Source organism: Bidens hawaiensis, unplaced genomic scaffold (genome assembly GCF_021521415.1).
Source record: "Bidens hawaiensis isolate Kalapana, Puna unplaced genomic scaffold, B.hawaiensis_p1.1 tig00035151_1, whole genome shotgun sequence".
Taxonomy (NCBI): Eukaryota; Viridiplantae; Streptophyta; class Magnoliopsida; order Asterales; family Asteraceae; genus Bidens; species Bidens hawaiensis.
Window position 1 is genome coordinate 24448 of NW_027496128.1, and position 144179 is coordinate 168626.

General features: G+C 36.0%; 4 protein-coding genes, 4 long non-coding RNA genes and 4 pseudogenes across 12 annotated transcripts; 8 read left to right on the forward strand and 4 right to left on the reverse strand.

Moving 5' to 3' along the window:
• Window positions 1-1833: 1833 nt before the first annotated feature.
• Window positions 1834-22189, reverse strand: LOC143587122 (short-chain dehydrogenase/reductase 1-like; annotated as a pseudogene). The gene is made up of 4 exons (XR_013144822.1): window positions 21900-22189; window positions 20808-21066; window positions 20521-20715; window positions 1834-2275 (listed from the first exon to the last, which is right to left on the reverse strand). The product of XR_013144822.1 is annotated as a short-chain dehydrogenase/reductase 1-like (transcript).
• Window positions 22190-23639: 1450 nt separating this feature from the next.
• Window positions 23640-31275, reverse strand: LOC143587123 (sucrose nonfermenting 4-like protein; annotated as a pseudogene). Its single transcript, XR_013144823.1, has 13 exons — window positions 31132-31275; window positions 30955-31042; window positions 30323-30511; window positions 30099-30239; window positions 29920-29979; window positions 29626-29717; window positions 29447-29551; window positions 27437-27578; window positions 27176-27343; window positions 26296-26359; window positions 26131-26200; window positions 24964-25057; window positions 23640-24304 (listed from the first exon to the last, which is right to left on the reverse strand). The product of XR_013144823.1 is annotated as a sucrose nonfermenting 4-like protein (transcript).
• A 19552-nt stretch (window positions 31276-50827) lies between these two features.
• On the forward strand, window positions 50828-54617 carry LOC143587116 (calnexin homolog; annotated as a pseudogene). Its single transcript, XR_013144817.1, has 6 exons — window positions 50828-50947; window positions 51013-51085; window positions 51894-53009; window positions 53418-53489; window positions 53582-53695; window positions 54213-54617. The product of XR_013144817.1 is annotated as a calnexin homolog (transcript).
• A 2511-nt stretch (window positions 54618-57128) lies between these two features.
• LOC143587117 (uncharacterized) lies at window positions 57129-58132 on the forward strand. Its single transcript, XR_013144818.1, has 3 exons — window positions 57129-57191; window positions 57278-57388; window positions 58040-58132. It is a non-coding gene; the product is annotated as an uncharacterized LOC143587117 (long non-coding RNA).
• A 900-nt stretch (window positions 58133-59032) lies between these two features.
• On the reverse strand, window positions 59033-63421 carry LOC143587121 (respiratory burst oxidase homolog protein C-like; annotated as a pseudogene). Its single transcript, XR_013144821.1, has 13 exons — window positions 62772-63421; window positions 62466-62628; window positions 62338-62386; window positions 62091-62204; window positions 61530-61952; window positions 61066-61449; window positions 60883-60978; window positions 60652-60767; window positions 60463-60565; window positions 60203-60270; window positions 59593-60107; window positions 59209-59369; window positions 59033-59043 (listed from the first exon to the last, which is right to left on the reverse strand). The product of XR_013144821.1 is annotated as a respiratory burst oxidase homolog protein C-like (transcript).
• Window positions 63422-71523: 8102 nt separating this feature from the next.
• LOC143587127 (uncharacterized) lies at window positions 71524-74148 on the reverse strand. Its single transcript, XM_077068505.1, has 4 exons — window positions 74145-74148; window positions 73985-74043; window positions 72332-72436; window positions 71524-71732 (listed from the first exon to the last, which is right to left on the reverse strand). The coding sequence occupies exons 1-4, from the start codon at window positions 74146-74148 to the stop codon at window positions 71691-71693; spliced, it is 210 nt and encodes a 69-aa protein (XP_076924620.1). The 3' UTR covers window positions 71524-71690.
• Window positions 74149-78512: 4364 nt separating this feature from the next.
• LOC143587124 (4-coumarate--CoA ligase 2-like) lies at window positions 78513-81392 on the forward strand. Its single transcript, XM_077068503.1, has 6 exons — window positions 78513-78974; window positions 79188-79769; window positions 79905-80103; window positions 80187-80397; window positions 80462-80564; window positions 81273-81392. The coding sequence occupies exons 1-6, from the start codon at window positions 78588-78590 to the stop codon at window positions 81390-81392; spliced, it is 1602 nt and encodes a 533-aa protein (XP_076924618.1). The 5' UTR covers window positions 78513-78587.
• A 1517-nt stretch (window positions 81393-82909) lies between these two features.
• On the forward strand, window positions 82910-86126 carry LOC143587128 (ribulose bisphosphate carboxylase/oxygenase activase, chloroplastic-like). Its single transcript, XM_077068506.1, has 8 exons — window positions 82910-83267; window positions 84102-84187; window positions 84264-84273; window positions 84484-84546; window positions 84793-84906; window positions 85276-85337; window positions 85578-85632; window positions 85864-86126. The coding sequence occupies exons 1-8, from the start codon at window positions 82925-82927 to the stop codon at window positions 86124-86126; spliced, it is 996 nt and encodes a 331-aa protein (XP_076924621.1). The 5' UTR covers window positions 82910-82924.
• A 392-nt stretch (window positions 86127-86518) lies between these two features.
• Window positions 86519-87816, forward strand: LOC143587125 (uncharacterized). The gene is made up of 3 exons (XR_013144824.1): window positions 86519-86588; window positions 87266-87321; window positions 87600-87816. It is a non-coding gene; the product is annotated as an uncharacterized LOC143587125 (long non-coding RNA).
• A 2582-nt stretch (window positions 87817-90398) lies between these two features.
• On the forward strand, window positions 90399-95691 carry LOC143587126 (serine/threonine-protein kinase ppk11-like). The gene is made up of 12 exons (XM_077068504.1): window positions 90399-90590; window positions 91226-91480; window positions 92051-92175; window positions 92251-92295; window positions 92422-92503; window positions 92593-92661; window positions 92740-92910; window positions 93012-93077; window positions 93853-93921; window positions 93995-94114; window positions 94193-94236; window positions 94794-95691. The coding sequence occupies exons 1-12, from the start codon at window positions 90405-90407 to the stop codon at window positions 95041-95043; spliced, it is 1482 nt and encodes a 493-aa protein (XP_076924619.1). The 5' UTR covers window positions 90399-90404; the 3' UTR covers window positions 95044-95691.
• Window positions 95692-95950: 259 nt separating this feature from the next.
• LOC143587120 (uncharacterized) lies at window positions 95951-96614 on the forward strand. Its single transcript, XR_013144820.1, has 3 exons — window positions 95951-96001; window positions 96067-96108; window positions 96343-96614. It is a non-coding gene; the product is annotated as an uncharacterized LOC143587120 (long non-coding RNA).
• Window positions 96615-96685: 71 nt separating this feature from the next.
• On the forward strand, window positions 96686-98079 carry LOC143587119 (uncharacterized). The gene is made up of 4 exons (XR_013144819.1): window positions 96686-96728; window positions 96823-96887; window positions 96965-97016; window positions 97711-98079. It is a non-coding gene; the product is annotated as an uncharacterized LOC143587119 (long non-coding RNA).
• Window positions 98080-144179: the final 46100 nt, after the last annotated feature.

Below are 144179 nucleotides of genomic sequence, written 5' to 3' on the forward strand. Positions count from 1 at the left end.
TTTACCCAGATAGCAGGTTTTGTAGGCTTTTTATTTTTAAATAGTTTAACGTTGCAAAATATTTTTTTTAAGGTGACAAAACTAGTAAAAATTGAGAAAAAAAAAGTTAATTGTGAAAAAATGCAAAAAAAAAGTTTTTTTTTTAATTTGACTTTTTTTTTGCAATTTTCCAGATTATTATTTTTTTGCAATTTTTCGAAAAAACTTGAAAATTGAAAAAAAAAACTTAATTTTCTAGTTTTTTTTTTTTTTGCAATTTTTCAGTTTTTTTTTTGCGATTTTTCATATTATTATTATTTTTTGCAATTTTTAAAAAATGTTTTGCAATGTTATTTAAAAATAAAAAAAACATTCATAACCTGCTATCTAGGTAAAATATCTAGGATTAGAACAAAAAGAAAACTTTAGTGACCTGATTTGAACAAAATATTTTATGAGGGACCTGATTATAACAATTTTACAAACTTGGTTATTATTCTATAGAGTTGCCCCTTTTTTTATATACACTGTGAAAGTTTTATTGATTTTGTATTTAATTGGTCGTATCTAATTTTGTTTATGCATTGTTTGATGTAAACATGTTATGTTATTGATTATTATGTTCTGTTATTGATTATTTAATACTAGTTTTTATGCCCCGTATTACGGGGGTTGTTTATATTGTTTGTTCTAATATTTATTTATCTTTTGAATTTATATTTTTTTATTGTAAATTCGGATTGATTGCGAGGTAGAAGAAGCAGAGTGAAATATTATGTTTTCACTTTTCAGACGCCACACCTCTTCTTCTTCTTCTTATTCTTCTTAATAATATACTTATAGTTTGATGATAAATTATTTCACAAATAAATGAAATATTATAACCCGGTTTAAAAGCTATATGGTTTTGATGAGACCAAACACCCATTTATTTTTTTACTATAAAATTTGTTTTTTTAATTATGAATAATATTTATGAAAGTTAATAATATACTTATGGTTTGATGAGACCCAAGACCCGTTTATTTTTTTTACTATAAAATTGGTTTTTTATTTTAAATAATATATATATATATATATATATATATATATTAAAATAAATAAGATATTAATTTTTAGTATATCTTATTTTATAGGATTTTTACATCAATAATTTGGTAAGAATAATTTTTTATTTAATGAGATGTTATAACCCGTTTAAGGAATATCTGGGTTTGGTAAGACCCATACCTATGAATTCGGGTCAAATACATGAGAAACCTCCATTTAAAAATCAAGCAAATCTGATGACTTCAATAAAAGGGGGAGCGACCACATCGCGACACGTAAGATTTTTATGTTTTCGTTTATATATTATAGATTGTATATTTGTTATACAGAAGATTTCCGGTAGTGAATAACTTGAAGCCAATTTCCCAGTCGATACCTCGAGGCTGAGTAGTCATCATGCAAACCTAAAAGGTTAACAAATCGAATAAGTTTGCTTAATGCCCCAATACATCAAGACTTGCCCATTTTCTAGTAGACTCGCAATTTGTTTAAGCGCCCCGAGTTGAACACAAATTCTCAGCCACTCTTTTTCTTTTGTTTTTCGTTTATTTCAGTTGTAACATATATTGCAATTTATTTTCTAATTCTTTTTGTTTAATATGAACAATATTCTGCACAAGGTCCTGTTTTTCCTTTCCATACATGATAACCCTTTAAATAACCTATCAAAATCATTTGAGAAATAAAATGAAACCCTTCAAATATATCAAATTTACAAACAGGCATCTAAATGTATATAAACAAGAAAAAAAAAAGATTACTCTTCTATGACAGACAGTTAAAAACTTTAAACATATAAATAAAAAATGCATCTGTAATATGTTTTTGTAACAGTAGCAGATACTCTGATTCAAAAATGTATCTCGCGCCTTTCGGCAAAGAACTTGCCACTGATGGCCTCGTCCGGGAGCAACGAGAGCCAGATTGCTGTATCGGCTCCTTCCTCGGGTGTAACCTGACCGGCCCACCCGGTCATGGCAGTCTTGACCATACCCGGGCAGTAACAGTTAATAAATATCTTTTCCCCTTCAGGTCGGGTCGAGAATTTCTTAGCCATGACCCGAGTGAAAGCATTGACCGCGAGTTTTGATACTGCATAATCTGTATTGGTTTGAGACCATCCTCCAGTTGACCATGTCCCGTCTCTGACTTGCTCTAAGAATTTGGTCATTGTCGAGTCGATTAGTTCTTCCGAGAGGTTATCTATGTCTTCCAGTTTTTGCCTTAAATCGTCATTGGAAATCCGCTGATATGAAACAATACTAGTTTGTAATGATGATATAGTACACATGTTGGGTTTTAACAGTGGTTCGAAACAAAAACGGATAAACTATTTGACCCGTTTTAACAATAATTTCGTTTCGATAATTATTAATCCATATTAATAATCAAACTCGTAAACGAACAACAAAACGCAGCGGATATAAGACAAAATAAAACGAACCATAAACCGAAACCCAAACCCGGATCCGATTACAACAATACGAGTACGAATTAAAACAAGTAAATAAACAACCATAGGAAAAGGTATTCGATATACCTCGGTATGAAACCGGGACGACACCGAGGAATAACGAGAGTGCTAGACAGGACACAATCAAATAACCCACAAAACTCCGGCGGCGGCGGCTGAAGGCGGCGGCGGCGGAGTTCCGGCAGACGGTGTAACGGCAGCAGAAAGTGAAACAACTCTGTTCCGGTGGCTTTCAGGGCTGGCGGAAATGACTGGACTAACGACAGCAGCTTACAACAAGTTATTTGTCACCGGAAAGGTTCGCCGGAAAATCGGTCTTCACCGGAAAACAACCAGAACGCCGGAAATGAAGCTGTGACAGCACGGGAGGCTAGTACAGGGCGGCGGAGGGTGCTTCGGTGACCAATATACGGTAGATGGTGAGTGATGACTGGAATCGGTTTCCCGGTGGCCGGAAAACGGCGCCGGAAAAACGATGGAGGCTAGGGTTTACTTGTTTTTTTAAAAATTGATCTTCATAAATAGATAAATATGATGTATTTATAGGTAATTATCTTAGGGTTTAAAAATTAACCATCTTGGTCTTGAGCCCAATCAAACAAGTCCAGTCCATATGATTATTTTTATGTGTCGGGCCTAATTAACCTTTAAGTAGGCTTTTATCTCGTTACCCCCGGTGTAACTCTATCCGGGTCACGTTCGGGTCGGTCACGTTGACTTGACCCGAAACGTCCATTAAATCTAACAGTCTCCCACTTGGACGTATTTGGGTCAAGTATCACAACGACGACAGCCAGAGGCGTTCTAGCTACACATAGCTGTCCCCAACCGAATATGACAATTTTAAATCCATAACCAAAGTATCTTGGAATACCTTATTGCAAGATAATGAATTTATAGTAATCGTTGTCATCTATCCTTTCTGTATAAGACATTAAATGAACTATGAGACATGGATCATATCATTCTCATATGGCGTTCAATTATTGTAATTCTTGATATAGAGTCAAAGTGGTCCAATCAAACACACAGTTAGTTTGGGTGAGGCCTCACACTTTACCAGTTTGAATCAACGAGGGCGCCAATATGTCTAACTGTTACATTAAAATGTAAGAGTACAGAATCCCTTCTTGACTACATACAACTCCCACTGAACTCCAGAACATTCGCAATCAATGCCTTTATGGCTGGCAGTTACGCAACAGCGGTTGACATGATCAAAGAATATTCCTCGGTAAACGAAAGTTCTAATATGTATCTCAGGTCTAAGGATACTAAATGAGCACACTATTATCAAAACATCTTATGATTAAGATCCATGAAGATGATTTGATGCGAGTTACATCCAACGTCATTCATAATGAGGTCTATGAGTTTGGAAGTCAACTACTTGAGTCCAAAGTCAGAATAGTCTTAATTCAGAATCGCTCCCACGAGTATGATCGACTACGGATAATTTAGAATACAATATTCATGGATTAAACGTATTAAAATGAACACAGTTGTATCATTCAACGTTTGCATTTAACCATTAAATTAAAAGTGAACAGAAAAGTACAACTGATAAAATGTTCATACATCCAAATACTAAATCAAAATAAATCACTAGCAAGTCTAAGCCCGATAGCATCTCTATGCAGATCATGCTTGTCCTGAGTCATTGGCTTAGTGAACGGGTCAGCTAGATTTTGATCTGTGTCTACTTTGCTTATCACGATGTCACCTCGTTCCAATATTTCCCGAATAAGATGGAACTTTCTTAAAATGTGCTTGGTTATGTGATGAGACCTTGGCTCTTTGGCTTGAGCAATAGCACCTGTGTTATCACAGAATATCTCGATTGGTTTGTGAATACTCGGAACCACATCGAGATCGGTGATGAACTTCTTCACCCAAGCAGCCTCTTTAGCAGCATCCGATGCAGCTATATATTCAGATTCGGTGGTAGAATCCGCTACTACACTCTGCTTGGAGCTCTTCCAATAAATAGCTCCTCCATTGAGAGTGAAAATGAAACCTGACTGTGAGCGAGAATCATCTCTGTCAGTCTGGAAGCTAGCATCAGTGTAACACTTTACAGTGAATTCCTCTTCCACTCCCCCAAACACCAAGAATATGTCTTTGGTCCTATTCAAGTACCTTAGAATGTTCTTCACAGCAGTCCAATGGGCAATGCCAGGACTCTGTTGAAAACGACTGGTCATGCTCAATGCATACGAGACGTCAGGTCTAGTACATAACATAGCATACATGATAGAGCCAACCGCTGAAGCATATGGAATTGCTTGCATACGTTTAGATTCAATGTCCGTTGCCGGAGATTGCGATTTGCTCAACACGGTTCCCTTAGTCATTGGAACAGCTCCTTTCTTGGAGTTTTCCATTGAGAAGCGTGCCATTACTTTGTCTATGTAAGTACTTTGACTAAGCCCTAGAATCCGCTTAGATCTATCTCTATAGATCTTTATTCCCATAATATAAGCGGCTTCTCCAAGATCTTTCATTGCAAAACAAGATTCCAACCATTTCTTAACTTGTTTAAGCATAGGAATGTCGTTTCCAATGATTAGTATATCGTCCACATACAAGATGAGAAATGATATAGTGCTCCCACTAGCCTTTCTGTAAACACAAGGTTCATCTTCGTTTTTGACAAAACCAAACTCTTTGATTTTCTCGTCAAAGTGAAGATTCCAGCTTCGAGATGCCTGCTTAAGCCCATAAATGGACTTGTTCAATTTGCAAACCGTATTAGGATATTTTGGATCGACAAAACCTTCAGGCTGAACCATATAGACATCTTCAGAAAGATGTCCATTAAGGAAAGCGGTTTTGACATCCATTTGCCATATCTCATAATCATAGTATGTAGCAATGGCAAGCAATATCCTAATTTACTTAGTCATAGCAACGGGTTAAAAAGTTTCATCATAATCAACACCTTGAGTTTGAGTGAAACCTTTTGCGACTAGCCGTGCTTTGTAGGTTTGCACATTTCCATGCATGTCGGTTTTCTTCTTGAAAATCCATTTGCTCCCTACTGCCCGACAATCGAGGGGTAGCTCAACCAAGTTCCAAACTTGGTTATCATGCATGGACTGCATCTCAGCATTCATGGCATCTTGCCATTTCTTGGATTCCGGATCCAAGATAGCAGACTTGTAGTTAGTAGGCTCGTCCCCAGACTCGGCTACTAATAAGACTTCGGCACCATCTAGATGACATAAGTATCTAGAATTTGGTACGGGAGTCCTACTACTTCTACGAACGCTTGTGTTCACGTCTGATGTATCAGCAACAGCAACCTATTGATCAGACTCTCCAACTACCTCAGCGGTTGATTGTGGTTCCTGAATTTCTTCAAGATCGACAATGTTACTTCTAGTTTCTTTACTAAGAAATTCTTCTTCAAGAAAGTAGCCTTTCCTCCTGACAGAAATCGTATTTGTATCAGGATGAAAGAAGTAATAACCGCTCTTGTAGTAGTATCCGACGAAAATAACTTTTTCGCCGCGGGGATCCAGTTTGTCATCAGACTCACTTGTGATATAAGCATCACATCCCCATACTCTAAGATAAGACAACTTGGGTTTCTTTCCCTTATGCCATATCTCATATGGAGTCTTGTCTATCTTCTTAGTTGGAGCTAGATTGACAATGCGAGCGGCGGTCATAAGGGCGTAACCCCAAAAGGAGTGAGGCAAGTTGGTTCTACACATCATCGATCGAACCATGTTTAGCAAGGTTCGGTTTCTCCTCTCGCTCACGCCATTAAGTTGGGGTGTGCCAGGTGGAGTGAGCTGTGAAACAATTCCATGCTCTTTTAGATGAGTGATGAACTCTGTGCTGAGATACTCTCCACCTCGATCTGATCGAAGTATCTTAATGGTTTTGTCAAGTTGGTTTTCCACTTCGCTTTGAAACTCTTTGAACTTTTCAAAAGTTTCGTGCTTGTGTTTCATAAGATACACATAAGCGTATCGACTATAATCGTCGATAAAAGAAACGAAGTATCTTTCATGGTTTCTAGTCATGGTTCTAAAAGGTCCACATACATCAGTATGTATGAGTCCTAATAGATCACTTGTTCGTTCACTTTTATTAGTGAAGGAGTCTTTGGCGAGTTTGCCAGTTAAGCAAGATTCACAAGTGTTAAAAGAGTCCGGTCCTGAGTATTCAAGAATACCTTCGGATTGGAGTCTTTTAACTCTTGCCTTGCTTATGTGGCCAAGTCGGCAATGCCATAGAAAAGTATCGTTGACACTAGTCTTGATACGTTTTGAAAGATGATATACGTTATTGTCAGGTTGAACATCAATCTCATAAATACCATTTCGAGGTTTAGCCTCAAAATAAAAGATATCATTTAAGTAAGCAGAAATAGCCATGCCATTAAGAACATACTTAAATCCTTGTTCAAATAACAACGAAACTGAAATGATGTTTCTGGTCAAGCTAGGAGCATACAAACAATTATTTAAAGGAAAAACTAGGCCAGATGGACAAGTAAAATGAAATACTCTAGTTGCCATAACAGGTACTCTCTTCCCATCTCCAACGATGAGTTCCATGCTGCCTTTATTCAGTTTCCTCCACTTCTCAGGCTCCTGCAAGACATTAACGATGTGGTAACCACATCCAGTATCAAATACCCATGTGTTGCTAGAGACAGTGAAAAGTTCAATAACGTATATGGAAATACCTCCAGAAGAGCCTTCACCATTGGCTCTCTTCTTTCTGATCTCAGCAAGGTGCTCGGGGCAGTTTCTCATCCAGTGCCCCATTTGGTTGCATTTGAAGCACTTGCGCTCCTCAAAGGGCGGCGGCTTTTTCTTTGCAACCACTTTGTTAGTGTTGGTGGCAACATGGGCAGCAACAGTAACTTTCTTCTTGCTTTTTCACACCCCGATTCTTTGGTTTTGGCTTCTTGACACCAGCAGATCGAATCATCAGAACTTGATTGGTCCTAGAAGGAATGTTCATCACAGCCGTCTTGAGCATGTTATGAAGCTCCGGCACTGTCTTCACCCAACCATTCATGTTGAAATTCATTACGAACTGGTCGTATGAGTTGGGGAGAGAGTTGAGAATGAGATCCGATGCCATCTCATCGGGCATGGGATAATCAAGTTTCTTGAGCTGATCGATGTGCCCCTTCATCTTTAGAACATGAGCACTGACGGGAAACCCCTCTGCCATCTTGCAACTGATGAGTTGTTTCATGGTGTCGAAACGTTCTTGACGGGCTTGTTTCTGGAACATGCCCTTGAGTTGCTCAAGCATCTCATAGGCACCAAAGTCTTCCAAGCCTTTAGCAAGCTCAGAAGTCATGGTGGCTAGCATAATACAGGAGACCTCAGCCGAGTCATCCTTATGCTTGTCAAGAACCTTTCGTGCAGCGGCTGTATGTTTTCAGGCTCGGTTGGAACAGGTCCATCGAGAACATACAGGCGCTTTGCCATGGTTAGAACAAGTCTTAAGTTGCGGTGCCATTCGATGAAGTTGGTACCATTCAGTTTATCCTTCTCAAGGATAGTCTTAAGGGCGTATGGTGAAATTTCGTTTGACGACATCTGATTAATTTAGCAAAAGTAAATTTTATTAGTATTTTCGATGTTGTAGTCCTATTATTAATGACCCAATAACATTAATTAATTAGGAGTATGAGAATCTGGCTTCCAGTTATTAAAGGCAGCTGTAGCACACAACATTAATAAGTGGTTAGGCAGACTGACAACCATTGCCAATTGTGAATAGAGCACAACTCTCGGTTGTGAGGCCTATACAGACAGCGATTGTCTGTATAGATACGTTTAGCCTCATCTTTGCCCATTTTAAGTCTCCAGACAGCTTTAGCACGTAACAGGAGAGTAAAATAATAGTTGTCCTAGTACCGTGACGTGTGAAAGTGTCGGATGTGTCAACGAAGCACTTTCACCTTGATGGGATAGGCTAGAAAACAATTACGGTGCTGTAGCTCCATGTGACACCCGGCAAATTCCCAATCCCTTAAACTAAGTAATCAACCTAATAATTAGGTGATTGTAAATATTATGCGCGCCATGTTAGTCAGCGCGTGCATTTGTTATGTGCGCCCTGCGCGAGCGCGCCATGTTAGTCAGCGCGTGCATTTGTTATGTGCGCCCTGCGCGAGCGCGCCATGTTAGTCAGCGCGTGCATTTGTTATGTGCAACCTGCGCGAGCGCACCATGTTAAGAACCAGCGTGAGCATATGTTATATGCGCCATGCGTGAATGTTTTGGCTTTATGTTTTCATGTAACTTAAACGTTATGTTGTCTATGGGTTGACCATCCCGCATGATGCTAAGGCGGGTGCATCCTAAATCGTTTATGCGCGTGCGGAAGGGAACTAACCTCCCCGCATGGCGGGAACATTGAGAGCTAGTTTGTCTGAAGCTCCAAGATGGAATTGACTTCAACATGACTGATCACTATGTTGAAATACCAAGACCACCTGGAGAATCTACAAATGAAACTCAATATCCCCAACTGCGAGAAGGTTACGCACCTACCCGCAGCAAAGAAATGTCCTTCACGCAGAAAGCTATGCGCACAAAGCGATGCGCACAGAACACTTAGTCTATTCTCCAGACATAAGGAGATTACTCCCGCCCAAAAGGAAACAGTAGCGTGTTTCAGAGATTTTCCACTTTTTACTGTACACTGATAAAAGTACCTGAAAAAGCACACTGTAACATGAAAAGTCAACTGTCAGCCACCCTATTCTCACCAACCCCAGACCTGCATGTCCTGTCCAAATCAAATCAAGATCTTTTGTCCACTCCTCCACTTTTAAGTAAACAATAAACAATAATAATTTCCATACTTTATCATCATTACCCCTAGATATGAAAAGATTTCAATCCCCTAAAGCAAGGGATTGTGTTCCCTTGAGTTTGCCTATAAATATGTAACCTAAATTATCACTCAAAACACACTCCAAAGAACTGCAAACTTGCACTAATCATCTCCCGAGCATCCGTTATTTTCGATTCCGTTCCAGTTACTAGGTAAGCCGAGGTTATAACCTTGAGATCTACTTTCCAACCCTTATATTCTCCTATTTCTTGATCTTAATATATATACTTCTTGTTATTTAATCGTATTCTAGACCTTCAATTCCGAGGCCAACACCAAGAAAACCCGAATCTCGATTAATCCCTTAACAAGAACCACAGGTGAGTCTCACAGCCCCTATTTTCACTGTTTTCACTATTTTTAAACTGTTTTCGGGGCGAGGGACACGTACTTAAATAATGTTTATCATGGTATACTTACAAGCTATGCAAGCGATTATGAGTTTAAGTTATGTTTCATGATGAGTAATGCAAACGGTTATCTAAGGTTTTCGATGTATGTGCGCTAGAACTCGAGTAAGGGACTGCTGGTTTGATCCACCCACTCGTAGGGGTCGCACCTCTTTGCATGGACGAGTGCCTAGTATGGTCATGGGGCAGTACTATGGGTTTGAACCCGCTCGTAGGGGTCGCGCCTCTTTGCATGGACGAGCGCCTTGTTTTCCGGCACAACGTCCGCGCGTAACCCGCGGGACGGAATTATTATTTTAGCTCGTAGTGGCAGCGCCACTTTGCATGGACGAGCACATGTTCCTGAAACGTTCGCGCGTAACCCGCGGGACGGTATTACTTATTTTAGCTCGTAGTGGCAGCGCCACTTTGCATAGACGAGCACAGTTCCCAGAAATGTTCGCGCGTAACCCGCGGAACGATTTTATCAGAATATGTTGATATAACTGTTTTACCAAGCATGTGTTTTAATGATGCTATCAGAATTATGTTTCAGAATGATTTGTATCAAGATTATGATGCAATACGATTTATCAAGTTACTAAGACTTGTGAACTCACTCAGTTTATACTGATTCAAATGTTTTTACGTGTCTTTCAGGAGATAACTAGGTAGCGCATGGAGTCACACTTAGAGCACCTCACGCTGAACATCTAAACTAGCTTTTTGGAAGATTTTAGTTCTATCCCTTCGATGCGCGTGGTTGTTCCCGCCGCGCATGGGGATATGGCGTGGAAATCTTCAATAATTTTTATACTTGGATGTTTTTATAATTTTTAAACAATGTAATGTATTTGTATTAAACTTTTCATGCGCAATGAAAATCTTTGAATGTTTGCAATGGCCCGTGCTTAAGTATCAATTCCCACTCGCGCGCGCCCGGCTGTTTCCGCCGCTCAGGGCCGGGTGTGACAGATTGGTATCAGAGCACTGGTTATAGCGAATTAGGAAAAGAAGTTTTAACCTAGACTATAACCGTTGGGGAATCGCATGAAATATTTTTCAAAGAATATTTTCAAAAGAAACTATACACACACTTAGGAACACGGGTCACACTGTCTAGTAAATAATGATAACATTATGTGCTCAGAGTACATGCGCTGAGTCTGATATTTTCACTCTTTTAAAGCAAGAATGCCTCCAACTAAAGCCAAAGGAATTACCATGACACCCGAGGAACTCGCGGAAATAATCGCGCAGGCGATTGCGACACATGAGGCCAGCAAGGCCGAATCAAGTCAGGGTCGTCAGAATGAGACCCCAGAACCCGAATCAGGAGCCTTGGACAAAGGATGCTCCTATAAGACATTCATGGCCTGTAAGCCTTGGCCATTCAAGGGAACCGAAGGGGCCATTGGGCTCTACAACTGGATTGACAAGATGGAGACAGTCCTCTCCATTAGCGGATGTAGTGAGAACCAGAAGGTCCTTTACGCGACCTGCATGTTCCAAGAGGCAGCTTCGTCTTGGTGGAAGCTTCAAACGAAAACATTGGGGCGAGAAGTTGCTCTCCACAAGACCTGGGAGGAACTGAAGGAGATGATGATGAGAAAGTTCTGCTCTCGCGCAGAAATCCAGAGTCTACAACAGGAATTCTGGAACCACACCATGGTAGGAACGGATATCGACGCCTACAACAACCGGTTCAACGAACTTTGCCAGTTGGTGCCAGACATGGCAAACACGGAGGAAAAGAAGATCGAGAGGTATATTTTTGGGTTACCTCCTGTTGTTAGGGTTCCGCTCAACGCCGCAGCGCCTCCAACCTTTGATGAGGCGGTAGCGCGGGCCATTACCCTTACAAGGGATACGATCCGTGCGGGTATGTTGACTACGCGCGGAATCGAGCAGCGAACCTCTGATCCCAAGAGGAAATGGAACTCTCACCACCGAGGGTCCGACTCCAAGCAGCCACCGTTCAAGAAGCAGGAAAGCGCAAGGGTTTACGCGATTCAGGCCGCGGAGCCACCACGAAAAGGATACAGCGGGCCTCGCCCATGGTGCAACAAATGCAAGTATCACCACGAGGGTGAATGCGCAAGAATCGAATGTGCCAAATGTGGCAGACCAGGGCACAAGACGATGAATTGCCGTATCAGAGAAGCTGGAGCAAGCGACAACTGCTACGCATGCGGGAAGCCAGGGCATTTTAGTCGGGATTGCCCGCAAAAGGGGAACCAAGCTCGCGGGAGAGCTTTTGTGATCGGCGCAGGCGAAGCTAAAGAAGAGCCGAATGTGGTAACCGGTACGTTTTTGCATAACGGACATTTTGCATCTGTCTTATTTGATACTGGCGCTGACCTAAGTTTTATATCCGCTGAGTTTAAAGACTCCCTAGGCCTAGCAACCAGTAGACTAGACACGCCTTATACTATAGAACTAGCCAATGGTAGGCAGTTATGCGCGAACGAAAGAACTGAACAATGTGTTATAATCATGGGAGGTCACGGGTTCAATATTAACTTGTTGCCAATAGACTTGGGAAGTTTTGACATTGTGGTAGGTATGGATTGGTTAGTCGAGAACCGCGCGGAAGTTATTTGCCATGAGAAGCAGGTTCGGATCCCACTGTTGAACGGAGAAACCTTGGTAATTCAAGGGGAAAGAAGGGGAGTTGCGACGAAACTGATTTCGTGCCTAAAGGCGCGAAAGTGCCTAAGGAAAGGGTGCTACGCCTTCCTGGCGCATGTCGTAGAAAAGAAAGGAGATGAGCGAAGAATTGAAGACTTACCAGTAGTGCGCGAATTTCCAGAAGTTTTTCCTGAAGATTTGCCCGGATTACCGCCGCCGCGACAAGTCGAGTTTCGTATTGATTTAGTCCCAGGAGCTGCGCCAGTAGCTCGAGCGCCTTATCGATTAGCTCCATCTGAGATGCAAGAGCTATCCAATCAGTTACAGGAACTATTGGATAAGGGTTTCATACGCCCAAGCTTTTCACCTTGGGGAGCTCCAGTACTGTTTGTTAAGAAGAAGGATGGTTCGTTCAGAATGTGTATTGACTACAGGGAGCTGAACAAGCTAACAGTCAAGAATCGGTACCCCTTACCGAGGATTGACGACTTATTTGACCAGTTGCAGGGATCCAGTTATTATTCGAAGATAGATCTACGATCAGGATACCACCAACTTAGGGTCCATGAGGAAGATGTGCCGAAAACAGCCTTCCGAACTAGATACGGCCATTATGAGTTCTTAGTGATGCCTTTCGGGCTAACTAATGCGCCGGCTGTGTTCATGGATCTGATGAACCGCGTGTGCAAACCATACTTGGACAAGTTTGTGATTGTGTTCATAGATGATATTCTGATTTACTCACGGACCAAGGCCGAGCATGAGCAACACCTGAGATTGATTTTGGAATTGTTGAGGAAAGAAAAGTTGTATGCGAAGTTTTCCAAGTGCGAGTTTTGGCTTAGAGAAGTTCACTTTCTCGGTCACGTTGTAAACGAGAAAGGAATTCACGTTGATCCTTCCAAAGTCAAGGCCATCGAAAACTGGGAAGCGCCAAAAACCCCAACTGAGGTGAGGCAATTCCTAGGACTAGCTGGCTACTATCGACGCTTCATTGAGAACTTCTCCAAAATAGCTCTACCTCTGACCGCGCTAACTCAGAAAGACAAGAAGTTTGTTTGGGGCGAAAATCAGGAAACAGCATTTCAAATGTTGAAACAGAAGTTATGTAGTGCGCCAATTTTGTCTTTGCCCGAGGGGATGGATGACATTGTTGTTTACTGCGACGCTTCACATCAGGGACTTGGATGTGTCCTTATGCAACGAGACAAAGTCATAGCGTATGCCTCACGCCAACTCAAGACCAATGAAAAGAACTACACAACGCATGATTTAGAACTTGGAGCGGTTGTCTTCGCGCTAAAGATTTGGCGCCATTACCTCTATGGTACAAAGTGTATAATCTTTACGGATCACAAGAGCCTTCAACATATATTTGATCAAAAGGATTTAAACATGAGGCAACGAAGATGGGTGGAGTTGTTGAACGATTATGATTGTGAAATTAAGTACCACCCTGGAAAGGCGAATGTGGTAGCAGACGCGCTAAGTAGGAAGGAGCGAATAAAAACGCTACGAGTCAAGGCTCTAAGGTTGACCATTCACGCAGATCTCTCTACCCGCATCCGAGACGCTCAGCAAGAAGCTTTGAAACCAGAGTTTGTTAAAAACGAATGCCTTGGGGGTATGGTTAAGAATTTGGAACTTAAAGAGAACGGCAATCTATATTTCGCTAACCGCATATGGGTCCCTCTCAAGGGAGGATTGCGCGAGCAGGTATTGAACGAAGCTCACAAGACGCGGTATTCCGTACATCCTGGCGCAGACAAGATGTACCAAGATGTTAAAACGCTGTATTGGTGGCCCAATCTTAAAGGCGCCATCGCGACGTATGTCAGTAAGTGCCTGACGTGTTCGAAGGTAAAGGCTGAATACCAGAAACCATCAGGGTTGCTTCAACAGCCAGAAATTCCCATGTGGAAGTGGGAACAAATCTCTATGGACTTCATCACCAAACTGCCAAGGACACCTGGGGGTTATGACACAATATGGGTTATTGTGGATCGGCTAACTAAGTCAGCGCACTTCCTGCCTATCAAGGAAACCGATAAGATGGAAAAGTTAGCCCGACTGTATATTCGAGAAGTAGTTTCAAAACATGGAGTCCCAGTGTCCATCATTTCTGATAGAGATAGTCGATTCACATCAAGGTTTTGGAGATCGTTACAAGGGGCTTTAGGTACTCGTCTTGACATGAGTACGGCATATCATCCTCAAACGGATGGGCAAAGCGAGCGAACAATCCAGACATTGGAAGACATGCTACGCGCGTGCGCAATCGATTTCGAAGGTAGCTGGGATACTCATCTCCCATTGGTTGAATTTTCTTACAACAACAGCTATCACACAAGCATTAAGGCTGCGCCGTTCGAAGCTTTGTATGGGCGCAAGTGTAGATCCCCACTGTGCTGGGCTGAAGTAGGTGACAAGCAAATGACTGGTCCAGAGTTGATCCAAGAAACAACAGACAAGATTTTTCAGATAAGGGATCGCCTTAAGACAGCGCGCGACAGACAGAAGAGCTACGCAGATGTGCGAAGGAAACCATTGGAGTTTCAAGTAGGGGATAAAGTACTTTTGAAAGTCTCTCCATGGAAAGGAGTCCCCCGTTTCGGCAAGCGAGGAAAGTTGAATCCGCGCTTCATTGGACCATTCGAGATCCTGGAAAGGATCGGTCCGGTTGCTTATAAACTCCGTTTACCCGCCGAACTCAGTGGAGTTCATGATACGTTTCATGTGTCCAACCTCAAAAAGTGCTTATCTGACGAAACGTTGATTTTGCCGATGGAAGAGATTCACATCGACAAACAGCTGCACTTCATAGAAGAACCTATAGCAGTAACCGATTGGAAAGAACAAAAGTTACGCAGGAGCAAAATCAAGTTAGTAAAGGTTCAATGGAACTCGAGGCGTGGGCCTGAATTCACTTGGGAAAGAGAAGACCAAATACGCAAGAAATACCCACACCTCTTTCAGAGCATGGCTTCTGCCAGCAACGTCTCCTAAATTTCGGGACGAAATTCGTTTAACGAGGGGAGAATGTGACACCCGGTAAATTCCCAATCCCTTAAACTAAGTAATCAACCTAATAATTAGGTGATTGTAAATATTATGCGCGCCATGTTAGTCAGCGCGTGCATTTGTTATGTGCGCCCTGCGCGAGCGCGCCATGTTAGTCAGCGCGTGCATTTGTTATGTGCGCCCTGCGCGAGCGCGCCATGTTAGTCAGCGCGTGCATTTGTTATGTGCAACCTGCGCGAGCGCACCATGTTAAGAACCAGCGTGAGCATATGTTATATGCGCCATGCGTGAATGTTTTGGCTTTATGTTTTCATGTAACTTAAACGTTATGTTGTCTATGGGTTGACCATCCCGCATGATGCTAAGGCGGGTGCATCCTAAATCGTTTATGCGCGTGCGGAAGGGAACTAACCTCCCCGCATGGCGGGAACATTGAGAGCTAGTTTGTCTGAAGCTCCAAGATGGAATTGACTTCAACATGACTGATCACTATGTTGAAATACCAAGACCACCTGGAGAATCTACAAATGAAACTCAATATCCCCAACTGCGAGAAGGTTACGCACCTACCCGCAGCAAAGAAATGTCCTTCACGCAGAAAGCTATGCGCACAAAGCGATGCGCACAGAACACTTAGTCTATTCTCCAGACATAAGGAGATTACTCCCGCCCAAAAGGAAACAGTAGCGTGTTTCAGAGATTTTCCACTTTTTACTGTACACTGATAAAAGTACCTGAAAAAGCACACTGTAACATGAAAAGTCAACTGTCAGCCACCCTATTCTCACCAACCCCAGACCTGCATGTCCTGTCCAAATCAAATCAAGATCTTTTGTCCACTCCTCCACTTTTAAGTAAACAATAAACAATAATAATTTCCATACTTTATCATCATTACCCCTAGATATGAAAAGATTTCAATCCCCTAAAGCAAGGGATTGTGTTCCCTTGAGTTTGCCTATAAATATGTAACCTAAATTATCACTCAAAACACACTCCAAAGAACTGCAAACTTGCACTAATCATCTCCCGAGCATCCGTTATTTTCGATTCCGTTCCAGTTACTAGGTAAGCCGAGGTTATAACCTTGAGATCTACTTTCCAACCCTTATATTCTCCTATTTCTTGATCTTAATATATATACTTCTTGTTATTTAATCGTATTCTAGACCTTCAATTCCGAGGCCAACACCAAGAAAACCCGAATCTCGATTAATCCCTTAACAAGAACCACAGGTGAGTCTCACAGCCCCTATTTTCACTGTTTTCACTATTTTTAAACTGTTTTCGGGGCGAGGGACACGTACTTAAATAATGTTTATCATGGTATACTTACAAGCTATGCAAGCGATTATGAGTTTAAGTTATGTTTCATGATGAGTAATGCAAACGGTTATCTAAGGTTTTCGATGTATGTGCGCTAGAACTCGAGTAAGTGATCACTTTACCATTGGAACTCTAAGGGTAGGGACTGCTGGTTTGATCCACCCACTCGTAGGGGTCGCACCTCTTTGCATGGACGAGTGCCTAGTATGGTCATGGGGCAGTACTATGGGTTTGAACCCGCTCGTAGGGGTCGCGCCTCTTTGCATGGACGAGCGCCTTGTTTTCCGGCACAACGTCCGCGCGTAACCCGCGGGACGGAATTATTATTTTAGCTCGTAGTGGCAGCGCCACTTTGCATGGACGAGCACATGTTCCTGAAACGTTCGCGCGTAACCCGCGGGACGGTATTACTTATTTTAGCTCGTAGTGGCAGCGCCACTTTGCATAGACGAGCACAGTTCCCAGAAATGTTCGCGCGTAACCCGCGGAACGATTTTATCAGAATATGTTGATATAACTGTTTTACCAAGCATGTGTTTTAATGATGCTATCAGAATTATGTTTCAGAATGATTTGTATCAAGATTATGATGCAATACGATTTATCAAGTTACTAAGACTTGTGAACTCACTCAGTTTATACTGATTCAAATGTTTTACGTGTCTTTCAGGAGATAACTAGGTAGCGCATGGAGTCACACTTAGAGCACCTCACGCTGAACATCTAAACTAGCTTTTTGGAAGATTTTAGTTCTATCCCTTCGATGCGCGTGGTTGTTCCCGCCGCGCATGGGGATATGGCGTGGAAATCTTCAATAATTTTTATACTTGGATGTTTTTATAATTTTTAAACAATGTAATGTATTTGTATTAAACTTTTCATGCGCAATGAAAATCTTTGAATGTTTGCAATGGCCCGTGCTTAAGTATCAATTCCCACTCGCGCGCGCCCGGCTGTTTCCGCCGCTCAGGGCCGGGTGTGACACTCCAAATACTCGAAATTTCGCAGTATGCCTCAAGTGTGACTTGTAGTAGGATTGGCATAAACTATTGGTTTTAAATTGGGATAAATTTTTAAAATTACCAAATAGAGTAAAAGTTAAATTTTACTGTATTTATTACCGTGACGCATAGATGAACCCTTTCATCTCTCAGGACACTTAGTTTTAAATAACCTATTAAAACTAAGTTTGTAGCGATACGACTAACCAATTTTAAGTTATAATAACTTATTAGTTTTGGAAATCAAAACGCTTTTAATTTGCAAAACAAAAATCGGTTAATAAAATGTTTATTTTCCAATTTATTTGATATTAGGTTGGTGATATTATAATCCTATTATAAACAATCCAAGCAACCACAAATAGCAAATAACAATAATATGTAAATCCTTATGGCCAAAAGGTGATCGGTCTCGCTAGAGCCAATTAGGGAGACCGATCGGGTCAAGGGGTTCACAACACAAACAATCACAAGGATGGACTTCTCCGTGCATCCCGTCATCTTGTCCGAACTCCCACTAACTCCAAGGTGTCCATGAGCTCGTCCTCGGTTATCTTCGCGTCTTCTTAATTACAAATTTATAAACTAACAATAATATGTCCTATTACAAATTTGAACAATCTTTATGGCCAAAAAGAAAACCGAAAAATAAATAATAACCTTTTTACAACTTTTGAACCAACCGTATGGCCAAAACAAGCTCAAACACCGAACACAACCAATCAATCACATAGGTCGGGGCCGGATTTACATATTCACAATAAACGAATTTCGGGTCGTTTTGACTTGGTCAAATAAAATAAACAAAACTTTGACCAATCCAAAATCACCTGAAAATAATTCTAGATCTATAAACTTTAAACGATTTAAAGTTTAAGATGGAGATCCGGTTTTAAACAAACCGGTATCGACTCGTACGTTGTAACCGCGGCTCTGATACCACTGTTGGGTTTTAACAGTGGTTCGAAACAAAAACGGATAAACTATTTGACCCGTTTTAACAATAATTTCATTTCGATAATTATTAATCCATATTAATAATCAAACTCAAAACGAACAACAAAACGCAGCGGATATAAGACAAAATAAAATGAACCATAAACCGAAACCCAAACCCGGATCCGATTACAACAATACGAGTACGAAGTAAAACAAGTAAATAAACAACCATAGGAAAAGGTATTCGATATACCTCGGTATGAAACCGGGACGACACCGAGGAATAACGAGAGTGCTAGACAGGACACAATCAAATAACCCACAAAACTCCGGCGGCGGCAGCTGAAGGCGGCGGCGGCAGAGTTCCGGCAGACGGTGTAACGGCAGCAGAAAGTGAAACAACTCTGTTCCGGTGGCTTTAAGGGCTGGCGGAAGTGACTGGACCAACGACAGCAGCTTACAACAAGTTATTTGTCACCGGAAAGCTTCGCCGGAAAATCGGTCTTCACCGGAAAACAACCAGAACGCCGGAAATGAAGCTGTGACAGCACGGGAGGCTAGTACAGGGCGGCGGAGGGTGTTTCGGTGACCAATATACGGTAGATGATGAGTGATGACTGGAATCGGTTTTCCGGTGGCCGGAAAACGGCGCCGGAAAAACGATGGAGGCTAGGGTTTACTTGTTTTTTTAAAATTGATCTTCATAAATAGATAAATATGATGTATTTATAGGTAATTATCATAGGGTTTAAAAATTAACCATCTTGGGCTTGAGCCTAATCAAACAAGTCCAGTCCATATGATTATTTTTATGTGTCGAGCCTAATTAACCTTTAAGTAGGCTTTTATCTCGTTACCCCCGGTGTAACTCTATCCAGGTCACGTTCGGGTCGGTCACGTTGACTTGACCCGAAACGTCCATTAAATCCAACAACACATTCATAATCAAAATAACCAACATGGCCGACATAATCAAACGAAATAAACAAACTAGGTGAAACCGACTGTTTGATGTTATGTTTTTTCAAAAACCAAATTTACGGTTCAACTTCAATTTTGCATGTACTGAAAACTGGAAAAAAAATGAACCGACTTTATAACCAAGCCCATCCCAAAACATACAGTTTGGTTTTATGTTTTCTCAGATACTACAGTTTTTCCATGTATGACAAACAGAAAAGGCCAAACCAACTTTTATAACCAAACCAAATCGAACCCGTAAAATCCAAAAGAACTGACTTTTGTTATTGAATTTATGGATTATAGTTTTTATGTTTGGATGCTAAGTAATTTATAAAAAATCAATAAATGGTGTAGCCAAAGTTTTTTAGACCCGAATGCTAATAATCAATTACATTTATTAAAAATGATATGGGCCAAAATTCATTATTTTGAACTAATTTTTCTGGCCCAAAAATTTAAAGACCAGATAGGAAAATCAACCCATTGTGAAAACCAGAAAAACTGAAAACGAATTGTTTTCAAAAACCCGAAAAACCAAATTTTCGATTTTTGGTTCGGTTTGAGCCCAAAACTCACTCAAACCGACCCACGCACACTCTACTCCTATTTGACCCACTAGAAGAATAGCATAACCCATATTGACCAATTTTCCCAAAAACGGGCCGAAATTTGTAGGGTCAGTTTACTACCTCTCTGTATATTTTTTATCATTAAAAACAATTTTATTAAATTTCTTCAACAATTTTGAAAGAAAAATACATCCAAACTAGAAATTATTGTTTCAAAATGGAACTTATGTTAAGTTTTTTCATCAAGAGATTATTATTTCAATAAAAGAGTGAAAAAAAAAACTAATAATTATACTTACATTTCTCTTGCCATTAAGTCTTCCCAACCGTGAGCTTACTGTAACTATCCGTGCACCTTGAGCAGATGGCCTCATTAGTGGTATCGCGGCTTTGATCATCTTTTTAGTGCCATAGTAATTAATATTTATGACTGTTTCAGCAGCCTCAACTGAATTCTCTGACCCAATATTATGACTAACTCCTGCATTATTAATCTGTGCATGTGTGTGCATCAATAACCACTAGTTATGTTATGCACAAGCAAATCAAATATTATTATTATGGTAACATGAAGAAAAGGATTTACCAGAATATCAATACCGCCATATTTTTCTTTCACCCAACTGCAAAACGACTCAATGGATGCATCATCTATAATATCGAGCTGATGAAATCCGACATCTAAGCCGCCTTCTTGCAGAACTTTAGCTGATTCTTCACCAACAGCAACTTCTCTTGAAGTAAGAATGACAGTAATACCTTGTATTGCAAGCTGGTGTGTGATCTCAAATCCAATTCCTCTATTTGCACCAGTCACTACAGCTACAGTTTCTGCAGACCACCATCTACATGATTTCATAATGGAAAATGATATTTAGTAACCAGTCATGAATAATATAATCCAAAATGTTCATAGAAAGGTGCATGAATCATCATGTTCTAAGTAAATATTAGATTTTAGACAGGTCTATACGTAAGGAATCAAGGTATCATGATTCATATATCTTCAAAACAATCTAATTGATCCAGGTTTGTTCTAAACAGCACATAATTTGATGATCTCATGCTAAATTGCTAATCATCTTTCAAATTCAAATCCATCAGAAAATAGCACTGACATTTTTCTATAAATACAATACAGAAATTGACGATTTCAACTGAAATCTTAAATCAAAAGTTACTCCGCTTCATAATCATATGCCCATTAGGCTAACAATTTGTTACACGAACTTGCTAACAAGGCACGGAGTTAAACAAGTTTGTGTTTGGGCTTCATGTCTTAAATAGATCGACAAGTTGGCCTTCAACATCAGTCGATACTCGAAATTGAAAATATGAGTAGAAAGAGCGGTCGAAAATCGGAATTGTTTTCAATGAATGTCATGAATTGATTTTAGATTTTTATGGATTTTTGTTTCGCATATGTTAAAGATTTTAGCAACTTTTGTTTCACTACATATGTGATATGAACAAGTCTTGTAGGTCATGTGTTACTAGTTTCCTGTTCGTGTTTGGAAAAATGACATGATCGTATGGTATTGTGTTTATGTCAATCACAACATAGCATGTAATCGTGTAGTGGCTGGCATGCGCCATTGTTCATTTTCATCGGCATCAAAATTAGGGTTCTCCGTCGAGCATAGGATCAAAATTCAAACACTATACATATAGATTCTACCTTTGGTTGCCGGAATAAGGAATGCTGCGGAGGAGCGAGATCTCTTGACGGCGCGCTCCTTGGCTCTCTCCTTCTTATCCTGTTGTTGTTTCTCGCTTTGATCCATCACAATCTTACACCTAATTATTCAACCAAAACCAGATCACAATTCAATCAATCATCAAATTTTGTTTTGGGGAGAAATTGAAGACTTGTTATTTTGGCGCTACATTTGGGAGGAGATGGATGGAGGGAAACCGTTAACCGTTCTGTTGGAGATTTCTACGCTCATGCACCCACGAGGTCCCTTGACCATGGTCAACGTTTCTTTTCTTATTATTATTATTATTATTATTTCTTTTATCAAATTACAAAACGAAATGATTAAAAATAGATTCAAATATTAACATAAACCAATACAATAAAGTTTCATAAACGAATAAAAGGTATACGAACTAAATATAGGATTTCTATTAGTTTATACAGACAACAACTGTAATTAATTACATAATTATAAGTGTAACAAAAAGATAGAGACATGTCATAGATTTAAAGCTATATGCATGGAGATTGAAAACTACTTAAACTTCATAGGAAATTAATTTTTATGTTTTAGAATCAAGAAATATGCAATAGTAAGTTTTATGTTTAAATAATTTTTAATATGAAAACAGTAAGAATCAAATTGTTGTTATTATTAGTTATGTTTTTATAAGTATTTTCTGTTTGTATTTGTTTATTTCCGATTATAAGACGTTATAAGTATTTGTTGATTTGTATTTTCTTTTGCCATTATAAGTATTTGTTGTTATTTTTGTTATTATTATTAATTTTTTTTTCATTGTTATTCTAAAACATTGCTTATTGGATTTTAGTTGTATTGGCTGGTTTTGATATATCATCATTTGAAAAAAAATGGAAAAAAAAACTTAGATGTTGATTATTAAAACATGGATACTTTTTATGAACAAAAGTCACTTCAGTTCAATTTGTTGTGATTGATTTAGTATTGAGTTTAGATTTTATGAAGAAATCATATCTATTAGCCGATGAGGTCCAGCCCAGCTGGTCGGAGGTGGGGGGATAACTCGCTTGCGAGGGTCCCGCCCGGGTGGTGGCCTAGGTTCGAGTCTCTGCGGAGGCAAAAAAATACCATTTTAGGTTGTAAGGTCCCTCTCTCTAGGAGATTCGAACCCGGGTCCTTTAGGTGTTAGGGGGTTTGCATTGCCAGTAAGCCAAAGTGTTTAAAAAAAATATATATATCTATTAGTTTAAATAAAGAATATAAACCTAAGAAAGAGAAAAGATACTATAAACACATGTAAGTTATGTAATTCGTGAATGGGTGTTGGGTTGGAGAATAACATGAGCATGATGCTTCCTCCACTTCTTCAATGTGTGATTTGTAGATCAAAAGTTTTATGTGTCTAAACAAGCCATGTGTTCCATCTTCATTCTCCATTATGTTTTTTTAACTATGTTTAAATTAAAGTACTCCATCTAAGATAATAAGGAATCGTCATTTAGCTGTCTCGATGAATCCAATTATCTCAATAACTTTTGCCCGTATTTTGATGTGTCCAATTAGCATAAGCGCATAACAAAACAAAAAAAGATCCTTATGAAAAATTGGGGGTTCTCAAAAGTTACACGGAAAAATGAAAAGAATAGTGAAATCTGAATATAATTACGTGTGAAAATAAGAAATTATTATGTTTATGAAGAAAAAAAATACTCAAAATGTTTTATTTTATTTAGGCCTCAAAGAGGTCGGCCTCTTTAGTCTTAAAGAACAAAATAATTTCAGTTTGAACTGAATAGGAATAGGTTTGAATAAAATAAAACTGAAACTCAAATTAACTAGAAAGACGAAGCAAGAGAGAAATTGAACAAACATTTATTTTTTTCGTTATTTATATGTGAAGTTTTTGTGTTGCATTTATATGTTATAACCCTATAAACCAAAATAGGCTTGGATAGACGTTAACCAATCCTTAACCGAACCGTCTCTCCCAATAGTCAAGCCATGCTCACCCCTACAAACCAGCGAATCCATGTTCACCCCTACAAACACCAAACCGTACGTTCGATTTTGGTATATAACTTACAAATGAGCGGTCAAGATTAACTAAATGTTATTTATCTACTTTTCTAGATTGACAATAGAGTACCATTAAATACCATAACCTTTAACATAACTAAATGTAACTAGCAACTACATAGAAACAATTGTGTTATTCATGGTTCTTGAAAGATAACTTACCAATTACCATATAACAACATAACTTTGCTAAAAACTTCACTAAATGATACATAATAGAAAACTTAAGGGAAAGCTCTAAACATGAGAGAAAACACGTCTCTCAATGTGATCAACCCTAATACGCGCTGGGTCGCACCTTCAACCACCACTACACACCGCACCCCTGTTGCAATATTAAAAATATTTAGCAAATACTAGCGGATGGCAATCTTGACCACGGGGGTCAGGTTTTGTTATATCTCTAACGTGTCAAATGCGTAAATAAACAAAACTTAGCAAAAAGGAAACGTGTTTAATGGGTCAATGTGTTGAAAGTTGTCTAGCATGTATTTTTTATGGACAAAATTTAAGCATATATTACTATGTTATAAACTGATTGGATATTTAGGCCAAAATTTAAAAGATAAAAATGAGCAACAAGTGTTATAGTTCAAACATAATTATTTAGTATCCATTTGTATTTTTGGTTGTAAATCTGTAACTTTAGAGCATTAATATGCAAAAAGAAAATTTTCAAGTAAATTAAAATTTCAAGCTGAACGGGTCATGTTCATGCAATCATGCCAACCCACAAAAATTCGTGTCAAATCACGACCCCCTAAACACCCCCTACAGTACACATTTAATCTATCAAAAAACAATTATTTTTTCTCGAAAAAAAATTGAATTGACTCAAATAAAAGAATTAGTGGTCGAGTTTTGACCCAAACCCGTTACCAAACCCACCCATTTTGTCCATTAAAAGAGGCAGAATACAATTAAACGCTTCGGCATGAAAGATACACAAGCTGCAATTGAACTAAATGCTTTGGAAATACATACCTGGATTGGAAAGAAGATTTATGACCTGATATAAAGTATCAGAGCGAGTACATGTCTCAAATCTAGAATGTGTGTTATCGACTAGTTGCAATGCCTGAAGCATGGAAATGTAATCAGTGTTATTAAATATGGAAGAAACTAAAAAAATAATACTAATAATAATATTAGTTAGGTATCAATTTCGATTCATCGATTTGGGTTTTGATCTCCAATAGTTAACAAGGAAACGGGTCGAATGGGTTTAGAGCCACCAAAAGTGTTTCAAATGCATACAAGCTCATAAATCACTTTATTAGTTTAAAAAAGTAAAGATTATTTTGGTAATATATACCTTTTTGAATTATAACTGACACAAACTATTACAAAAGTCAGAATAACAGATAGCAATAGGGCTGTAAACGAGCCGATCCAGCTTGCTTATTTAAATCGATCCAGGTTGGGCTCAGGCTCGGCTTGTTTATCTTAATGAGATGAAATGTTGAACTCGTGCTCGGCTCGTAAAAAGCTCGAGCCAGCTTGTTTATTTTTTCAAAAATAATTTTATACTTTACACATAGTCACACACACACACACACACACACACATATATATATATACTCATCTCGTTTATCTAAACAAGCTGAAATGTTGAGGCGTTGAGCTCGGGCTCGGCTCGTAAAAAACTCAAGCCGGCTCGTTTGTTTTTTGAAAAAAACTAATCTTACATTTTTACACATTTTGACACATATAAAAGAATAATAATCTTTTTAACATACGCATAATGCATAATCAATAAACTACCAAATTTATAATTTATATATATTATAAGCTGGGTTATACTTTGGCTTATAATTCACATATATCAAAAATTGGGCGTTAACTTAAGCGAGCCATCGAACCAGCTAAACGAGTCTAACGAACCAAGCATACCTTTGCTCGGGCTTGGGCCATTTACAAACCAAGCCAGCTCGGCTCGTTTGTAAACGAGCCGGTTTTGAACTAACTCTTTTCGAGCTTTATTTGACCGAGCCACAAGGCGTAACCATTTTGAACAGCCCTATCAGGCAGTCAGACCCAGCCCAGACTATTTTTATCCAAATTAAAAACTATTTGTTTTGACTAGTTACCCGACCCATTTTGCCACCTATAATATTAATTGTCTACAAGAGAAGTGTGCGCAAGGCTTACTTGAGCTATGGTTGCACGATCAAGTTGGATATGCGCATATACATTGCCTTTTGCTAATGAAGTGATGTCACTGTTAACATAGGTTTTAATCAAAATAAAATCCAGTGAATCATCAAAATAAATAAAAAATCATTTGAACAGTCAAAAGACTAAATAACAAATTACCTTCTACAGAAAATGTTAACAAGGGTTCCTTTATTATCAACAATTGGCACCGAGCTTATATGTTCTGCACAAACGGGTTGAACATGTCAAACGGGTCAGATGGTCAGAACATGTCAATTTGGGTTGTCTTTAATCTCAAACGGATCAAATAGGTCAAACGGGCTGAAAGTCGCCCAAAGTCAATTTCTAACATATGTAGCCTCCTAAATCGTTTTACTTCCAAAACAATTAAATTATTATCTTTAAAACAGTTTTTAATAATCAAAATTAACATATTTATTGTTAATAAAATCTTTAAGAAAGGACAAACCAACCCATTTCGACCTGTACAAACAATAACACTTTTTTACCAGTCACCCAGACCTCTAGTGTAATCCAAGGGTGTGCATGAACCGAAATAACTGAACCAAACAAACCAGACCAAACCCAATCCAATACCGTCAGTTTGGTTTTATGTTTTCTCAAAAAAACGAAATTCTGATTCAACTTTAATTTTGCATCTAGTCATCCCCAAAAAAACCGAACCAAACCCACATAAACCGAAAAAACCAAACCGAATCCGAAAAAACCGAACCAAACCCGTAATAAATGGTTTAGCCCAAGAATTTTAGGCCCGAGTGTGTAATAATCAATTAATCATTAGTTAGCAAAAATATTCTAGGCCCAAATTCACTATTATGGCCCAATATTTCGACCCAAATTTGCATAACCGAGAAACCGAAACCAAACCCATTGTGAAAATCGAATAACCGAAAATGACTGGTTTTCAAAATCTGAAAAACCAAATTTTCAGTTTTTGGTTTGGTTTGAATTTTGAACCAAAACCAGCCCAAACAGACAAACACGGACCACCAATATAATCTAAAGAATTTGTACTTACCGTCTAGCAACACACTCAAAGCATCACTTAAAAGTTGATTGGTGAGTAAAGTTAGTAATTTCCGTGAACCACCTATCTCTCCGATCCAACTACCCATCGGTAGAGCGGCAATCGATCGTTGCAAAAGAGGCAAATAACTGATACGGTTGTCAAAATGATTGCTTATATCTATGTTTTCACAACACAGAAAAAGTTAGAACATGTAAAGACAAAAGGCTTCAAACTTTACTTAAAAAAACGATCAGGTAACTCAAACCATACGTTTTAGGAGTCCACTTAAGCATGCCACATGAAGCAATACTGGATGAGTTGAACCCTCTGGCACATATATCACGGGAACCAATGATACGTGATTGTGCAAGATGTTAAATGCAATCGCATTCAGGGTCTCATCGGGATCAACCTATGCTTAAAAATAAAAGGACGGGGACTATAAGTGAATGATAGCATATACAACAATTTTACAATGTGTAAACAATTTGGAGTTTTTTACTAAATAAGTGTAGTTAGAAAACTTATTTACCAATTAGGTGTAGTTTGAAACATATTTACCAAAATGAGTATTTTTATATTTGTCTCTCTCATGTCTCCTAATCTAGTTGGGTAAAACATAATTATTAATCATTATTGTCATTACGTTCTTTTTTTATGTAATGTTTTTATACTGATTATAGTAATTTTTAAAATATAAAATCATTTTATGAATTTTCGAAGGAGCACGATGAGAAATCAATACAATTATGTAGTTTGTAATGTAGCACTGATCGAAGACTTTCAACAATGATATTATAGTTTTAGAAACTAAAGGTAATTATGTTTTTTAAGTCATTATACTTTTTCGTTGTAATATTAATGAATCATAACTTATATCATATAAAAATATGTTGTTAAAGTTATTTTGAATACCAAATAAACTATAACTTATATTTTAATAGTAATTAGTAAATAATTCAGAGTTTGAACAGGTCATGTCTATGGGTGAACTCGAACATAAAAAGAAGCAAATTATGTCCGAAGCATCAACCAGAAACCAACAACTGTATTCGTAGATTGACACGAACAGTTTAATATGAACAAAACACTATATTATTTTTTTGAATAAACCTTAGATAAAAGAGTTTATTAGAAAGCTATAAAGCTGCAAGTAGATTAGTATGTGTTTTCTTACCTTGATAATTTAAGTTGTAATTTTGTGTAACTTGTTATTCTCTGTTGTAATAAATAAAAATAATAAACTGAAATATAGAAGTTAAAAAGGAAGAAAAAAACATAACATAACATTCGTTCAAAAGAAGAAAAAAAGAAAAGAAAAAACAATTAATAAATAACAATATCCATTATCTCCTTATTTAACCGGTTGACATATAATTCCCTAACAACTAAAAAATTAATATTTAATAATCAAAATAATTTTCGCAACATATTTCATAGCATTGTTGTAAATGTTCAACGCTACATCACAAAGTTCATATTAATTTTTTCCTCTAATAACGATATGGATATTGATTATTCTCACTATACTTCAAAAATATTCAAAATAATTAGTAAAATGAAGCATTGCAATAATAAAGAGCTTAAATGACAATATAATGACTAATAATTATGTTTTACCCAATTAGATTAGGAGATACGAGAGAGACAAATAAAAAATTACCTATTTTAGTAAATAAGTTTCAAACTACACCTAATTGGTAAATAAGTTTTTTAACTACACTTATTTAGTAAAAAATTCAAACAATTTATATCATAAAAAACCAGCATACTTTCTCATTTTTTATGAAAAAGTCCCTCAACATAATTTTGGCGTATAAAAGTTTGCACGTCTTGGAAAACATGAAAAAGTCCCCTGAGCCCATTTTGCTTTCTTAAAGTCACTACACTTTTCTAGAATGCGTGTATATGTGAAAAATATTTTAAACAATGACCCGCTACCTTTTAAATTTGTAAAAGTTCTGATAAATTGACATTTTTGCAAAATAAAATCACGAGTTTAAGGAATTAAAAATGCCACTTTATCAAATTGGTATAAAACAACATCAATTTTTTTTACAAATATATAAATTAATGAGTCACTATTTTAAATATCTAGACAAGTAACTGGGACTTTAATAAGGCAAACCTGTGTTCAATGACTTTCGTATATTTCTGACATGTGCGACTTTTAAATGCGAAAATTATGTTGAGGGCCTTTTTCGTAATAAATGAGAAAGTATGTTGGTTTTTTATGATATTTATCACAGAATTTGTTATTTGTGGTGTAAAAGATGTTACTTTGACTAACAGCCTTCTTTGAAGATGAACTTTTCCGTGTTTCCAAGAAGAGATAGACGATAATTTAAGCATGCCATTAGCAGCCACAGCTGGGTTTCTTTGTAACTGCAAAAAGATATGTAAATTATCATTAACCAAATGTCTTCAATACCCTTGGACCCAAATTAATATTATCATACCTCCATTAAAATCAAAATGAAGTCAGATGCGGTTATCATCCCTGAAATCTGGCGAGTGGCATCATCCCAAAGGGGGGCGCAACAGCAAGGCCCTAAAACGAAAAATAATGAGAATTATGAATTTTAATAGCTTTAACTCTTGAACTTTACACATTTATAAGTACATTCAAGTTATAAATAAGTAAATTTTTATTTGGGTCGAAACAGGTCGTGTATCAACAAACAAAATATATTATTCTTATCTAACTTACTAAATAAAATGATCTATGTCAAAAAATATTTTTTTATGGGTACCTCTTCATGCATAATGAGAAAGGCCTCCTCAACACTCAATCTAGCATCCAACGCAAATGCCTAAAAAATATTAAAAAGAAAAAAAGTATCGGAAACAGGATGAACATAACACCAAAGGGCAAAAAAGGTAACTTCAAACACAAACATAATTACATAAGTGAAAGGGAAAGAACTCAAACCTTGCCTGATTCTGGAATCAACTCATAAACCGAGTAAGACGACAGATGTTGAAATAAACGATCGCGGGTCGTTTCTATGTCTTCAACCCTTACTGGCGGGAAAATTTGACGAGGAGCACTAGCATTGCTTGACGATGAAGCCTAAAAAAACAAGCAAACATACAAAATACTGATATAGTTGAAATTAACGAAAGGGTTATCCCAAACAATTGCTAAACACTTACATTATTAGCATGGTTGTGATCATCCATACCGTCAATATCCATGACGGGTTGACCATCATTAACAACAACTGAGGGTAGATCCATAATCTCAGGTTGTTTGACCATGATAACGTTGTTGACTCCAGTCTCATCTTCACTAAACATTTGTTGGTGGTCAATCCTCCACGCTCCGTCAACCAGGAACTTAAACTTCATTCAACATTTAACCACCAAAAAAGTTAGAAAAACTCTAAATTTAGTTATTTACTATTTTATTTTAACTCACTAACCTCTAAATCAACTTAATTTTCTTTTAGTTATAAACTCTTATTTTCTTATAACTTTTTCTTACAAACTCATCCAAATTAATACATATTGTCGATATTCATAATATAACAATTATATAAATGCTCATTAAAAAAACTCTGCTTTTTATACTTTTTAAAACTATAAACTAAACTTATTTGCATAACTGAACAATTTGAGCCGACCCGACACAACCGAAATTAGCTACACCCATTAAAAAGAAACACTAGTTAAGCGCGATAAGCCGATAATGCAATAAACCCATCACTAATTCATCTTATTAACCACAATCCACTACCACAAATACTAAACAATTTTCATCATGAAACTCTGAAATAGAATGATACCTTGTGCAGACCAGGTGGAAGATCACAAATTGTCATAAAAGTCGTTGGCGATCCTTCGACCGGAACCATCTGCTGATACTTGACCCACCTTCACATTATTATTACCAATCAATTAATATACAAATAAACTAATTAAAAAAAACCCAAATGAAATGAAAGTAAGAGCAGCATACATACCCAGTAAAATCACCGCACAAGAAGACGTGATTGCCTCCGTGAGACCAAATAAAGTGCGTATGAACCATCGTGGACCAAAATTCAGGTGCTGCTGCTGCTGGATAATTGATCAAGTGGGTACTGTACAAAACACATGATGATGTCCACTAAAGGGGAAATTGAATAAGGGATACATTACATGCATGTAGATGTAGATGTAGATGTAGATGTAGATGTAGATGTAGATGTGGGAGGATTATTAGTTCAATCAATCAACAACATAATCAATCAATCGCCTAGATTTCTCTATGCCGGAGAAAACGGCTCTACTGTACAACAACCAACACTATTACTTTTATCATTATTCGCGTGTTAATGTTTGTGTATTTGTTTGTTGGATCGTGTAATTGAGAATGAATGGAAATAAATAACATGTTTTTCTTTAATTTAACCAGACCGATCCTGGTTTGGAATCTTTAAAAAGTTGAGTTAATTTATGCAACCCAACCTTAACTCGTACTCGACTTGTTTACAAACCAAATTAATTTCATGTCACAAGTTACTTAAAAGAGTCTTAAATTAGATCCTTTGTAATATTTGTTAATTTATGATGTGAAATATAATTTAACTTTAACTTAACACTCCATTTAAGCTTTTAGTTTAACTATTTTCATATAATAAATTATCTTTTTTGGCAATTTTCGGAGATGCATATATTTAAGTTGGACAATATATTTTTATGCAAACAGTGAGAACTTCTCATCTTACTATAACTACCATGCTATGTAATGTGAACGTACGTCATGACGGATCTGAGAGAAAAGCTGAGGGGTGGTGTTTGATAAAAAAAATTTGTATAGAGGTAGCCGATACATAAAACGAAGAAGAAAAAAATTACACTAAGTACTTCACCAATAAAATTGAGGCCAGCTCTCAAACCATACTAAACGTCTAACCCTGCCCCCCTATGAACATGACAAGTAACATAACTTTTGGTTTATTTATGACATCATTACAAAGTTTATTATTTCTCTTAGCCCGGAAAATTGAGGCTAGCTCTCAACCCATACTAACCCCCCCCCCCCAAATGAACGTGACAAGTAACATAACTTTTGGTTTATTTATGATATCATTACAAAGTTTTTTACTTAAGATTATTTGAAGATCTTTTACATTTCAATTTTTTATTTGATTATCAGATACTATTTTGATAATGCATTTTTTTATAATTATACTTTATGTTTAAAAAAAATAACTTCATTGTATATGAACAATAACAAAATAAGTCATTGCTAAATCAGGTTTTCTTTAACAACGGAAAACTCGTGTATTACTAATTGTACTCATAAATCTACATTGACGTCTATAACGAGATTCAACCTTCAACCATATGGGAAGGGACATCACTTTGTACCAATTGATACTAGTTTAGAAACTATTTGGCTGATGAGTGAAGTGAATTCCATAAATGCTTGATAAATAATATCATAGCATCCACAACAGTATATTTTTTGAGGTTGTTATCTGATAGTTTTCTATGTTATTAGTTTTTGTGTATTGTGGGAGCCGTTTTTAGTGTTTATTTTTTCAAAGATGTTATCGGATAAAACCTAGAAAAAAGGGTGATGCGTGTTTGTGGTGGATGTTTTTAAGACTCATCGCTATGGGGCGGGGTGGGCTGAGGTGGCAAGGGGCGATGGGCGGGGAACACCGCCGTGGGGCGAGGTTGTTCCTTGGGCGCCGTGGATTCCATCGTTCAAACGGCCGGCGCGGTTGAACAATATTGGTGGACCCCCTCCCTTCAAATTAGGTGGAGTCCAACAATACCTTCCCCTCCGACACGTGCGCCACCAATAAACACCGCCGGAGCCACCGTGTCTCCGCCGTCCAGCTGTGATTCCGAGAGTGCACCGATCTCAATCTTCTTTTAACTCAATAACAGTAGGGTGGACACCCTAGAGACGAGAAGTGGTGGTTGGGGTTAGTGAGAGATGAAAGTCGGATTGGAGGTGGGTGCTGTGCATAGTGAGCCAGGTTGAGTTAAGAGTGGTTGAGGTTGGTGTGTGGTTGAGGTTGAGGTTGAGGTGAAGTGATGGGTTGAGTTAAGAGTTTATATAAATTTATAAAAAAAAAAGTTAAAAAAGTTAAGGGGCTTCGAAACCCTCTCACCATAGATGGGCAACTTTGGGGTGGGGCTTAAGGGGCTTCGAAGCCCTCTCACCGTAAAGGGGCAACTTTGGGGTGGAGCTTTGAAGCCCCCAGTGTACATGTGACGCTGAGGTGGCACTGGGAAGGGGCTTCGAAGCCCCTCACCATAGCGAATAGTCTAAAAGAGTGAAGCTTTTATTATTTGGCAACTTACTATGTATGCTTTTTTGGTGTTTTCAGAATTCCTTGTTGTAAATGCCATCATGTTTAGACGGTAAGACAATTTCAAGAATGTCTTTTTTAGAGCATTCATAATGTCACATCATATTCACCAATGTGAGTGTGGTTTTTATAATGTAGACTATAGATTGGTTATTGGTGTTGTAAATTGATGAGAGAGAAAATGTTTGGATTTTTCTATATATTTAAAAAGTTTCTATAGCATCTTATTAAACTTTTTAATATTTTTTAAAGTGATTGTGAGTGGAGAGGAGAGAAATGATAATGATAAGGTATAAAAAAATATTATTTAATGAAAAAAAGAGAAAATGTTTAGTGATTTTTAGTATAATTATAGGTTTGAAGATTAAAGAATGAATGCGAATGCTCTAAGTAATTACTAAATTAAGGGTTTGGATCAAATACAAATGAAATTAACGTGTTAAACGTGAGAATCAAGTACTATAATTATATATACAAGTAAAATAATTATGTAATTACTCTATGATAATTACTCTATGATGTAATCACATAATTATTCTACTTGTATATATAATTACTTTACTTGATTCTCACGTTTAACACGTTAATTTCATTTGTACGTTAATCTCCCCTGCTAGTTAAATTACATATGTTCTTAATGATTAATATAATTAGTAGTTGTAAGAAACTAATTAATGGTTGTAACAAACTAATTAATAGTTGTAACAAACTAACTTAGATTCTATTTTTTTGTATAACGCCGACATTTTTTGTATTTAAACTATCGCACTCCTCAAATTTGGAGAGTTTCGTTGCCCCCATTTTGGTCAAATTATGTTGTCTTATTTGAGCTCACGCTGGGTTTTAGAGATTCTAATTAATAATTTTCATTATTTTTATAATTTTTTTTCTTACCTCATGATATATATATTATGTAAATCAAATACTTGATAATGCAAGATTAACTTCCAGTTTAGTAATAAAAGATTTTACATAATTATCAAAGTGGTTTTAATGATAAATCTAATATAGATTTGTATACGAGATATGGTTATGATTAATTGATGAATATGCATTGTATGTTCTGCCCAAATTTTGCTTAGGGAAATAAATCAAGATAACAAATTTTGAAAAACGAATAGATTATTCAAGTTAGTATAGACAAATGTAAATGCATAATTTAAAGAAATACTCACCTTTATGAATGCGATGAATTCTTTGTAAGTGTGTTAAATTATCTTCAAAACACGCAACAAAAAATTTGATTGTTTAATGATAACTTGGTATCACGATTCCCTGAGGAACAAAGTTAGAACTCTGAATGATGATGATGGTTATTTATAACAGAATGACATGCATAATAGCGTGACTTTGGTGAAACAGTTAAAGCTAATTAATCGATGACATTAAATTAACATCTACCAGAAAGATGCCACGTTTCAAACTTAAAATACGCACCTCTGCCACGTTGATGTCGTATGAGAGAAGTGGAGTGTAATTTAAAAAAAAAACACTAATGTTTTCTACCGGTATACAGTGATGGCAATATGCTCATAAGAGTGTTATTAGAATGATAATGACAACCTATAATAGAAAATCCAATCTATAATGAGATAAATTTATGTGATACCCCATATTTTCATGTTTTGAAAGTTGATTATTTTTCATAAGTTGGTTAATATAATACATTATGTTGGCGTACTGTTTTTATAAAGGAAAATATATAATCGGTGTTATACTATAAATCTATAAGGATGATGGGTGTGACCTCGACAAGGAACAAAAACAATGAACAGGATGGGTGATCTGGAGGTGTTTTGTGGTGTTTGTCAGCATCAACCATTCTTATATATTGTGGGTGTAGTTTTTAGCATGCATTCTTAGCGGAGATTTTTCACAAGAACTATCAAAAACGTTTCTTTTTTGCAGGTGGTGGGGCCAGATTGATGGTGGTGGGGGTTCTTGAATTAAAAAATGTAAGGCTATATGGTATGAATGTCTTTTTGCTTCTCACTTCAAACTGTCACATCAGCACTACATCATACTTCACTTAACTTCACTTCCTTACAAAATATCAAGGAAATGGTTATCAATTCACCAATTTACCTCTTCTTTCTCTTTTTAAATATAATAATAATATTTATATAACTAAAATTAAATTAAAATTTAACATAAATAAACTAATACCACATCAAATATTACTAGTTAATCAAGTAAAAGCATTGATTTACACTAATAAGTATATATGTTAATGTAAAAAAAAATAAAAGAAAATAAACAAACAAATTTCAACACACATTTGTGATTTGACTATTCAGATGGGTCCTCTCTCTAAATTTTAAAAAGGAAAAACAAAATAAAAAAAAATCAACCCATATATCGTCTTCTTCACACCACCATACGCGTTCCTCTATGAAACATGCATGATCCAAAATTCCAAATCTGAAACATCCAAAAAAACTCAAAACATTTAACAAATAACCATCATACTTGTTCATCTTTATATATTTATCTCTCTATCATCTCTCAGATTTGAGCGGCATTTTTGTAGTGGAAAATTTACAGAAGATATTGCCTTTGGGCGACCCTGACATGCCTGGGGCAGTGTTTGCCGCCGGCACCGCCCGCCAGGTCATCATTTCAGCGGCAAATCGTGATCCACACCTGATAGTCTAAAAAGTGGTGATGATGTGACAATATATTTGGGTGTTTTTTGGATTCCTTATTCGGTGGGTTTAGAAAATGTTGTATTTTTTATGATGTGGCAGCTGACTAGGGGTATTTTTTGATGTTTTTCAGAGTCCTTATTTGTGGATGCTTTAAAACGGTAGAGAAAGGTGGTGGTAAATCGGGAGGGTGACGTCAATATGGAAAAGAAGCACAAAACATAAACCAGGTAAAGGGATGACCTGACAGTGTGAGAGTTGGAGCAACATGAACATCGTCTCGCCCTCGGTGCCGTAAAGAGATGGTCATTCCTTAACTTGTTCGTGTTTACTACCCCACCCTAAAGAGATGGTTTGTTTTTTAGTCAAACTTGGTGTGTGATTCAAGATTTACAAATCAAGGTTTTGAATTGAACTTCAAAGTTTAAATCAATGCTTTCATAACCAAACTGATTAGAGGCTGGATTGATCTAACCGCCTTACTTGCTCATAGGTTGGACCGATCTAACCCGTTTTAAAAAATTGTTTGGCGTCATAAAAAAATATTTATATGAAAAGTACATTTATATAACAAATATCCTATAAAATATAACAATACAAATTTTTTTTTGGAACTCCAATATTTTAAAAGTGTGATATTAATTAGAGAAAATGTAGAGTTCAAAATAATAATAATATATCACTAAATGATATTATGGAAGAGAAAAACAATTAAAATCCAATTTCGCATCAATCGTTAGTTGGTTGGGTCAAATAAAAACGATTCGAATGCGCATAATCGAACAATTATGGTTTCTAGTTCAATCAAAGATTTCTTAATGTGTGATTGTAGATCGACAGTTTTATGTGGCTAAAGCAAACAAGCCATATATCCAATCTCCATTCTCCATTATGTGTTTTATTAATCGTGCTAAGTTTAAGATACTATCAAACAATAAAGAACCGTCATGATGAATTCAATCAGGTTTCTTAAATTTTGACACAACAAATGAAATAATAGTGAAATCTAAGTATAATTATGAGTGTAAAAAGTAATAATTTATTATGTTTATGAAGGAAAAAACTCAATGGTTTTATTTGTTTAGGCCCCAAAGAGGTCGGGCTCCCGTCTTAAAGAACAAATATTTCAGTTTGGTCTGATCAGGATCAGGGTTTGAATATAAAACCGAAATACGAATTAACTAAAATGGCGAAGCAAGTGAGAAATCGAACTAAACCACCACTAAAACAAACATTTATTTTTTGGTATTTATATGAAACCTTTTGTTACATTTATAACTCCATTTCTTCCATATAAATTGTTTCTTGTTTTTTGAATTGACCTAAAACTCAACTGGGTTTATAAACCGAAATATGTTTGAACATGCGACGTTAACCAATCCTTAACCAAACCATCTCTCCCAATAGCCAACTCATGCTCAACCCATGTTCACCCCTACAAACCACGACCAAACCGTATGTTCGATCATGGTATGTAACAGATGAGCGGTGATGATTAAACGTTCTCTCACTTTCCAGATTGACAATATAGTACTATTAAATACCATAACCTTTAACATAACTATATCTAGTTGTCCATATTGACAATAGAGTACTATTAAATGCCATAACCTTTAACATAACTAAATGTAACTACATAGAAACAGTTGTATCATTCATGGATCTTGAAACATAACATAACTTACCATGTAACAACATAACTTTGCTAAAACTTAAAACTCCACTTAATGATACATAACAGAAAACTCTCTAAAAATGAGTGAAAACACATCTCCCAATGTGATCAACCCTAATGCGACTAACAACTCTAATCTAGTTGTATAACGGGTAAGCTCATAACTCGATCATGAGGCCGCCTCACGTGGAGAAGGGTTTTTGTGTATTGAGTTTGTTCAAAATCGTAGGTTTTGGTGGGGGTTTTTGGGCGGATCTATATAGAAGGGTGGGGGTGCACGGGACCCCGAGTTTTGAAATTATAGTGTAACTTTCTCTATATATAAAATCTGGAGTGCACCACCTAATCAAACTATATATTAAAGTGGTGATGTGGCTAAGACATTGGTTGTTAATCTTGTTAAAGATAAAGATGATGTTGATTTCTCGTGTTCGAATCTTGGTCCATACCGTTTTTTTTTGTCGTTTTATTTATTGTTTAACATGGTCTATTTAAGAGAACACAATTCCTCTTGATGGTGCATACCGGTTTTTTATTTTTATTTATTTTTTAACATGGTCTATTCAAGAGAACACGATTCCTCTTGAAATATATATTAGCAGATTACAAGACAGTTTCATGTGAAGAAGAAGACGAAAAACACTCTATGTAATTTCAAAGGTGAAGAATCTTGTCTTGTATGTAAATTATAGCACCATTTTTAGTGTTTGTTGTTTTGAAATGGGTTTAATTATATTATTGTTAATTTGTTTTTATTAAAGCATTACAAATTAGAACATTATAGATTAGTAAATTGCATCACTCATATTTGTTATCTACTAATTGAAATTTAGAACATTGTTAACTTGTTTTTCATTAGAACAATTATAATTAGCACATTATATATTAGTTATACTGTCATGATAATTGATATTTGCTACTTGAATTTGATTTATGTTATGTGTTTTTCTTAATTCTTATGACTATGAGTTTTTATATTATTTTATCGTATTTTTATTATGTGATGAACCTTACTTGAATTGAACCATCAAATTAATCCGAACTGTTGAACCGACCTGATTTTTTTTTCTTATATTAGACTCAATGAAATTTGAGAGTCTAAAAATAGCGCGCCCCCTCCCCCCCTAGAAAAAAAATCCTAGATCCAGCATTTTTGTGTATTAAATTTGTTTCAACTCCTCAGAATAAATGAGTTGAGTTGGCTTGTCTCAACTCATTTACAACTCTAACAATCACCATTACCGTTGCATGCATCGACGCCTCAACCATAGTTGAATCTTGAGGCCTTCGTCACCAATCTTGTCACCACTATATGTTCATCTCAGCCATTGTGGCGGCTGCAACCATTGCCACTGGTACTACACACCATAAAAACATTTAGTGAGTGACCTATTTTGATTCCTTTTTTCCAATAGCGACTAATTTAAACATGACTCCATTTTTGGTAGAAACCGAATTGATAATTTATATTTTTGAAAAATTATTCATTTTAACCCTAACTTATTTTTTAAAAAGCCATATTAATCCAAATTCATTTTGACTCATCACACAAACTCGTCCAGTTTACCAGAATTAATAACTAAACTTTATACAACCCGAATTGATAATTTATACTACCTTTTTTCAAACAAGTAGCTTTTACTAAAAGAAAATGGATTCTAGGTGTTTGACAAGTGTTAATGGTATTCATGTGACAATCGTCAATTTCAGGTTAACTCCGTTAACTCAACTCCGTCAATTCAAACTTAAGATCACTAAATCTATAACGCACACTTCATTACATTTAAACTAGGGTTTAAATGACGCTTAACACTTACTACATGTGTAGTTTTTCGGGATTTGCACCGAAACGCAAGCGAGTTGACGCAAACGATTGATAAATAAACGAAAAACGTCAAAACAGTAATTATGTGATAATTATGTGTTAGACTTATGTGTTATGTGATAACATGGTTATAAACGTTAACTCAAGATGAAAACAAGTTAGTTAGGCTAGAAAAGTAATACTTAGAAGTGGAGGGACTTGAGTGTAACTTGTGTGTTTATAAATAGATCCTTAACCTTAACCCTAACTATTATTCTTCTTTCCCACAAAGTTCCGATCGCAAACCCTCCCTACCCTCTCCTTGGCTGCCGTCCACTTTGCACACACACACATCAAGAAATCAAGCTTGTGATTGAAGAACTAGGTGCTAGGAAGGTATAATTGATCATCCTTTACATTCTTGTTGCTTGATTTTGATGTTTAATGGGTTAATTGAAAACCCTAGATGAGCCGATTTCATGTATGTATGAAGTTAACATGAGTGTTGTTGATTGATGATGATTTGATAGCTAGATTGAATCTTGTTGCATGTTGATTGTTGTGTCTTTGATTTGAGTTCAAACACAAACCCTAATCAAGTATGTAATATGTAATTGATGTGCATGGATGGTGTTTATGGAGTCTAGAGGGTCATATGAATGCATGATAGTTCATAGGTTGTTAATATATTGAGTTTGGATGCAAACAGTTTCTGGACAGAATGTGTATATGATGTTTAAGTGACTGTAACGAAGTGTAAACGTGAAAATTGGTTGAGATTATTGGTACTGCAGTAAACTAGGTTGAGTCTAGTTTCTATAAAGTATAAATTTGTAATTTTTGGACAAGTAGAAGTTAACGTTTATGATTTTACAAAAACGTTATGCAAAGCTGAGCTGTTAGACCTGCTGTTAGGTTATGTTGTAAATGTTATATCTCATGAACTACGAGACCAATTGGGTTGGTTCCACTTCTGGAAGTTGACTCATTGAGATAGGAACCAAACCCAAGTGGTCTTGTATTTATTGGATTTTTCGTTTAACGGGAATTGCAAATAACATTCTGTTGTGCATGAATCTGACTGTTATGAGTTTGCTGTAATGATTTGATGATTGTGAGAAAACTATGAGGAATAAAAATGTAATAAAATATGTTCTGGAAACCTAAGACATATGTGCTTCTGTGATGATTTTTGGTAAATTAATTGAGATGCTATGATCGGTGAAATAGTACAATCTTTCTAGTAGGATTTCTGTCTCGGTGAAACTAGCTGCTGAGTTTTGTGAAAATGCATGAAATATGATACTTGCTAATTTATTATCGTGTTATGACCAAATTGCCCTTGAGGGGAATGATTGCAAGATAATTATCGTGTTTTGACTAAAATGCCCTTACGGGGAATAACTGCTAATTGATTGTCATAATTTGACCAAAATGCCCTTATGGGGAATAATGGCTAGTTAATTGTTATTTGTTGACCAAAATGCCCTTACGGGGAAAAATTGCTAGTAATGTACGTTATGAATACATGACACGTATATGATTGCTTACACATGTGATGTGTCACAAAAACACTTGTTAAAGTCACACACAAACGAAACACGAAACATGTTATGTGCATAGGTATTACGTGCCGGGTCTAGAGACTCGATAATATTCCGACACTTAGAAAAATCTCTTTGTTGTCTTAGAACGTTAGAGAGAGTTTTTCGGTGACGCGCATCTTGGTGATTTATTTTGGGAAATTCTTCGCAAACAGTGAGTTTCACTTTCCCCTCTTTAAACTGTTTTCAAACGCTTTTCACTTGGGGGAGATAACATACTCCACAACGCATTTAAGATTTTGTTATAAATTATATATCACTTGTAAAGGCTAAGTGGCAAACGAAATATTTGAAGTCCTACACATCGAACCGGTTAATATTTAGAATAGCGAGTCACTGTTGAGTAGTACTACTGGGTTTGACAAACCCCACCCAACGCTAAACTCGACTGGAGGTCGAGCGGGTGTAATTTTGGCTAACACGTACCATGGTCCGGAGGACCTGGTGACAAGGCACTTACTAAACGAGTCAGCTTCGGTGTCGAACACTTAGTAATACTTGTTGTATAGACTAGCTACCTATCGATATATAATTTGACATAACACTATCTGGTAACGCAAAACGCCGTAACGTGGTTACGCAAAACGCTTAACGCAAAACGCCGTAACGTGGTTACGCAAAACGCTTAACGTAAAACGCTGAACGCAAACGCTACACGATTTATTTTATATAACTTGTGAACTCACCAACCTTGTGTTGACACTTTTAGTATGTTATTCTCAGGTAGCCGAGGCGGGCGCGCGGTTTAGGAACATGCATTGATTGAAAACGCTTTTGTCCTGCAAACTTATTTTTAACGATTATCTTTGGTTTTAAGTCGTCCTGCGTGACGCAACTTTTGATTAAAGGTTTTTACGCTTCCGCATTTAATTACTCGTAAACGTTTTCATGGTTTTGAAACTTTATTTTATGGTTTGATTATAACTGATGATTCCGATCCTGCCAGTTCACACCCTCTGACGGTAAAACTCCGTTAGTGGATTTTGAGGGTGTGACAGATTGGTATCAAAGCCATTGGTTATAGCGAACTAGAAGCTGCATGCATACTAGACTATAACCGCGACGACCCATTAGTTATAATGATACGCACTGCATAGGTTTGTGTAGTCTTGTAATCTTATCTCTTTACCTCTTTCACTCATACGCGCGCGCATACACGGCTTACCTGTAGGAATGTCGACGCCACCCTCATCATCATCCGATTCGATGACGCATGCTCACAGGAAGGAAACGCAGTTACCTACCGCCTCGCCACCCCGAGTAGTCCCGGAACTCGAAGCTCCCGCACCGAAGAGGTACCGCCTATCCGGAGGCATTTACGAAAACGACGTTAGCTGGGATTGGTACTCTAACATGATCAGACGTATGGTCTATCGCGAACAAGTTCCCCCGTTGCCTCACCCGAACCACCCTGCTTATCCCAACACCCTACCACCCATAGCCGAACCTGTAGAGAGAGTTCTCGCAGCTGTTGTTTCATGCTTGGAGCGTGACGTGGGTTACATGCGCTATACAAGAGCCAACGTTTCCGGACTGTTGAAGGACGGAACCGAGACTAAGGAGGAGATTGCCCGCATGGCAGCGGCAATGAAGGAAATGCGAGAGGCTAGTGATCAGCAAATGAAGGTTATGATGAAGATGCAAGCCGAGATGATAGACTTGCAAGAGCAACTCCAAGAAGCAAGGACCCGAACTGAGATAGCTCTAGAGCGTTGCGATGTCTTACGAATGCAACTTGCTCAGAACGCAGCCGAACCTGAGGCAGAGCCTGAGGCCGAACTCGAAGGAGATCCCGAAGAGGAGCCTGAGGAGGATCCCGAGGAGGAACCCGAAGAGGAACCGGAGGAAGGACCGGCTGAGCCAGAGGCACACTCGGACGTGTCCTCAGGCGACGACATTTCGGGATGATAATACCTAGATGGCTGGAAGAAACGCTGGACGTGGACGTGGTAACATCAGCTTGACTGCAGCTGAACTCCAAACTCTACTGAACGACCATGTAGCGGCCGCTTTAGCCCCACACGTTCAGAATCAAGCTGGAGGTCCGAGTAGAACGTGTACCTTCAAGAACTACCTTGACTGCAAGCCCAGTACGTTTAAGGGCACTGAGGGAGCTATAGGCTTCCTGCGTTGGGCTGAGAAGGCCGAGTCGGCATTTGAAATGTGCAATTGTCCCCCTGCCAGTAGGGTCAAATTCGCTGCTGGAACACTTGAGGATTCCGCCCTCACTTGGTGGAATTCGAACGTCCAGATCCTTGGATTGGAACTGGCTAATGCGATGAACTGGGAGGAGTTCAAAAACATGATGCAAGAGGAGTATTGTCCGAGAGAAGAGATTTCAAAATTAGAGTCAGAATTTTGGTCGCTGAAGATGGTGGGTTCGGAAATCGAAGCCTACACTACCCGTTCGCACGAGTTGGCTGTGATGTGTCCGCGGATGGTGGATCCGCCGAGCAAGAGGATAGAAATGTACATTGATGGATTAGCACCGCAGATTCAGGGCATGGTGACGTCTTCCAGACCAGCCACGATCCAACAAGCGATCCGTTTAGCTCACAAACTGACGGATCAGGCTGTGACCCAAGGTGCGTTACCACCTAGGGGTTCGACCGTTAAAGCCCGTGACAACCAGAGTAACGACAATAACAGCAACAGCAACCCGAACAGCGGGAAGAGGAAGTTTGACAACACCAGATCTTCATCCTCGAACCTCCCACCGCAACAACACTACCGTAAGCCCGAATTCACTCGGAGCTTTAACACTCAGAATCATAACAACAACAACAACGGTAGCGGGCAGGTTTCGAGCGGATATGCTGGGAAATATCCAAAGTGCAACAGGTGCAACTATCATCATGTTGGCCAGTGTGACCGTGTCAAGTGTCAGAGATGCGGAAAGATGGGTCACCAAGCGAAAGAATGTAGAAGAGACCTTGCAGCAAAGGGTGCTCCTAAGCCACCTATGACGACGAAGGGATGTTTTGAATGTGGGCAGGAAGGTCATTTCAGAAAAGATTGCCCCAAGCTGAAACAGAATGACAACAATGGGGGTAATGGAAGTGGCAGTAATGGTGGAAGAAATGGCAAGGGAAGAGCGTTTGTAATTGGGTCGGGTCAAGCCCGCAATGATCCGCACGTGGTGACTGGTAAGTTCCTTGTAAACGATTGTTTTGCTTCTGTATTGTTTGACACTGGAGCTGATAGGAGTTTTGTGTCGAAAGCCTTTAGTCAACTCTTAGACGTAACTCCAATTCCGTTAGATGCTAAGTTTCCTGTTGAATTAGCTGACGGTAAGACTATAGTAACGACTCATGTACTTGCGGGATGTAAGTTAAAACTGTCAGGTCATGTCTTTGATATCGACCTTATTCCTTTTACGCTTAGTAGTTTCGATGTCGTTGTCGGCATGGACTGGTTATCCGAGAACCGAGCGGTGATTATATGCCACGATAAGATAGTCCATATTACCACCCCTTCCGGCGAGATCATTTCGGTCCGAGGCGAGAGAAGCGGCATGACCACCAGCGTCATTACCCTTATGAAGGCGCAGAAGTATCTACGAAAGGGTCATCCGGCAATTTTGGCGCAGATTGTTGAGAAAACCGCGGAGGAGAAACGAATTGAAGATATACCTGTTGTGCGAGACTTCCCGGAAGTTTTCCCGGAGGATTTGCCCGGACTCCCTCCTATTCGTCAAGTCGAATTCCAAATCGAGTTGACACCCGGTGCAGCACCCATAGCACGAGCCCCGTATCGGCTTGCACCGGCTGAACTTCAGGAGTTGTCCACTCAGTTGCAAGATTTGTTGGATAAGGGTTTTATCCGACCTAGCTCATCGCCGTGGGGAGCCCCTGTCTTGTTTGTCCGAAAGAAAGACGGGACTTTCCGAATGTGCATCGACTACCGGGAATTGAACAAGGTGACGGTCAAGAACCGTTATCCTTTACCCCGAATTGATGATTTGTTTGACCAGCTTCAAGGATCGAGTTACTACTGATCGATCTGCGATCTGGTTACCACCAGCTGAGAGTGCGCGAGGAAGATATTTCAAAGACGGCTTTCAGAACACGGTATGGTCACTACGAGTTTTCGGTTATGCCTTTTGGCCTAACCAACGCACCAGCCGTATTTATGGATCTCATGAATCGATTATGCAAGGCGTACCTCGACAAGTTTGTGATTGTTTTCATCGATGATATTCTCGTCTACTCCAAGAACGAGACTGACCACGAAGAGCACTTAAGGGTAATTCTGGAACTATTGAAGAAGGAACAACTGTATGCTAAACTCTCGAAATGTGAATTTTGGCTTCGCGAGGTTCACTTTTTAGGACATGTGATCAACGAGAATGGTATCCATGTCGATCCCAGTAAGGTAGAGGCCATCAAAAACTGGGAAGCACCTAAGACTCCGACTGAGGTGCGACAATTCCTAGGACTGGCCGGCTACTACCGGCGTTTCATCGAGGGATTTTCAAAGATTGCTCAACCCCTCACCGCTTTGACTCACAAGGGCACTAAGTACAATTGGGGTGACGCGCAAGAATCCGCTTTTCAACTGTTGCTCAACCCCTCACCGCTTTGACTCACAAGGGCACTAAGTACAATTGGGGTGACGCGCAAGAATCCGCTTTTCAACTGTTGAAAACCAAGCTTTGTAGCGCCCCTATTCTAGCCCTCCCCGAGGGAACGAAAAATTTTGAGGTACACTGTGACGCATCTATACAAGGTCTCGGTTGTGTGCTGATGCAACTCGAGAAAGTTATAGCTTACGCCTCTCGACAACTACGGGTTCACGAGAAGAACTACACGACCCACGATTTGGAATTCAGAGCTGTGGTGTTTGCCCTTAAGATATGGAGGCATTACTTGTACGGTACCAAGTTTACCATTTACACCGACCACAAGAGTCTCCAACATATCTACGATCAGAAGGAGCTGAACATGCGACAGCGTCGTTGGGTCGAGCTGCTCAAAGATTATGATTGTGCCATCAAGTACCACCCTGGCAAGGCCAATGTGGTGGCCGACGCCCTCAGCAGAAAAGAAACAGATAAACCCAGACGGGTGAGAGCATTGCAACTCACGATTCATGCCAGCTTACCCGATCAGATTCGCGATGCGCAACTTGAAGCTTTGAAAGATGATAATCTTCATCGGAACTCATGCGGGGCATGAACAAACAACTTGAAACCAGATCTGACGGGGTTCGATATTTTGAGAACCGGATTTGGGTTCCACGATACGGAGAGTTGAGAACTCTAGTGATGGACGAAGCTCACAAGTCCCGATATTCTATCCACCCTGGCTCAGATAAAATGTATCATGATTTAAAGGCACTTTACTGGTGGCCGAACATGAAAGCCGACATTGCCACCTACGTGAGCAAATGCTTGACTTGTGCCAGAGTCAAGATAGAATACCAGAAACCATCTGGTCTACTGCAACAACCGGAACTCCCAATGTGGAAATGGGAACACATCTCAATGGATTTTATTACGGGTTTACCTAAGACACCGACGGGATGCGATACCATCTGGGTGATCGTTGACCGGTTGACTAAATCGGCACACTTCCTAGCGATTAAAGAAACGGACAAAATGGAAAGACTGACTCGTGTTTACATGAAGGAAGTAGTGTCGAGACACGGAGTGCCTGTCTCGATCATTTCCGATCGAGATTCTCGTTTCACTTCGCACTTTTGGAAGTCGCTGCAAAGCGCACTAGGCACCCGTCTCGATATGAGTACAGCATACCATCCTCAGACGGATGGGCAAAGTGAACGGACTATTCGGACCCTGGAGGATATGTTGCGTGCATGCGTTTTGGATTTCGGAAAAAGTTGGGAACCCCACTTACCCTTGGTAGAGTTTTCGTACAATAACAGCTACCACGCAAGTATTAAGGCAGCGCCGTTTGAAGCGCTGTACGGACGGAAGTGTCGATCACCACTCTGCTGGGCAGAGGTGGGTGACAGCCAAATCACTGGTCCAGAACTGGTACTCGAAACTTCGGAAAAGATTGTTCAAATCCGAAATCGCATGGCAGCAGCACGAGACCGCCAAAAGAGTTACGCAGACAAGCGCCGAAAACCTCTCGAATTTCAAGTGAACGATCGGGTGTTACTCAAAGTCTCACCTTGGAAAGGTGTGGTTCGCTTTGGGAAGCGAAACAAACTCAACCCACGGTATGTTGGTCCGTACCGGATAACTGAGCGCATTGGTCCGGTGGCGTACCGACTGGACCTACCAACAGAACTCAGTGGAGTACACAATGTATTCCACGTGTCAAATTTGAAGAAATGCCTGTCTGATGAAACCCAAGTAGTCCCTTTGGATGAACTGCAAGTTGATGAACAGTTACGTTTCATTGAGGAACCAGTCGAGGTTTTGGATTGGGAAACCAAAACGCTCAAGCACAGCAAAATTCCAATCGTTAAGGTTCGATGGAACTCGAGACGTGGACCGGAGTTCATGTGGGAACGCGAGGATCAAATGATGAAAAAGTATCCTCTCCTTTTTGAAGGGCTAACCAAACACAGAAAACCGCGAAACTCGGCAAACCGTCAGACATCACCGGAGGTATGAATTAAATTTCGGGACGAAATTTCTTTCTACTAGGGGATGATATGACAGACTGAAATTTTTTTTTTTACTTTTTCAGACTCTTATCACGACTTCACTCAAATTTTCGGGACGAAAATTCTTTAACATGGGAATGATGTGACAATCGTCAATTTCAGGTTAACTCCGTTAACTCAACTCCGTCAATTCAAACTTAAGATCACTAAATCTATAACGCACACTTCATTACATTTAAACTAGGGTTTAAATGACGCTTAACACTTACTACATGTGTAGTCTTTCGGGATTTGCACCGAAACGCAAGCGAGTTGACGCAAACGATTGATAAATAAACGAAAAACGTCAAAAGAGTAATTATGTGATAATTATGTGTTAGACTTATGTGTTATGTGATAACATGGTTATAAACGTTAACTCAAGATGAAAACAAGTTAGTTAGGCTAGAAAAGTAATACTTAGAAGTGGAGGGACTTGAGTGTAACTTGTGTGTTTATAAATAGATCCTTAACCTTAACCCTTACTATTATTCTTCTTTCCCACAAAGTTCCGATCGCAAACCCTCCCTACCCTCTCCTTGGCTGCCGCCCACTTTGCACACATATACATCAAGAAATCAAGCTTGTGATTGAAGAACTAGGTGCTAGGAAGGTATAATTGATCATCCTTTACATTCTTGTTGCTTGATTTTGATGTTTAATGGGTTAATTGAAAACCCTAGATGAGCCGATTTCATGTATGTATGAAGTTAACATGAGTGTTGTTGATTGATGATGATTTGATAGCTAGATTGAATCTTGTTGCATGTTGATTGTTGTGTCTTTGATTTGAGTTCAAACACAAACCCTAATCAAGTATGTAATATGTACTTGATGTGCATGGATGGTGTTTATGGAGTCTAGAGGGTCATATGAATGCATGATAGTTCATAGGTTGTTAATATATTGAGTTTGGATGCAAACAGTTTCTGGACAGAATGTGTATATGATGTTTAAGTGACTGTAACGAAGTGTAAACGTGAAAATTGGTTGAGATTATTGGTACTGCAGTAAACTAGGTTGAGTCTAGTTTCTATAAAGTATAAATTTGTAATTTTTGGACAAGTAGAAGTTAACTTTTATGATTTTACAAAAACGTTGTGCAAAGCTGAGCTGTTAGACCTGCTGTTAGGTTATGTTGTAAATGTTATATCTCATGAACTACGAGACCAATTGGGTTGGTTCCACTTCTGGAAGTTGACTAATTGAGTTAGGAACCAAACCCAAGTGGTCTTGCATTTATCGGATTTTTCGTTTAACGGGAATTGCAAATAACATTCTGTTGTGCATGAATCTGACTGTTATGAGTTTGCTGTAATGATTTGATGATTGTGAGAAAACTATGAGGAATAAAAATGTAATAAAATATGTTCTGGAAACCTAAGACATATGTGCTTCTGTGATGATTTTTGGTAAATTAATTGAGATGCTATGATCGGTGAAATAGTACAATCTTTCTAGTAGGATTTCTGTCTCGGTGAAACTAGCTGCTGAGTTTTGTAAAAATGCATGAAATATGATACTTGCTAATTTATTATCGTGTTATGACCAAATTGCCCTTGAGGGGAATGATTGCAAGATAATTGTCGTGTTTTGACTAAAATTCCCTTGCGGGGAATAACTGCTAATTGATTGTCATAATTTGACCAAAATGCCCTTATGGGGAATAATGGCTAGTTAATTGTTATTTGTTGACCAAAATGCCCTTACGGGGAAAAATTGCTAGTAATGTACGTTATGAATACATGACACGTATATGATTGCTTACACATGTGATGTGTCACAAAAACACTTGTTAAAGTCACACACAAACGAAACACGAAACATGTTATGTGCATAGGTATTACGTGCCGGGTCTAGAGACTCGATAATATTCCGACACTTAGAAAAATCTCTTTGTTGTCTTAGAACGTTAGAGAGAGTTTTTCGGTGACGCGCATCTTGGTGATTTATTTTGGGAAATTCTTCGCAAACAGTGAGTTTCACTTTCCCCTCTTTAAACTGTTTTCAAACGCTTTTCACTTGGGGGAGATAACATACTCCACAACGCATTTAAGATTTTGTTATAAATTATATATCACTTGTAAAGGCTAAGTGGCAAACGAAATATTTGAAGTCCTACACATCGAACCGGTTAATATTTAGAATAGCGAGTCACTGTTGAGTAGTACTACTGGGTTTGACAAACCCCACCCAACGCTAAACTCGACTGGAGGTCGAGCGGGTGTAATTTTGGCTAACACGTACCATGGTCTGGAGGACCTGGTGACAAGGCACTTACTAAACGAGTCAGCTTCGGTGTCGAACACTTAGTAATACTTGTTGTATAGACTAGCTACCTATCGATATATAATTTGACATAACACTATCTGGTAACGCAAAACGCCGTAACGTGGTTACGCAAAACGCTTAACGCAAAACGCCGTAACGTGGTTACGCAAAACGCTTAACGTAAAACGCTGAACGCAAACGCTAAACGATTTATTTTATATAACTTGTGAACTCACCAACCTTGTGTTGACACTTTTAGTATGTTATTCTCAGGTAGCCGAGGCGGGCGCGCGCGGTTTAGGAACATGCATTGATTGAAAACGCTTTTGTCCTGCAAACTTATTTTTAACGATTATCTTTGGTTTTAAGTCGTCCTGCGTGACGCAACTTTTGATTAAAGGTTTTTACGCTTCCGCATTTAATTACTCGTAAACGTTTTCATGGTTTTGAAACTTTATTTTATGGTTTGATTATAACTGATGATTCCGATCCTGCCAGTTCACACCCTCTGACGGTAAAACTCCGTTAGTGGATTTTGAGGGTGTGACAGATTGGTATCAAAGCCATTGGTTATAGCGAACTAGAAGCTGCATGTCGTAACACTAACACGTGTCCACTCTTCATTGGTCAACTAAACGTGGCATGAGATATTATTGGGCATGAGCAACTCCTTGCAGATCTATATTAATATCATCAATCAACTCACAGAAAGTACACTTCATAGATAGTCTCCTCTGTTTCTAGATGCTTCATCAACAAGGCAGATCACAAGATGCGTTCGTTGCAGTTGTGTTGTCTTGTTTTGATTAGTTGCTGCTTGATTTCACAGATTTACGCTTCAACTGACACTGTAAGTGAAGTGATTTCATGTGGATCTGTGTTGTGTAATTTATTTATTTTTTGATTTGTTTGCAGAAGATATTTTATGAGTCGTTTGATGAGCCTTTTGAGGGGAGTTGGATCGTCTCTGACAAGGAAGATTATTCAGGTATCAGTTCCTGTGATCTACTTATTATTAGCTTTTAAGTGGTTTAATAAACTGTTAGTGTGTGAGAACAATACAAATAAATAATAACTATTAATACTTCGTTTTTGAACTAGACTAATTATTATTTCTTAAATTTATTTTATTTTTGTAGTGTAATTACTCTAGTTGTTATTCGTATGTTAATTTCATTTGTATGAGATAACTGCTTGAACTATGTGAATGGTTATTGAGTTAGGGTATAATAACTTTGTGTGCATTAACAGCCTTTTGTCACACATTTTCAGATCACCAAACCATAGAGTACAAATTAGTTAAAAGTCATTTTCAAATTTCAAACACAGTTATGTCATTTTTTCCAGAAAGGGAAGTGTCGTAGTTTTAAAGCCAAATGCATTATTTCATGAGAATCCAAATCACACATCCTCTTTTTCCATTAAATATAAAATAATTAATATGAATGTACCCAGTAATCTATGAATATACACAATTTGGGGCTTTGGGTCTGAGGCTGTCTTAAGATTTTAACTTAATTTTGGCCATGGAATGATCAGGGGTTTAACTTAATGACCTAAGTTATGTCAAGTCAAGTCAATTAATTACTTGAGGGTTTAACTTAATGACCTATCTATCTGCTATAATTAATCATCTTGATTAGTTTTGACTTCCTTTTTATTTTTTTGTTGTTTATTTAATTCATCACTCATGTGGATGTTTAGACATATACTTTGTTTCAAAATTCTCTTATTATTTTGTTTTTTTTTCCAATATCAGTTTCTGAACTTTATTATCATATAATTATGGTCCATAGGTGAATGGAAACACTCAAAAAGTGAGGGGCATGATGACTATGGTCTTCTTGTGAGTGAGAAAGCTAAAAAGTATGCAATTGTCAAGGAGCTGGAAAAACCAGTCGAGCTCAAAGACGGTACAATCGTTCTCCAATTCGAAGTCCGTCTACAAAATGGCCTTGAATGCGGTGGTGCATATTTAAAATACCTTCGCCCACAAGAGGCCGGCTGGACCGCGAAAGGGTTTGACAATGAGTCACCATACTCAATCATGTTCGGCCCCCGACAAATGCGGTGCAACAAACAAAGTCCACTTCATTTTAAAACACAAAAACCCGAAAAGCAGAGAGTACATTGAACACCATCTCAAGTTCCCACCTTCCGTCCCGTCAGACAAATTAACCCACGTATACACCGCTGTTTTAAAACCCGACAACGAGCTCGTTATCTTGATTGACGGAGAAGAGAAAAAGAAGGCTAATTTCTTATCGTCTGAAGACTTTGAACCCGCTTTAATCCCTGCAAAAACCATACCCGACCCGGATGATAAAAAGCCCAAAGATTGGGATGAACGGGCCAAGATCCCTGACCCGGAAGCAACAAAACCCGATGATTGGGATGAGGATGCACCAATGGAAATACTAGATGAGGAAGCTGAGAAACCCAAGGGGTGGTTAGAAGATGAACCTGAGGAGATTGACGACCCGGAAGCGGTTAAGCCTGAGGACTGGGATGATGAGGAGGATGGTGAATGGGAATCACCCAAAATTGACAACCCAAAATGTGAATCTGCACCTGGGTGTGGTGAATGGAGGAGGCCGTTAAAGAGGAACCCGGCTTACAAGGGCAAGTGGCACGCACCGCTTATTGATAATCCGGCTTACAAGGGTAACTGGAAGCCTCGTGAGATTCCAAACCCGGATTACTTTGAACTTGAAAAACCTGACTTTGAGCCTATTGCTGCAATTGGTATCGAGATCTGGACCATGCAAGATGGAATCTTGTTTGATAATATTTTGATAGCGAGTGACGAGAAAACCGCAGCTGAAATTAGGGATACTACATGGAAGCCTAAGTTTAAGGTGGAAGAAGAGAAACAGAAGGCTGAAGAACCAGCCGGGCTCAAAGGAATCCAGGTAAATAACTAGCAAATTAAAAACAATAAAATTTCTTGATGTTTTTATATCAAGTAGATTACTATTTTGGGTCCATGAGGTTTGCATTTTGTAACAGTTTTGGTCGCTGACACTAACTCTGTTAGATTTTTCTATCATGTTAGAGGATGTTTCAGTCAGTTTAGATTTTTATGTAATTGTTAAGTTGGAGGGTATTTTAGTCCCTTAAATGTGAAATTACTAAAAACCCTGTTAACTTATCAGAAAAATCTAACGGAGTGTCGGATTTGGTGTCATGGACCAAAATAGTTAAGGTTACCTTTTCGGACAAAGATGATTTAACATGCTAAACCCCATGGACCAAAATAGTAATTTACTCGTTTATATTTTTTTAAACTTTTCTCTGATTGTTTACTTGAATCTTTGCAGAAAGCTGTGTTTGATGTGCTTTACAAGATTGCTGACGTGCCTTTCTTGGCTAACTATAAGGAAAAAGTTTTGGTAAGTTGATAGATTGCTAACTAGAGAAGAATGTTTTGGTCTTCGTGTTGTGTGTATTTAGACATTAAAACATGTTTTTTCTGGTATTACAGGAACTTATTGAGAAGGCTGAAACACAACCAAACATTACAATCGGTGTCATTGTTTCGGTAGTTGTGGTGATCTTTAGCATCTTGTTGAAGTTGCTGTTTGGTGGGAAGAAAGCGGTAAGGACCAACTTGTCCTCTTTTTTGTTAATAAAATTTAATGTGGTACTATAGTTGGGTTAGCTAATGGGTCAAAGTGGGTCAGCTGTCTAACTCTCTTTGGTTAACTATGAAGCAAAAATTAACATTATTATGGATAATAGTGTATAATTGATCCGTTTATATAACAATTTTCTGGATTTGAGGAATACAATTTTGAGGCTTGTACAAGCTTTTCCGTTTAAGCAAGTTTCTTTTGGCCTGTTTCTACGTAAAACATGACCTGCATCTTGTATGCACTTCAAATACTCAAATAGTCTATGGGCTCAAACTTGTTTTGACATTACTTTTTCTTTTTAGTAATTTTTTATCTTACCCTTATCAACCCATTAGCAAGTAAGCGTGGTGAAATTGGCCCATTAACGTTTGAATGGGGCTGGTTGAAAAGCCACCCGTAAGAAATAAACGGGTTGAATACGTGACATGTTACCCGGTGATGTTGGTTAGTTTTATGAGCCTGATAGTTATGATTTTACAGACAAACAAGGTGACTGTGGTTCCGGAAAAGAAGGAAGGGGAGTCGTCAAACACCGCTGAAGGTGAAGGTGAAGGTGAAGGTGAGGAGGAAGAGAAGACCGAGGATGCAGGGGCAGCTCCTCGTAGAAGGACAAGACTTGACACCTAATGGGAGATGGTATGTTGAAGTTGGTAGTGTTTTTAGTTGGTATTTTAAGGATGCTTTTTTTCTTGTTTTTGTTAAAACACAGAATTTGTGGTGTACAAGGAAAAGGAAAGTTTTTTGTATGACATTGTAAATGGAGATTATTCATGGATTATGTAAACCTAGCATCCATTATTCCTACCAACAATATCCACACAAATACTGAATTCAGGAGTTGATTAAATCTTATGGAAAAGTGCAAATAGAAAAGTTCTATTTTTTGAGAATTTTTCTATGACTGATGCCTCTCCGCAAATGTTTAAGATTAACATCTAGTTGTGGATTTCTGGTTATTCATGCATATGTTTGTGGTATGTGGGTTTCTGGTTATCATGCATCATTATACTGTGTCATGATAGTTAATTAAGATTGTAGACCACACAAGTTTCTGTTTCACGTGTCCAACCAGGCGGTGTTTGGGTTCCATTCACACTTTTATCAAGTTTTTTGATAAGTTTACGACAAGGCGAAAGCAAGTTAGACGAACATGATGATTGATGAGTTTATGACATGCTGAAACCCCTAGTTTCTTAGCATAAGAAGGGCATAAACATACTCTGCAAAATCTAAACCGTTCAACCCCCAGAGAGGACATTTCATTAACAATAACTAAAACGTTAAAGAAAGGGTGTTGGTCACTTGGGCCAAAAGTCGTGTCCATTGTTATTCTTGATCATTTTTTAGTTACTTCATCTGATGTAATCGTTTCCACTTTTTAAATTTATGAATTTCAATTTAGTTTATTAATTATTATAATTTCAAATATATTTTTAAATATAAAAAATGTATTAAATAAAAAAGAAATGTAAGAAATAGAGAATGGTGAAGAATGAGGAAAAGAGTGGTGTATTTCTTTGGTTGAAAGGTGGTGAAAGGTGATGGAGAATGATGAGGGAAAGCTGACGTGACGCTGATGTGGCGAATGAAAAGAACGAGGGATAGTGGTGTATAGTTTATACCCCTTAGCCTAAGTCACCACAAGTAGCCAAATTTATTCATTGCCCGTTAAAAAAAAATATTTAGGTGTAATAAGAAAATGTACTTTTTTTTACGTTTGGAAAATTTTTATTTGCTTAGAAAAAAAGTAATCTGCGGGTAAATTAAGGCGGTGTAATAAAGTTGCAATGCAATGTTCTATAAAAGGAAAGTTTGTTATGCAGTTATGAGTTTTGTCAGTAAAAATTCTATTTTCATTCGTTCTGTTTAATGTAGGACAATCATAGTACAATGCCAACTCACGAAATAAGTCAATAGTTTTACCCAAAAACATAATCCCCCGCAGATCTTGGCCGTTGATTAAATAAAACATGCAATATATATATATATATATATATATACATATATATATATATATATATATATATATATATATAATTGGGCGGATCAACTCATCCCAACTCCTTGCAAGTCATAAGTAATTAACCCAACTTAGAGCAAGATGGGATCGTTGTATTGTTTTGTTTTGATTAGTTGCTTGGTTTCACAGCTTTACCCTTCTTCAGACGCTGTAAGCAAACTGATTTCATCTGTGTTTTGTGGTTCGGTGTTCTATAGTTTATGGATTAATAAGTAGTAACTGATTAACTGGTTTATTTTGTGCAGTTACAAATTTGATTAAGTTTATTATATCTAATTTGTTGTTTTATCTATCTGCTACATGCAAGCATTTTGTTATATATATGGATAAATTGTGTTCTTAATTCAAACAAGCTACTTATGGTTTCTTTTAATGTCCAATTTCTTTTAATTCTTCTCGGTTTTTCAATATCGATTTCTAAATTACATTATCGTATAACTCGGGTCTACATGTGACCAGAAACACTCAAAAAGTGAGGGATATGGGGTAGAGCCACCTTTGTCTGTAAAATCAAAATTATCAGACTCATAAATTAATCAACATCACCGGTTTTGACCCATTTAATTGTTTAAAGGTCACGATTTCAACCCAATTACTTGTTAAGCATGTCGTGTTTTTAACACATGTATCTTTTTAATAGTTTGATTTCAGCCAATAACATTGACCCACTTAGTGGGTCTATATGGATTCCGTATGTTTCTAAAAAAGGTCGAATAAAAAATTAACTGAGAAATAGAAAGCAATGCCATAACATTTTTGATCCCAAAGACTATTTGAAATGCGCACTAACTTTGAACTTATTAATGGGTTTTTTGTTTTATTTCAAACGCGCCAACTTAAAAAACTTGCTTCAAAGGACAAGTTTATACAGCCTCCAAAATTTTCCTCAAATCCAGTGTTTGATAAACGGGTCAGCTAAATTATTATCCATAATAATATTGTGTTTTGTCATCGCAATTAACCAAATAGAGCTGAAACATTTTAACTAATTTTGATCCGTTACCCGACCCAACTCTAGTGCCACATTAAGTTTCATTCATAAAAAAGAGAATGATGAGTTGATCCTTACCGCTCTTTCTTCCCACCAAATAACAACTTCAATAAGATGCCAAAGAACACGACAACTACTGAAACTATACACCAGTTGTAATGTATGGTTGTGTTTCATCCTTCTCAATAAGTTCCTGCAATACCAGAAATATCATGTTTAAATACACACAACAAGAAAACCAAAGCATAATTTTCTAGTATTGTCGACTTACCAATACGTTGTCCTTGTGGCTAACCAAGAAAGGCATGTCAACAATTTTGTAAAGCACATTAAACCTTCTTCTTGTGGCTAGCTAGCAAGGCCTAAGAAAGGCACGCCAACAATTTTTAATGTGCTTTACAATATTGCTTACGTGTCTTTCTAGGCTAACTATAAGGAAAAAGTTTTGGTAAGTTGATAATGATAGAGAAAAATGTTTTGGTTTTCATGTTGTGTGTATTTAAAAATTAAAACATGGTTTTTCTAGTATTGCAGGAACTTATTGAGAAGGCTGGAACACAACCAAACATTACAATTGGTGTCATTGTTTCGGTGGTGGTTGTGTTCGTTAGCATCTTGTTGAAGTTGTTTGGTGGGAAGAAAGCGGTAAGGATCAAACTTATCCCTTCCTTTCTTATGAAATTAAATGTGTCACTATAGTTGGGTCGGGTAACGGGTCAAAATGGGCCAGCTCTCTTTGGTTAATTAGGATAGAAAAGACACAATATTATTTTGGATAATAGTGTAATAGACCCGTTTATAAAAGAATTTTCTGGATCTAAGGAAAACAATTTTGAGAGCTGTATAATTTTTTTTCTTTTTAAGACTTTTAGTTTGGCCTGTTTAAGATATAGCAAAACCCAAATCGACCCGTTAATAAGTAAAACATGACCCGGCTCAAAGTTTGTATGCACTTCAAATAGTCTTTGTGCTCAAAAACCATTTGACATTAGTTTCTCATTTTAGTTGACCTGATTAAGATAAACGAGGACCCATATCGACCCATTAAGTGGAGTGGTGAAATCGGCCCATTAACAGTATAATGGGTCAAAATTATTACCCATTACCAAGTATATGGGGTGAAAACGAAACCGCACTAAAGTTAATGGGCTGAAAACAAATCCATCACGAGTGCATGTGTTTAAAATGCGACCTATTAACAAGCGCGTGGGCTGAAATCATGACACATTAGCAAGTAAACGGGTTGAAAATGGTGATTTTGGCAAATTTATGAGCCTGATAATTTTGATTTTACAGACAAAGGTTACTGTGGCACCGGAAAAGAAGGAAGAAGGGGAGGCTCGAACACAGCAGAAGCTGAAGTTGAAGGGGAAGAGAAAACCGAGGATGTGGGGGGGGGGGGGGGGCGCCTCTACGTAGAAGGACAAGACGTGACACCTGATGAGACATGGATTCTTGAAGTTGGTAGCGTGTTTAGTTGGTATTTTAAGGATGCTTTTTTTGTTGTTTTTGTTAAAACACAGATTTTGTGGTGTACAGGGAAAGGGAAAAGTTTTTTGTATGATGTTGTAAATGGAGATTATTCATGGATTATGTAACCTAGCATCCATTATTCCTATCTTTATGAATTCAACCATAGTTTATTAAATTTTATGGGAAAGTACACATACAAAAGTTTTGTTTTGAAGAATTTTTGGTATGACTAGACTGGTGCCTCTCAGCAGATGTTTGAAATATTCACAATATGCATTAGTATGAGTTAACATTGATATAACTTACGAGTTTTAGAGCACACAATCGTGCAATATTATTATGGTTTTTGATACTAATGAACCTCCAGGGCTTCGGTATCGTTCCAAGAGGCTGATCCCTTATTGGGTCCAATGGGACACACTGCTGGGGATCGTGTTAAAATGTTCTTCATTGGAAACTAGTTAGTTCGACATGGATGGTGAAAAATCGCATTGAAAAGGGTACTGGGGTTAAGTAGCAAATTGCTACCAATCGGTAACAACTTGGTTAGCGTAGTTTGTTAGTAAACTGGATATCAGTAGAATAAATACCATGTTCGATTCTTATTTTAAGGGATTCAATGCTTTGAATTCAAATATGTTAAAACTCGACCAGGTACAAGGGCTTTGTTACAGGCCTAGTTTTTTTACGATTATGAATTAGAGGGCTACATATGTTAAATTTTGATTGTGACGAGGTTTGAGTCTGGTGTAAGCTTCATCAATATGCTTTGGTCTCTCTATATGTTCCAACTTTTGTTTGATACAACTCTGATTTCTATTTCTTAACTGTATTTTCATTACTATATTACTATTTGATATACATACATAAAAATATATAAACGTTACATACACAAATACTAGAATTATAGATACAAATTATTATACAACAAACAAATAAAAATGAAAAATTCTATCTATTTATTTGAATTGAAAAGTTAAAAAGGAGTATACCAGCAAAATAGTCATGAATGATAATGCTTAGTGAAATTAGCATCATCCGATTATAGATTGTTCTGATTAATATACTATAATTCAAGTCAAATTTGGTGGTAGTCTTGAAGCAAGGTGTTTCAACTCTTTGACTGGTGCTTTTGCTCCACAATAGAATACCCCTGTCATTTTTGTAAAATTTAATGTCAGAATAAAATAAATATATATAGTCAAATACTTTAAAAGGTGAGTAGGTACATGTCAACTCATGTTAACAACCTAACACAACTTGGCCTGATTTTTTCATTCCCTTTATAAATAGTTATGTATTAAGTATTTTATTACAATATATATATATATATATATATATATTAAAAATATGTAATAATATTATTAGAAACTCACCGACACGTTGACCGGTGTGCGTAAGAGCAATACGCTTATAAACACTCCTCCAATTAGGCTTAGCAAAATGCAACTTGACCCGAGTACCCGAGACCACATCAACACCATTCTTGGCATGATTTAGCGACTGAAGCATCGTGATCAAAGCCGACCGAGCATCACCTTCTTCATAAACACTTGTACAATAATTATGCATCTCAATGACACCATCTTGATCCGTTTCCGCCACCTCGTTCATGACCCCTTTGAACCAATCAAAGGACCCTTGTTCTCTAGTGACCCAGTAGAAGTAAGCCCGTGTTGTCTTGAAGTTGCTGGCGGAGTTCTTCGGCCCGTTGCCGCTTTCCAAAGCTCCTGCTTCCTCCTGTTTGGCTTTCATATTATTCACAATGTCTTTAACAATGCTGATCATAGGGGTTGCACCAATGCCTAAGCCCACTAGCAACACCACGTCGTATTTCTTGTAGTCTTGTGCGGGTGCACCATATGGCCCGTCAATTAGGATTTTCGGGAAGCTGTTGATAAAGTTGATGTAATAAAGTTAGGAATTGGGTTTTTTTTTATAAACATGTCGGTTTTTGGGTTGTTAAATGGGAAACAGGTGACTTACTTAGGATTGTCTCCTTGGAAATCGGCTCTTAGGAGCCCGCTTTTGCCATTAGCGGGTGGTTGACATACCTGCACACGACCAAAATCAGGTAAGTTGAAAAGATAACGGGCTAAAAATAAGTTTTGTTAACGGGCCAAAACGTTTTTATATAACTTCCGCAATAATTTATATCGGGCAAAACAACTGTACAACTTTTAACTCCGTTGGCCCAACCCGTCCATTTACACACCTCTGAAAATTATCAAACTAAGAACCCGTACCTGAGAGAAGACGGTCTTTAGTTGTCGGGTCCAATCACCGAGGGTTCTGATATGCACACTTAGGTAGTCATCTCCGGGCGAAGAAGTTATTGAAAATGGGTGCCTGAATAATAGTTAAGTTAGTTTATAGTTTTATACAACATTTCCACTAAAAACTAGTGTTTTTAACGGGTTATGCACGGGACCCACCATTCAAACGGAGAAACGTCCTTGCAGTTCACGAACATGTATTGCCCGCTTTTGTATTTGAAGCCTTGCGGTTTTGACATGTGAAGCGCCAATACGTTTCCAGGGTAAACAGCAACCTTCAAAATGCAAAATACTGTCAGTCAAACAAAAACCAATCACACTAACAACAGATATGTCAGCTTCGACCCGTTTATTTACAAACAGGCCGATTTAGATTATGTATTCTCATACCTTCAACATCTTAACGGGCTTGACACTCGATCTTAACGCCCTGAGTAATCTTTCACCGGCATAAAGCAAAATTGGAATCGCCACGTACATCCACGTCTATCATCACAAACGAAAACACATTTTTAGCCCGATAAGCAAAAAAAAAAACATCCATACAACAAATCTTTTAAAATTTGTACTCACCGTCTTCTTATACCATTCTTTTGTTAGGTAAATCTTGATCCCGTGAACAATGAGCATCGCGTAAACAATAATAAAAAGGTGATGGGAGTACCAAAACGCGTTAAAACCTGTAAGTTTGTTAAACGGTTTCGGTATATTGAGTCTACCGCGTCTGAACCACGGGGTGGCTAAAGTAAAGGCTATCGCCATTAAAACCACCATAACGATCCCGGTCCACCCCACAGGCTCCTTCACGAAATGCCAATAGTTATCGGGTTGTTCACCAAAATATTGAATCATCGGCTCGTATTTCTCTTCGGGTGCAGTAAGAAGCCGCGGGAAATCACACGTTAAATGTGCTATTCCATGTAGCCCGATTCCAACCACGATCCCAGCCGCAATCACCTAAAAGTTTAGTACAAACGTTAGAAAGTTAACGACTTACATAAAATGAACGTTCAGGACCGCGATAGAGCGACACTCACCTTGTGGAAATTAAGGTTGTCATCAAATGGGACCACGGTACCGAGCCCGGTCTTGTTTCTAAGCCATGTGATGGTGTTTCGACACACGGGTAATAATATTAGAGCCATGTTTAACTTGAGTGTCTCGGCCCCGCCTTTAGCGATAGAAACACAATGACCCATTACATCAAAAGCGGCCCGGTTTTTGTATTGAATGTATTTCCAAGTGAACAAACCCGCCATTGCCCCGAGCCAGAGCGCGATCACCCAAACGCGTTGCCAGTTATCTTCTAAAAAGTATTTAACTCTATCGTATCCTCGCTGGAATATGTTCCGATAGTCCACATTTCTAAGCTTTTGGCTCAACATCACACTCAAGTTCTTGCTTTCGCCTCTCACGGCTTCTGTCGGGGCTTGCAATAACAATGCCTCCAAGTTTTCGATCTAGATTTTAAAAGAAAATAAAGATTATTAACAAAAAAGTAATTTGTATAAGTGTATTATGTAGTTCTTGTAGCTTTCTACTTAAAATTGATTATGTATTCTAAATGTTGTTGAAACAAAATGAATAAGATTGTGTACCATGATGTAACCGTAATTGTCAGGGTCCAGCTCTTCCATGATCAGTGCTGCGTATTCATCCGCTTGTTTTTGAATGTTCGATAACTTGTTTGCGGAAGCACTCAAGCTTATAATCTGTACAACATAAATAATTAGTGTGTCAAATATGATTAGAAACTCATACATATCTCAAAAACTAGTCACTAGTTTTGACTGGCTTTGCTATAAATATACATTAACTAGAATCGATGATTAAACGAGATCATACCTCTCGAACTTCTTCCTCAGTTATCTGACCATCGGCGTCTTTATCAACCCTAAATTTATTAACAAATATATAAATAAATTGGTAAATGATTAGTAATCTATGAATAAATATGAAGAATTCATTCTTACATGTCAAAGAAAGTTTGAAGCCGTGTATCAAAACTTTGATCAGAAATTTGGTCCCAAAACTCCTTCAACTGAGCTTTATTAATATTGCCGTCGGTGATATTCCTTCACCGGCTAAGTGCATCAAACAACTCTCCAGCGAACTCCTTCGAATCCTTGTTCATCCCTGCCGAAATTATATACAAAAAAAAAAAAAAAAAAAAACCACTTTTACAACTTAAAAATGTTTTTTTTAACTTTTATTAAAAGACAGCTAGCAAGACGCTATAAACGAAACTACGTAAATAAACATATTATTATTATAATTACCAATGCATTCTCCAAAAAGTGACCGTGGAAGTACACCAGTTGTACTAGCGGTTAACTCATCAAACCGCTTTTCCACTGCGGCCCACCCGGCCGCCCCTCCGGTCTTACTAATAAACTTCAACCCTTTCAAGGCATGAGTAGCCGCCGATTTTGACCGGTCAATATTCCCGACCGGTGGCCGCCTAAACGACGTTAACTTCTTAAAGCTCTTCCGACACCTGTCGGAACCTGGCCGACGCATTTCGCGCCACGGAAGTAGCCAACGGCGTCTTCTTTTCCAAACCCTTGGCTAACAACGACAGCTCGGGGTCCTCCACGTCAGCACCTCCGGCGGTCTTGACGCTGTGAAGCGCCACCGTGTCGTCGCCGACGTCTAACGTGATCTTCACGTAATCATCGTTGTTGTTTCTGGAGCGTACACTTCCGCCGTCTTCCGAGAGGTTGAATTTGGTGGTTTTACGAGTGGTGCGTTTGTTTAATGGACCGCTGAATGATTTCCGGTCGGCGCCGTACACCTCCGTGTCGGAGTGGCCGTCATCGGAACTCAATTTTCGCATTTTCGGTGATTAATTCGACGATTGAAAAACTTAAGTGAAGAAATAATAAGAATTAGAAAAAAAAATAATAAAAGAATTATTGGATTTAAATGAAGATATATATTTGTAAGATATGGGTGAATGATATGAAGGTTTAGATGATGAATGAGGTTTAAATAAGGGGTGAAATTAATATTAGTAGGTGAAGTTGAAGTGAGTCTAATTAGACAGCTTCTGTTCTGTGTATAGTATAATAGTAAATAATGTTTCCTTCGTCTTTTTATTCCAGAAGGAAGAAGGCTCCAAGTTAGCGGCGTTTATGTGTGTGTCTCAGAATTAGTCAACGCTCTGTAGATAATATATATATATATATATATATATATATATATATATATATATATATATAATACAATCAATCTATGTAGAATGTTTTTTTCTTTTTATAGTAACAATGTAAATATGTACTTTTTTTTCACCGTATGTCTCGAAACCTGTAACACTAGTGTTTTGTATATTTTTAATCAGTGGTTCGGACTACCTTAAATACCCATACGAGTTTTGCTAAAACGTGATTTCAACTGTTTATATTGATTTTAATGTTCAAGTTTCGGTACATCTAGAAATACTATCAATGAGATCATTCACCATTATGAGAAAACTCCATTGAATTATTTTTTCAACATGTTATGATCTCAAGTTTTAATCATCACCGAAAAAAAATAGACTATGTAAAACGTAACTTTATAATGATTCAAATATGGATTGATACAATTTTAAGCTTCAAGCATACTTAAAACGTAATTATATACCAACACTTGCATATGTTACTTAATCTGGCAATTAACCAGCCAGACAGCAACTAGGGGTCACTTAAACTCGTTGTCTCAATTGTATATAAACTTTCTGTAGTAGGGTTTCCTTCATTTGGATTTTGATTGCAATTTGATCATGTCACCTCATAGTATTAATTTGTAGTGTTCTAGTTAATGAAATGTTTCCTTAGTTTCAAAAATATCAAGGGATTCAAGTTTCAAGGCCATTTATTAAGGCTATGAGTTATCAGTTTCACTACCGTCTTAATATCATGACACCGCCTTTTATATTTTTACTCTACTTATGTATGTTACTTATGATCTCAGACTCTCATTCACTCACCCTTTATTTTAACTTTTTATTTTTATTACAAGTAATATGTATTAACTTAAAATAGTTACTTATTAAATAAAACTAATATATAAAATATAAGGTTAATATAAACTATTTTAAAAATTATTATGTTTTCACTAATATTTATATCACAATGATAAGAAAAAAAAACCTAAATAAACTGTTCATTTATTTTTAAAAGTTACACTACAATATTAAGAAAAATCAAATTGTTCGCTAATAAAATACTATAATATGGTTTTATAGCCTCAAGAGCGTACGTGAGTGTTCACGAGACGTCTCATCGGATTAGTGTGTATGTGTGAGGGAGGCGTCACGTTATCTCTTACAGATCATTAACCATACCTTAAATGAGTTATCACGATTTAACTGATTTAGTAAAGAAATTTTAAATCAGGAAAGCTAGACGTAAATAGTTATGACGTCATGGTTATGGTATATTTAAAACCGTTAAAAGGAATAATTAAACAATTATTATAAGTTTAGAATTATGCATGAGGTTGATCGTTGTTAATTAATTATTAGGCTATGTGTAGTGTGGGGCTACAAATTGGGGCGTTTTGTGTCGTGTGACGCCTAGTCAGCAAGATGTGAGAATTTGTTTTTGGGGTGTAATAGTGTAGGGACTACAAATAGTAATATAATATATATATATATATATATATATTTAATAATATATATATATGTGTGTATATATAACACACATATGCATACATGCCGGCCCCACACACACAATTCGCCCTTCTTCCATGCGACAAAAGCTTCTCGCCCCCGTCTCGATTCGCCCTAAAATCGCCCCGGGGGGTGGGGGGGTTCTAGCCCCTTGTCGCCCCTTATCGTCCTCAAATGCCGCCTAGTACTTTTGGCCTAAGGCTTACCCACTACTAGTCAACTTACAAATCCATGTGCTTCACCACTTGTTTCAGAATGTGCAAGCCTTTATGCTTATGATACAACTGGCTGCGGTCAAATTTGGAATTTTCTTATTATTTTTGTTGAAACACGGGATCAAATGGGGATTGGGGAAACATCAATTAATAATTGTTTATATGACCTAAGGTTAATTTAATTAACAGGAGCTCGTGATTAAAGCCATCTTTGTTTTCTTTTGTTTGTTTTTTCGATTGAGAGAATCCTCACGAGCGCTGTTTATGCAAGATCGATTTAATCTTTTCAAAGGATCGACTTAATCTTTTTAAAGACACAAAATAACTGTAGAATCTACTTAATTTTTTTAAAGACACAAAATAACTGTGAAAGAGGTCTTTTCTCTAAGAAATTTGCTATTTACTTGTTTTGATCCATTAACAAGCCCGTTTATTTTGTAACCGGTGTAACTTTTGTAACCAAGAAAAGGAAAACTTTCTCCAGAAAATGCATGAAAAAAAACCCATTATACTTATGCAATATTATGTGAACCGATATTATTATCCCATTACATTGCAAAATGAATTGTAGAATAACTATACATTGCAATAAGTTGTATTCAGGACAAGAAATTAATTACAATTTCATAGCAAGAATTGTTCTTTGAATAAATTTCACACTCATGGTCTAGAAAGAAATTTCAATAAAACCACCCACTATAAGCCATACCATGTCCTGAAAATAATATTTCATGTGCCTTAAAAGTTTGTTTTGTTCAGTTATCTTTTTCTATTTTTTAATATTATCATAGTCAAAATCTTTGGCAAATTATACAAATTAAACGCTTGTTGGCAACTTCTACACTAAGATTTGTTTTCAGATTTTTTTTTCTAACAGCTAAATATCATTAACAAGCCATAAGATAAGATCACCTATTGATGGAAGGCCATAAGAATCACAATTGATGGACGTCCCTTTACATTTGAATATGTCAGAAACATTTTGTTCTTGTTTTTTGTAATAAACTATTAGTTGCTGGTTTTTCTTCTTTATAGATTAGAAGAAGTGTTGATATTTTGAGATATAATTATATTTATTAGTTGAAATTAACATAAGTCCAACTACATTCAAAACGGAACTTAACCAATGGTTAACTGAATTAACCTAACCGATAAAATACTAAAAGAAAATATTTATATAAATCTTAAAATCGAAACATCTGTCGTAAGTTTAATTTTAACTCATAATCAAACCTAATTCACTAAGGTCATGTGTTATACTTCTCACTTTCCATTCGTCATCCCAACAACTTTACACCATTTACCCTCGTCACGTTAAAAACTTATATTCACCATTTCTCATTCTCCTTTTTTAATATGTAAATAATATCTAAATTTAACATTTTCAAAATTTACAAGTATACAAGAGGATAATGCATGGCAAAGTTAAATTCTCACCATGCAAAGGCGGATGGTAATTAGTTGGGTTTGGGGGTGGGGTTGACTTGTTTAGTAGAGATGTTTGTCTTTTTAGAACGGATGTCAAAGGTTTAAACTTGAGCAAAAGAGTAATTTAGATTTATTGATGTAAGTTGGAGTAAAAGTAAAACTTACATTTAGAAAGCACGAAATTATTTCATTAAATGATTCTCAGATATCATTTACAAAGTCTATCCTTTCATTTAATATACCACCACACTTCATTATCAAACTTTTGTAACGTTCTGTTTCGTATGCGATATTTTAATGCTATTATGGCTATTAAGAAAATGAAAGATATATCCAAAAAGTTATAAGTTTTGTTTTATTGTATCTTCAATAATTGTTCACTTTTATAAACGTGGCATTTTATATTTCTTTTAGTTCTTGATATTTTTCCTGATAGGGATTAGGATACAAGACACATATATATTTAAAATGATTGTCTCGTATCCTATAATCATGTCTTGTACTGTTACTTAATCCTAGTTAGGTTAGCGAGTATACCAATTTAGGTATGCTTTTCGAGTCCGTTCTTATATTCTTATATTCAACTACACTCACAACCAATACAAGTATTCTAACGGATTCCAACTTAATACTTATTATATATATATTTCAAGTTATACATTATATTAATATATATCTGAGTAAACGGGATCGGGTAACTGGACGGGTATAACCTAAGACCATATCCATCTAAAACCCGTGAAAAATTCTTATAATAATTATATATATATATATATATATATATATATCTTATTTAATATTATTTGTTCTAGTTCTTAATTTGGAAAGATGTAAGATATTTGAAGTTTTGGAATTATTAGTGTGAAACTCGATTGAAGCAACTCCTGGTGTTATTCACTTGCTTAGATGAATGTAGTCATCAAGTGAATTGATTGTTTTGGTGAGTTCCTTTGAACATCTGTATAATTGTATTAGACTTTGTTTCATTTGCTACATTTAGAAATTAAGTCAATTCTATTATGAACTAGGTTAGATACCCGTGTACAACACGGGTTTAACAAATTTAATTTTATAAACATTTGAAATATAGATAATAAAAACTCTTGATAAACAAATTTGAGTATTAAATATAAAAGGTACAAGCATACATTCCGGTTAAATAATATATATTTTTTTAATAATACATTTATCACAAAACATGCAAAATATTAAATGATTGAATACCAAATAAATGTTTGTTAAAAAATGAAGTGTAAAAAATAAATACAATAATGCATAATCAACGCAAGTCTAGAATATAGAATTAGTTGGTCTTCTAAAATGGAACCGTACTTCGACCCTTAAAAGTTGGTGCAATTTTAGATCTGTTTGCCAACGGAAGATTTTCTGGGCATTCAATTCACATGCTTAGGTTTTGCGTTGTTGTTAGGTAGCGCGGGCCTATAAATAAAGTAGCATGAATTCTCTTGGAGATGTTCTTCAAACTTAGGAAAGTAAGGTTTGAACACGCTTACTTGGATCTTCATTCCCTATAAGTTTAACCTAGTTGTGATAGCTGAATATTAAATAAATAAAAATGATGTTAAATATTTACAGGGTTGTCTCAACGTGCCTGAAGGCCTAATCTGAGACAAAATTTTAAGCCCTTTTGAATAACGATTTTTTACTTTCCATTTGACAATTTTTAACCCAAAAACCATATCAGACATATAAATCTAATTACATGCCATAAATGTTAAACATATAAAACTAAATTGTTTAAATCACAAGATGAAGGGGTTATTGTGGCCAAATGAGTATTCTTCACTATTTTTATTTTCTTTTATAATATTAAATCCTTAAACTTATGGTGGCCCTAGGAATGTGGAGGCCCAAGGCTGTTGCCTTACCTGACTGACCCTAGAGCCGGCATTAAATATTAAGCTCCTTATCATTAAAATCATTTCAATTTACCAAATTTCGTTAGCACACTTGTTGTTTGGTTTTATCTGTTGTCTCTCAATTTAATCAAAATTTATTTTTGACTCAATTACGTATTAGAGACATTGATAGAAGAATTAATTACATAATTTGTTGTGTATGGTAATTAATAAAATATTACAAAATATGATGATCAATGCAGGAAAAACGAAAAACATACTTGGATGTAAATACGTTTTACCAAAAGATGAAGAAGAGTTAATCCTATATGTTTTTGTCATCACGTTATGATATTTATAACATTATAGAATTATGAATCATTTAATGAGTTAATCGGTAATTTGGAAACAGAACAATTATTTTGAGTATGAATCAATCAATTTAGTTTTAAAGGATTACATGTAATTTAAAAAACAATATCCTTAATTTGATTAAAATGTCAAAAATATGCAATTAACATAAATTTAAAATTCAAACATAATATGATGTGTAATTAGCAATATTTAAATATTTGTTGAATCTTTTTAATTTAGAGAAGTATAATTATGGCATAAATTACAAAAATAACATAATTAAGAGTTTATGTTTAAATAAGTAAGATATATTGTATATTTAAATTAGTTTACTCTAATTAATAAGTAGGATGACAAAATACTAAATTATAGTATCTATTTATATATGGTATATATTCTGTTAATTGGGTCGGGTATGGATATGAACCGAGTTTGTAAAATGAGTGTGGTATGAGGCGGGAAATTGAGAGGAATGGTGGGCTAGATAGAGGACACGTGGCATAAGGAAACCTTTATTTATTAATTAGTATAGATACAACCGTATCGTATATCAACATTTGTTGGTAATTTTAGTGTCATCGAGCTAAATGGTAATCTTAATTTGCTTATAGACAAAATAAGAAATCACAATACATATTTGTACAAGTTAAGAGGTGTGGAGTAAATGCTTATTCATAACTATTAACTACTGCAATTTCAGTAATAAGGAACCCCTATGACTTCATTACTTTGAAAGTTGTTTGTTTATTTAGGCATTTTATCATCTTATTAGTTGTGCGTTTTTTAATGAAAGTTGTCGTAAAGTAAAACCTAATTAATAATTAATCATTATATTAACAAATTATTTACTCCGAACTACTAGACACGTGCCCTATTTAGACACTAACACGACGACACGGTACCTTTTGACTTTCAGTATCGTTAAATTCGAATGGACCTAGTCGATCATAACACTTTTTTGTTTGTACTTTTATGAATGATTAAAAAAGTCATATGTCATAAATCATTTAAGTGTAATGAATTAATTTAGAATGTATGCATGCAAAAATACGTGCTTTTTTATTTTTCCCATTTGACCTGTTTGAAAGATACTACGAAATTGACTAGTCAAAATTGGTACCTTCACTTCTATTTATTTAATGCAAAGTCAAATATTTTACAATTCACTTGGGACCGTCCATTCGGCGTAAAAATCAAACGAAGATTCTTTCTACTAACAAATCTGTATTGGGCTTGACATTCCAATAAGCCCAAACTTGAAGGTGCATAAAACCGGATTTGGGTCAAAACCAAAACCAATCCGGTTCAGATTTGGTCAAAGGAAGTGAAAACCGGATCGGTCCAAACATGATATGATACCATACATGCGCACACAAAAGACCACACGAGTGGCAAAAATGTCGCATAAGTTGTGTAAAAGGTCAAAAGATGACGGCTTTAAAAAGCTTGTCAAATGGATTCAAGCAAAAACAAATCAGATACAATAGCAAGGTCACCCACTAAGTTTGTTTTTTCTCCTCATGTCACCCTCCATTTGTATCTTACCCAAAAAAGCACTCGAATACTGTTTTCTACTACTAAGTAATAAGCAGATACTGGGTAGCATAAGATGAAAACCGACCTCTTCCGGTCATTATTTCTACAACATTCATTTCACTCTATAGTTTGGGAAGAGGAAAAAGCCCTATGATGAAAAACATATAGCTATTGTGTCATCAAGCCTATTATTAGTAAGAACCAAAGAGTGCAATTCAGGCAAGAATTCTGTAAATAAATTCAAACACCACAACCTGTTTTATTAAAAAAAATCACAAAACCAAACAAACAAACAAACAAACCTCCAAATTGTAGGTAATAGTACCTCCAAATTAGGAAAGATTAATACGAGTTTAACAATCTCTCTCAGTGTTTGTCAAATCAATAGTGTCAAATTGATCCTGTTTATAAAGAAATTTAACAATTAGGTAATACCGGTCCACATTTCGAAAAGCTAGAATCAGAAACGTATACTGGCCATACTGGCCGGCCTGGCCAAAATTTCTCTAGTTTTTAAGTGGGTTTTATTAATAGAGTCCATGATTTCTTAAAACTGATGATGTTTAATGTATCCAATAAGTTACTAAAAACTTGACTTGAAAAACTTATGAATTCTCAAAATTTGGCAGAAGCTACAAAATGTTACCTGCACGTTGTGTCACACGAATGCGGGCTAAAATACCAATCTGAATAACAAAAACTGACTAGGGCCGAATTGATTAAACATGGTTTCAAATGATCAAACATTCTCTCCTTCCACCCTCGTGGAATATAACCGTGTTAAACTAAGTAATAACGTCAAAGTAATTGGATTTATATAGGTTTAACTAGTCCCTACAATTGAAATATGCATAATTCAATCTTATGGCTGTATATGGTAAATGTTATAACATGGATTTCTGGATTTTGTTCAGGTGTTTTCATCGCGTTCTTCTCACTAAGTGTTAAATAAATGTATATACATTTATATTATATGGCTTGACTCTATTTATTCATCAAATAAATCCAATCATATTACATAAACCAGGGCACGTTACACAAAAGTTCACCAGCAGGAACCTAAATCATTAGTTGCTGCAATCTCGGATGACCGACAGTAAGAAATTTGTTGCAAAAACGTTTTGGCAATCTAGAGTCATTCTAAAAAACCATTTAGTAGCCTTTATTCCCTCGAATCCTTGCTCTCATGTCAACCTGCAACAAGAAAGCCCAATATCGTGGCATAATAAATAAGATGAATCTAAAATTCGGTTAGCAAACGGTTCAATGCGTATAGACTATATTTTGTCTGTCTCAAACAGGTCACATTCCCAAACTAAGCCCAAAAAGAAATGGATCATATGGTAGATGGCTCCCTAAAATGTGATTAACTGCCTACAAGGCTACAACCTCATCAACTGTTTATTTAAAATATATATATAGCATAAGTAGTAGTGCAGGTTTTGCACTGTTATGCTTTAGATAATTACTTATACCATTAAAAAGAAGCCGATGAGTCGACCTGACCCGACTCTTTTTCATGTTTATAAAGATTATTTTTCATACTGCCTTTATAAAGATAAATTTTCATTCATACTGAATCCACAGGTTATTATTATAAATCAAATTACTTGATTTTGAGCTATAATGGCATTTTAGTCATTTAAATTTAGTCAATCTCTTTGCTTAGTTTTAGTAAACACGAGAAACAACAATGTAAGGTTGTAAAAACGAAATTTCTTTAAGGTCGGTGATATATATTCAATGAAAAAGCAATAAGTAGAATAAGTTATAAGGCTGAATGAAAATTATACCTGGCCTCTCTTGCAATTAAAATATGTTTCTCTGAGACCAACACATTCACTAGAAATTAAAGGGCTTTTCTCTTTAGCACACACTCTAAAAGAACGGTTCTCAACCTGCAAAACAAGTTCTAGTTATTGCTCTTGCAAAGACCAATACATCAGCTAAAATGACAAGCATTCTATCTTAAACTAGTTAAAGTAGGCTAAATAGAGGACCAAATTCACTTTCCTCAAAATATTAAATGATTATTTAGAACTATTTAGTCATAATCATATTCAATGCATTAATCCATTATTCAAAAAATTAAAACTTTGGACAAAAGTGTTTTGGGTCAACTTGCACGACCTGATTCAACCTACACTAAAAAAAACTTGTTAACCCCACCTCACCTAAGCGTCACCAACCACGTAAATCTCGCTGGCCCTTACCTTTCATGAATGGATCCACTTGAGAAATGAGGGTGAAAATGCAATTTTCAGAACTAGTGTTTCCTTATGCGAAAGTTCTTGGGTAACAAGTCATGCAATTTTCGGTTTTGGTTTAGTTTCCTTAATTACTTATGTTGGTTTATTAATAACTAGTTCTTAGATAACTATAAGTTTAGTTAATATTATGTTGGTTTATTTATTAACTAGGGGCCAACATCCCTGGCCGGGGTCATGAATGTGCATCAATTCTGTATGGAACTATGGATGGAGAAAAACTAATCTTCAAAAGTGACTGATAATCACTACAAATTGCTATCATCAGTGGTAACTAAAGATCAGCAACAACCTAGGTCGATGGCAATCACTACAAATTCAGTAAGAACTGATGATCAGTGGCAACTGGTCATCAGCTGCAACTGTGAAGCTTTAGCAAATGGGCAACAGTTACAACAATGTATCAGTGACAACTTAAAGTAATAACTATGCTTAGTGGCAACTCTAAGCAATGTTACTGACTGCAACTAATAACTGTGCAAGGCCGTTATAATTGTTATTTGTTACACCCCAACTATCATACCTCTTCACAAAGGGTTGTAACGATTTAACATACTTAATGTGATGGTTCGACCCTATATGTAGTTCTCATCTGGTCTGATTTCAATACAGATTTTACAACTTCGTTTCCACAGAAAGGAACATCTCGTTCTTTAAAATACATTTTCTGCCTTAACCGATTATCTATTTCGTGTACCCACGAAATACTTTAATCTGAAAGCGATATACACGACTTACAAAGATATCCAAGACATACGAAATCCAATTCCTACAAACTTCCCACGCCTTTGGATTGCTCCCACTCAAACTACAACCGTTGAAGCTCAATCTATTTGATAAGGCCAACACGAGTTGCAAGTTATGTCCTAACTTGGGAGTGTCTGATCAATCTAGTTGAGATAGGACAGCAACCTATTAACCATGTGTACGTTCTGTTTTACCCTTACAACCTAACAGTTACATGTGAGTGTAACATAAACCAACCGTTATTGATTTCTTATTATTAACATGATCAATTGTTAAGCTCCCTCAGCAGAAAATGAAATCCTCCGAATTAAAATATAAAGGTGTAAGTATAATAACAGAAGCAGATCATCATCCATTACTCATCTAATAGAAATAGAGGAGCATGATCCTCCTCATGATATTATACCGAAACAATAGAATTGACATAATTACCTTGACACAATCAGATTCGCTGAGACACTTCACCAGCTCCACAGCTAGACCCTTGCATCCTCACACCCACCTAAACCCTCACTCACAAACCAATCACTGTCTTGGTTTTCGGTTATTCACTTATTTGGTATCATTTCGCTTTCTTGGGCCTGGAACTAGCCCATTCTATGGCTTATTTCCTACTGGTAGTGGTAGAGGTAGAGGTGCACAAACTCGGTTTTCAATACCCGGGGTATTGAGAAATCGGGTGTTGGCAATACTCGGGTCGGGTTTGGTTACGGGTATTGCCTTTAAAAATTATACACTATGCATCGGGTTCGGGTCGGGTATAGAACCGGGTATTATAAAACTAGTTATTTGAATACCCAATTTTCGGGTATTGACAAAACCCTACTTTTAGGTTTTTTCAGATTTTTTTCCGGGTATAGACTTAGTTTTTTAAGAGGTTGCACTTTGTAGGGGTATTTTTTTGGGTCTTTTTCAAGTATTTTTCAGGTAATTTCTGGTATAGATCAGGTATTTGAAAAACCCAGTTTCAGGTATTGGAAAACCCAATTCCGGGTGAACCGGTTCCAGCTTTCGGGTAAGACTGGGTATAAATCGGGTCCGGTTCCGGGTACGGGTTTTGGTTCTTAAATGCATACCCTACAGGTAGGGTTAGGAACTGGTTCGGGTATTAAAAATACCGGTTCTGAGTTTTTTTTTCAAGTCTAGTTTTTTGGGTTTCTTTTGCACCTCTACCTATAGGGGTGTCAAACTATCAATAAGTATAGTGTAGGATCAAGTTCGGCTTGTTTAGCTTACAAGATTTTAGACTCAAGCTTGACGTATTTTTTGCTTTATTTCTGCATCTAGAACTTGACTTGTCAATAGTTATTCAAACTTTAGTTCATCTTAGAATCCACTTGTTTATATAAGGCGCTAAACTGCAATTTTTAAAATGGTAAAATATTAAAGAGGTCAAGTGTTATTTTTAACAAGGACACAATAATCATTTTACATAACCGATAAAACCGTTAAGAAAGAGAAAAAATGGTAGGTGGGACCAACCATGCAATTTTTAGTGATGAAATCCAAAATTTGGTCTAAATTCATTTACGTACTTTGTGATCATGATCATAATCAATCTTTCAAAGGTGGTACGGGAATTTTGGTTTTGAAAGAAGTTAAGATAAATCAAAAGACATATTTTCTTTTGAAAATTTTTTATGAATTTTACACAAGAAAGAGTAATTCACTGGATGTCTGGATCAACCTACAAAACCGCAACGATCACTGTCCACCTATCATCCATACTATCAAACAAATCATATTCGTTTTTGGTAAATTACGTAGGGCTATTGTCATTCTAATTATGTTTGTACAATTACTTTGACCATGTCCGAACAAATATGAAACAGATAAAAGTATTTCAATTTATCTATTTTTATAGATTTATAGTGTGAATTTGAGGAGAACTTAAAGACTTTATAGTTTTTTGGTAGGTTGGTAAAAGTAGAAAATCTTCTCAAGTGAGCTTGATTAATCAAGAAGACTCCGTCCCACCAATACAAATTTACATAACTATTTTATTAATTTAATATTAAAATATAGAAGTTTAAAGGAAACAAGTTATTTTATGACCCATTCTTAATAAAATATATTTTATAACATGGAGTAACTTGTTGAAATATAACGACTGAAAGTGATTGAAAACCATTGTTGATGGTCAAGGACTATACAAACTTCTGCCTTTGTTCCTGTACAGTGTACATGGTTCATTTACAGTCCTATAAACAATGAACTAGTTGGTAAATGAGCTGGTTTTGAATGAGTTTATTCAAGCAAGTTTTGAGTCGTGAACCATGTCTAAACTCAATACTGGACAGTAAATTAAAGTTAGAACCAAGTTACAACTTTGGGTGGAATAATTGATTCCGATCAAGGATGGTATTTTAGCATGGCGAGTTGAACCAGAAAGGATTCCAATATTGGCATCCTTGACCAAAAGAAACATTAATCTGGTTTTGTTTTTGCCTTGTGTGCAGGGCCGTCTCCGAGAAATATTTAAATACATCGGCCGAGCCAAAATAAAAAGGCCCATAGGCCTTAACGAAAAAATTTTATTCGCTAGCGTATATTAGGGGTGAGCAAATTAACCGTAATAACCGCAAACCAAACCATAACCGACATAACCGAACCGATTTTAACCGATATAACCGATGGGGGGTTTAATGAATTTTTGAAAATCGCCAAATATGGGTCGGTTTTGGGTAATGTTAATTCCAAACCCGCCATAACTAAACCGCCCCATTTATGTAACTTTTACACTTATTGCCGTTAGTCTATTACAGAAAAAAGTTCTCCACACCTACTAACATTTAGGCCAATAATAATAATATGGGTGATATTGGTTACCATATTCATTCTTATGTTCCATAATTGTTGATCTAAATTTCCATTTCAATTATTTAATATGTCAATTAGATATGTATCTTCCATAAATTGCAGTAAAAAAAAAGAAAATATATTTGAATTTCACAATACAATTAGCGGCTATTCAGTGTTCGCAATCATAAGGAAGGATTGCTTATTTTAATCACGGTTTACCGACCCATAACCGACTCGTTAAAACCGATTAACCGAAACCGCTATGATGGGTCGGTTATGGTTATGGTTATCTATTAACCGCTATATCGGTTATGGTTATAGGTTTGGCCAAAAACCGCCCCAAACCGACCCATGCACAACCCTTGCGTAGGGCTGGCAATTGGGTACCTGTTTAAGACACGATAAGACCTGTTAATCAAAAAAGTGCGGTATGTGATTTTTTTATTTTCTTAAATAACTGAAATTAGTAGGCTGGACTCCATTATTTTCCTTTATTGGTACACAAAATTTAAAATTGTCTTATAGTCATGACATATAAAGTAGTTAAACGAGTTGTATTCATGTTTTATATTTTTGTTACGCGCGTCGCTTCTTACCTGTTAAGACACGAATTGCCAGCCCTACCCTAGCGTATATGGATAAAACTTTTATCGACCCATTTATTATAAGTAGAAACTATTCTGAGCATGTTATTATTTCATAAATCATTGCAAATAACCTTATTTTTAACACACACACACACACATATATATATGTAATATGTATAAAAAAAGATAGTGCCCCCGAAACTTATATGCCCTGGCCGATGGTGCGGCTCGCACAACTTCTGAGCCTTCCCTGCCCGCGTGCGGAGGAACGAATGAGACAATTGAGCATTTGTTTATATCGTGTGAATCGGCGCAATCGGTATTGCAAGGCAGGCCCCGCTCCGAGAAAATAAAAAGAGTTTTGGGCCGAAGGCGAAAATTTTTTTGGCCCTTAATTTAAAAGGCATATTTTGTTGGTTCAAACAATTAAATTTTTATATGGGTTTACCTGGTTATAATTTGGGTTATTTAAAAAAATTTTGTATAAAAATAGGACTAAAAAATGTCTCAAATGAGATTAGAACCCATAACCTTTTGGTTAAGAGCAATACTCATTTACCACTAGACCAAGCTAGTGGTCATGCAATTGAGTTTAAACATTAAATACACATATTGTTTTTAATAAAAATAAATATATTTAAAAAAAAAAAAGATATTCGGGCCTATGGCCGTCGACCACCCCGCCACCCCTATGGGCCGGCCCTGTTGCAAGGGCATTATGGATTAAAATTCCACATATTTTGTTTTTAGTTTTCGCGACATATTGGGTTTGCACAAATATACAAAGTTCCCGAAAATAAAGACGAAGGTGTTTCATGTTGTTTGTTTAGCCACAACATGGGTGGCTCTAAGGGTGCCATTTGGGCGTCCGGTCGGAGCACAATTTTCGAAGGCACAATAAATTTTAAATTCCCGATGTTATATATAGAATACTCGGACGCTTATACTTTCACTATTTTTATAATCCTCAAACAACTTTCATACCCACTTTTTTTAGATTACCCAAAGACTTACAGGTTCATTAAAAATTGAAAAAAAAAACCATTAATTTTAACTAATTAATAAAAGTTAAATATTAAATAAATAAAACAAGGGAATAGGCATGATACGCAACAAAGTCGACTTCGAACACACATCTGCAAAAATGAGTTTTTCGAAATTGTTGTTATTGAAATCTTATTTACGATTCACATGCCCAAAAAAAAACTTAGCGGGTTGACAATGATAGCAATCGAGTATGGAATATTAGAGATTATAAACTGCGAAGAGTTAATTCTCAGGGATGATCTAGAGTCAAAGAGTGGTGTTTATGAAAGGAGAGAAACGATATGGTGTTTAATGGAAAAGCGACTAAGGTGGAGAAGGTAGTGGCCTAGTGGGAGATTTTGAAAGTGCTTAGTTTTCTAATTTCTTTTGGGATGTCTAATATAGGAAAATGTGTGGGTTCAAATTCAACATGTAAATTGATGGAATGGTCCTATTCGTATATCCTTCGTTTCGGTTTGTAAACGTTTTTTCATTTTTTTAAATTTATTTGTTCCTCCTCCACCAACTCCCGCCAAAGACCACAACACCCATATAAACACTTTCCTCATTAGCAAATAGCAAGCAATACTCACTCACCCATTTCTTCTTCATATTTTCCAATGGAGCCTAAACCGGAGTTCATTTTCCGATCAAAGCTGCCGGACATCGATATACCCAACCACCTCCCTCTACACTCCTACTGCTTCCAAAACATTTCAAAACACGCTCACCGCCCGTGTTTGATCGACGGCTCAACTCATCATAACTACACCTTCGCTGACGTGTACCTCACCTCTCGAAAAGTCGGTTCCGCCTTTCACAAACTCGGAATCAACAAAGGTGACGTCATCATGATATTCCTCCCAAACTCGCCGGAATTCGTCTTTTCGTTCATCGGCGCCGTATCCACCATGGCCAATCCGTTCTACACCTCCGACGAGTTTGTCAAGCAAGCTAAAGCCTCGGGCGCCAAAATAATCATCACTCAATCCGCAAATTTCACCAAGGTGATGTTAGTGTAAATCTTGTGTAAGTACAGGGACATAGTTATCGTATTTACAAACCTAAAAGTTTTTAAGTTATTTTTTCTCCTAAAGTCTAATAAAGAATTGTATGGGTTAAGGATTATGGAGTTATTAATAGGGGTGATTTGTAATCAAGTTAATCATAACAATTAATAATGCAAATAACTAATTAATATATTGATTATTTCCTTTTAGGTAAAACAATTCGCGATGGAGAATTCAATTAGTGTCGTTTGCATCGATTCGGCACCTGAAGGATGTGTTCACTTCTCGGAGTTAACTTCGGGCGACGAGAATGACCTACCTAAGGTTGAGATATCGCCAAACGACGTTGTTGCTTTGCCGTATTCCTCTGGGACCACGGGGCTGCCAAAAGGAGTCATGTTGACTCACAAGGGACTCGTGACGGGAGTAGCGCAGTTGGTAGATGGTGAAAACCCTAACATATGGATTCGGAGTGAGGATGTGGTAATGTGCGTCTTGCCGTTGTTTCACATATACTCGTTTTCGATATTGTTGTACGGATTACGTGTGGGTGCGGCTATTGTTGTAATGCAGAAATTCGATATCGTTTTGTTTCTAGAGTTAATTCAGAAGTATCGAGTAACTATTGGACCGCTCGTGCCGCCGATTGTTTTAGCGATAGCGAAAAATGAAGATATTGTTGATAAGTATGATCTATCGTCGGTACGAATGGTGATGTCTGGCGCGGCGCCGTTAGGGAAAGAGCTTGAAGACATAGTTAGGATGAAGTTCCCCAATGCTAAGCTTGGACAGGTAATCGACAACTAAAGTGTACGTAATAATATGTTATAGCTCAAACAAGAGAACTCAACATAAAAGATTTATCTGAGACAAGCACCATATCTTGTAATGGTTACTATTTATAGCATTATCTATGTGTGATTATAGGGGTACGGGATGACGGAAGCAGGACCAGTGCTAGCAATGTGTTTGGCTTTCGCTAAACACCCATTCGAAATCAAACCAGGAGCGTGCGGCACAGTTGTCCGTAACGCTGAGATGAAGATCATCAATCCAGACACCGGTGTGTCTCTTCCTCGGAATCAACACGGTGAATTCTGCATTCGTGGTGATCAAATCATGAAAGGTTTGTTGCAATTCGAATATTGTAGATTTCTGAATACTTGTAGTTAAAGAATAAACAAAATTTCCGTTGATGAACATTGATAGGTTACCTGAACGATCTGGAATCAACTGAGAAAACAATCATAGACGGTTGGTTGCATACCGGAGACATCGGGTACATTGATGACGATGATGAAGTTTTCATTGTTGATCGGTTGAAGGAATTGATCAAGTATAGAGGATTTCAAGTTGCTCCTGCTGAGCTTGAAGCCTTATTGTTGTTGCATCCTTATATATCTGATGCTGCCGTTGTTCGGTAAGTGTTTAATCTTTAAAGTTCAACATTTAGGGTTTATTATTTATAAATACTTGATTTATAGAATGGCAGACGAGAACGCTGGTGAGGTTCCTGTTGCTTTTGTCGTAAAATTAAGTAGCGTCACGGTCACGGAAGACGAAGTCAAGCAATTCATCTCCAAGCAGGTAACTTTTTAGTAAGGATTTATTTAGGGTGGGAGATGCACTTCCTTAAAACCCACAACACTTACACTACTAACCAGTCACCTCACTTCAACCCAAATAAACCTAATTTAAGGGCACCGGCCTAGTTTCACATAAGTAAAGTTCATTATTATTTTTAATTAAGGTTAAGATACTAAATGAGCACACATTTTATTAATTAAAATTAAAATACTTAAATAATTTTGAAATGAAATAAAACTAAAAGTCATATCATCAACCCATTGTTCGGTTATTTCTCGTTTATGGTGCAAGAAATTTGACAAGTACGGTTTGTCCAAATGGTTGTGCAGTTTCGATTAACATTTTGATATCACGTTGTATTATGTTAGCTACAAATATCAGATAAATAGTCGAAGATAGTTGATAGTGTGGTGAGGATGGTTATGTAGAGGCCTAGAAAGCCATGTTAGATTATATTTTAAAATAAAGGGGCAAATTATTATTTCATTTAGGTTTAATAATTTTTAATGTTAGTCGGTGAGAAAGATTAAACTTGAGAGGCCATCTATGTAATCTACTTGTTAATTTATCTTTGTGTAACGTGAATATAAGATACTAAGAAATTATGTCATATTTCATATATTACGTTGTTACATCATAATCACCCAACGTACACGGAATAAAAATAGAAGAACAAATACCCGAACCTTGACTCTTTATGATTTGCAGGTGGTATACTACAAGAGGATTAAGCGGGTGTTCTTTGTTGACACGATCCCGAAATCTCAACCAGGAAAAATTCTACGCAAGGACTTACGAGCAAAGCTAACGACTATGGTTCCAAATTAATTTCTCACTCCTTTATATTTATATAAAAAAGAATCTAAATTTTACATGTAATAATTTTACATGATACAACATTACATTTTTAAGTTTGTGAAATAACAATACTACAATGTCTTTAATATTATTCCATCTGTAACGTGGCATGTCTTTAATATTATATCATCTTTAATGTGGCATTTTAAGGGTGGATAAAGGTCATACATCACAACCCATAAGCATTATAGAGGGGGGGCATGAGTATTTCTACAATAACGTCATATATGACTTGAAATGATAATGATTGAAGAGCATTAATGGTATTAACTATTAACCATTACATATGGTTTTTTTTAATACTTATTTATTTATTTATTGCTAAACAAAGTGGTGGTGATGATGATGTGCATGAAATGTTCCTTAAGAATCATTAACCATTATGTAGATTTATTCCCAACACTATGGAGATTGATGAAGTAAAGAAATAAAAGTTTAAAAATAAAACGAAATGTTTTGACTCTCTCTCTCTCTCTCTCATTATTGATAGGGTTGCAACCTAAGTAGCTACAAGGAACACGATTTGAAGTCGAATTGTGCCCGAACACCTTTATTCATTTAATTTACATTTTAATGAATAACCATATATTTTAAAATCAGTGCTATTTGAAAATTTGAACTAGACCAACTTGTTTGATAACCTTCTACACAACCACTCAAATGAATTGACCTGATGGACTAACCTAACGTGACGTCATAAGAACGTGGATCGCAAGGAGACAAAAGGAATATTTGTGTTGTCCAATAAGAATTAAGGATGTTGTTATCAATCGAGTTGGTTGTTTCACTAGGTATGGAGACCAGTGACAATAGATGATAGCAATGACATCAACCCAGTTCCTCTACTATTAATAGGAAGACATCGAAAGACTTAGGTACGTTTTCACTCTCATTCTCACTCATACTAAAACTTCAATACTTATATTAAGATCAAGAGCCAAGTACCGATTCTTACGTCAAAGGGTGGTCATACGGAGAGCCCTCTTCCTGTGATAGGGCTATCGGCTTCTTTGTTGCATGTAAATTGTTGATTAAGGCAAGAAAATTCATGGATTGTGTCACATTATTGAAGTATGTGAATATTGTATCATTTGTATCCAGATTTCTCACATGTATCCGAATTTCCTTCTTCAGCAATCGTATACTTGTATTTATATTTTTTCTTGATATTTAGATATAATTTTTGTTGAAAACAAAGCTGGATTTAACAATTTGTAAATGCAATAATTATATACATTACTAATTTGTGTCCACTTGTCAATTATAAGTTTATATTGTTAAAATAGCTTATAGTTAAAACTCGTAGCTTAAAGAAACTAGCTCAAAATTATCCTATTTACAAACCGTTTCCATTCAAGCTCGGTTCAGCTCATTTACACATCTAAGCCATAGCGAACCTTGGGTCGACCCATTGTCGACCAATATGGGTTAAAGAAAAAGAAAAGAATAATAATGCCAGCAGCACTTAATCTCCGTCGATCGAGGAAACAGATTCTAAATCAATGGCGGTTTATTGCAACTTCAACACCACCGATCTCACATCATTAATCCTAACCAAATGCCCCAAATTCAACTCCAAAACATCATCATCTTCTCTGTCAGTTCATAAATGTTCACCGTTTGTTGTCCGATCAATCGCTACTTCCAGTGAGGACGGCGGATCAGTTGGCGGTGAGAAGAAGAAGAAGAGACTGTCGGAGCAGTCGTCATGGGAGACGAAGGATGCCGAAGGAAATGATTACTTGTACAGGCTTGGTAAAGAGTCCGATAACTTGAATATGACCGTTGGTGCTAGGGCTGGTGTTGTTGATGACCTCTTCACCGGAAACTTCCTCGGCAAGGACTGTACGTCGTCCTCGTTTCTGTTTTATGCCTTTAGTAATAATGTATGCAATTCAGTGTTTGATTTGTCTATTTCTATTCGGATTTCCTAGATTGTGGTTTGAGGTCATGAAATTAGGGCTGGAATATTGTTTATTGCCTGTTTGGCGATACAGTCTATGAATTTGAATTTTTAGAGATAAAATGTATGAAGGAAGCATCAATTTTAGGTGAAAAGACATTATGTTCTAGCAAACCATAGAGACACTTTGAGGATAAATCTTATACTTAGAGCGCCAGAACAACAAACCTTCACAAACCGCCACATGAGCTCCAACTCGGACTCTAAACTTCCTTCACAAACACCTATTTTCTTCCACAACAACAAACCCCATTAAAAATATAAAAATTATATAGTGTATGTATAATATTGTTTGTGTGTGTGTGGAGTCAACACTCTCATCCGCTGGAGGTCTGCAGGCCCGGAACTTTACCGGATGGACTTCTTCCACATTAATGCTCGTCTGGCTACTTCTTGTTTGCTCAAGCCACATCAGACGGATAGCAATTGCAAACTTGCTGTTGACGATGTTCTAATATGTTATAATACTATTTGGCAAATTTGACCAAAAATCAAAATTTGCTAAATTATGTGTAAACTATTCAAATTCGTTATCTAAGATAGTGCTTTATTGAAGGAAGGTAGCTTGTGATTGCCCCTAATTTTATTAGTGTTTTTTTTATGATAAGAACAAAATAGAAGAATTTTTTCATCTAAGATAGTGCATGTTTCATATTGATATTCACACTGTGACACTGGTCCATTAATGATAATTTTTCCTTCTTGTCGCATTGCAGCTGATATTGTGTTTGATTACCGTCAAAAAGTAACCAGGTCTTTTGAATACCTCCAGGGTGATTATTACATTGCTCCAGCTTTCATGGTATATATGTTTAATCAATGAACAAGTGATACTGTATTTTCTTGATTAACGTTTTGTCATTTGTTTTATTTTACAGGATAAAGTTGGTAAGTTCTGTTGATCTAGCACTACTCAAGACACTGAACGTTTCACTCGAAAACCACTGTAACATTATATTAAATACTCTTACGGAGTACTTAACGAACATTGCCAGCATCAAGTTACATTCAGACATACTGTTTTCTTAATGATACTTCTCTGATCATAAATCGTTGGTTCCTGTGGTTTCCTTTCTGCTTATGTATTTACTTGTGCAGTGGTCCACATTGTGAAGAACTATCTTGCGCATCTTCTTAATACCAATGTTCCATTGATTCTAGGTAAATATCCTTTAAAGTTCTAGTCTAAGAGAGAATGTATTAGAAAAATGATCATAACAGGTTCGTTTTTATTAGAGGTGCAATTTTGACCTGTTAGTTATTAACGGGCTGATTTAGGTTGCCTTTTCTATATGACTGATTCCTTTCGCGTCACGCTTATTATGTTATTAGATGTAGCATGCATATTAATTATCTGTAAAATCTGTTATACATTCTTTTATATAAGAGCTGTGTTTTTTTTAACAGGCGTTTGGGGAGGAAAAGGTCAAGGAAAAACATTTCAAACTGAACTTATATTTCAGGCTATGGGAATTTTGCCTGTGATCATGTCTGCTGGAGAGTTGGAATCAGAGAGAGCTGGTAAGATGTGTTTAGTAAATAATTAATGTGCGAACTATGATTACAAAAAGAATATTGTTAGAATTATAATCTGAATCTTTGAATAAAGATGATTTACTAAGGTGGATGCATTTTTTTTGAACGGCAAAGTGAATGCATTAATAATGGATTTTGAAAAAAACAATTTAGGAGGTTATATCATTATATGCATTACAATTGTGACACAATTACTTATGAATGAGTCAAGTGAGGGTGCTTTTTTGTTATTTTCTGGTAAAAAAAATGTAGTAGACACACATTTTGTCTGATTAAACTCACGTATTTTGTATTTTATCTGATCGAGAGCACGTATTTTGTAAACTTGTGAACGCATTTGTTCCGATTATACAGGAGAACCAGGAAGACTGATACGTGATCGGTATCGTACCGCATCTCAATTGGTTCAAAATCAGGTTAGAAGCTTGACCTCTTTTTCTTTCTTAATATATCCATGTGCTTGTACTTTATTTTATATTTGCCACTTATATACTTTGACTGGGTTGACCTCACTATTTTGCCCACGTTTCTAAATGTTTGATAAATAGTCATTGTGTCAAGTATGATTACAAAAATTACCAAGTAATATTTAGGAAGTTATATGCATTAGAATTACCTTTGTAGACAATTGACCCGTTTCCTTTTGGCTTCTTCAGGGGAAAATGAGCTGTTTGATGATCAACGATATCGATGCAGGTCTTGGTAGATTTGGTGAGCTACAGTTTAAATTGGATTGCATAATCTGATTGGATTATAATTATCGTGTAACGTTAGTTTCCATTTAACTCACCTTTGTTGGATTTAATACTTAAATTATGCTGATCATCTCTCCTGGCTCTCCATACTATTTATGTTTTTTAACCAATCCAGATTTCAGATCATAGATCATAATGTTTGTAAATGTTATAAATCAATAGTTTTATTCATTTTATTGTTGTTCAGGAAACACTCAGATGACTGTCAACAATCAAATAGTTGTTGGCACACTGATGAATTTGTCAGATAATCCTACCAGAGTTAGCATTGGACAAGATTGGCGGGACACAGATATTATAAACAGAATTCCTATTATTGTTACGGGAAATGATTTTTCAACATTATATGCTCCCCTGGTTCGTGATGGGCGGATGGATAAGTTCTACTGGTGCAGTTATTACTTTTTAGTTTTAACCTTTCCTTTAAATGCTAATATGTTTAAGTTATAACATTACCAAATTCAAGCTCTTATTGTGATACGGGTCCCGTTCAGCCAAAACACTTTTTTTATCCAAAAATTCTGGAACACATTTACTTTTGCCTAATCTTTTACCAAAACATTTGTTTATATAATTAGTGTTTAATATGAGTATAAAAGTTGTAATATCAGCTATAATTACATGTTTAGCCCATTAGACTTCTGAGATAAAACATAGCCCGAATTGACCAGTTGTAAGTGAAAACGAATGCTATGTGATGTTAATTATATCAATTCTCTAGTTTGCAGTTTATTTACCTGTTTTATGCAAATTTTAAGCTATCTATTCTTCAAGAGTTTTCTTAAAAATATTGTTTATGGAGCAGGCAGCCTACGCTTGATGATATTGTAAATATTGTGAATAGAATGTATGAGAAAGATGGTCTGTCAAAGAAGGATGTTGAAAACATAGTGAAAACATTTCCTAATCAAGGTATATGCTGCATTATCATTATGTATTTATTTGACATCCATACATCATTTTCCTTCTCATTAATCATTTTTGCATGCTTTGATGTTGCAATGCAGTGTAGAAGTTACATCACTCATGCATTTTAATCTTACCTTTAATAGTTTCTTGTAAAAGAGAACCCAGTTGAATCAAATTCCTTGTATGAAGATTAAAATTATCAATGTAGGTGGCATAATGGGAGGGTAGTGCAGATTGGGTATCGGATCAAAACAGTTTGAGTCAAATTCACTCATAGTCATGTCGAAACAGATTGATATGGTTGACTGGCAGACACTCTACCTGGCCATTTCTTTTTTGAATTTCATAAATAAGTTAATTATAATTACAAAGTTGTTATTAAATAACTTTTCATAACCACCTTCTATGTGTTTGGTAATTAGCGGTCAAGAAACCAATTTTTGTAGTTCATGAGTAATAATCCTTTCGTTTTAATCCGGTTACAAATTGATTTTCAAGTGTCAACCAAAGCATTTGCCTTAGATTAATAAGCCAAATTTTTAAATAAAACTATTTAGGAGGTTGCAGTTGAGTATACTTTTGACGACTTTTAAACAGGTTGACATGTTTCCTTTTTAACCAATTCTGATCCACAAAATACGTATATTATATGACATGCATTATATTATTTTTATTGGCAGCCTTGGACTTTTATGGAGCCCTTAGGTCCCGAACATATGACAGCTCGATCTTGAAGGTAGTTACTATGCTCCCCCTTATTAATTGGGTGGCCTATGGCCTATGCACACATTATTCCATTTTCTTTTAAATTAAAACAATGGTATTTTTATAAAATACAAAGAAATGAAAATCCAAAAAGCATGTGCTCATGTGCTGTGTGCCGGTTGGCCCCACCCGACCAAAATCTGTCCTAACCGTTCCCAACTTAACAGACAACAACCTGCCCGGTTTTCCACTTCTACACCACTGTAATTAATTACAGAAGTAATTTTGACACTAAATTTAATTTTGTAGTGGGTTAATGATATTGGTGGTCCTGAAACTATTGGAAGAAAACTCCTCAGGCGAAAAAAGGATGAAAATCTCCCTGTGTTTGTACTACCCCCAGAGGTAATATGTGTAAAATTTTGTAATTTTGTTACCTGATCCAGTTAGTATTTATGTTGCTTGTTTCATTTTATAAATGCCGAAAACGAAGAAAAGAAATTAGATTATGTGGTTTGGTTGAAACGTAACTTTCCTAAGTAAATTAACACTTGAGTTTATTTTGAAAGTGTCAGCATTATTCAATAACAGTGCATGACTTTTAAAATATGCATTCAAACAACCCCATACTAAAGATTATTTTGTGTCCTTAAAATTCTTTAACTTTTTGCTATTTAGTTCTCAATTTTTAAAAATTTTGGATTTCAACTGTAATTTGACTTGATTATTCAGCAAACGGTGGAATCTTTACTTGAATCCGGGTATTCACTCATCAAAGAACAGCAGTTGATAATGGAAAGTAAACTTTCAAAGGAGTACATGAAGAACATGGATGATTAGCAATCACAAGCTGTAGTAAACATTGACTACAGGTGACAAGTTCTGACCCGTTTAGTCATCAATTAATCGATTTCTGTCTGTTTTATCCCAGTTGGGTAATATTTATCAAATGCTTGTGGGTCAACCATAACCTGTTTTGACCCGTTAACCGTAAATCTTGCCACCTACGTTGTTGCTTAATTGCGATTCCATATGTTTGATTGTGTTTCCTTTTTCCAGGTCAATTTGATGCTGAACCAAGATGCAGCTGCAAATAAGGCACATTTTCCTGTATAAATTTAATTTGAATTGTTGGAACACTGACTGGATCACCAACTTTTGTCAAATTTTGTATAATAGTTAGAATTAGAGAATTTTCTGAAAGGTTTTAAAAATATATTTTGCTTGGTCCTTATTTGAAATATCCAAAAAGTTTTATTATTTGAGATCTGATTAACTTCACAATTCGTTTCACAACCAATAATACATATTGAAAACCGCGTAATGCCTTTGTACCTATTGCTTTGAATATGATACACAATATGGTTATGTACTTGTTATGTAACTGTCTCTGTTTCTCTTCGCTTACCTACATATTTATCAAATCTGATATAATGGGACACACCCATCTCAGAATCAATAATATATTGAAAACTGTAAGAACCACACAATGCACTTGTATGTGGTGCATAAGCGTCATGTATACATTCAAAGTTACAATTAGCAGGAAGAAAAGTACCTGCTGAAGAGCCAAAAGAGAAAATATTCTTTTACTTTTGATTAGTTTTAAACAAAAACATATCTTTAGAAAACTTCTTTTTTTTTCTTCAAAAAAGTACATGAAAAATGTCCATATGTCCTTTAATTTCATACAAGTTTTGCTGTATATTTTTTTAGTGACGGTTTAAGTGCATTAAAATACATTACAACATTGCATTAAAATACACTACAACGATCCACAAAACTCAAAAGACAGGACCAAGGGAGCACAGTGCTGTCGGCTATTTCAACTTCTAACGGGATAGTATTAGGAGAAGTAAAACTTGCCTATTGATAGGATCCAACCACTCTTGATTTAAGCCGGCACTATATGGTATTGGTTCTGTTCGTTACGGTACAATAAAAAAGAAATATTTTTGTAAACAAAGTAAAGTAGGAAGTTGAAAAGTGTTAGGTTCAAAAGTGAAAAAAGTTTTTTTGTGACCGTGACAGTAAATATTTTGTGGAATTTAATAAAAAAATAAAAAAAAATCACATAATATGATGAAAAAGAAATAGAAGAATTCAGATATTAAGGCCATTGACGCTTGTACATCCTGCATTGACGTCTGTACATCTATTTATTTAGGAAAATTGGATTTTAATAATCCCAACTTAGTGCAGTTGGCCGATAATAATCCCAACTTTAAAAATAGCCGTCACTGGTCCCAACTTTCACACAATTTGTTTTCATTGGACCTCCGTTAAAAAAAATTAACTACGTTAAGTTTTTTTCAAATTTCAGATTGATATTTTAGGGCTTTTGATCAGAATGAGAATATGAATCGACTGATGTAAAACTTAACTCGAAATTACGCTTTAAACAGTTTGTTTTTTGTTAATTAAAAGTTTAAACATCGGAATTGAAGCATCCTTTAGTCGTTTGGACCACCGTTTGATGGTAAGTTTTACAACAATCTACTCGTATCCTCATTCCGATCAAAAGCCCTAAAATATAATTTGAAATTTGGAAAAAACTTAACGTCGTTAAGTTTTCTTTAACAGAGGTTCAATGAAAACAAATAGTGTGAAAGTTGGGATCAGTGACAGCTATTTTTAAAGTTGGGATCATTATCGGCCAACTGCATTATTATTAAAATCCAATTTTCCATTTATTTATCCAAATTGGTAAGAAGAAGTGGCGGGATTATAGCAAACAAATTAACGTTCATTCCGTTCGAACGGCGATCCGTTAGGTCCTCTCTTTCTCTTTCTCTCTCTCTCCTCCGTCACGGGAAACACCATCGCTCTCGCCGTCGTCAATGTCATCCATCATCAATGCCTTTGTAAGCTTTTTCTTCATTTCATTTATTATTATGTATGCCAATCCTATCAACTAATAATATCCATAAATAAATATATCTATCAATGCAGCCCAAGGCCGTCACCTAACCTCTTATTCTGATTATCATGTAAGTTACCAATATCATGTTGTTTCTTTTATCCATTATATACGTGTACGCTGTTTAATTAATTATATTAATATGTACGACTCTCTCTCTCTCTCTCTCTGTAGAATATTTCGAATCCGTTTTGATGTTTGGTGCCATTTGTAAGCGATTGGTTAAAATGAAGAAGTATCCCATTGGAGCTGAGCATTACGAGCTGTACGAGGAGATTGGCCAAGGTGTTAGCGCCTCTGTTTATCGAGCTAGGTGTCTCGATAACGATGAGATTGTTGCTATCAAAGTTCTAGATTTCGAACGTGGAAATTGTGATCTGGTATATATATATATTCACATTTTGATTAATATGCAATTGTTTCTTCAATTGTGTTTAGGTATAATAATATATTATTTTGATTAGGCTGTTTGCAAGATTCAACTCATAGGATTCATAAGATTTAATTATAACGAAAATACAAAAAAAATCAGCGTTAAATTACTAAGTTCGCCAATTCAAGAGTTCTAATTGTTAGGTTTACTGCTGTTCTGTAGATGGCTTATGCTTTTTAATTGATAGTTCGATTATTGTTTTTTCATGTATTGTATATTGTAGAAAATGTTACACTTTCAGTCTTAATAACATAACTCTTTACTCATATAGCTAACTGAAACTAGATACTTTTCTGTTGCACATTTAGAAAGGAATACCACTTATAGACAAAATCATATATATGTTAACCTCGATACATCATTTATCAAGTTGATACCCCCAAAGAAAGGAAATTTATTGAGCCAGTAGAATGTTATAGACAGCTAAAGTTGCTTTTAAATTAACCTGAGTTAGTTAAACTGAATTTATCTTTGTCTTCACTTCAAACTGGTGGCTAATTGGTTTTTGGATCGGAAGCACCCAGTTAATGATGTATTGGTTAATCGTTTATTACTCTTGCTCATTTGTTTATCTGTATCCAGAATAATGTATCGCGTGAGGCTCAAACAATGATCCTGGTTGACCATCCAAATGTTCTTAAATCAAATTGTTCTTTTGTAAATGACCATAACCTATGGGTTATTATGCCTTTTATGGCTGGTGGTTCTTGTCTCCATATGCTGAAGGCCTCCTATCCTGAAGGTTTTGAAGAAGTTATTATTGCAACTATATTACGGGAGGTGTTAAAAGCGTTGGAGTATCTTCATCATCATGGGCACATCCATCGAGATGTTAAAGTGAGTTTTCATTCCCACAAAGTTCAAAAGTTTTTAAATTTTGTATCCACTATGTTTTTTTTTTCTGCATGTACAAGCTTTTCTTCTGTTTAGAGATATATTTACAAGTTAGTGCTGTTAGTTTGCATTGGTTTGATGTAATATGTTTGTTGGAAAATATTAGATCATAATTACAATTGCACAAATATAGGTGCTCTCATGTGTAACATTGTACTCTCTATGTAGGGACATTCTGTAATTATTATTTTACACAGTCAATCAATATACAGCTACATGGCTTATCTGAACATAATGTTTTGTGTGTATTGCTTAATAACTTTTGGTTATACAAGTGGCCTATACACGCATGAAACTGTGATTACATTCTGTTTTATGCAAAACCTTTTGACACGATTTTTTTAATATTATTACAGTTTTCATAATCAAACTTTAGAACTACGTTTAGTGTATGTCTGAATTTAAGTTTATCTTGGATTGTGTATAGAGAAAGTAAAGGGTATTTTCTAGTATGTTATTTTTATTTAGAATGAATATAAATTCTAATATGGTCAGTTTTGTCTGTTTTGATAGGCTGGAAACATTCTCATTAGTGACCAAGGTGCAATTAAGCTAGGTGATCTTGGTGTATCAGCTTGCTTATTTGATGCTGGTGATAGACAACGTGCAAGAAATACATTTTGTGGGACACCATGCTGGTACTGTTTTTTCAACACTAGTAGTTCTCATACTAGAATTTAAAATAATCAACTGGAGCTTTTCAATTTTGCTAGGATGGCGCCTGAGGTTATGGAGCAATTGCATGGATATGATTTCAAGTCAGTAATTTTCCTTGACCACATCAATATCTTGTCTTTGTTCAAGAAACCCATAATAATGAAGTAACAATAAACTAGTCAGGAAAATCGAAATGTAGTAATTATTCTCCTTGAAAATTTCTGCAGGGCTGATATATGGTCTTTCGGTATAACAGCTCTCGAGCTTGCTCACGGGCATGCTCCTTTCTCTAAATATCCCCCAATGAAGGTGCCTTCACTTTACACACACACACACACGCTATGTATTGCATTAATATGCATTTTCTTATGAGTTTTCATGAAATAAAATACTTGTAGGTTTTGCTAATGACCTTACAAAATGCACCTCCTGGTCTTGATTATGAGAGCGACAAGAAGTTCTCCAAGGTAACGTGTTATTTTTCTGTAGACCCTTTTATTTGTAAATACATTTGACACGTTTCTTGCTTTGTTTTCTGTTCAAAGTCTTTTAAGCAGATGACTGCAAGTTGCCTGGTTAAAGATCCTTCAAAGCGTCCTACTGCAACAAAGCTTTTGAAGCATTACTTTTTTAAACAAGCTAGATCAAATGATTTTATACAGCGTAAGCTTTTGGAAGGCCTACCGACAATTGGTGATCGCCTTCAGGAAATCAAGGTTGGTGTATAAAATTTCTCTGAATTTTCTTTTGTGTTCCTATAATATATGTTTTTTTTCTCTCCTTGAACTGTGATAATAAGTTGATTGTATAAAAACAGAGAAAAGATGAAGATATGCTTGCTCAAAAGAAAATTCCAGATGGGCAGAAGGAGGAAATTTCACAGGTAAGCTTTTGCATATGCAGCGAACACATCTTTATTTCCTTATGTTGTGGGTCTGTGTTGGAAGTTTAATCTTCATTTTACATGTGAAAGGTTGTTTTGGTCCACTTGTAAAAGTTGGTCTTTCATACAGAATACCAATAGAAAAAAGTGGTGGGAGATTTCACAAAAATATTGGTGTGGTTTTCGTGTGTGATATATGATTCTGGGCCAACAATTGGTATCAGAGCCCAGAATCGTATATCACACACGAAAAAACACATCTGTATTTTGTAGAAATTCCCACGATTTTTTTCTTATATTAATATGAAAGCAAGACCACTAAACCCTTCAACTTTCACAAGTGGACCATAAAACCTTTCACATGTAAAATCAAGATTAAACTTCCAACAATTATTTTTTGGAAGAGAATAAAACTTGTTTTTAGACTCATATTTTAAGTAAAATGAAAAAAAAATCAACTAAATATAAACTAGTTTTTTTCCCAAGCTAACTAACTTACCTTATATCCTTTTTTCTTTTCTTATGTGAACTGATTTAACCCATCAACTTCTTGGTTCACCCATATAGTTTCTTAGACAATCAAGATTAACGCCTTCAGTCTGGACTGTTTTTTCTTCTTTTGGGCCCCTAGTTTGGTTTTTTGTTTTTTTTTTTATTTTTTTTTCCTTTGGTTAGCTTCCCATTCATTCATAATTGTGGTTTAGGTGGATAAAGGTGAATGGATGCAGTACTATTCATCAAGTACTAAATTGTTATATATATAATTTGCTTCCAGAATGAATATAAAAGAGGGATCAGTGGTTGGAACTTTGACCTTGAAGATGTAAAAGCACAGGCATCCTTGGTATGAAACTTTAAATTCTTTACAAAATAATTATCAGTCTTTATATCCTAATAGCCATCCTATGCAATAAAAGATCCAAGATGAGGACTGTGCACCTGAAAAATTGGGGAGCTTCAATTCTTTCTCTGGGAGTGAAAGGAAGCTTCAGCATCAGTTGTCATCCGTGAGTGAGGCTTCAGAATCTGCTGAAGTTGTATGTCAAATAGCCTTTTGATATTTTTTATTTGATTTGTATTTTGGCTTTAGAGTAATGGTCTTAAACACTTTGTAGGAAGGATCTGCTCCACTTGGATACTCTGCTTTGGGTTTCTCTCTGTATGTCAAACTTCAATTATATTGCACCGTTTTACTTCAGATCATGATGCATGATCTAGAGGTGGAAAATTGACCCGTCTACTTATGATTGGGCTCAATTTGGGTTATGGTTTGTTTCTTACTACGGATCAAACTAAAAGTTTTAGCTCACAGAGAAACTGGTCAAACCGAGTCAAACAAGCTGAAAGTCTCCCACAATGGTTTTAATATTACAGCCTCTTTAATCATTTTATTTTTAAAAGTTAGAGACTTCTTATCTACATGCATACCTCAATGGAGAAAGAAATTTGAGTATTTAAAATTAGATTATTTTTGCCATAATGTCTTTAAATTAATATTTCAATAACCGAGTATATGTATCCATATTTAAGCCATGATGTTGTTTCTCAATCATATTAGAGCATTTACAATTTATAGGAAAAAACGGACGCAAAAACTGCTTCTCTTGCAAAGTATTATGTAGCTAAAAGTTGTTGCATTTAGTTAGCTTATATTTATCTCATTAATATCCTCTGGATTGGTTTATTTATTTATTTCTGTTTCTTTCATATGTTTAGAGGAAAAGCTGAAGATGAGTTAAGTGCTGCTAGTTCTTCCAACGGGCACATGGTTTCCCAGAGTTCTTCTCCTCGTGCTGCTAATTTAAGCGAGTTTAGTGGAAAACCATTTGATGGCATTCCTACTCATTCTCATCATAGAGCAGCTTCTTCTGGCAGTATTGGTTCATTTGATAGGTATAAAATTCACATAAATATAACCAAAGTACTTTTGGTGTGTTTGGTTTTAAGGCTTGGCTTTGACTTTTGAGGGTATGGGTTTATGTTTGGCTTGATGGGTAGGCTGCATTTGAAATCTATACTCATTATCATTGCATCTTGTCATCAAACCCATACCCATAGCGGTTCATGTGAGCAAACCAAACCACACCTTTGTATCTTGATAACTGATCTAAACGGGCCAGGTTGACTTGAAACACGTTTTGTTTCGATATATAAATGTTTTGTGAATATTTAGTGTTATATATGGTTACAAATACCATATTATTTCAATAATAAACTGCTTTCTGCAAATCTTAAAGGATTTGTAGCAAGACATGTACACATTTTCAGTTATTAATTAACTCTTAACTTATCAATTTGGATCCCTTTATCTATAGGTGGAAATTTTTACCAAATTATATGTGAAGTGGATGGTTTAGGCTATGTTTTACATTTAATGGGCCAAACAAGTTAAACTAAAAAAATAGTTGGAGGGTCAAACAGGTAGGCAGTCGCCCTAAGTGTATATTTAGCTCATAAAACTTCCTAAACCTATCCAAACACTGGATTAGTATTGAAATAATATAATTTTCTAATCTTATTTAATACTTTTGTATTGTTATATAACACTCTAGTTATTTATTATAATCATAAAAATTTTGGACAAAACGTGTTTCAGGTTAACAAGAACTGATTATACCTGCCGATTAAAATATTTTTTTTTCTGTCAACTCTCTTGTCTCTGCTATTTTACAATTTTCTGGAGTCGCAAGTTGCAATGGCACACGATCATTTCACATAGACGATCATGTCTCTGACTCAGTTTCTAAAGGTTAGTAATAACATTGCTTAATTACTCTCAGAAGCTTTTTCATTTTATCTTATTTCGTTAATTATTGTATTTAACCCAAGGGTAGTTCTCTATTATCAACTAAAATAATGAAACAGCAGATGTTCAACAGAGAGGGCGTTTTAAGGTTACATCCGGGAGTGCTGGCATAGATAAGGTAACTCAGCTGTTTTATATTTCAACTTCTTCATCTTTAAGGTTACATCCACTATTTCTTTGCAGGCAACTGTACCTCCTATGTTGCAGAAGAGTCACAGTATGCAGGTTTGTATATCTTTCATAAATTCACCCAAACTTTTTAGGGTTTTTGTTAGTGAAACCAAACATGGTTACCCAAAACAGAAATCACACCAAGTTATGTTACATTTTCATGCAGTAACTCCCTTTGGTAAGTGAATACAGTACCCAGTGCACGTATTCAAACGGGTCAGTTTGAATGGGTCAAACGAGTTGAAAGGCACCCAAATTGTATTTTTAATGCATTCTTGTTCTTTATAGGTAATAAGCAGCCAAAGTCACATAGGCCATCATACATCTGCTATGCCCCAAAATCATCTTCCGTTACCCGCTCTGCAGTTTATTTTGCAGACAAATACTCTTCAGAGGGTATGTATCAGATACACATGTATTGAAAATTTGAAATTTTAATGTCTTCGGGATCTTGTTTCACTCAAAAGTTAATTTTTTTAAATGTTAAATTTGCAGGATTGCATTTTGAGTCTAATGAAGGCTAGCGATTCTATAGGTTGGAGGGATAAACATATGTGAATACATTTATATTACTTTTGTTTCATTAACGTTTTTATTACTTGAGTGTTTTAACTAACTTTATTATAGATGAAGCCTGCTTACCTACACACATTCCCATATCAGATAAATCCATGGTATGCACACATGCAATTTCACTTTATAACAATCAAATTCAACTATAAAAAGTAAACTTAAGTTTTTGATGATGCGTTATTTTCTCATTCACAGCTGGATGCAGCAAGCAGCAATCGGGAAAAGGAATTACTAAATGAAATAACTTATTTACAATGGAGGTATGCACATGTTCACAGCGACCAATTTATTTTTATTGGAGTTATGTGACATAATATTTTATTTTCTATACATTTAGGCTCACATGTGCACAAGAGGAGCTCCATAAATGTCGAGCTGAACATGTCCAGGTTATTTTGCAACCCTCATGCCTATTCTTAAATTCCAGTAAGCAGTGGAAAAATGAGAGTGTTAGGCGGGTTAGAAAATGTATTTGTCTTGAAACGGGCCAGGTTGGGTTAACCCAAAAGCAAGCATTTTACAACTCTGCTTAATACGCTATAAATGTGAATTTTAATGATGTGAGTAAAAAACTATTTAGGTGGTTAAAATTTTACACTTTGTGTAAACGAGTTGAGCTAAGCCCGAGCTCGCCTAAGCACAAACTTGGCTCGTGTAATAAAAGAGAACTTGAACTCTACTTGGGCTTGGCTTGTTTTTTATTTACTTATGATTTAGTTATTTTGTTTATGTACATTATAAATATTTTTTTATGTTTATTTGATTATTTTTATCATATTTCTATATATATTATTAAATAAAATTTATATAGTTAAAAGCTGGATAAGTGAAGCATGGCCTTGATCTGGGCTTATAGCAATCCAATCTCGAGTTGCTTAAAAGCGGTTTGGCTCGTTTACACCTTTGATTCAACTAATTTGACCTGCTTCCTTTTAAGCCACCTTTTCAGTTTTTATCAATTAAACTTTCTTGGAGATAAAACATAACCCGAATCGACCCATTTATAAGTAAACGGGTCAAACTTTCACCTCTCAGTGGATTATATGTTTTTGGAAATATCAAGTTGTAACATGTCATCTGCAGGTATGAACTTTATTATTATACCTTCAGGTAACCCCCGGGACGGAAAACGAGACCTTTTTTTCTCCAAGAGCGGCTCCTGAATAAAGAGGTCAAGTTATTTAAGTGTTTATATATTTTTAGTATTTTGCTGTTGAGGGTTGCATAATTTGTAGGGGGTCCCTAAAACTATCATCCCCCATTCCACCCTTGTGTGTGTAGGTGTTCTTTCTTTCTTTCTATTTGTGCATAAATTGTTATGACCATTGTTCTATATGTGTACATGAATGCTCTTTATTTTGTTTGACATAAAACTGAATTTGCCTTGTCTACTTAAACCCTGTCTTTATGTGATCATTGTTGTGGCGGTTTTGTTACATTCGCGCAATAAAACAAAACTACAGTTACCATTGATGTCATTGTTGGGCTGATTGATCATTTGATCAAAAGCACTTTCTGGTCTCTTTTGTACATATTTCTGGCTTCTTTTGACTAATGTTTTACCCATTTGAGATAAAACACAAACCAAATGAATGTGTTTATAAATATGATTAATGATACAAATTGCGTATACTGGTCTAGCCGTAAGTTGTGCACTTGTTTGCATGAGAACAAACATACATGAAAAGAACAATGCCATTGCTATGAGCTATAAATAGAAAGAAGAATACAAATAGAAGATTTGATCATTTCTCAGCCACTTTCTCGTGCGTTGTGTTTATCAAGAAGTGTGATTAACAACGGGTTTGACTAAAGAAACATCATTGACGTGCTATTGAGACATCACTAATGGGTCATATGGTCACATGGCATGCGAAAAACTGTCATATGGGTCGTATATCAATAAAAAATGGTATATGGGTCTATGACATGAAGGAAATGGTCATATGAGTTGTATGAGTTAATGTTCGTCAAATCATATGGCTCATGAATATATTTGACTGACGTATAAATAAATTATGTGACTTTGGAACGTGGTCGGGTTTCCATCTCACCGCTTGTCTTTAGTGTTTCTTTATAAGCCATCGTTTTTGGTCAAACCCTAACCACGAAAATAACATGATCTCAGTTTGTTGCCATCACCGTCATCGAGCCTCACCTCGATTGATCAAAAGGTTTTCGGTTTGGCTTTAATACCAATTTAAGAACGACTTGACAATAAAAACACACGATTTAGGAAGAACTCTTGTATTATTATTAAGAAACTAGCTTAAAACTCGGTTACAATAATAATATCTCTACAATAATGTCGTTTAATTGGGTAGCTAAAACCCCAATTGCAACCCAATAAACTTATTACATCATTAATGAATCCACAAGCCTAAAATAGGTGTGCCTAATTAGATGAAATTACCAAGTATTTATAACCAAATCGGTGGGAGCTAGCTAATTCTGAGTTCTTTTCTCTAGCTATTTGAATATCTTCGGACTCAACATGATCATTTCACAGTGCCAAGTTAACCGAGCCAAACTAGGGTCAAGTTTAAACTCGTAGTGTTTACAAACAAAACAAACCAAGAAAACCCCAACTTAAAAGAAGCCATGATCATTCTGTCGTTCGTTTGAGCGAGTCAACTCAGTATCAGATTTAGTCTGATGGAAAGGAAAACATTGTGTTGAAGAGAGAGATGGAAGATGATGATCTCAATCAACAACACAAACGACCTAAGGTAAGGTAAGGTGAGGTCGCTTTCATTCTTTCATTTTTACGCCAATTTCAGCATTTATTTATGATTCCACTCGTAAATCTTATTATATATATCATCAATGTACGCAGTTTTAATCGTCTTATGGATTCCGTGCTAATTAATTATTATCTATCTCAAGTCTGAATTTGATACCTGTTGATTAAGTCTCTGTTTGTTCTTGAATCCTATTATTATTACTTCTCTTAATTAGTAACTGAATTATGTTTGTTATGCATACTAGACGTCAATAGAATTAGGGGGGGTGCGCGATCCCGTTTGGTTTCGGTTTTTGAATTTTTTAAAGCCATTCGATGTCGGTTTGGTTTCGGTTTTTACGTTGTGCCATTGGAGCTTGAAATTTTTGGGCCGGATAAATAAATTTGATCCAGATAATGAATTTGGGTCTAAATTATTTTGTTAGTTAATAACTAATTGATTATTATACATTTGGGTTAGAATATTTGAGTTACATATTTATAAAAAAATTTTAAATTACTTAGTATAATATAAAAAAATGATAAAAAATATATATAGCCGGTTTGGTTTTTTCAGTTTTTACATGCAAAACCAAAAACGAACCGTGAGTTCGGATTTTACAAAAACATTAATCAAACTGTCTGTTTAACTTTCGGTTCGTTTTTTCTGGTTTTATGCGCAACCCTAAAATGGAGTGCATATTGATACTAGGCTTCCATGACAATCATCGTGCTCTTTTACATTTAGATTTTCGAAATTTAGTAATAATTTATTTAGTTCATGTTTATTGTTTTATCAGTATCAATAATCTGGAATTGGTAGTTTTCCTGTATCACCAGCACGACTCAATCCACTGGATGGACTGAGTCCGTTAGGGTTGAGGCTCAGGAAGAGTCCATCTTTGTTGAATTTGATTCAAATGAGTCTTGCACATGGAATTGCTGCTTCTAAAATAGGGAAAAAACGGAACAAAAACACTTCTGTTGCGGTTGTTACTGATAAGCTAAAGGCTTCAAACTTTCCCGCATCACTTTTGAAGATAGGTACCTGGGAGGTAACTTCACATTTCATCTTGTAACTGTAGTCTCGTTTGAAAAACGTCGCTGTAAACGAACTCGTTTAACTTTAACCGTACAGACGAATGAACACAAACACTTAAAACAAACAAGTTTTCTTGTTAATTCTAAACGAACATAAACAAACGTAAATGACCAAACATAAACGAATGTAAATGAACCGACATAAACAAGAAAATGAGCGTATTCCTGTTCAGTTGTCGTCATTAGTCAATTACTCAAGCGTTAGTTCTAATATTTGATTGGGCTAAATGGGTTGATGCATAATGGGCCAGTTAGTATTACTAATAACTAATAAATAAATTGAAATGAATATGTAAACAAACGAAAGTAAATGACAAACATAAACGAACGTTCAGGAACGTGAATGAACAAACCGGACGTGTGCTCTTGTTTGTCCATTTAATAGACTAACTTTTCACTTAACCTTCAGTTCCTTTACTAAACTTGAGATTGACCAACATGTTATTATTTTGTAGTATAAATCAAGATATGAAGGGGACTTGGTAACTAAGTGTTACTTTGCAAAGCATAAGCTCGTATGGGAAATTCTTGATGGCGGTTTCAAGAATAAGATTGAAATTGAGTGGCCCGACATTATGGCTTTGAAGGCCACTTGCCCAGATGACGGGCCGGGTCATCTTGACGTAGTGGTAATCTTCATTCTTTTAGCATTTAATCTTTATTTTTATCATTTAATAATCACAAATAGTGTTAATGGTTTAAATTTTATGCTTTTTATGTGCAGCTAACCAAGCGGCCTCTTTTCTTCACAGACACAAATCCCCAGCCCAGAAAGCATACGATATGGCAACCAACTGCAGATTTTACTGGTGGACAAGCTAGCATACACAGGTACAGTTCAGCCCGTTTGACCCATTACCCAACTTGCTTGACCACCCGTTTCCTATGATAAAGTGTTTATTGACAAATACAGATTGAGTCTAATAGTGTTGGATTGTTCTGTTTTCACAGGTGTCATTATCTACAGTGTCCACCAGGGTTATTAGGAAAACACTTTGAAAAGCTGATTCAGCGTGATCTTCGTCTTAGTATGCTGAGTCAGCAAGCAGAGATAGAATTGAAGTCCCCATATTTTGAACCCCTGGAATATCTTTGATTTACATGGTACACCCTCACCATCAGGTCGGTGTTCATCTGTGAATGAGCTGCATGATACTTCTGGTAGACCTGCAGAGGAAGCACCTTCTCCCAGCTCAGGTAAACTGGGACTGCAAGATCTTAGTCATTGGGACCGAATTAAAATGCCTGGGATACATACATCAATGTCGATGACAGGTTTAGTGAATCACGTCGAAAACAGAATCAAAGAACAAAGAACATTCAGCAACCACCCTCTTTCCCGTGAAGAGCAAAAAAGCCTAAAGATTCTAGACGACATTTCCCGATGCTTATTAAATGACAGTCAATACGGGTCAACACTTGCAGACGAGAAAACCGTTGTGTCAAAAGTTAACAACTCTCTTTGTTGTCTGTTACAGAAGGGGACCCCCACAACATTTCAGAATCTCGAGCCCCAGACCGACCACAATGGGCCTAGGCCAGTTTTAGGTTCGGTAAGTGAAGGACTCGATTGGTGACTTGCTGCTTAATCTTCCAAGGATAGAATCTTTACCACAATGCTTCTGCAACTTGTAAACATGAGATAAGGGTAGTTTTGTAATTCGGTATTTTCAGTCGTTACTTGTAGATGGTGTAGGATGTTTCGGATCGTGTACATATGTTATCGCTGACTCGTACTTCATGCATTAATAGTTGGTGAATCTCTCTACAGAAAAGTGACTTCTGTATACTTTTTTTTTGAACGGCCAACTAAGTAACGCCGGGTACTCTGTACGCGAGCCGGCCACTAGTCCGGACGGACGGAGCCCCTAGCGGTCCACCTATTGAGGGATTAACCGGATAAAACCCGGGCCCCACTCCCGCCAAACGGAACGACAGCGAGGAGCCGGTAAAACCGGGTGAGATCAGGACTCGAACCCTGACAAGCCAGGGTCATCCCTCATATTTCACATATAAGTTGGTGATAGTGAGGTTTGAACCCCCTACCTCTCACTTATAAAGTGAGTGATCTACCATTGAGCCACAACCAACTTATAATGACTTCTGTATACTAAACACAAATTATATCAGTTGGTTAATGCTTACATTTTGGAAATAATAATATTTCTCCAAAGTCTAATGTATTTATTTTCAAACTAATGAATATCAAAAATGAGAATTTAAGAAGATAAGATAATAAATAGTTTGACTGAAGTACCATTCAAAAAAACTAAATAAATACATAAATAAAAATGTTCAATATTTTATGACCGTAAAAGTTGTCTATTATAAATTTAAATATACTTAAAAAGTAGCTATCTACGTGATCTTTTAAATTTAAGGATATATTCCTTAAAGAAAATATATTCTTGACAATCCTTAGTTAACCAACTTGATGTTGACATTTGATTGGAATTGTTGAAGTTAAAGCTTCACAAATCATATTGAAGCTGTATCTATAAAATAAATACTAGTAGAGAGCCCGTCCAACGTGTAGGGGCTGAAATATGATTAAACGGGGCTGAAATATGACTAAACTGCTGTTGATTATAGGAATTAAAAATATGACCAGCTACATGACTTGATGTGACGACGTCTTATTTCATAGTTTCTTATTTTTATCTATGAGTTTGACATTTTCTCCCTCTCATCAACATTTTTGTCCATGAGTTGTTGGTAAGTATAGTAAGTATAGATAACTTCAAAATTCATTCATTATCGCAATTCTATTTATACATTAGTGGCCTTAATTAATTATTAGTGGTTACCGAAAAGTTGGATAAGAAATTGAAAGGCTTATCATTTAATCAAGACAAATTGGATTTTAATAATCTTAAATTTTTGCAGTTGGCTGATAATGATCCCATATCGAAAAATAGATGTCATCGATCCCATCTTTCACATTAATTGTTTTCACTGGACCTCCGTTAAATAAAACATAACAGTGTTAAATTTTTTTAAAATTTTAAACTGATATTTTAAAGTTTTTAATCCAAATACGTACACAAACGAAACAGCGACAACAACAAAATAGAAACCCAACAACAAAACACGAACCCAATAGCAAAAGAACAAACCCAAATAATCATTTAAATAGGCACAAAGCTTTCAATATTCAAATTAATAAACATGGACCAAATAAAGATATGATACTATATTAAATGATAAACATGTACGGAGAAAAGATGGTTAGGATTTTGTCATAATCAAAAGTATTACATAAACAAAGAAAGAATAAAATATATAAGAAAACAACTAGGTGAACTAGTTAAATTACTTTAGAGCTAAGTCCAATATAAACGAGCCCATATTCTATTATGCTAATAGTGACAATTTCCGCCATGACCCAAAACACATGCAATAATCATGTTTTGCGTTGACATGATATCTAATCCGATTTAAAAACGGGTCATGTTCGGTTTGACCGGTGTAATTAGACGGTTGTTTTGGAGTTGCATCTTCAACTTGTTTACAAGTTAAACAAAGTCACTCGTCACATGTTTAATTAAACATGTCGAGTAACTAACCCTTATGACCCACTTAACCTATATTTTAATTACAACCCACCAACCAAATTAACACATTTACAACTTGATTATTACACATCAACCTTTTTGACACATTTAGATAAATAGGTTAAACCCGTCATTTCCAGGTCACACGATATCGAGTGTGCATGTGCATGTGCATGTTAAGATTAATGTTATTAACACTAATAAAAAATATAGGTCATATTAGGATTAACCGATTCCGCCATTACAAGTTAAAATAACCTTTTGAGAAAGAGTTAAAAACTCTTTGTTCTAGGTGTTTTAGTTGTATATATATATTTATTTCACTGAATCCTTTTAAACTAAGTATATATTTTATTCACCATGAAAGTTTTGATGAATTAATAGTCGTAGTATACCCATTCCAATAACTCGTAACGAGTGGCCACAGGTTCTCTCACTATCTCAATTATTAAGTCTTTAGACAACATATTAAACATGACCCATGTCTTTTATTTTCTAGCATTTGGAAGGAGTATCTAATTATCTATCCCTATCTCCATATATCTTCTTCTTAATCAATTGTTTTCCGTCTAATTCTTGATCACAAACCAAACCAAAAACACTGCAAAATTATTTGTGTTTGATCAGTTTGTAATCACAACACTTTACTATTAAGTTTCAATCAAGATCAAGTTAATTTTCTTATATGCATAACCTTGCAAAAAAGAAAGTTATTATATAACTATTCAACTACAAAATGAGTGTTCATAGAGTCTAAGGTCAAAAGTGAAAACCCACCATAATGTAAAAATCGCCTTCTCGTCATCACGCCCATTTAACAAGCTAACTTTGTAACGAAATTAGATTAGATCATAATGTCATCATAATTTATAGTTTATATACTAACACAAACAAGAAACACACTTCATCAAAACTCTCAAGCCGATCAAGATATTTCTTTTTTCTACACAACCTTCTACTTGCTTGTTTTAAGTGAGTGTTTTCTAAAACCTATTTTTATTATATTGCAAGTTTGATTATGTAGAGAGTTATCACATAAATAACTTGTTTTCTTTTTCCTAAAAATATTTGGCTTGTTAAAGAGGTTTTACAAAAATTAAATAATAGTATTACTAATTAGTATAAAAGAAGAGTTTGGTGTCACAAAGTGTGTACCTTTTGTTTTTATATATGTATTAATGGTTTTGAAAGATATTACATGTGTTGGTGTTGGCTGAGTGGTTTTGTTGACAGGGGAAGTTGTTGTGTGTGCTGGTTTGGTTCCTAGGTTCGAGTCCCTCGTGCAGCAAATCATTGTTTAAATTTTTTAAATTGTGTTGGTTGTAGAAAGAAAAAGGCAGTTTGAGTTAACTTGTAATTTGAAAACTGTTTGTACTGTTTCATTTCTTTTAATGTGTTATTTATGTTTTTGTGTATGGTAGATTGGTTTATCTTTCAACATTAATTTTGGTGTGGACCGGATAGTTGTGTTGTTAAGTGAAACCGATTGAGTTTGCGTACAATCACCGCATTTTGTTTTAATATCGGTACAGTAACGGAAACTGATAGAAAACCAAATTTGTTTTTATTTTTGTTTTTTTTGTTCCGGTAACGTAACGAACGTGACGGAGACTAACCAAATTTGTGTATACTCATCGCCTCAACGCTCGGGTTTTACCAAAGCACGAGCTTTACTAACTCCACCTCATTGGTACACCTCCGTTTTTAAATTGTTTTTTTATTAGTTCTGATGTCATAACGCACATAACCAAAACTGACCGAATTCGTGTCAACTTATTGCCTTGATGGCAGGACCTACAATGTTTGGGTTTTACCAACACTCGAGTTTTAACAACCTGTGCGGCGCAACGCGCCGAGTAAAACACTAATTTTATATATTTTTTAAGTTGGAAGTTTCGTTAAAGTGAACGGATATGAGTTAAAATGCTTTGATATGATTTATGGTGAAAATTTTCGTGTCTTTATAAAAGTTGTATTTCACAAGGAAAACTTTCACGGCATTTTAAAACAAGAACTAACTTATATATTTTGAATAAAGATATTTTAACACATGAATAAATTCTAAAGGCATGTTTTTCTTATATGAACTTATTAAACCCTTGTAAAGAAAATGGATGATGTAATGAAATGGATGTTTATTAAATGAGTAAATAATACAAAGGTAGGAGCACACACACACACATATATATATATATACAAGTATGAAACCCTAATTACATCCAAATCTAGGTCCATGGGTTTTAACCAACTACATAATAATATATGGGTTGTAACACAATGCAATACAACTAACACTCCTCCTCAAGTTGGAGCATAGATGTTAATCATGCCCAACTTGTTACAAATAAAATATATCTGAGTTTTCCGGAGAGGTTTAGTGAGAATATCTGCAAGTTGAAAGTTTGTCTTAATATGAATTGGTTGAATGGATGGAGGATCTACTTGTGTGCCTACTACCCGGTCTCTGATAAGGTGGCAGTCAACCTCAATGTGTTTTGTCCTCTCATGGAATACTTGATTCTTGGCTATATGGATAGCTGATTGATTATCACAGTATAACCGTATCAAGTCTTTAGAAATAACCCCGAGTTCTATGAGAAGATGACGAATCCATGTCATCTCCGATGTTACATCTCCCAAGGCTCTATACTCCGATTCAGCGCTCGATCTAGATATCGCATGTTGTTTCTTACTTTTCCATGAGACAAGATTTCCTCCAATGAACACACAATATCCAGTGGTAGATCGTCGTGAAATCGGACAACCTGCCCAATCTGCATATGAGAAACCCGATATCCGACCATCTCTTTCTTCGTGAAAGCACCCACTTTGCAATGCCCCTGATCAGAATATAGGATGTCAAGGCCGGGTGTGGCCTTGAGATATCTTAAGACTCGAAGAGCGGCATCGCAGTGACCAGGGTACGGTTCAGCTATGAATTGGCTCAGAACACTAACAGGAAATGAAATATCTGGTCGCGTGTCAGTTAAATAATTAAGTTTACCAACTAACCGTCTGTATCGCTCAGGATCCTTCATCGGATCCCCTTCCTTTGGAATGAGCTTCTTTATAGGAAGCGTTGGAGTATTAACTGGTTTGCTACCCAGCAAGCCACATTCAGTCAAAATATCAAGGACATTCTTTCGTTGAGAGAGAAGTATTCCTTGTGGAGATCGAGATACTTCTATGCCAAGGAAATACCTCAATCGACCTAAGTCGCTGACATGAAACCGAGACTGAAAAAACTACAATAAAAGGAGGACAAATCTGAAGGATTTGTCCTCCTTTTATTGTAGTTGTTTATGAGGTTTGACATCATAATCTGTTTGAGTTCGGTGACCCCGAACTCATCATCGCCGGTGATTATGATGTCATCCACATAAACAACTACAATATTTCTTTTCCATTTTGGTGTCTATACAGCTACAATAAAAGGAGGACAAATCCTTCATTAATTTCACACCTGAATACATTATTTTCTTAAGCTTAAGAGCACTAACAAGTAAGTTTTTACCATTTCATGCATTTTATAGCTATTGTTTTGATATTTATCTTAGTCCATCTATAGTTATGCACAAAATCATCACCAATGAAGAGGCAAAACCAACCCGAGAGACTCAAAGAAAGTTGAATCCCAATTTGAGAGAAGTGTGATCGATTCGGGTACAAAATCATCATTGGAAAGCCCACCGAAATTGGAATTGAAATATATGCCAAGCCACTTGAAGTACTATGCGTTTTGGGGGGATAATGACACATTATCGGTCATTATTGCATCTAATTTGGAAGAGGCCCAAGAACAAGAATTGTTGAAGGTGTTGAAGACGAATAAAGCCGCCATACGTTGGACAATTGTTGATTTAAAAGCATGCCTAGGCACACCCATAATTAAAAAGGATTGATAAGGGCATGGTGTATACGCCGACGGTACATCCTATATATAAGTGTCCTTGACATATTTTCTATTTGTGGCGTCTTTCGAGTTATTCAAAGATCTATGTTATTTTATTTTAATTATATATGTATAAAATGGTTAAAATTTCTAACAACTCCGTATATTAGTTGTTCTCTTTTAAAATTTCTATTTCCATTTTAATTTCGGGACGAAATTTTCAAAAGTTGTAAGTTCTGTAACATCCGTTATTTTTCAAATCCGAAAACCCGGCCCGTTTTAAATTTTTGGTTTTGTTTCTATTTAAATTTATATATTTTTATAATATTATTAATTAATCTCAATTTTCGTTAATGTATTTTATGTGATCATTTCTATGAAATTATACTTTTCACCACCCTTGTAGTATTACATACTCATTTAAAACATTCATAATCAAGATGCTTAGCGTTACCAGATAGAGTTATGTCAATATATATCATAGTTTATTAGTTCAAAAACATTAAAATGCATTCAACATTTACAGTCTGGTCTGGTTTCTTATGGCCGGTTGCCAGTATAAACCGCGAACCAACCTTTCACTACGTTTTGAAATTTTTGAAACGACCAACAAACCGAAAGTAAAAAAATGAAAAAGAAAAAAGAAGTCAAACCAATGACCAATTTAAACGATTTCAAGGTTTTAACCGAACCATAAACACTTATATTTGTTGCGTGATTAACATGTTCAAACACCCGTTGCATCGCGCGGGCACTTGTCTAGTGTTGTAATAAATGCATCTTTTAATAAATCGTCATACAATACAATACTATAATATTAAGGGATTACTTGTCACACCCCAACTAAAGGCGGAACATGCTGGGGTGCAACGTGATTGGACAAATACACAAGACATTATTTAAAGTGACAATATTTAATCAACTCTTTTATTTCATAAATCAATAATCAACACATCTCGTTCACACAAACAAATTGAATACAAGTAACATTTATATTGTTCGTTTTACTAATATCCTAATGGTCTTTGTAACGTTTTTCGTCAAGTCCTTGAGTCAACAAAAGTCAAACCTGTAACATTTCTGTTAGTGCACGGTTTTGCGTCTGGAGTCTTTGTACTTATAGTTAATGTTTATTTGATAATAAATGTAATATTTAATGTTTATATTTAACTAGTTCGTTAAGACTATGTCTAGTTCGCTAGGGATGTTAGCGAACTAAGAGTAGTTCGTTAAGGTTAAGTCTAGTTCGCTAGGGATGTTAGCGAACTAAGACATTATAATGTATTCCCTCTTGATTCGTTAGGGGATGTTAACGAATCAGGGGGTGGTTCGTTATGTTAAATTATGTAACGAAGGGGAAGCTGGTTCGCTAGGGGATGTTAGCGAACTAGGTCACCTTCTATATATAGTGAACTACTGTTCACTTTAATGTAAGTTTTAAAAAAGGTTTTTTGGAAGCTTTGCTGTCCAGATCTCTCTCAAGCTTCACCTAATATTATACAAACTGATAACTTATTGATAATAGATATACATATATACACAACACTGAATCGATGTTAATTATGAGCTAGATCCTTACTCGTATCAATCTTAATATTCACAGATCTGAGATCTGTAATTGTTATCGATTGGTTTAACGGGATCAAACAAGTGGTATCAGAGCTGTTGGTGCTCGTTTTACACTTGATTTGGTGTTATATTTATTTCGTTTTTGTTAGTTTTCGGTTTTGTTTGGTTTTGAATCAATTTGTATTTGATTTGGTTGAATTATGGACGAATTAGATTGAATTCGTGTTGATTAAGGTATTGTAGAGGTTCGGTTAAGAGGACTTGAGGTTTGGATTGGATTTGTGTGTTTTGGATTTGGATTTGGTTTAAGTCAGAAACAGGGGTGTGTTTTTGGTCAAATTGGATTGGTTATTGAAGTTAATCGATTACGAGATAATGTGTATTGGATTCGGAATTTGATTACGAGGATTTTGATTGGTTATTTGTGCAATTTGGTTGAGTAACGAAGTTGTATTACAGATTTGGTATTGTTGGGTTTCTGGGTTTGATCTTCAAAATTTCTGGAAAACTTGTTTGAAGATTTGAAGATGAACGTAATTCGCTATCTTCTTCCTGGTGATTCGCTATATGTTTATCTGTGATTCGTTATCAATTTTGCTACTTCGATATGTAGTTCGTTAACCAATTCGTGTGAGTTATTGATTCGTGTAACTAGTTCGCTATCTAGATTAACCGATTCGTGTGACACGTGTTCTTTTTGGGATTTGTGTCATAACAACCTTTGCCACGTGACATAAGGTGTCAGAGTTTGTTACAAACAGTTGTAACAACCTGATTCGCTATAGTGTGATTCGTTAATCCACTGTAGCTGATTCGCTAAGCATTCCTTAGTGATTCGCTAAGTTTATGTTGGCGATTCGTTTGGTTAATTCGTTAAGTTGACTTGGTCAATTCGTTTGGTTAATTCGTTAAGTTGATTTGTGATTCGTTAAACCTTTATCTCATTCGTTATCTGTTTCGCCATTTGGGTGATTCGTTAACCTTATTTGTGATTCGTTAAGTTGACTCGTTAAGTTGACTTTTGATTCGTTAAAACACTCACCTCATTCGTTAAGATACTTCATGACTGATCAGTCTTAAATTCGTTAAGGATTGATTCGCTAGAACTGTTCACAGTTCGCTACAACTGTTCACAGTTCGCTATAGCTGTTCACTGATTCGTTAAGATATTTCATTATTTGATTCGATTTTCAAAGATGGCTGGTATGTATGCATTAGCGTCTCAAAACATGTTGATGCAACAGATGTTGCAACTTGATACCGAGATAGGTTCACATTCTAAATATCCAAGATTGATGAAGTTCAGTGACTTTGCCAAGTGGGAACCTCGGTTTCATGCACATTTGGGATCTGTTCATCCTGACTGCTCATATTGTCTTGATGAAGTTTATGTTGCACCAATGATTGGTGATGATACTATTGGATATACTCCTAAAGCTGTTTCTCAATACTCACAAGAAGAGAAGAAAGCTTTAGAAATCGAGATAAAAGCATATTCTACTTTGACTATGGCATTACCAGAAAATATCTTTCATCAAGTTGGTAGTATCAAGAGATGTGCGTCTTTATTTCAACATCTGCGTATGAGAAGCATGGGAAACACTGGTGAGAGTAAGAAAGTGATGCTCAAGTTTCATTTTCGAAACTTTAATTTATTGAAAGGAGAAACAGTTGAAGAGATGACTACAAGATTTAGTCATTTAATTGCTGAAATGGACAAGATGAAAATGGAAATTTCTGAAAGAGATAAAATTGACACTATTAAAAGTGTGCTTCCAAGCTCCTACTCAACATTTCTAATGGTTTTGAAAGAGAATGATTATTTTCTGAATGAAGACTTGACGGCACTTGAATTTCTACAAAAGACCGAAGCTCGAGAATATGATCTTAAGTGTCAAAAATCCTCCAAAGAAAATCAAGATCCAGCTTTCTATGGTGGAAGTATGCCTCTTAGTTCAACAATCTCTCCAATCACTGCTTTTCTTACTCATGCGGCAAGTGAAAAAGAATCAACTATGTTTAATGATCCGAAAGTTTGTTTCTACTCTACTGGTAATTCGGGTGGTTCTGAAAGTTCAACTAATACCAATCCATTTGCTACACCACCTAATGTTAATATGAAGGAAGCTGAGCAAAACTTTGCTTTTCTGACGGCTTTTATGTCTTCATATGAAAACTTAGTAAGTAGTAAAATTGCCACAAGTGATTTAACAGATGAGGACTATGATCAGATAGATCCAGATGATCTAGAAATCATGGATTTGAAATGGAACATGGCTATGATCGTTCGTAAAGTTAAATGATTCATGCAGAGAACTGGAAAAGATCTTCCAGCTTTAAACAAGAAGTTGGGTTTTGACAAATTAAAAGTAAAGTGTTATAATTGTCAAGAATTTGGGCATTTCGCGAAGGAATGTGACAAACCAAGGAAAGAATACACTGGACCTCGTGGTCAAAGTCAAAATGCTTCTACACCACGAGGAAGTGATGCTGAAAAGAAGCCATCTTCTTCTACAACACAAGAAATGTTAGCAGATGGAACTGATTGGTCACAACGGTTACTATGCAATGATGTTCAAGCAAATTTGGCTATGTTACATAAAGATTTTCAAGATGCTACTGGTAGTGAGATGTCTTCCGATAATGATTCTGGATCTGATTCTGACGACTCTTGCGACAAGCCTTCTGAATCAATGTTTGCTTGTATGGCTAAGATCAATGAGGTTAGTAATTCTATTTCTACTAATTCATTTGTTAAAGCATCATGTGTTGACTGTGAATCTAACAAATCAAAATTAGAAGCATTGAAAAATCAAAATGATAATCTTATAAGAGAAATTGCTTCTCTTAAGGATACTTATCGACAATCTCTTGAATCTCAAAGGAGATCTCGAGAAAAGATTGAAGCATTGTCGATAAGTAACCACAATCTCAAAGCCGAGTTATCTGTGAAAATGCCTATTAATGACCAAAAGTTTCAGGAAATCTTGAAACATCGTTCTAAGATAACTGAGCTTGAGAATGAGGTTCTTTAATTGAAGAACAAATTGGGAAAATTTAGGAATTCATCTTTTATGTTGAATGAAATTATTGAAGTATCTGGAAAACAAAAAGATTCTAAGAAAGGTATTGGTTTTGTTGAAATTACACCACCTTTTCATAATGATTATAAAATTAATCCTTTGGCAAGAAAAGAAGAGGATTTGATTCAAAAAGAATCTGTGATTTCTGAAAAACCTAAATTGGTTAAACCTGAAATTGTCAAATCCCAAGTTGCTCCTCAAAAACCTCATGTGGAAAGTAAAAAGGTCTTTGTTGAAAATGTTGATAAAGTGATTATTGAAGATGTGTTTGAACCTGAGATAATACACAAGAATAAGAACATTCCTAGTTCTAATCATATTCTTCGCGAACCTCAAGAGTTTGAGGAAGCTGTGTATGGTTCATTCAAATCTCAAATGAACAAGGAAGAAACTGTGAAAATCAAATCAGTGAGGACAAAGAAGTCAGTTAAACCAAAGATTTCTGACGAGGAATTAATGCGTTTCATTTATCCTCCGAGTTCTAAGTCTTCATCGGCTAGAGTTTTTAAGTTAAAGGGAATGGACACAATGTTCACTGAAAAAGACATTCCAATCAGTATCATTAAACCTGAAATAATTGAGAGTGTTTTTGTCAATGAAACTTCAAAAATTCAAGAACTTGAACGTGTGTATGCTCAAACAAAAACTTCAGTTCAATCTGATCCATTGACTAAGGCAAAACAATTTTTAAAACAAGCTAAGAAGATTAACTTTGTGAAGTCAACTGGAACAGATACACTAAAAAGCTTTTCGAACTGTTCTAATTTAGATTTTTATATAAAAAAGAAATCTGAATTATCTGATGAGTTTGCTAAGAGCATGACTAAAAATGTGAGTCATCATCAACCATCTGCATCGTTTATTCCAATTACTTCTAAACATCATCATGTAGACATGCGAACTTGTTTTTTATGCGGTCAACAAGGTTATGTTGTGAGGAATTGTAGTCAGCAAAACTTTCAGAATCTTCATCCTTTTATCAAGGACAAATCTAAGCCAATTCCATTGGTCAAGGAGATCCTGAAATGACCTGTGTCGTATGCTGATGATACTCATATTTTGTTCTCTGATGTGAATCCTCGGAAGGTTTTTCATATCAATGAGACACACGGTCAAGTGAAACCAAAATTCATTCCAACTGAACCTATATGTCAAAACAAGAATTCAAACATTGTTCAGGCAGCTTACTTAAGACGAAAGTCTAAGAAGCCAGTAACTTATTCACAAGTGGCTGAACAACAATTGAAATCTGTTAAAGTTAATGATCAAAGAGAAAACCAAAAGGTACCCAAGACAGAGGCCTGGGCTGCCTTTTTGAACTAATCACTTTTGTTTGTGTGTAGGGTTCATCCAAGACCATTTTTGGTGAAAACTGGATCATGGATAGCGGATGTTCTCGTCATATCACTGGGAATCTCGACCTATTAACCAACGTAAGAAATATTCAAGGGGGTTATGTAGCGTTTGCTGGGAATTCTGGGGAAATGATCACACAAGAGGGTGAAGTTTCAAATGGTCACATTACATTTGAGAAAGTGAATTATTGCGACAAGGTTGATCATAACTTATTGAGTGTATCGCAGATTTGTGATAAAAAGTACACTACGATATTTACTGACAAAGAGTGTCTTATCTTGAAACCGGGTTATGTTATTCCCGAGGACATGGTTGTCACGAGATCACCACGATCAAATGATATTTATGTCTTAAATATGAGTTCTAAGATATCAACATCGATCGAAACATGTTTTGTCTCTAAAGAAAACGAGAAAGACTCGATTCTATGGCATCGTAGAATGGGTCACATACATGTCAGAAAGATGAATTATTTAATGGCAAATGACTTAGTTGAGGGTGTCTCGTTAAAGAATTTTAAGTTATCTGATCACTGCGTTGCATGCAAAAGGGCAAGCAGAAGAAGATGACACATCCCTCTAAGTTATTGAATTCCATTGATACTCCTTTTGAACGACTTCATATGGATTTGTTTGGTCCAGTGAATCGTGCGAGTATTTCTGGAGACTGGTATTGTCTTGTAGTGACAGATGATTATTCAAGATATTCATGGGTGTTATTTATGAGTTGAAAAGATCAAACACCAGTTTTTGTACAAAACCTTATTACTAAGATCGAATCACTGTATAAACAAAAGGTGAGGAGAATCCGAAGTGATAATGGTACTGAATTCAAAAACACTATATTGGATTTCTTTTGTATTCAAAAGGGAATTCACCGAGAATATAGTGCACCTTATGTACCTCAACAAAATGGTGTTGCTGAAAGGAAAAATAGAACTCTGATTGAAGCTGCACGTACAATGCTCGCTGATTCAAAGCTTCCTGTTCAATTTTGGAATGAGGCAGTGAATACAGCTTGTTATACGCTTAATCGAGTTCTAACAGTGAGACGACTCAAGAAAACAAGCTACGAGATCTTAAATAATAGAAAACCTAATTTAAAGTACCTGGAACCATTTGGGTGTCCGTGTACAATGTTGAAGAAGGATTCGGGTAAATTTGAAGAAAAAGCTATCGAATGGTATTTCTTGGGATATGTATCTCCAAAGAAAAGGGTTTTTAATTTCACATCTGGCTGTGTTGAAGAATGGTACCACGTGGACTGTCAAAAGTACACAACTCCATCTCAAGGAAAAGGTCCAGACTGGATGTTTGACTACGATAGTTTATTTAATTCTTTTACTCCTTCGACTGAACACATCGATGATGATCTGGTTAGAGCATACTTTGAAGAACATTTGAACATTCCAGGATTTTCAAGTTCTAACGAAGTTGAAGCTCACCCAGATGCTCCAACTGAAGAATCTCAAGTTGTTTCTCCAGTTGCTATTGATAATGTTTCTACTTCTTCTGATGATGATCAAGCTGAAATTCAAGTTATTAATCTTGACAGTGATAATGTTTCATCTCCCGAGTTGGGTGAACATTGCACTAACTTATTTGATAATATTGTTGTTCCTGAAAATCCCACTCTTCGGATTCATGGATATCATCCACAGGAAAACATCATTGGAGAACTTGATGTGGGCATTCGTACACGTCATCAAGTTGCTTCGTCAAGTGACAATAACACATTGTGTGCTTACACTAACTTACATTCTTCGGAAATTGTGAATATTGCTAAATTCAATTGTTTTCTATCTCAAGTTGAGCCAACGACAGCTCGTAAGGCACTTGAAGATCCTTCTTGGGTAGAAGCTATGCAAGAGGAATTACAGCAATTTGCACGTTTGGGTGTTTGGGATTTAATAGACAAACCTACTAGAGTCAAGAAAGCCATTCCGACTAAATGGGTATTTAAGTGTAAGAAGGACGATCGAGGGGTGATTGTCAGAAACAAAGCATGTCTAGTGGTGCAGGGTTTTCATCAGCAAGAGGGTATTGATTACACAGAGGTATATGCTCCAGTTGCAAGATTAGAGTCGATTCGAATCTTCCTGGCTTATGCAGCTTATAAGAATATCAAGGTCTATCAAATGGATGTTAAAAGTGCTTTTCTCAATGGTGAATTACACGAGGAAGTGTTTGTTCAACAACCACCTGGTTTTGAAGATCCTGATTATCCAGACCGTGTTTACCGATTAAACAAGGCCCTGTATGGTCTACATCAAGCCCCGAGAGCTTGGTATGGCACGCTCGCCGACCATCTGACAGATAATATCTTCAAACGAGGACCTGTTGACTGCACTTTATTTCATAAAACTGTTGGTGACGATCTTCTTCTAGTCCAGATTTATGTTGACGATATTATTTTTGGGTCTACAAACGAAATATTGTGTAAGGAGTTCGAGAAGTCCATGCAAATAAAGTTCGAGATGAGCTCGATGGGAGAGATGAATTTCTTTTTAGGGTTGCAGGTTCACCAGTCTGCTTATGGAATTTTTATTCACCAGACAAAATATGTGAACGATGTCTTGGAACGGTTCAAGATTACTGCGGGAAAAATCCCTTCTACTCCTCTTCCAGTGGGTCACAATTTATCACCGGATGAATTGGAGGATTCCGTTGATCCTACCCTTTATCGTGCTATGATCGGTTCTTTAATGTATTTAACGGCTTCTCGCCCTGATATTATGTTTGTTGTTTGTCTTTGTGCTAGGTACCAAGCTAGTCCCCGAGTGACTCACCTGGGAGCAGTCAAGCGTATTTTGCAATATCTACGAGGAAATCCAGACATCGGGTTGTGGTACCCCAAAGATAATACTTTCGATCTTACCGCCTACTCAGACTCAGACTATGGAGGATGCAAGATCAATTTCAAATCAACGACTGCATGATGTCAATTTTTAGGAAACCGTCTTGTTTCCTGGCAGTGTAAGAAGCAGACAACGGTCTCCACTTCAACCGCCGAAGCTGAGTATGTTGCAGCCTCGAGTTGCTGTTCCCAGGTTTTGTGGATACAACAACATCTTCGCGACTACGGTTTGAAGTTTCTTAATACTCCTATTTTGATTGATAATTCTGCTGCTATTAGTATCACCAAGAATCCCGTACAACATTCTAAAACGACACATATCGAAATTTGATATCATTTTATACGGGATTGCTATGAAAAGAAATTAATCGATCTTGAGAAAGTACATACTGATTTTCAGAAAGCCGATCTGTTTACTAAAGCTTTTGACAAAACGCGTTTTAAATTTTTGCTTGATTTAAACGGATTGAAGACCCTCGCTGTTATCCTTAAACAAGGATGACTATCTTTATTTTCTGTCATATCTTTCTTTTAAAATTTATTTTGGTTTTAAGGGTGAAAATCTAGAAAATACAAAAAGAGTGTGTTTTCGTTTGTATAGATAAAATCCAAAAACATTAAAAAAATTTTTCAAAATTCAAAAATATTGTGATTTCTGTTCTTTAATGTTTTTCCTTTAATTATTTAGAAAAACCAAAAACATTTTAAAATCTTGAAAAACCAAAAAGAATGTGATTTATGTTTTGTACAGAACAATCCGAAAATCCAAAAAGATTGTGAAGTTTATTTTGTTTATAAGAAAATTGAAAAAGACAAAAATTGTGTTTTTAAAGTTTGTACAGAGAAAAACCAAAAAGATTTTTGCAGGCGTTTTTAGATTATTTTCTCGCTGAAAATTATGTCGGTTATTTAAGTTTGTGAAACATGCTTGCATGTCTTGGTCCTATTATTCACTCGTGAATTGATGGTTAGCCATTTATTTATTAGCTTAAGTTAACTGGGGCGATTAAATTTATCTTTTCTTTATTTTATGCTCCTCAAGATTTTGAGTTTTTGAAGCAAAAAGAGAAAATGATAGTACATTGATTATCTTGACCCCAAATCTAGCAAAAAGTAAGCTTAAAAGACTGTGTGCTTAATTGCATTGGTGCATTGGTAGGTCTTAAAACAACCCAGTAGAGTAAAGTATGTGATATAAACATAAAGAAACGCCAAATTAAAAGGGGTGTTAGTCTCTAGCAAAAGTCTCGGTGAGGATGGCAGAAATGTAATAACCGGTCATACTCAAGCCTTATATTTGTTGATCACCCAAAAATCAAATAAAGCAAATAACAAGCGTTAAGATTCTAGACACTGTGAGTCTTTATGCGGCTTAACCATCTGGGTATTCATAAGCATGAATATTTCACTCGCCTTCTAGAGCAAACCCAAAGTCATTAAACTTGATCACCGCTGTACTTCGTACAATTTAAATTACTGACTTGATCAAAATCCGCTGTTAGTCATACAATTGTTCCTCCCTTGCGTGCGTCTTAATACCATTAAGAAACGGGCCCCAGGGGATACAATGTATGTAAGCCGACAGATGGACTCGTGCATACTCACTCACAGTAAAGGAAACTTGATGCATTGCTCAAAATTTCTACAATTGGTATCAAAATTTTGATCAACAATATAATGGTTTAAGTCAAGTTGGGGTGATTTGGAAAGAATCAAATTAAGCTTGAACCGTGATTAGAGGCTGATAGTTTCTGATATTATGTGCTTTAATTGAACTATTTAATCATATCACAAAAATACTTGAATGTGTGTTATTAGATTTATGTGGACAACAATACCAATGACCGACTTATCGCCAGTCATAATATCGCTGAAATATAAAACTGTGATGGAAGGGCAATTTGGTCAATATGATTCTCTGCTCAAACTCAACAAAAATACAAAAAATATGTACTGCTTTGGTAAAATCATTGAAAAACACAAAAAGATTGTCTATCTTTTAACGGATCGGATATATTTTTTTTTTGTAAATACATTCTTTAAATTCTTACAAAATACCAAAAATATTTTCGTCTTCTTTGTACAAAATACTTAATAAGTTTAAGTTATGTTTCGGAAATCTGAAACATTCTTAACGTATTTGGTTGTCAGGATAAAAGGGTTTCTCGATAACCTAATTTATTTATTTATTTAATTCTTTAATTATTTCATTTAATTAATTCATTTAATTATTTAATTTAAAATTAAATAAAAGAGTTTATTTCGTTAAAATCCAATTCGTTATTTATGGATAACGAACTAGGTGATTCTTTAGCGAACTAGCTTCTGGTTCGTTAACCTAATTCGCTTTCGCACTCTGTAACGAATCATCCCTTCGTTATATATATTTAACGAATCGCGTCACGAATCAAGACTTGATTCGCTACCTTTAATTTAACGAATCACGTAGCGATTCGCCAACATAAGGTAACGAATTGAGTTAGCGAATGGGCTAATTCGTTAACTTTAAATTACACGAATCGTCTGATTCGTACAAGTTGTACCTAGGGTTTTGTGCACTGTTATATAAGACAAGAAAACGAACAGTCTTCCATTGTTCGCCTTCTTTCTTCATTTTTAAGAAACCTGTTCAAACTCTCTCTGAAATTTCGACTTTCTTGTTCGGATAATTCAAGGACATATTTGAGTTTCTAAGGTATAGCTGATTATGGCGATATTATTTTCGTCAAAATGGCTATGTGTTGATAGTTAAATTATGAAATCATAGGAATTTAAGGGTTTCTGGTATTTTAAGACCCATTTGTGTGTAATTTATGTTAATAACCGTATGTTTTTGATGACATTGTGATCGGAATCATATTCCGATACCCTTGGTGGACTTCAATCATGAATTGATTGTTGTTTGCCGGGTTAATTATTGTTTTGTGACATTGGTGTTTACTGTGGGTTCGTCTAACCTATGTACTTAGAGATTTTGAGTTTTAATCTCATTCATCTTCGATTACGAGTGTAATTCCGAGTACAACGAGCTCACTAGCGTGATGATTCGACGATAGTTATGGCCTAATTGTTTCTGGGTTCATCTTGTTGACTATCTGTGTTCATCCTAATTTTGACCTTGACTTTGTGAAGTCAAAGAACAAGTCTTAATTATGACCATTCGTTAGTCTTAGCGAATTGGAACTGTTTCGTGCCCAATTCGTTAAGATTTTATACGAACTAGCTTAGCGAATAAGATGTTACACTAATCAGATTTTGATTCGCTTAAAATATAACGAACTAGTGTGTAGTTCGTTAAAATTAAATAGTGATTCGCTATGTTCAGTTCGTTAAGGTATTTACTTGATAGCGAATCGCCTGATTCGTTATCTCATTGTAAAGAATCAGCGTGATTCTCAACGAATGACATTTATTAAAAAAAAAATTAATTTTTAATATTAAATAAATTAATTTTAATTTTCATTTAATTTAATTAAAGGATTTAAATCATCTAATATGCGTAACTAGATTAATTACACATATCTTTTAATTATATATTGTGATATCTAGTCTCATATTCGGTTTTATTTATACAGTAAAACATGGCTGATCAAGAACAACAAAATCAACCGCCACAGAAACAACCTCCACAAGGACAACCACAACAACAAGATCAACAAGCTGAAGTGATCTTATTGCCGTTCGATAAGAAGCACAACATTTGTGCTTATGTTGAGCAAGATGTGACTGATTTGAGAACGTTTGGAGCTATGTTGACTTTCTTACGACGTTCAAAGATACACTATGCAATCACTGCTAAACCTAAAGTGTATCTTAGTATAATCAGGCAGTTTTGGAACACGGCGGTATATGTTGAAGAAAATAATTGGGTTCGAGCTACATTTAATCCGATTCCAATTACGATTGATGTTGAGGTCATTCGTCGGGTACTTCAATTTGACGATAATGATGATAACCCGAGTGAATTTGACAGGACATTGGTTAGGGGTTTATTCACACGCTTGAATTATGGAGGTGATATTCGTAAATCTATGTTGAACAAGAATGGGTTGTGTCCACCATACAAGTATCTGCTGCATGTTTTACTTCATTGTATGAGTGGACGTCGCGGTGGTTTTGATGAGTGTAGACTAAGCTTGCAATCGGCATTTGTTTCTCTAATCCTGAACAAGCCCTTCAACTACTCAGAACTCATCTTTGATCATCTGAAAGATCAAGTTCAGCAAACTCTACCGTCAAAGAAGTTCTTGATGTATCCTCGTTTTTTACAGCTAATTATTTAGGATTTGATACCAAATCTGGTGATTGATCGATCGTTGGTGAACGATGTTCTTGATATGGAACATATGAAAGCTGAAACGGTGCATCGTATGTTAATCTATAGAAAAGACAAGCCACAGGATAAACGGATGATTGGTCATATAATCAATCCGGATTACGTATGTCCTCCTAATGAGCGCTGGATCCATGATGATTTGGATTCCGAGCGTGAAGGGGGAGAAGGTGGGAATAATGATGGTGGAGATGATGATGGTGACAATGATGATGGTGATGGTGGAGCTGGTGAATGAGCTCTTAAAGAACAACAAGATGCTGGCGATGCTGCTCTAGCTGCCACCATGAAAGCTCAGCTCGAAAGAAAACGAAAAGGGAAAGCTGTAGCTACTGGTGAACCATCAAAGAAGCCCCGTGTGTCTGCTGGGGCTGGGGTAATTATTGGAACTCCACCACCGCGTCAATAAACTACTTAAAGCTAGGTGGTGCCGCTAACTACTAGCACTCCGATGCTTACCTTGACGACGATGATGGTGTCACATGAGAGGCTCGGTCTTATTCCTCAAATGGCGTTAACCGAGATACCGAGGCCTCCTGCTGTGTTCTCTACAGTATCTTCCACCACATCAATGAGACCTCCTCCTCTGCCAACAACTACTCTTCCTCCACCTCCGCCTAGTGATGTATCTTTTTTGAGGATTACTCGACCTCAAGGACCTGTTCAACCTGTTCATCCATCTGTATACAATTTGCCACCAGGTCGTCAAACTGAAATGCTGCTAAATCTGCTACATCTATATGAAAATCAAATGGCAGCTGACCGTCAAACTCAAGAAAGACTCATGGAGAATCAACGACGAATGATGAGTTATATTTCTTTCTGTCAAAAAGAGACTAAGTCGTTACGTACGATTGTTGAGTCTCAGGGGGTGAAATTAAAGGAACAAGAATAGTTGATTTTACAATTAACTTGTAAAGATGATGCCCTCAAGAAACTCAAAAATGACGATGATAACCCTGACGAATCTGATGCAGGAGGTGAGCCTAAACAATCGCATGGTTCATCCTCTGGTGCTGGTGTTAGTGGCGCTGATGATTCGAACAAGCAGATAATTATCTATCAAGATCCAACAGCTGCCAAGCCAATAGAAATGATTGAGGCTAACACGGTGATATTTATGGATGAATCGGGGTTGGTTAGAAGTGTGGTGAACAGAGATGAGATAGAGGTCGGTGAGTTTACTGTTAGATCTTTGACACGGGAGCAGATTTCGATTCTGCTTGGGCTGAATGACGATCAGTTGACTGCTTTAGAGACTGAGCCCGATGTCGAAGTGATCAATGAAGAAGAAATGGAAGTTGATCCGTTATTTATGGATACGGATTTTATTTATGAGAACGAGGAGATTGAGATGGAGGATGTGACAGCTGAAGAGTACCCGGACTTGTATCAACACGCAAACGTTGATCAAGGTGCTCCGGTATTTCACGAAGATGTAATTAAAGAGACTGAGGATGAACTAGAAAAGGTTGTGCAGCGAACAGTTCCTTCACTCAAAGAAGTGACTGATGATGACATAGAAAGATGGTTCAAATGTCAGAAAGTGGGTAAGATTATCAGTGCTTATTGGTATGTAGATCAAGAAAGAAAAGATACCGCTGCTGCTTGGATTGAGGCGAATCAGGTGACTACCTTCAAGACTGTTTCTAAGGTACATGGTGATATTTTCTCCTGGCTCTATGATTCAAACCTTAAAGTATGTATAGTCAAGTGGGAAAAGGGTGTCCAGTATTACGAGAGGATAATGGATGTTTTAACTCTACCGCGTTGGGATGTACGTACCCTCGCGAGACGTCCAATTTATCAATCGTGGGGGTCACCGAACGGCTGAGTGGTTTCATCAACACTTACTGTTCGAGGTCAATCATGGCTTCAAATTCTTCAAGCCCCAGGTCCCAAGACGTAAGCGCATTGACGAGATTGGTCCAAGGACCGGCTGGAAGAAACTTGTCTTGAAAGTGAAGCCGCCAAAGACAATGAAAAAGGTTCCTGTGAAGACAATGCCTCAAGATATTTATCTGTCTTTCAACCGTTGGTACTATGACAATCGTACTGGCGAGGCCGTTATTGTTCGTGGTCGAGGACTACAGACTGAGCTCATCAAGATAATCGACCCGATGTGGTTGGTTAATTTATCAGAGACAGACAACGACGTGCTATACAGGAAGCAGATTTTGTTTGAATGCCAAGAAGATTACGACCTGGCTATGCAATTCCAACGAGTCGTTCGTGTGTGTCACGAACATGGAATTCATAGTTGCAGAGACTGGCAGTCCAAGCGCTTCAAATAAGTTAAAGACAAAGAGCTCAAGACGAGGGGGTGTCTGTTAATGCACGGTTTTGCGTCTGGAGTCTTTGTACTTATAGTTAATGTTTATTTGATAATAAATGAAAGATTTAATGTTTATATTTAACTAGTTCGTTAAGACTATGTCTAGTTCGCTAGGGATGTTAGCGAACTAAGAGTAGTTCGTTAAGGTTAAGTCTAGTTCCCTAGGGATGGTAGCGAACTAAGACATTATAATGTATTCCCTCCTGATTCGTTAGGGGATGTTAACGAATCAGGGGGTGGTTCGTTATGTTAAATTATGTAACGAAGGGGAAGCTGGTTCGCTAGGGGATGTTAGCGAACCAGGTCGCCTTCTATATATAGTGAACTACTGTTCACTTTAATGTAAGTTTTGAAAAAGGTTTTTTGGAAGCTTTGCTGTCCAGATCTCTCTCAAGCTTCACCTAATAATATACAAACTGATAACTTATTGATAATAGATATACATATATACACAACACCGAATTGATGTTAATTATGAGCTAGATCCTTACTCGTATCAATCTTAATATTCACAGATCTGAGATCTGTAATTGTTATCGATTGGTTTGACGGGATCAAACACTTGCAGGTTCAGCATGAGGAGCAGATCGCCTCCGGAGCCCTGGCACTTCAACCGTGCACAGATGTCGTCACCTTAGTGCTTGGCAAAGAGAAAGGTGGGTTTTTAAAAGGGATTGGGTACGGATTGACAACAGGTAAATATTGGGGTGTGAATCGGGTAAAGGTTCGTTTAAGCAACGAATTGCCCAACTTGAGTATGAGGCGGTGCAGAGAGATGTAGTGGTGAACAGGTTGACATCTCTACTTGAATCCACGAATGTTATGCTAGCAAGCCGTGAGAAGGAATGGTTAGCATTTGAGGCCACGTTCAGACATCTCGAAGGATTGTTGCCGGAAATGTCGGCAAGTTAAGTAAGTGACGTATGCTACATATTAATTAATGCATTCGACATACATAATTGGCATTATTTTTGTCACAATTCGTAGGTAAATCATGTTCCCAACCAGGTTGGCTCTAACCAAAGTACTAGTGCTGTGGCGCAAAATAAAATGCCAGCACCAGTAAGTATCTGACAGTTTCTTTGTTTATTACAACTTTCCATGTGATTTTTCATTTTCCATAACCTAATAAATTAATTTGTAGGCCAGTTATGTGGAAACCATCTTAACCTCAGGTGAGGTTGTGCAACAAGAATCCGCTTCTCAGGTAAGCATTTGACAGTTTGATTGATTTGTTTTAATAATTAACTTTCCATGTGAGTGTGCTGATTTTGCATATGTTAATTTTAGGCCAAGTCTGCGGATAAAGTAGTTGTCGAAACGGTACCCGCTCCCCATATCGCGACATCAGTAAGTATTTGACAATTTCAGTACTTTTTATAATTCGTTTCTAATGTGAGTGTGCTTATTTTTCTATTACCGAATTGCAGGCCAAGTCTGTGGAAAAAAGTGTTGACCAAACGGTAGTCGATTCCCATAGCGCGACATCAGTAAGTATTTGGCAATTTCAGTTTTTATATTTTATAACTTAATAAGTCTAACAATTCCAATTTCTTTATATTACCAATGAAGCCTGTAGAGAACAATGTTGACCAAGCATCAACACAACTACACCACACCCCGGATAGTAACGGCTTGAAAAAACCATCAGTAAGTGTTTGGCAATTTCAGTTTTCCTTTAATTGTTGATTGATTCATTAAATGGTTTTTAGGTAAATCGGAGAAGCCGCAAAAGAAAAGTTGATGTATCTACGGATGAAGCTTCCCCACCTGCTGACATAAAGTTATGTACCGCGCGAAACATTGTTAATTTCCCACCAACATGGGTATGTACTTATATATTGACTTCAACTTAGCCATCTTAATTTCACATGCTTGATTATAGGTGTATGAGTGTCGTTTGTGTGTGCATGACAAGCGTAACAAGGTGGCAAATGGTAAAGTTCATTGGTCACCGGTTCCACAACAATTGCATGGAAAAGCAATCCCGGAGGGTTGCTATAAAGTTAGTATTGATGGAGCCATAAAGGAACATGCAATTATTCCATGTGAGGCAGGTGAAATTACGACTGTTGGCGACGCAATTGGTACTTTTGTTGCTTGGCTAGAACACCTAATCTTATGTGACCAGGAGGTTTGTTCCCTTTTAACTTAACCGAACAAATATCTATGTTCATTTTCATTTAGTTTAAAAAATGAACACTTGTGTTCGTTTATGTTCGTTTGTTTATAATCTAAACTAACGTAATTGAACAAAGATAAACGAACATAAACGAACTTCCAGCCGAAAGGTTCACGAACAGTTAAATGAACGTTCGGTTCGTCTGCAGGCCTACTATTTTGTTCTATTCAATTACAAAATACGATAGTAATTATACATATTTGTTTTTCATATTCTGTTGTTCCAACTACCACCACTCCCATCCTCAAAAGAACCAGACAGAGCAGGCAAATTTGAAACCGTGTCAACCAAAGTACCATACACGGAGTTATAGCATGTAGTCTGCTGCTTGAGGAACTCACTGTCTGGTAGCTGCATGAGTTCATTGTATGCATCAAGAATTTTTGATTTCTCTTGAAGCACGTAGGCCTTTGAGTGTTGAAGGGCGTTGAGAAACTTCTCGTCCTTTTCTTTCTCAAGATCAAGTTTGGCAATCACCATGCTTTTCACGGCTTTATCACTTGAAAACATTTTTGCGTGTGATATGATTAATAACAATGGATGTGAAATATATAGACATAATTTGGATGTCTACTGGTTTGTGGGTAGTTGAGATAGAGTTTATTTTGTTCAATGTCATTTAATTTGATGTAGGCTATGATCATCACACAAACTGCATTTATTATTTTTTAAGCGTGATACAAGCGTGATATATATATTTTTTAATCTTGTTTGGTTTGTTGACATAGTGTAATTTAATTAAGTGATTTGATGTAGGCTATCATTACAAAAATATTTTTTCTTTTGGACATAAAATTTTGGCAGATGAGTTTGTAATAAATGTAATTTAAAGTTTTTGACAAAACTTCATTAGAAATTAGTTTCTTTTTAACGAGATTCGATGGCTTAGCATTTGAAAAGAGTATAATGAGCGTCTCATTACATCACTCATTACACGTGAGCACATAGTAATGAACTTACACTGCTCGTATGTTGCGTCCGTGAGCATGCACTTATGAGTGTTGTTCAAGAGTTTTGTCTTTTTATTATTATTTTTTTTCACTTTTTTTGGTCTGTGACCCTGCAGTTGTTTTGTTGTCCTTTTTTTGTACTATTTGGTCCGTGATATATTTCCTATATATATGTTATATTTTGTCACAGTTATATTCACCCATCTCAAAATCAGTTATAATGGATGCCTCATCATCTTCATCATCTTTCAAGGAAGCGTTGGAGATGAAAATTGTTGAGCGGGTAGCTGCCGACAAAGCTTGTCGTGACAAGCTAACACATGAGTTTGTGATGCTTAATAATAACATGGATTACAGGGATGTTATTACGAACGTTCTTGTCAAAATTTCTGCTAGTGCTATCCGAGATCTTGCGGTTTTGTTTATGGTTGACATAGGGAAGAATGAGTTAGAACAGTTCAAAGATTTATCAAAGGAAATTCTTGAGCTGAACTGTTCAACTACATTGAAGTAAAATTTTCTAAAGTCACTATTAGAGTAGAAGGAAAGTGGGTGATGTTTGAGAGTTTGATGAGCGTTTTGTAATGTTTTTTTTAATCATGTACTCCGTAGTATTTTGTGTGGTAATAATAAAATTCCAGTGTTGTTGTTAGTTGATTGTTTCTAACATAAGGCCATTGACTAAAATAGACAACAAATTCAAATGAGTGTTTGCCTTCTTTTGAGTTCTTCAACAATCTCCTCCGCGGACAATTCTTTGTCGTTATTTTCCATAAATTCTTCCGCCTTCTCGATTAGATTATCTCTTTTCTTGTTTATATCCGACAGAAGGATTTTGGTCAAATACTTTGTCCTCAACTTTCTTAGATGATTCACTTGTCTAGGAGATTCCTTGTAAAATCCGCACGTCCACGGTTTCTTCCCATCATACTTCTCCATGTGTCTCATAGCAAAAATCCCACAATATACCCCGTTTTCGGTTGTTCTCCATGACATCCTTAATCTTGTGATTGGAGCTTTATTGATTTGTTCAGCAATGGGGTGATTGATTTTCTTAAGATACATGTAGAAGAAGGTTCTCTAAAAGTACATTAAAAGCAGTTAAGTATTTCACAAATATGATTATAGTTTTTTGTTGAGAGTTTGTTGTGCGTTTACCAGGATTTGGGGATTTTTTTTGTATATTTCTTCAAAAAGTCTTTTGATTTCTTTTTGTTTGTCTTCTGGCTTTGTAAACTTTTTATTAGCCGGTACTTCTTGATGTCCACTGTTGTCAAGCAACTCTATCACTCCAGTGTGAAGGTTGAAAACAACCATATAGAAGTGATCTCTATCTAGTATTGGCACGAAGAAAATAGCAACTTCCTTCATTGTTTTGACATCACACCTCATCATCTTTTTCTCAATGTTGTCCTCAAACGCATCGAGTCTTTGTTCGTTTGTGTGACCAAATGCCTCATTATAATGGTTAGATGTCTGCATAAGAATTCAAATAAGCGGTTGATAAGCGTAGATACATAATACATGTTAAAGAGTTTAACAAGCATGTAACAAGCGTTTTTAAGATAACATGTATAGTTAAAGCATATCAGCAGTGTGCTTGTACCAAAGAACCTGAATGGTGATTCTGCAGATTTTTTCTTTTCTTCAAAGTTCATGAGTTCACAGAATGCATCCATTGAGTTTGTTGTTATTTATAATCCAGGACAAAAACTCTCAAAAATCACCTTAAATGAATATGTGTAAGTAGTCTTGAAAACCTACTCCCATATGTCGTCAAGGAAAAAAAATATATACCCCGCAATTGTTTTCTCATCATCTGTGACTGATGTGTTTAGTTCAACCTCTCTTAAAACATATGGTGATCTCAATGCAGGAGGTAACTTTCTCTTTCTTTCTTCTCTCACCAACTCTTTGTCTTTATTTTCTTTTATTAATGATACAGGAGATGCAAATTTGGGTATCATTTTTGAAGTTGATGTCGGTGTTATGAAATTTTCACTTGGTGACATACCAACTTCAGCTTTTGAAATTTTTACTTGGTTTTTCTCTTCAACTCTAGTAACTGAAAAACAACAAGTTAAAGTCACTGAAGCAGATTACAAAATTTTTGTTTTTATAAAGCAAATGCATTTTTTTTCTGTCTTACCTATGATATCTTCGAGAGTTGCATCAGTGTTTATGGGATCAACACCATCTTTGTTTTCTCCTCTTTGTATCATCTCTGATGCAAGGGCACTAGACTCTTGGGCATTTGTATGAACATGCACCACATGAGCTTTAAGTGAGATAACTGTGAAGCAATAAGTGTAAGCGTGTAGAAAGCGTTTTATGTATGAAACTGGTAAAAAAAATATAGATAAGCGTTTAAGAAGCGTTTAATACCTTCAGCTTCTTTCGGAATTTCAGCTTCAGCTTCTTTTGGATGCACCACATGAGCTTCAACTGTGAAGCAATAAGTGTGAGCATTTAAGAAGCGTTTAATACCTTCTTAAAAGAAATATAATAGAAAAAAATATAATTTAAAAATAAGTAAGAAGCGTTTAATACCTTCAGCTTCTTTTTGCAACAGTGTGTTTCATCTTGTCGTCTTTCGATCCAACTTGTGAATCTTTTATATGATATTTAAACATATTAGCAGAGCGTTTGACAAGCGTTTAAATTTATTATTTAAGCATAAAAATACCTTCTTTTGCCCATGCAAGTACTGTAGAGACAACTGAATCAAGTTTATTATTCCCTTCTAGCTCTGTTACATTAATTTCTTCATCTTTGTTTACTTGAGATTCATTACCAATGACAGTTGTTATTTAAACTTTTATAAATAATATTATTTTTAAGTTGTATAACAGAAGTTTTTAATTTATTACCTTTTTCGGGCTCCTCAACCTCTGTATTTACCACTGCATCACCACACCTTGCAACACCTCCGCCTGCACCACTAACCCCTGCATCATCAACAATTTCCCTAGATTTTTTATTTTCTTCTGATAGATTATAAACTTTAGGAATCGTACCACTTCCTTCTTCACCAACCATAGTATCTAAACCAACTACTACATCTGAATGAACTGTCTCAATTGCGGCAGCTGTATAAGAAGTGGAAACTTTCAAATACATATATATATATATATATATATATTGATAAAGAGTTAGATTGCTTTTCTCATCTAAATTAAAGAATGTGTTGTTTTTCATGGGTTCACTTTCTTGTGTTTTGGTAACTATATTAGGATTGAACATGTCTTCCCAATCACAACACCTAGTAAAGATATGTGGATTTGATAGATGTTTTTACTTCCCTTCACGGAACAATTTATTGATTTCTTTGCAAAGTATTTCAAATTTCTTCATCTTCTTATCCATTTTCTTATTCCAAAACTGTAAAATGTAAATATAGTTTTTAATTAAATTAAGATATTCTGATTTTATGTATGTCTCACCTTTTATTCATTTGTTTCTTTTGGTGGTAGGTAAGCAGATATTCCAGACAGCTGAAGTGGGGTTATATAAAAGTCGACCAGCTCTTGCATGTGTGTTCCCAATGGCATTTGCAAACTCAAATGTGAATACGTATCATCATCATCATCATCATCATCAAATTCGCCTTCGGCATTGTGATCGACATTATCTGATTCTGTTTCACTTCCCCCATCTGCCCTAGACATATGTTAATGTATCATTAAAAGAAATACAGATAAGCGTTTAAGAAGCGTTTAATACCTTCAGCTTCTTTAGGAATTTCAGCTTTTTTTGGATGCACCACATGAGCTTCAAGTGAGATAACTATGAAACAATAAGTGTGAGCGTGTAGAAAGCGTTTATGTATGAAACTGGTAAAAAATATTTATAAGCGTTTAAGAAGCGTTTAACACCTTCAGCTTCTTTTGCAACTGTTTCTGCATGTTTATCAGCAGAAGTAATATCAACTGTATTATCAGCAGCAGCTTCAGGAATTATCTTGTCACCGGTGGCTGCAATCTTACCAGCAGTTGCAATCTCACCAGAAGCTGCAATTTCACCAGCAGCTGCAACATTATCTTTACCAGCATCACCAGTATTAGTTGCAGTTTCAACATTAGCTTCAACATCATTCTCATATGCAGGAGCGTATTCCTCGTTTTCGGAAAAATCATCTAAAGGAGGTCCATTATTATACGAGTATTTCTCCATCCTTGCAAGAGTTGTTGTTGTAATGTAGTTGACTGCAGGTGTTGTGACCGGAGACCCAAATGGACCATATTTCTTCTGGTACTCATGTGTGTAAAGCATCGTAAGGAAGGTGATTGAACCGTTGAATTGTTCATTGACATCTTTCCATTCTTTCTTTGTCATATTTAGATTTTCAATTACATACCTGCACCAATCCATGTTTGGAATATCTGAGATTTTATCGATTGCAGTGATGAATCGTTGGTTGACTGTTGTTGATTTTATAATAAATCCTATACATGTGTTGAAAAACACAAGAAAATTAATTTTAAACATGTCACCAACTTCTTTATCAGCCATCCATTTCTGTCTCACAAGCTTTACAGTTATTTTTGGAGTCGGGAATTGGTTCTTGAACAGATCTGTAGTTACATCATCCCCCAACCTTGGTCTACTCCTGTCTTAAATGAGTATCTTACCAATTGGTATACCCAACACCTCATGGACTTTTGTTGCTGTTTTCTTAATAACACCACTGTCGATGTTTAATTCATTAAACCGGTGATCATAGTTCATCAGCAACCAATGCCCTAAGATTGATGGAGTTTGGATAATTTGCAGGTTTAATATTGAACCAAATCCCATTTCTTCCAAACAATCTTTCTTTTCAGAGCTCATTTCAGCCATTGCTTCGACAATGTTAAATGGTGCACATCTTAGCCGCAGCTTTCTGTCTATAAATTCAACAAAAGGTTTCCTTTGTACCCTCTCAGCTGGCTTCTTTTCTTTAACAACCTTCTTTTTTTTAACAACCTTCTTTGGTGGTTTTTGGAAGTCCGAGTCTGAACTACTCTCTTCCACCTCTTTCCTCTTATTTGATAACAATTTGTTGAGTGGAACTTCAAAGTCCGAATCAGAGTTTGCTTTAACATGTTTTGTGTTAAGCTTTTTGACTCCGGCACCAACTTGTTTAGTTTCATCCTTTCGCTTAACTGATCACACATAAAACTCAGATGTTAAGTAACTTCAAAACGCTCAACAAACGCCTAACACTATATGCAGAACCAGTTAAAGACCAAATAAAGAAGAACAAGCTTACCAAACGCTCATCAAACGCACAAGACCAACTAAATAACATGTTATTCAGTTATCGCAAACGCTCAACAAACGCCTAACACTATATGCAAAACCAGTTGTTCAGTTATAAAGAATAAGCTTACCAAACGCTCAACAAACGCACAAGAGTAGTTATTTAAAACTTGGTATACAAATATGGTAAATAAACCCAAACGCTTACCAAACGCTCAACAAACGCACAGATGTTGATTGACAACGTAATAACCAATAATTAAAAACAAGTAATACAATTAAAACGCTCATCCACTGATTAACATAAAATTAAACGATTACATCCACTGATTGTTTTTCAAACGCTCATGAAAAGAACTGTTAAAAACCTCTCTAAAACTTAAATCGATTATAGGAATAATAAACAAACACCTGATTTATTAATAATCTGAGTTTTATCTTGTTTATGTTTTGATCTTCGTTCTTTCGTTGAAGCAGATGAGTTAGGGTTCTTTGTTTTATCCATCTTCATTTCGATTGAATGTAATGTGTTTCAGTTGCTTCGTCGCCGGAACAGTTGATAGTTACCTCTAAGTTGATTGAATTAGTACGCTTTCGTCGCCGAGATTAATTTTTAGTAACCGCTCTCTTAATTATTGAGATTGATTTTAGGGAGAATAATTGATGATGTTACCCTTTTTGAAGAAAGAGGCGTGTGTTTTAAAATATTTGATCGGGCGCTTGATTGTGTCGCGTACTGTTTGTACGATAAGTGATTACCGTACGGTAACCGCCCTCTACTTAAGAAAATATCATATATGCCCTTACAAAGTAACTAAAATATTATATATGTCCTTATAAAATATATTTTTTTTTGAACAACTTTCATAACTAAAACAACCAAAACTCTTCCTACCAAGAAAGTAGCAAGAGCTGGAACCACAAACAAACCAGAGCAGAAACTACAACACTATCAATTTCCATCTATTTCAATCTAGACTTAAACTATTCACCCTATTTTTATCCATAAGAAACTCAAAACCTGTATGTCTCCAAGCACTTTATCAATCTTTATCGGTTTATTTTCGAAGATGAACTTGTTTCGGGTTTCCCATAAACACCAAATAGCAGCCATTACAATGGATATACCATTTTTCTTTTATGCTCCACCTTTGGAACTTGATTGACAGCCACAAATAACCCTTGAACATCTTTGATATGGAAAGTTTGAATGTTACACCACCTACCAATTCTTTGCCACAATCCACGCTCGCAACGTAGCATGATGCAAATATATGGTCCACCGACTCCCCTGCCGCTAAACAATTACAACATATACCCGGGCAAAAAAGAATCTTCCTTTTTTTTATCAAATTATCACATGTGGGAAGCCTGTTCTGGATAGCTCGCCAGACGATCGCGTTCACTTTCATCGGCACCCAACTATTCCAATCTGGGATACTCTTAGAACATGGTGGATCCACTCTATATAATAATTTCTTTGCGCAATTAAAACATTTAAAGTATCATATATATCCCTATTCATTAATAATAATTTAATAAATCAGCATTTTATCGTTGCTTTTCAAAAATAATTTAACTTTCATATATGCTCATTTTTAACGAATAGCTCATTCTACCCCTTCCCATTACATAATGTGTTCATACCCTATGTTATTATTTTAATTTTAATAGACATTTCTCACCTTTAACGACAAGCAAATCGTCTCTCGTCACTTCTCCTGCAAATCATTCGAAGATTTATCGCATAGAATGGTCTACATTATAAACATTTTATCGCATCTAATCAAACTATAGTAATATGGTCATTTTTTAATGAAATGAGCATATATGATATAATAATAACTTTACAATAGCATATACGATATTTTTAGTTTTACATAGATATCTACCATATTTTTAATATTTGTAAAGGTATATATATGACATTGTCCCATGTATCTATTGTAAACCTAAACACGCATTCAATAAAATATAACTTAAACGCTCGTTTACTAACCAGTGGTATGTATTTAACAACGAATGGATGGTCAAAACAAATCCAAGTAAGTTGTTCCAAAACTGTCTCTCTTTGGTTTTTAGAATCACACGTCCATATAATATAAACTAATAATTTCTAAATATTATAACTGAAAAAACAAATATTTAATGCATGACTAATTACACGTAAAAACTTAATATTGACAAACTTATGTACATATATATTATATAAAGATTGTGACAGGTGTTAAGGTCTTAAGAGGTTTAAATACCTGAGCCTTATTTTTTTATTTGGTTTGATCAGTGATGACAACTTTCTAGTGGCCGACTTTGTTTTGGATTTCGTAACTTCATTAGCATAAGCATTAATAAGAATTGTTTAATGATATGTAATAATGCTAATCTAACCAAAGAAAACCAGGTAACCAACCTATCAATAATGGTGTTTTAGTAATGATAATAGTTGGCAATTTATAATATAAAAAATATAGAAATATTGGCATATTGTTATCCATGACACAAAACTAAAAAGTAAAAAAGTGTTAGCTGTCACGCTTTAATAATTCTTCTATATGTTATGAATTAATTAAAGATATATTTTACTTTTGTAATTGTGTTAGCTGTTAGACCACCTGTAGTGGGCGAGAAAATAAAAGGAGAGAATTTTTTTCTGTTTTTTTTTTATGAAACTAGGATGATAAAATAAGAATTTTGGTTTTTTTACTTTTTTAATTTGTGTGTTTTTTTTATTTTATGATTATTTTTGGGTTTTTTGTGGTTTAAAATGGTTCTCACAGTTCTTAATTTTAAAAAAGTTCTCTTATGATCATAATCCTATATATATATATATATATGGGAGGGATATTTTGAGAACTTGATAAGTTGTAAAAACTTTATGAACTTAATTTTAGATCACACATTTAATTAAATGAGTTAGAATGTGTGGTTGAGATTAAATTTGATTAAAAAATGAATCAGGAGAGAGAGAATAAATATTTTTGTTTATTACACAAGTTTAAACTTTAGTTACACATGTGTAAAAAGTCGATTCGGTGTGTAAACAATTACCATAATTTTTTGTACATTACTTACACTTACGTATTACACATGTGTAAAAAACAAATTAAAAAAAAAAATTGTTACGTTAAGTTCTTTTTGAGTTCTTAAAACTCAAAGCAGTTCTCAAAAGAAATCAATTATATATATATATATATATATATATATGGGGCTATAACACCATTACACCCCAAAAACAAAAACTCACCCTTTGATGACTGGACAGCACATGGCACAAAAAGTCTCATTTTGTAGCCCCTGCACTACACATAGCCTTACTCTTTCATAAATTGCAAAATATAAATATATCAGGTGTGTACTTTGTTTTAAGAAAATACGTCGTATACAATATCTAATATATAAGACACTTGTGATAATACATGAATCGAATATATATAGTTACATGTAAATTGTTCACATTTTTATGTAACTACATAGGTATACGTATATAAGAAGTGCAATCTACATGACACAAAAGTTATAATATGGGAATATAAAACAGTTACAAATAAAACCAATTACGTATTTCATGACCATATAAATATAATATCGTGTATTTAATGATCATAGGTATTAAATATTTAATATTGCGTAGACGTTTAAATATGTTATAAAAATTAATTATGTCTATTTACTTTTAGTTCTATAATATACCATTTTGTTGCATCCCCTATTTTTTGCATGTTTTCTTCACTTTCTTGGACCAATTTAATTATTTAAACGCTTGCATGTTTTTTGTTGCATGCCTAATGTTCATTTCCTCCTTTAAGGGATCACTTTCTTTTTAAATAAAACGAAGAGGATAGTGTTTGTTATGATTGAATAAAAGATGAAATGGAATGAATTATTTAAAGGGAATGAGTTATAACATGTTTGGTTGTCATGTGTTAATGAAATGAGTTATTCCTTAAGGAATGAAACTTCTTTCATTTATAGGATTTTCATTCCTTGAAGAAGGGGTGGTTTTTTTTCATTCCTTTAAGGAATGAAATGAACCAATAATAATAATAATCTCTATTATTTTTATTATATCAATATTATATTATAATTACTTATTTATATTATAGTTATTGAATATTATCAATATTATTATGATAATATATTATTATTAGTTTGCATATTATAATATAACTATTATTATATTAAAATTACTATTATATTTAAATTTTGAGAAGTTAACATTTCACAACGTTCATGTGTGATTCAATGTTTTTACGAGTATATTTTTTTGGTTAAATAATCTCGTTGTAAGGTGTGGATCTTAAAAACTAGTTATTATGAATAATAATATTATTAATTATTATTATTATTCAACGTTTCTACGAGTATGTTTATTAGTATTATTTGCTAATAATAATATTCACTAATGATAATAATTATTATCATTGGTGAATAATTACAATAATAATAAAAAATGAAGAATCATTTCATTCTTATATGGTAACCAAACATTACAATGGAATGGTAATAATTCATTCTATTCCTTTGCTCATTCCATTACCACGTTCATTTCATTCCTTCATTCATTCATTTACCCCATACCAAACAGAAATATAACACAATTTTACAAAAATAATAATCAACAATTAACGTTAACGTCACTGTTACCATTACTGTTACTGTTACCGTTACCGTGGTCATCACATTTCCATGTCCAAACAATATCCCTCAACGCGGGTCTCACACCTTCCTCACAAAACCTCTCATATTCCAACGTGTCACCGGACTCCTTCAAAAACTCGACCACCGTCATCTCCGTCGCCATCTCAAACACCTCCACCGTCACACTCAAAGCTCCTTTCCGCCTTTCCTCAACCGCTTCCATCCTCACCTTGAACTCATCCTCCTTATCAACCCTAAACCTCAACCCCTTGGCAGCCGATATTATTCGTTCTACAATCGCATCCGCTGAAAACTTCTACGTGAATTTCGACGCCACCTTCTTCTTGTTCTCGAACAATGTCGATAGATCAAATCCAGACGACATCGATGAGATCAACTCAAACGCGTTGAAAAATGTTGTGACGATGTTGACTTTTTCAACGCGGTTTGTTCTTAAAGGTATAAACGATATCAAATAGTAGTCCAAACTTTATTACTTAATAGTTTTGATAAATAATGTTTATAAATAATCCATATTAAACATAAAAAAATGTTTAATCAGCTATCACATCATGTAAAGATTATTCTTAAAAACACTTAAAACTCGTCATTAAAGAATTCTAATTAAGAACATTAAAAAATATTGTCACGTTATCACCACATTTTATACTCAAAACTCTCCACCCGGACCAACCACTTATTAAAGACCCCACCTCCATCAAGAGGTGCACAAATCAGTTTCAAACCTTAAACCGGTTCAGTTTGATCAACAAAAGTCAAAGCTGGTTTATGATTGGTGTCGTTCATGTTGAAACCTGTTTCTTGACAATCGGTTTCAATCAGGTTAGGATCGGTTTTTGACCGGTTTTAGTCAGTTTCAGTTCGGCTAACCGGTATCAGTAAAGATAATTAAAAACTGATTTTGAATCTACAGTTTCAATTGGTTACAAACCGGTTATCGATTTCAAACCGCTTATGTTTCGATTTTATTAACCGTTTTTTTTTGCTCACCACTACCTACATCTCATTTTTCTTATTTTTACCCAAAAGTTTCTTTTGAAAACGGGTCATAAAAATGGCATCTACACTAAGTAAATATTGATAACATGTTAAAACAACATGTGAAAAATTTTTATTCTGTTGATGCTCTTATAAACCTACCAACATTTTATTCTTAACGCCATTTTTTGCAATGTAAATCAGACAAATAACCTTTTACTTACGCATGTTTGATGATGATGTTTCCTTCTTCAATTTAACCGAGTTCTGCCGTTGAATGCCTCTCCGGTACCACGACACGCGCATTATCCCTTGAATCGAGATCCGCCTCTCCGGATCCGCCATCAATATCTTCGAGATCACCTTCCGAGCTTCCGCCTAAAACCACGGCGGAAACTCGTTCTCCGATTTAAAAATCTTCCGGTGCATATTCATAACATTCTCATCATAAAACGGTTAAAATCCAGCTAACAAAACGTACAAAACGACGCCGCACGACCAAATATCCGCCTTCGCACCGTCATATCCTTTATTTCTCAACCCCTCTGGCGCGACATACGCAGGCGTTCCACACCGCGTGTGCAGCAGCCCATCGTACCGCTTCTGTTCCGGAAGCGCAGAGAACCCGAAATCAGTTATCTTTAAATCATCATCACTGTTTATGAAGAGGTAGGTCCCAGCAGAGCCCAGTTGGACCCGCAAGACTCACCTTAAACAGGGACGTCTGCGCAGAGACCAACTGGATCCGCAGGACCAACCATGCTCAGAGACGTAACGTCCTTACGCGCAGTACGCAAGCTGGTCCCGCAGGAAATGCCTCCCAATGGTGAAGGACTCCGCCTGTCCCCGCAGCCTCGGATACAAGCCATTAGGGAAGGCCACCCGCGCAGCATGGCTACACGCACAAGGCACTTAACTCTCCCCAGTGTCACCTGAAGGAATGAGCAAGGGCGGGAGGGGGAAAACTCCCGCCTAAATGAGCCAGTCCGTATGATGGAGGATCTTTTGTGTGATACCTGACGAGGTACAGACAAAAGATCTGACCAAGAATGCGACAGCTCACTGACAGCAGCATGGCAGACAGCACGCCACAGCACTGTGACCAATAGCCGCCGCCTACCCACCAACTCCTGCCATACCACGTGCCTAGCCTGTAGTTGGCAGAAGAGGAAGAGTGCACGACACACCTGCTCTGTGTCAGCCGCTACCTATCCACCACTCACAGGCAAGGCACGTGCATAGGTTACAGTTGGTAGCGTGTTGGGCCGGCTAAACCCCTTGGAAACCTACCTTCGGCTATAAATACCCCAATGGTATGATCATCTTAAAACATCTTATCTTATCATATATACCTGATATCTGCTCTAGCAATCTCTTAATATACTTTTATATTTAAAGAGCAATCTAGTCTGATTCTCACGCCGGAGGGTGGTCACAAGGAGGAACCCCCCCCTTCTCAGTGACGAGCTCACGGTGTCTATTTTGCAGGTTATCAGAAGAACCATCTTCCAAGGGTCTAACCCCTCGTGGGAAACATCTATCTAACCCCCAGGTTATCCGTAATCTGCCCGGGGTCTGGTTAGTGTTTCTTCAGTTTAGAAGCAGGTTTTCTGGCTTAATATCTCGGTGAGACACACCGCGGCTATGGCAGAAATCAACAGCGCTGATTAACTGCTGAAAATACTTACGCGCGATGTCTTCTTTCACACGACCGCCTCGTGCGACTTTAACGAACAGCTCGCCACCGGATACGTATTCCATAACGTAATAGATTTTGGATTTGGATGCTAATACCTGGATTAAAAATAGATCTTCGTTCAAGTCTTTGTCGTAGACGAATCGGAGTAATTTTACTTTTTAATAGTGTTTGTTATTTCGTTTATGCAGCTTTTAATGAAAGTTGTCGTTTGAAAAAGAAAAAAAAAGTATTAATATTTATAAAAGGTATCATTACTCTGCTGCTGTTGTTATTTTCACTGCTATAACAGATTTATTATAACTATTATTATTATTTATGTTTTCTATTGATCTTTGATTTGGTCTTTATTGATGACTTTGATGGCAACGCTTTCGCCCGTGGAGAGCTCGCGGCCGTGGTAGACTTTAGCGAATGTGCCGGTTCCGATGAGTCTTCCTTTCTCATACTTGCCTCCGGGGAGTATGTGCCTATGTTCTTCCATTGTAAATGATGATGATGACTTTGAGCATGTGAATGTTATGATGAAGGTGATTTGTTTATTGGAGTGTAATTGGTTTTTTATTGTGTTTAAAGATGGGTTGGAGTGGGGAATAGGCGGCAAGACAGAGTAGAAGTTGAATTTATGTTTTGGTATCAACTTTTTTAATTTCTGTAAATAAATTATTCACTTTTAGTTAAGGCTTAAATAACAATTAGCAGAAGTGCCCGCGCGTTGCTGTGGGTTATCGCAAATTATTCTCAAATTGGTTTGTAGTATTTGGTGTGATGTGCAATGGCCTAATGGGTTATTTGGTGTGGTGTACAAATGGTTAAAGATAATTAGGAATAAACAGACGGGCCAATATGAGGTTTACAGGTTCTTAAAATTTCATTCACATTCAACTACTCTGCTAAAAGTTAAATTCATTCGCATACAACTGCTGAAGATATAAAATTTAATCAAAATATCAAACCCATAAAAACTTACAGCTTCAAGCAGTTGAATTTCTTATAGTTACTCTTGCCTGTTCTTTTTCGGGCTATTTTGACTTTGACTTCATGTTTAGAAGTCGAATATTTTCTCTAACCGATAATAACTCTGCAATGAATTGAATTTGTCCGTGTCCGTTTGTTTCAGCTCGTTAGTATTGTAAATGAACGCTGACGGACACTAATGGACAAAAAGAAACCAATGTACACTAATGAACGTTACTATACACACAAACATAAACATATTAAAATGCCTAGCATAAGCACTAACGAACAGTACATCACGTGATATTCAACTACACTTAACAATTAACATAATAACCAAACACATAATCATATCAAAATAATGTTTTGGTTTTCAAAATCCACAAATTTTTAGTATTTCAAAAGAAAAAAGCTTCATATTCTTCATATTCAAGAAATTTTAACATACACAATACTATTTATCCAACGGACGTTACCAGACATTCACGAACACTGTTGAAAGAACGCCGCATTTGTCCGTGCTCGTTCGTTAAGCTTACTGAACAAAAATTTATGTTCGTGTCCGGTTAATTTATTAAACGGACGAACATAAACGAACTTTTCACCAAACGGATAGCTGAGTATCCAGTTCACTTACAGCCATGCATCTAATTGATGTATATCCCATGAACGAGCTAGTGCGATGTTTAAGTCGTGTGGGAATGGTGGTCGGTTTGATGACCGGAATAAAAGGCTCACCACAATCAATACCAACATGTTGTGGTCAATCATTACAAACAAGGCGGCCCTTAAACTGTTCAAGAGACCCGTCCGAATTAAATTATGTCTAAAACTCCATATACAATCGCATTCATATTTAACTGTCGGGATACTAATGACATTTGACCACGAGTGTCGAGTAGTAACAACTAAGCATGGAAATTCTTATGCTACTAAAAGGAACACAAACCTATAGGTAGAAATTGCTTTGAACTTATCGGCTTTTTTCTTTGTCGAATAATACATATGAGCATAATACAAAGATTGACAATATGGGCATTGGGCATGTGAAGTGTGAATACATATGATTGTGCCTTCCAAATTAACTATCCTAGTATCCTTAACATGCTTCCAATAATACATAGGCAACACAACGTTTAGTAGAAGACAAAGTTATTATGATTTTTGATATATAAGGCTGAGGGGTGTGGGGGGCGTGAGAAGGGGGCGCGAGTGGGGGCTCCAGCCAATAATATTGTGACGTGTGGCAGAGAGAGAAACTTGATAAGATGGGTGTTGGTAGTGGTGCTCGCGCCCCGGGACATGGTGTGGAGGGGCGCGAGAGGGGGCGCGAGCGGTTTTTTTTTTTATTTTTTTATAAATGTATTAAAAAAACGTATTATTAAAAAAACTCAAAAATTATTTAAAAAAACACACATTTTTTTGAAAATTCATAATAAAAAAAAAATACTAAAAATTAAACAAACAATAATATTTAATAATAAAACTAATCTAATACAAGATCATCTGGTCGCCTCGCCCACAAATGTTCAACCAACTCATGTCGAAGATCCCCGTGTATCTCACGGCTCTTGATATTTGCTATGTTATGATATTGGTATGTGATATTGGTTTTGGGTGGTATGTGATATTGGTTTTATAGAGAAAAAAACTTTTTTTTTTAATAAACAAAGAGCCCAACGGCTCTATTTACGCAACCCAAGACACCTTTACGCCCTTTCCCAGCCGCTACTGGCCTTGCGCCTGCCTCTTTTTCCGCGCTCGCGCTCCTCTCGCGCCCCTCTCGCGCCTCAGTGGTGTGGTGCTCGCGCCCCGGGGCGCGAGCGGATGGGCTCACGCGCCCCCACTAGCGCTCCACACCCCTCAGCCTAACCTAAGTATGTTATTATCATTATTATATGGTAATGATGATTGTACTAGGTTTATAGTTATGCCATAGTTTAAGTTTTTTTTTTTGAATATTTAAAAATTTATTTATTGCTGAGCTTGTAAATTAAACTAGCTAAAAGTTTTTCAGAAAATCATAAAAGTGGTTATTTTTCTTAATTTGTTACACTTTAGACAAGATCATATATACTTGGCTGCTATAAAATAATAAAAAATCAAATTCACATACATATTATTGTTTATTGTTTATTATATTTTCAGGACTTTACCACAAGTTCACATACAACATTTAGATAAACTTGATATGGCATTTTAGTTTTGAATCTTTCGTGCGAACTTTATCGTTTCATGTACTCGCATATCGAATGCATTGGTGACTGGTTACATGATTTTACGACTCATTTGGTTCAGGAATACAAATGAAACTAAAACCTCAATTCTTATTTTAACGTGCTTGATTTGCATAATTTAATGAAACTAGAATCTCATCTACGTTCTTAATGTGTGAGGCTTGAAAATAAACTGAAATTTGGAATTAAATCCCTCAATGAAACCGATTCATGTACGGTAGGCAGATCACTCCACCAATGATATTGGCGGGTACATATGGCGGCAACGACAATGATAGCTATAGTCGCAATGTTGATGACGACACCCGATAAGTGGGGATGTCCGTAACGATAGATTTCATTAATGATGTTTTGCCGTTCATAATGATTACAAATTCAAATTTTCTTCTAAATATTCTAACTTTTTAAAAATTCAACTTATTTTGGAAAAATCCAAGTACTGCTTCCTAAAAAAAATCCATGAAACAGATAAGGGTTTCAACATATATTACGCTATGCGAGTCAATTTGTGTATCTGATTTTTACACTCCCATAACTAATGGCACACATCTTTCATTGGATTAAAACATAACCTGCAACAAAAATATACTCATACGTTACGGTAAGTGCGGAATGGTTCTCACATAACGCTAAAAAATAACCACTTTCGTGATTTATTCAAGTCTACATCAGCAAGTTCATAAAACGCTCGAAACTCAAAATTCTTTTAGGAAAAGCTCACTCGAAACTGGCTCGATTGTATACAAATTCAATTCGAGCCAACATAACTTCACTCGTTAACTCCCGTTAGCTACCTCACATCCTCACCTTTACTTACAGATGCACAAAATAAACTGAACTCGAAACTGGACTCGATTTGTACCCGATAATACCCGAAAACCGGGGCCATGTTTTTCCACCGAAAATACCTGAAAATGCCCAAAAATAAACCCAAAAAAAGTGCAGCCCCTTAAAAAACTCAATTTATACCCCAAAAAAACCCGAAAATAGGGTTTTTTTCTATACCCAAAAACAAAGTGTTCAAACTATCGGTTATATACCCGACCCGGGTATTGCCAATACCAGATTATACTTGAACCCGATTCTATACCTAGAGCCGGGTTTTAGAAAAAACACGGTTGGTGCACCTGTACCTTAACTCCTTTAAATTAAACAAAAAATTTTAATTTATAACTATAGTAATAACTATCATTTATAGGGTAAGTTATTATACAAAGGAGAACATAAATGAGAATAATGATAAGGAGTTGTAGCCACACAAAAAACCTCTCAAAAATTTAAAAAATAAATAAATAAAAAAATCATAACTCAAAATTTAATAAAAAAATGAAAAAAGTAAAAAACACAAAAATGTTTCCATCGTTTTTCTCGTTTTCATAAAAAAAACTAAGGTAAGTGAAATGATTCATCATGTCTTTTTGTTTATCATTGTGTTTTGTGTTTATTTCATCATGTCTTTTTTCCTTAACATTGTGTCTTTTTTGTTTATCATTGTGTTTTGTGTTTATTTCGTTATTGATTGTGTCTTTTTTTCTTTATATTGTGTTATATTACTCAACATTGTGCTATATTTTGTTTAACATTGTGTTAAAATTTGCGATCTACCGTGTCCCTTTTTAGTTTTAATTGTGTATTTTGTTCATTTTTGTCATTGTGTATTTGATCTTAGCATTGTGTATTTTCGTCAAAATTTTTTAATGTTTTTGTATTTTTTATTTTGAACGGGAATGATGGCGGAAAATTTTAGTTTTTTAAATTTTTTTTATTTTTATTTATACATTAAGATATGATGAATTTACTATTTTTTTGAATTTATTTTTAAGGAATTGTTTGTGTGGTCATAAATTCTTT

What these genes read in the sequence shown, in the direction of transcription:
- LOC143587127 (XM_077068505.1), bottom strand. An exon ending in GCGAATCTGATTGTGTCAAG is followed by an intron (nt 72,437 to 73,984) that starts GTAATTATGTCA and finishes CTTGTTTTGCAG; the next exon opens with GTTGAGAACCGTTCTTTTAG. An exon ending in TTAATTGCAAGAGAGGCCAG is followed by an intron (nt 71,733 to 72,331) that starts GTATAATTTTCA and finishes TTCTTGTTGCAG; the next exon opens with GTTGACATGAGAGCAAGGAT.
- LOC143587124 (XM_077068503.1), top strand. Translation starts at nt 78,588, where the DNA reads ATGGAGCCTAAACCGGAGTTCATTTTCCGATCAAAGCTGCCGGACATC. An exon ending in AATCCGCAAATTTCACCAAG is followed by an intron (nt 78,975 to 79,187) that starts GTGATGTTAGTG and finishes ATTTCCTTTTAG; the next exon opens with GTAAAACAATTCGCGATGGA. An exon ending in AGCAATTCATCTCCAAGCAG is followed by an intron (nt 80,565 to 81,272) that starts GTAACTTTTTAG and finishes TATGATTTGCAG; the next exon opens with GTGGTATACTACAAGAGGAT.
- LOC143587128 (XM_077068506.1), top strand. Translation starts at nt 82,925, where the DNA reads ATGGCGGTTTATTGCAACTTCAACACCACCGATCTCACATCATTAATC. An exon ending in CAATGTTCCATTGATTCTAG is followed by an intron (nt 84,547 to 84,792) that starts GTAAATATCCTT and finishes TTTTTTTAACAG; the next exon opens with GCGTTTGGGGAGGAAAAGGT. An exon ending in CTCAATTGGTTCAAAATCAG is followed by an intron (nt 85,338 to 85,577) that starts GTTAGAAGCTTG and finishes TGGCTTCTTCAG; the next exon opens with GGGAAAATGAGCTGTTTGAT.
- LOC143587126 (XM_077068504.1), top strand. Translation starts at nt 90,405, where the DNA reads ATGTTTGGTGCCATTTGTAAGCGATTGGTTAAAATGAAGAAGTATCCC. An exon ending in TTTTGTGGGACACCATGCTG is followed by an intron (nt 92,176 to 92,250) that starts GTACTGTTTTTT and finishes CAATTTTGCTAG; the next exon opens with GATGGCGCCTGAGGTTATGG. An exon ending in TAAAAGCACAGGCATCCTTG is followed by an intron (nt 93,922 to 93,994) that starts GTATGAAACTTT and finishes ATGCAATAAAAG; the next exon opens with ATCCAAGATGAGGACTGTGC.